The following is a 141,906-nucleotide window of genomic DNA, read 5'->3' as shown; positions in this document are numbered from 1 at the left end:
CTTTCTGGCGGCAGCATAATAACTTTGTCCCTGAACACTTCAGTGTGTAATTCCGAAACTAAGGTCATCCTATCACATAGCTACAGCGCAATGATCGAAATCAGAAAGAGGACGTAATAATGCAACATTCAGTCTACAGTCTTCCCCCAGCACCTGCAGGCTGTCCCGGTGCGGGTGGGCACAGAAAAGTGAAGTCCCGGGTCAGCGCTGTGTTCGGGTGCCGTGTCTCTATTCTCATGTAACCGGAAGCCCCTCCTCAGTCTGTTTTTCATGAAATTGATTAATTTACAGATTTCTAGCCAATCAATATGCGGAGAATTTTTAAGGAAATAAGGATATTTATAGTAGCTATCACTGTCAGGATACCTAGAAAAAAGTTTCGGCGCTAATTATTTTATATTACATTCATTAAAAGGGCTTCCCTGGTGGCTCAGACGGTAAAGAATCTGCCTGCAACTCGGGAGACCTGGGTTCAATTCCTAGGTTGGGAAGATCCCCTGGAGAAGGGCATGGCAACCCACTCCAGTGTTCTGGCCTGGACAATCCCGTGGACAGAGGAGCCTACAGTCCATGGGGTTGCAAAGAGTGGGACACGATTGAGCGACTTTCACTTCACATTCATTGAAAAATTATGAATTATGACTTCCCTGCTGGTCCAGGGGTTAGGGATCTGCCCTGCAATGCGGGCGACGTGGGCTTGATCTCTGGTCGAGGAACTAAGACCCCACAGGCCTCAGAGCAACCGAGCCCACATCCTGCCGCTGCTGCACCTGCGCCGCGACAAAAGAGGCCGCACGAGGCGAGGAGGATGCCGAGGCGAGGAGGAGGCCGCGGGCGCCGCCGAGACCCCGCGCAGCCAAAGAGACGAACGATTCAAGAAAACTGCCAGAGATGGGGGAGCGAGAGGTGAGAAAGAGCGATTCAGATTCTCTCTCTGCTGACCTTGGGCGAAGCACTGAAGTCTAGGTGCTGGTTTTCTTGTACGGAGAAAGTAAGTAGGGAAGTAAGTAAAGTCACTCAGTCGTGTCCGACTCCTTGTGACCCCGTGGACTGCAGCCCACCAGGCTCCTCCGTCCATGGGATTCTCCAGGCAAGAATACTGGAGTGGGGTGCCATTTCCTCCTCCAGGGGATCTTCCCGACCCAGGGATCGAGCCCGGGTCTCCCGCATTGCAGGCAGACGCTTTACCCTCTGAGCCACCAGGGAAGCCCCAAAGAGAAGACTTAAGTAGGCGATGGTGAGATTTCTTCTGGCTCTAGTGTTCTGTGATCCGTTATGAACTAATAGGATGCGTCCGCTTGTTAACAGTTCCCTTGCTTCTTAATTTACAAATTTAATCTGATGGACACCCTTAATACTGTTACTAGCCGCACACTGCTGATGATACGCAATATGTATTTCCAGGCAACCGGAACTCATACATTTCTGAGACTAGCACTATGAAATCTAGGCCTGCCACCTTATGGATCCTAAACGGTACTACCAAAAGCCAGGGTAGTTAGTGTCAGATGATTTTCGAACTGATCAAGAGAATACCTACTTATGTATATGTAGCTTACTTCCAAAGGAGCTTAAACAGTATTTTGAAATTTATGTTCTTTGATAATTCTTAATTTAGCTGTCTAGGAAAGAATCCAAGTAAATCTAAGAACATCCTGCCTCCAGTTTTTTTTGACTTCTCAATCTATTTTATATTTTATTCACTGTTTTTGGCTGTGCTGGGTTTTCACTCTTGCGGCAAGCAGGGACTGCTCTCCATCGCCGTGAGCAGGCTTCTCACTGCAGTCAGTGGCTTCTCTCACTGAGGAGCACAGGCTCCAGGTGCTTGGGCTCAGTAGCTGCGGTGCACGGGAGGCTCCAGGTGCTTGGGCTCAGTAGCTGCAGTACACGGGAGGCTCCAGGTGCTTGGGCTCAGTAGCTGAGGAGCACAGGCTCCAGGTGCTTGGGCTCAGTAGCTGAGGAGCACAGGCTCCAGGTGCTTGGGCTCAGTAGCTGAGGAGCACAGGCTCCAGGTGCTTGGGCTCAGTAGCTGTGGTGCACGGGAGGCTCCAGGTGCTTGGGCTCAGTAGCTGAGGAGCACAGGCTCCAGGTGCTTGGGCTCAGTAGCTGCGGTACACGGGAGGCTCCAGGTGCTTGGGCTCAGTAGCTGAGGAGCACAGGCTCCAGGTGCTTGGGCTCAGTAGCTGAGGAGCACAGGCTCCAGGTGCTTGGGCTCAGTAGCTGAGGTGCACAGGTTTAGTTGCTCTGTGGCAATGTGGAATCTTCCCAGACCAGGGATCGAACCCATGTCCCCCACATTGGCAAGCAGATTCTTGCCAATTTTAATTGTTTATTGATCCCAATAATTATTTTCTAGGCAGCATTTAATATCATTTTCAAAGTTCAATTTTCCTAAATAGCTATACCTTTGCTTTCGAAATTGTTTGGAACAAAAGAATGGCTCTTTGCACTGGTTGTGGGCAAGTGCTGGCATGCATACTTCACGAAAGCTGTGATCAGCTACTCATCCATGGTCATAAAGTGTTACAGGCTTCCTGTTTCCTTTTTATATAGCTATGAATTGTGAGAGCTGGTGGTTTCCCTCTGCCACGAGGGTGAGTGTTGGTGGGATCCACTCCTTCCGTCTCCTCCTAGTATTCATCTTCTATCATGTACAGGATCCGAAACACAGAACTTTTGTCCACAGTGAACACGGGAGAGTCAGTAGGGAACAATTTCCAATTCTTTCAAAGCTGTAACTTTAAAATATTGCAAATAAAACGACCAAGGGAAAGAGACTCTGCTTCCTAAGAAAATTATAGAATTTATCTCTAATTGAATTTTGTTTTGTCCCAAACAGACCCAAATAAAACTGTTATGCCCCCCTTTCCCACTAATATAATTTGAGACACTGGAATGATCTAAGGATTGCTTTTGAAGACCATTCTGAAATTTTACTTGGGGCAAGAGTGGTAATTCTCTTGTTTAAGGTTGCTGCTTTCGTGAAGCTGTTTAAACCATGCTCTATTTGCCACTGGTTTTCAATGTATTTTCAATATCCTTCAGTATTTGTGGAGCTTCTAATCCCTTTCAAGTTGAAACGTGATTATTATGGTGCAGTAGACGGCGGTGTTTGGACGTGGCTGACAGTGTACTGCTGCTGCTGCTGCTAAGTCGCTTCAGTCGTGTCCGACTCTGTGCGACCCCATAGACGGTGGCCCACCAGGCTCCCCCGTCCCTGGGATTCTCTTCCTTTAACTGCTTGTCATCGATATGGAGCCTTAAAACCCGACTGCACAGCAACAGCTGCTCTCAGTCACACAGACAGTGGGGGAGGACCAGCCAAACCGCTGTGGCTTCTTGGAGCCCCTTTTTTGCTGAATAGAGATGTTAGCTGTGATTGCCTTCTTCTTGCTGCCTCTTGGAAGGTAAATGCTTTTGCTAATCATCTCATATTTAATTATCAGATCCCCTTTCTTTAGAATTTTCTGTCTTGTTTTGACTAAGTCCTATCAGTGAATTTCAGGAAATAGTGTAATTTTCACATTGAACCAAATCGGAAGCCTGTGACCTCTGTATTTTTCTGTGTATTTTGGTTATGTATTTTAAGATTTTTATGGATATTTAAAATGTTTTAAAATTCTCATCAGAGTTAAAAGTTTTCTTTTTAGTTCACTTTAAACATATATGAGAAAGCTTTTGGTTTTTACTTCCAGATGCTCGTTCATGTTCCAGAATTTCAGAATCATCTATATTTGCTTTTACTCTTAAAATATACTGTCATTATAAAACTAAATGACTATACCATGTGCCAACAATATATTTTATAGAAATGGGATTGTTCATACAAATGAGTCACTGTAGGAAAGACAGCTCACAAATAAGTGTTCTGTGAAGTAAAAGTTTCACTGAAAAAGGGGAAGATTGAAATAACTCTAATGCTTGAACCTGGTTTTGGGGAGAGAACGCAACTGTGTCATTCACATGTTGAAACTTAAGTGTGTAGCTATCTATAACATTTCAAAGTTTAGCTTAATTTTACTCTTGCCACAGGAATATTCCAGAGGCCATGAGTCCAAGATAAAATCATTGCCAATTTTGTGCCTTTTGCTTAAAGATGCAATTAAGTGATTCTTTAGGGGATTCCTGCTGGAAGAATGAGCTACCAGGCAAATTTAAACGGAGCCACCTGGTTTTACAGGGCTTCCCTGGTGGGCCAGAGGGTAAAGAATCCGCCTGCACTGCGGGAGACCCAAGTTGATCCCTGGGTTGGGAAGATCCCCTGGATAAGGGCACAGCTACCCAATCTAGTATTCTGGCCCATGGACAGAGGAGCCTAGTGGGCTACGTCCATGGGGTCCCAAGGAGTCAGATGCGATTAAGCAACTAACACTTTCAGCTGGTTTTATAGAGCTCCCTGGGCTTCCCAGGTGGGGCAGGCTAAAGAATCTGCCTGCCAGTGCAGGAGATGCCACAGATATGGGTTGGATCCTTGGCTTGGGAAGATTTCCTGGAGGAGGAAGCGGCAACCCACTCCAGTATTCTTGCCTGGAAAATTTTAAGGACAGAGGAGCCTGACGGCTACAGTCCACTGAGTCACAAAGACCTGGACTCGACTGAACATACACACACAAGAAATAAGATGTATATATACTCTTGAGTATAATTGCTTAATAAGGGAATAATTTGGCTATAAAAGAAGTAAACTAGATCATTGCTCCTGTGAAAACTCAAGCATAAGTGGAGGTCACTGCGGGACATTTTGTAGAATGTGTTTTTTCACTGGATATGCTTGGAGATCCCTTCTAACTCTAAAAGTCTAAGATTTTAGTAAATCAGTTTACTAAAATGATTAATACAGTTAAATGATTAACCATAACAATTTCAGAGAGTATGAATGGGAGGCATTTGGGGGATATTTAGCCACTATTCTGGAACTATATCCTGAATTGGGGCAGTGAAGAAAAATCTTTTTCCCTCTCTGTCGCCATTAAAGTCACGTCGACAGTAGAGAAAAAGAAGCTGAACTCCTGCAGCTCTACAAATGCTTTAGGAAAGAAATCACTCATTTCAACATTCTCTGCTACTTCTGCTGACCTTCAGCAAGTCCTTTTTAATAAAACATAAGGACCATTTCCTGTCATTCTTGGGTTCTGAAGTTTGACCTCCCAAAAAAGATGACTGGCCTTTATCAACTGCCTTTGTACAGTGGCCTGTACCTTGTGGGATCTGGACGGGGATCAATGATGAAGATTTTTCCATTTTAATTTCAGCAGAAGTACCTTGTGCTCAGGACTGAAGGGCTTGATTCTTCCCTTCTGGGAGGGTACCAGCTACATGTCCTCTCACATTCCTCCAGCATCGTCTCAGTTCAGTTCAGTTCATTTCAGTCGCAGTTCAGGTCATTTCAGTCGTAGTTCAGTTCATTTCAGTCGCTCAGTCGTGTCCAACTCTTTGCGACCCCATGGACTGCAGCACACTAGGCCTCCCTGTCCATCACCAACTCCCATAGTTCACTCAAACTCATGTCCATCAAGTCGGTGATGCCATCCAACCATCTCATCCTCTGTCGTCTCCTTCTCCTCAGCCTTCAATCTTTCCCAGCATCAGGGTCTTTTCAAATCAGTCAGTTCTTTGCATCAGATGGCCAAAGTATTGAAGTTTCAGCTTCAGCAATGAATATTCAGGACTGATCTCCTTTAGGGTGGACTAGTTAGATCTCCTTGCAGTTCAAGGGACTCTCAAGAGGCTTCTCCAACACCACAGTTCAAAAGCATCATTTCTTTGGCACCCAGATTTCTTTATAGTCCAACTCTCACATCCATACACGACTACTGGAAAAACCATAGCTTTGACTAGACAGACCTTTGTTGGCAAAGTAATGTCTCTGCTTTTTAATATGCTGTCTAGGTTGGTCATAACTTTCCTTCCACGGAGCAAGCGTGACTGCAGATGCAGTCACCATCTGCAGTGATTTTGGAGCCCAGAAAAATAAAGTCAGCCACTGTTTCCATTGCTTCCCCATCTGTTTGCCATGAAGTGATGGGACCAGATGCCATGATCTTAGTTTTCTGAATGTTGAGTTTTAAGCCAGCTTTTTCACTCTCCTCTTTCACTTTCATGAAGAGGCTCTTTAGTTCTTCTTCACTTTCTGCCGTAAGGGTGGTGTCATCTGCATATCTAAGGTTAATGATATTTCTCCCAGCAGACTTGATTCCAGCTTGTGCTTCATCCAGCCCAGCGTTTCTCATGATGTACTCTGCATATAAGTTAAATAAGCAGGGTGACAATATACAGCCTTGATGTACTCCTTTCCCTATTTGCAATCAGTCTGTTCGTCTATGTCTAGTTTTAACTGTTGCTTCCTGACCTGCATACAGATTTCTCAGGAGGCAGATAAAGTGGTCTGGTATTCCCATCTCTTTCAGAATTTTCCACAGTTTATTGTGGTCCACACAGTCAAAGGCTTTGGTATAGTCAAATAAAGCAAAAGTAGATGTTTTTCTGGAACTCTCTTGCTTTTCCAATGATCCAGCGGATGTTGACAATTTGATCTCTGGTTCCTCTGCCTTTTCTAAATCCAGCATGAACATTTGGAAGTTCATGGTTCACGTATTGCTGAAGCCTGGCTTGGAGAATTTTGAGCATTACTTTACTAGCGTGTGAGATGAGTGCAATTGTGTGGTAGTTTGAGCATTCTTTGGCATTGCCTTTCTTTGGAATTGGAATGAAAACTGACCTTTTCCAGTCCTGTGGCCACTGCTGAGTTTTCCAAATTTGCTGGCATATTGAGTGCAGCACTTTCACAGCATCATCTTTCAGGATTTGAAACAGCTCCACTGGAATTCCATCACCTCCACTAGCTATGTTCATAGTGATGCTTTCTAAGGCCCACTTGACTTCATGTTCTAGGATGTCTGGCTCTAGGTGAGTGATCACACCATCGTGATTATCTGGGTCGTGAAGATCTTTTTTGTATAGTTCTCCCATGTATTCTTGCCACTTCTTCTTAATATCTTCTGCTTCTGTTAGGTCCATATCATTTGTGTCCTTTATTGAGCCCATCTTTGCATGAAATGTTCCCTTGGTATCTCTAATTTTCTTGAAGAGATCTCTAGTCTTTCCCATTCTGTTGTTTTCCTCTGTTTCTTTGCATTGATCACTGAGGAAGGCTTTCTTATCTCTCCTTGCTATTCTTTGCAAGTCTGTATTCAGATGCTTATATCTTTCCTTTTCTCCTTTGCTTTTCACTTCTCTTCTTTTCACAGCTATTTGTAAGGCCTCCCCAGACAGCCATTTGGCTTTTTTGCATTTCTTTTCCATGAGGATGGTCTTGATCCCTGTCTCCTGTACAATGTCACGAACCTCAGTCCATAGTTCATCAGGCACTCTATCTATCAGATCTAGGCCCTTAAATCTATTTCTCACTTCCACTGTATAATCATAAGGGATTTGATTTAGGTCATACCTGAATGGTCTAGCGGTTTTCCCTACTTTCTTCAATTTCAGTCTGAATTTGGCAGTAAATTGAGGAGTTCATGATCTGAGCCACAGTCAGCTCCTGGTCTTGTTTTTGCTGACTGTGTAGAGCTTCTCCATCTTTGGCTGCAAAGAATATAATCAATCTGATTTTGGTGTTGACCATCTGGTGATATCCATGTGTAGAGTCTTCTCTTGTGTTGTTGGAAGAGGGTGTTTGCTACGATCAGTGCATTTTCTTGGCAAAACTCTATTAGTCTTTGCCCTGCTTCATTCCACATTCCAAGGCCAAATTTGCCTGTTACTCCAGGTAACTGAAAGCATACTCACAGAAAACTAGTCAGTCTAATCACACTAGGACCACAGCCTTGTCTAACTCAATGAAACCAAGCCATGCCTGCAGGGCAACCCAAGATGGGCGGGTCATGGTGGAGAGGTCTGACAGAATGTGGCCCACTGGAGAAGGGAATGGCAAGCCACTTCAGTATTCTTGCCTTGAGAACCCCATGAACAGTAGGAAAAGGCAAAATGATAGGATACCAAAAGAGGAACTCCCCAGGTCAGTAGGTGCCCAATATGCTACTGGAGATCAGTGGAGAAATAACTCCAGAAAGAATGAAGGGATGGAGCCAAAGCGAAAACAATACCCAGCTGTAGATGTGACTGGTGATAGAAGTAAGATCCGATGCTGTAAAGAGCAATATCGCATAGGAACCTGGAATGTCAAGTCCATGAATCAAGGCAAATTGAAAGTGGTCAAACAAGAGATGGCAAGGGTGAACGTCGACATTCTAGGAATCAGCAAACTAAAATGGACTGGAATGGGTGAATTTAACTCACATGACCATTATATCTACTACTGTGGGCAGGAATCCCTCAGAAGAAATGGAGTAGCCATCATGGTCAACAAAAGAGTCCGAAATGCAATACTTGGATGCAATCTCAAAAACGACAGAATGATCTCTGTTCATTTCCAAGGCAGACCATGGACTGTATACCACTTCAGTATTCTTGCCTTGAGAACCCCATGAACAGTATGAAAAGGCAAAATGATAGGATACTGAAGGAGGAACTCCCCAGGTCAGTAGGTGCCCAATATGCTACCGGAGATCAGTGGAGAAATAACTCCAGAAAGAATGAAGGGATGGAGCCAAAGCAAAAACAATACCCAGCTGTGGATGTGACTGGTTATAGAAGCAAGGTCCAATGCTGTAAAGAGCAATATTGCATAGGAACCTGGAATGTCAGGTCCATGAATCAAGGCAAATTGGAAGTGCTCAAACAGGAGATGACAAGAGTGAATGTCAACATTCTAGGAATCAGCAAACTAAAATGGACTGGAATGGGTGAATTTAACTCAGATGACCATTATATCTACTAGTGTGGGCAAGAATCCCTTAGAATAAATGGAGTAGCCATCACGGTCAACAAAAGAGTCTGAAATGCAGTACTTGGACACAATCTCAAAAACGACAGAATGATCTCTGTTCATTTCCAAGGCAGACCATTCAATGTCACAGTAATCCAAGTCTATGCCCCAACCAGCAATGCTGAAGAAGCTGAAGTTGAACGGTTCTATGAAGACCTACAAGACCTTTTAGAACTAACATCCCGAAAAGATGTCCTTTTCATTATAGGGGACTGGAATGCAAAAGAAACACCTGGGGTGACAGGCAAATTTGGCCTTGGAATGTGGAATGAAGCAGGGCAAAGACTAATAGAGTTTTGCCAAGAAAATGCACTGATCGTAGCAAACACCCTCTTCCAACAACACAAGAGAAGACTCTACACATGGATATCACCAGATGGTCAACACCAAAATCAGATTGATTATATTCTATGCAGCCAAAGATGGAGAAGCTCTACACAGTCAGCAAAAACAAGACCAGGAGCTGACTGTGGCTCAGATCGTGAACTCCTCAATTTACTGCCAAATTCAGACTGAAATTGAAGAAAGTAGGGAAAACCGCTAGACCATTCAGGTATGACCTAAATCAAATCCCTTATGATTATACAGTGGAAGTGAGAAATAGATTTAAGGGCCTAGATCTGATAGATAGAGTGCCTGATGAACTATGGACTGAGGTTCGTGACATTGTACAGGAGACAGGGATCAAGACCATCCTCATGGAAAAGAAATGCAAAAAAGCCAAATGGCTGTCTGGGGAGGCCTTACAAATAGCTGTGAAAAGAAGAGAAGTGAAAAGCAAAGGAGAAAAGGAAAGATATAAGCATCTGAATACAGACTTGCAAAGAATAGCAAGGAGAGATAAGAAAGCCTTCCTCAGTGATCAATGCAAAGAAACAGAGGAAAACAACAGAATGGGAAAGACTAGAGATCTCTTCAAGAAAATTAGAGATACCAAGGGAACATTTCATGCAAAGATGGGCTCAATAAAGGACACAAATGATATGGACCTAACAGAAGCAGAAGATATTAAGAAGAAGTGGCAAGAATACATGGGAGAACTATACAAAAAAGATCTTCACGACCCAGATAATCATGATGATGTGATCACTAATCTAGAGCCAGACATCCTAGAACATGAAGTCAAGTGGGCCTTAGAAAGCATCACTATGAACATAGCTAGTGGAGGTGATGGAATTCCAGTGGAGCTGTTTCAAATCCTGAAAGATGATGCTGTGAAAGTGCTGCACTCAATATGCCAGCAAATTTGGAAAACTCAGCAGTGGCCACAGGACTGGAAAAGGTCAGTTTTCATTCCAATTCCAAAGAAAGGCAATGCCAAAGAATGCTCAAACTACCACACAATTGCACTCATCTCACACGCTAGTAAAGTAATGCTCAAAATTCTCCAAGCCAGGCTTCAGCAGTACGTGAACCGTGAACTCCCTGATGTTCAAGCTGGTTTTAGAAAAGGCAGAGGAACCAGAGATCAAATTGTCAACATCCGCTGGATCATGGAAAAAGCAAGAGAGTTCCAGAAAAACATCTACTTTTGCTTTATTGACTATACCAAAGCCTTTGACTGTGTGGATCACAATAAACTGTGGAAAATTCTTCAAGAGATGGGAATACCAGACCACCTAACCTGCCTCTTGAGAAAGCTGTATGCAGGTCAGGAAGCAACAGTTAGAAGTGGACATGGAACAACAGACTGGTTCCAAACAGGAAAAGGAGTACATCAAGGCTGTATATTGTCACCCTGCTTATTTAACTTATATGCAGAGTACATCATGAGAAACACTGGACTGGAAGAAACACAAGCTGGAATCAAGATTGCGGGAGAAATATCAGTAACCTCGGATATGCAGATGACACCACCCTTATGGCAGAAAGTGAAGAGGAGTTAAAAAGCCTCTTGATGAAAGTGAAAGAGGAGAGTGAAAAAGTTGGCCTAAAGCTCAATATTCAGAAAACGAAGATCATGGCATCTGGTCCCATCACTTCATGGGAAATAGATGGGGAAACAGTAGAAACAGTGTCAGACTTATTTTTCTGGGCTCCAAAATCACTGCAGATGGTGACCGCAGCCATGAAATTAAAAGACGCTTGCTCCTTGGAAGAAAAGTTATGACCAACCTAGATAGTATATTCAAAAGCAGAGACATTACTGACTAAGGTCCGTCTAGTCAAGGCTATGGTTTTTCCTGTGTTCATGTATGGACGTGAGAGTTGGACTGTGAAGAAGGCTGAGCGCCGAAGAATTGATGCTTTTGAACTGTGGTGTTGGAGAAGACTCTTGAGAGTCCCTTGGACTGCAAGGAGATCCAACCAGTCCATTCTGAAGGAGATCAGCCCTGGGATTTCTTTGGAAGGAATGATGCTAAAGCTGAAACTCCAGTAGTTTGGCCACTTCATGCGAAGAGTTGACTCATTGGAAAAGACTCTGATGCTGGGAGAGATTGGGGGCAGGAGGAGAAGGGGATGACCCAGGATGAGATGTCTGGATGGCATCATGGACTCGATGGACGTGAGTCTGAGTGAACTCTGGGAGATGGTGATGGACAGGGAGGCCTGGCGTCCTGAGATTCCTGGGGTCGCAAAGAGTCGGACATGACTGAGCGACTGAAATGAACTGATACAGTCCATGAAATTCTCCAGGCCAGAATACTGCAGTGGGTGTCTGTACCCTTGTTCAGGGGATCTTTCCAACCCAGGGACTGAACCCAGGTCCCCTGCCTTGCAAGCAGATTCTTTACCAGCTGAGCCATAAGGAAGCCCCAGCATCATCTAGGCGAATAGAAATAGTTCCCTGGCTGCCAGTGCGTGCCAGGTGTCAGTGAGGCGTGTGTTAGAATTCTCTGCGAGGGGCGCTTCAGTTGTGTCTGACTCTTTGTGACTGTACGGACCACAGCCTGCCAGGCTCCTCTGTCCTGGGATTCTCCAGCAGAGAGCACTGCAGTGTGCTGCCATGCCATCCTCTAGGTGATCTTCCCAACCCAGGGATCAATCCCCAGTCTCTTACGTCTCCTGCGCTGGCAGGCAGGTTTTCACCACTTCCACCTGGGAAGCCCCTTGTTGACGCTTGGTAAGTGGTAATCTTGAGGTTTATTTCTGACCAAGGGTAAGCTGACTCTTAACAAAACTGTGACATAAGAAAGGTTATGTTTTACACCATTCACCCTGGCTCCCATCATCAAGTCACAGCTTCCATCTTCAGACACTCAGAGTCAAGATTTAGCGTTTCTCCACACCCTCTTCTCCAGCTTACTTTCTGGGGAGGGTGTTATTAATATGCTAATGAAAATTTAGGTTAATGTCTCATCTCTCTCGGGGAAACGTGCATGTCAACCTTTTCTTCTAAGAACGGGCACCATCAGCTGACAGCAGAGGTGTCTGGGTGGCGCTTCTGGAAATTACTTCCTGTTCAGCCATCTCCCTGATCGTCTGTGAAGGCCTCAGTCTCTAGTCCCAGCCCCAGCATGCCCCTTGCTTTGTTTCTCTGGTTCATTTACTCAGCAAATATGTATATGTGTGATGTGCGAGGCACGGCTCAGGGTGCACCACAAGAAAGCAAAGAAAGGCTCAGCTCCTACTGCAGTGGACTTTCTCGTCTAATGAGAGGTTCTGTCAAATAATTGTATAAATAAATGTCAAGTTAAAACTGTAGGAAGTGCTAGGAAGGGGAGAACAGAGTGCCCTGTACATATAATAAGGGCTGCAGCCAGGAGACCGAGGACGTATCCCCCGGGAAAGTCTGAGTGAACCGAGCGGGAGTTAATGAGGCAGAAGAGTCGATAGGATATACTGTTTTCCCAGGATTGCGTTAGAAATCTGTGGTGACCCAAGGACCAAAGAGCAGATAAAACCAAGGAGGGCCTTGGAAGCTCAGGAAAAACAAGACCCTTATCGCCTTTGCCTCCCCGGTGTTGTATCTATTAAGGGAACAACATCACCCGTCGCCCCTCCTACCCCACAGGGAGAAGGTATTTGCCCTACTCTCCCCCGACCCAGCATACCTGCCTCATGCAGCCAGCAAATGACCCGCAAGACCCCGCTCCGTGTACCCCGGCCATAGAAGTGCGCTGAGGACCCCTTTCAGCGTCGGTTCTCCCCTGAGCTGGCCCGCTCTTCTAGCAGCGTCTCGCACTCTAATAAACTTTATTTCCCTCTCATTCTGTCTCGTGTCTGGAAATTCTTTTCCCACCCACGCCCGGACCATGACAAGTACCAAACCTGGGTTGTTTAAAACTCCAGACATGTATCATTTCGCGCCTCTGGAGGCTGGAAGCCTGAGATCCCGGGGTCGGCAGGGCCGTGCGCTCTCTGATAGTACTGGGGCAGAGCCTTCCCTGTCTCCGCCAGCTCCCGGTGCGCGGGCAGCCGCAGGCGTGCTTTGCCTTGCGGGCGCAGAGCTCTAGGCGCGCGGCCGTCTTCCCTTGTCACGTCTTCATGCAGCCGTCCCTCTGGCCTTGTCTGTCTCTGCCCAGATGGCCCCTCTGGAATAAGCACACCGGTCCTATGGGGTCAGGGCCCACCCTAACGACCTCACTTTAAATGTGATCACCTCTGTAGTAGCTTCCCTGGTGGTTCAGAGGGTGAAGCGTCTGCCTGCAATGCGGGAGACCCGGGTTCGATCCCTGGGTCGGGAAGATCCCCTGGAGGAGGAAATGGCAACTCACTCCGGTGTTCTTGGCTGGAGAATCCGATGGACGGAGGAGCCTGGTGGGCTACAGTCAATGGGGTTGCAAAGAGTCGGACACGACTGAATGATGTCACTTTCAGTTTCACCTCTGTAAAGACCCTGTGTTCAAACCAGGTCACATTCTGAGGACTTGGGGGTTGGAGCCTCATCGCATCTCTTTCGGGGGCCACAGTTCAACCCATAGCAGGCCCTGGGGCAGAGCGACAGAAGAATGCTGTAGGCAGGGGACGCAGTGCACGCGAGAAGAAGCATGGCCTCCGAGTTTCAGAGAGCGAGGGGACGTGTGGTCCGAGAGGAGGCTGGAATGGACGTAAAGAGTGGTGGTTAGGCCTGCATCGGGGGCTTTGGTCATAGTGTGAAAGCAGTGCGACTTCACTGGAGAATTTCAGTGGGAATAAGACACGATCAGGTCTGCGCTTTGAGAAAACCGCCCTGGCTGCAGTGTGCAGAGTGCATTGTGACCCCAAGAAGAGACGCAGGTGCACCAGTCAGGAAGCTTCGCAGGGCAGCCGGTGAGAGAAGGAGGCGTGAAGGGGGAAGTGGTCGCAGAAAGGAAAATCCGTGAGCCTCGGTGATCAATCCGATGGACGATGGAGGAGGCAATGGTCAAGGATGATTCAGTCCTGGACTTCTGACTCATTTGCCTAACTGCACTAATGAAGCAGGTTAGGGGCAAAATTGTGAGATCAGTTTGGGTATGTTAGGCCCGGGGTGCCCCTCTTGGAATCGTCAGCATTTATAGGTTTGGGGCTGAGAGGGAAGGTCCCAGCTGAAGATGAAAATCCGAATCACTGGCATGTACCTGATAACTGAAGGTGTGTACCCTGGTTGAGAGAGCCGACAGGGGGACGAGAAGAGGGCTGAGGGCAATGATGGGAGAGAGCCCACAGAGGAAATTAAGGCAGAGCAGCCAGAGAGGGGTGGAGGAGATGATGGCACCCCACTCCAGTACTCTTGCCTGGAAAATCCCATGGATGGAGGAACCTTGTAGGCTGCTGTCCATGGGGTCGCGAAGAGCCGGACATGACTGAGCGACTTCAATTCACTTTCCACTTTCATGCATTGGAGAAGAAAAAGGCACCCCACTCCAGTGTTCTTGCCTGGAGAATCCCAGGGACGGGGGAGCCTGGTGGGCTGCCGTCTATGGGGTCGCAGAGTCGGACACGACTGAAGCGACTTAGCAGCAGCAGCCGCAGCAGCAGCCAGAGAGGGGAGGGGAAAACCAGGGAGGTGTGGCTTCAGAGAAGCCAGGGAAAGAGGGAGGGAGGGGTCAAAGATGTCCCGTGGAGGCAGCGAGGCAGAAGTGATCGGTGACCTTCTGGAAAGTTGGTCTGGGGCAGTGAGATGGGAGGGAGCCAGGCTGGAGGGGTCTGAGGAGTGGGAGGAAGGGGATGAAGGCTGTCTGCAGTAACACTGCCGCCCTTTGGGCCTTTCCCGGTGGTCCGGTGGTTGAGAGTCCAGCTTCCAATGCAGGGAGCACAGCTTTGATGCTTGAGGGGGAACTGCAGTCCCGCGTGCCAGCGGGGCAGCTCGGCCCAGGGGCCACGACTAGAGAGCCCCGCACGCTGCCGCTGCTGTGTCCACGCTCGCGTCTGGAGCCCAGCCCTCCGTGGAGAAGCAGGGCAGGTTTCCATACAAGTATCCACGCAAATCATTTTGCCTCCTGTCACCCCTGGGCAAGGGGAGGGTGGCAATGGGAAATAAAATGACGTCTTCTAGTACAGACCTATAGAGGGTGGCGGCGGCGGCGGCGGTCACCCACGGCTGGGACGCCCCGCTCCCGCTCCCCGTGTGTTTCCCTCATCGACAGAAGTCAGCCTCCGAGGAGCAGGTCCTTCGAAGTGCTCTCCTTCTGGCCTCTGACGGAGGGGCGCCCACGTCTTCCCTCCCGGGGGCTTCCCCATGCCTCTCTCTCTCAGAGGGCCCTGGGAACTGGGCTGATGCTGCAGGCCAGGGCAGGTGTTTCCCGCTCCAGTTTGATAGACTCTAATCTGGCACCTGCTATAAATATAGGAAGACCCAAAGGCCAAGTCTTTAGCCAGCCAGTTTGCTAAGATGCACCCCAGTGGCAAAAGTGGAAGTCGCTCAGTCGTGTCCAGCTCTGCGACAACGTGGACTGAAGCCCGCCAGGCTGCTCTGTCCATGGGATTCTCCAGGCAAGAGTACTGGAGTGAACAGCCTTTCCTTTCTCCAGGGGATCTTCCTGACCCAGGGGTCAAACCCAGGTCTCCCACATTGCAGGCGGATTCTTTACCATCTTAGCCACCAGGGAAGCTAATCATTTCCACTTTGAAAAATAAAACTGTGATTTTCAGTCACTTCAAGGCACGTCTTTTGTATTTTTACTCTGAGGCAGTAAAAAAAGAAGTTATATATATATATTTTTTTTTTTTTTTTTCATGCCATGGTCTAATTATGCCCAACCCAGAACAAAATCCACCTAGTCCTCTCCACGAGGGTGATGATTCTTTTTGTTGTATTCACCGTGGGTGGCCCCTTCTATCTTTTGAAATTCTGAGTTGACTTGGTTCTTAACATAAGCGGTCTTGGGGCCCCTCTGTGTCCTGGCCTCCTGTGCCCCACCCTGCATTTCACGGATTAGGCTTCACGTCATGGGCGTGAACCTGTGGACCGGCCTTCGGCCTCACCTGCTGATAAAAGCCGAACCTGCACTGGGAGGCAGGTCAGGAACATGCCGGTTCACACTGGGGTAAATGGGCTGAAGTTTTCTGCAAAAGTCTTCCTTTCTTATACTTTCATTTTTCTCTTTTGAAAATATTGCATAAGCATTTCATGTATTTCTTTTTACTATAAAAGATTTTTAAAAATATTAAGTATTTAAAGCAAGATGTAAGAAAAATGTATCTGCCGGTATCTCTCTTCCCAGCGCTCCCCTTATCAACTCCATTTGTGATTTCCTTAGTGGGATTTCCATCTTTTCAAAATTGTTTCTGGGTTCAAACACCTAGATGTTCTAAAGGTGTACTATATATCACATATATAAGTCTGCATATATCTATTTTACATACCTTTATATATGCATATGGCCACCTGGGAAGATAACTCAGTGATGAAGAATCTGCCCGCCAATGCAGGAGACGCCAGAGACACGGGCTTGCTCCCTGGGTCAGGAAGATGCCCTGGAGGAGGAAATGGCAACCGGTTCCAGTATCCTTGCCTGGGGAGTCCCATGGACAGTGGAGCCTGTTGGGCTTCAGTCTATGGGGTCACAAAGAGTCAGACTTGACTTAATGACTGAGCAGGAATGCATATGTGTGTATATATACATACGTGTATATATTTATCATATTATATTTTATATATAATATATAAATGTGTATATATGTATATTACATATATATATACATTTATGATGGTTCTTTTTACATGAGCAAGATCAAGTCATACATATCATTCTATGACTTGGTTTTCATTAAGCTGTTTTTCCAGACTTCTCTCCCTCCCTCTCTGCAAAGTGTTCCATAATATACATGTATCATTCTGTAACCAGCTTCCTATTGATATTTTTGCTGTAATTGATAATACCGCAGTGGTCAGAGTTTCTCTTACTTTTTGTCCATTCGCGCAAGTATTTCTTTCAGTTAGGTTCAAAGACGTGGTATCCTGGGCACATGCGTCTGGATTTTTGGAAGATGTGCGCAGCACCCTTTCTCCTCCCCTTGTCCCCTCACCTGGTGCTGGCCTGGATCTCCGCATCCTGGCTGGACGAACCCTCCCGGCCTCTCGAGGGAGGAGCCAGGGTAGGGGCTGGTGGGCAGCATGGCCCCCACTGCTGGAGCGGTTCCTTCAGACAGAGAGCAGAGAAAGTTCGGAACCGGCAGAAGCCAAAGACCAGGAAGAGCTGCCAACACAGGTGCAGTCTTGGTTTGCTTATGTGTGAATTAACTTCTTCTAAGGCTTTACCCAATGGTATAAGTTGAGATAACTGGCTAAACTGTATTTAGGGGAAAAAAAAAAAGTTTGATTTCTATTCTACACCATACATTGTGTGCAATTTCAGATAAATTAAAAAAAAAGTTAGTAGTTATCTGTTTGGGGAGGAATTATGACTGATTTTCATTTTATTATTCTTGATTATCTATAGCTTCTGAATATTTCATGCTTTGTTAAAGTTATGTTTTAAGGAATCGGATATCTTCCATGTACTATTTCTAACTCATCCACCTCTCTTTATCTCTACATTATTAGAACACTACCATCTCTTGGAGAGTCTCCTATTTGAGGGTCATTTTCTGGAAATCTTGGGTAAGTAGAGGTGATAAGTCTTGCCTTAAAAATGTGAAAGAATAGACCTAGACAAAAGAAAACCTTTGTAATAAAATTGTATTACGATTTATGACATGAGACAGATTGTATAACGTTTAAATGGATCCTAGAAATACAAACATGCCCCTAGAAATACATTGTGAGTATATTTCTTGCTCATTACTTATTATGTGTAGGTAAGTACTGTTGTTGATGTTCAGGAATGTAAGAACTATTAACACTACTATTTTAACTCCCCCAAATATTTATGGATTATATTGTGGATTAAGAAAAACCATATCACTTTCATTTGTTGGCCGTTCTTGAACTGAGAATTAGTTCACTCATGCAATTTACTTTTAATTTACTTGGCTTTACTCAAAATTATTTTTCTGCAAATTAAAACGGAGCTCTCCTTGCAGAAGGATATTCCTCAGACGCCCTGAACACGATGATTCGCTCCGCCTCTTGTTCTCATCTTTGATCATGGCTGCAGGACATGGTTTCCAGTGAAGATGGTTTTGCTTATCAAGTCCTCAAAGAAAAAGTGCCGTTTCTGTGCAGATGCATAGTCAGTTTTAAGTAGTTTATTATTTGGGGTTTGATGAAAGCCTTTCATGGATATTTGAGATATCGCAGTGGAAGAGGATTGCTGGATGGCCATGCATGCACTCCACTCTATACACTTTCTGTGGTGCCGACCGGGAGCCAGACCCCGTGCGACGCCCCACCCCACCCAGTCCTCTGTCCCTTCATGCCCACTGGGTGCTGAGTGTGATGTCAGACCCTGCAGACCAGTCCTGAGAGGAGACCTGTGCTGACAGGGGACCTGTCCTGAGAGGACCCAGTCCCGAGGGGACCAGTCCTGAGAGGGGACCCATCCTGAGGGGATCAGTCCTGAGAGGGGACCTGTCCTGAGGGGACCCGTTCTGAGGGGACCTTTCCTCAGAGGGGACCCGTCCTGAGGGGACCTATCCTGAGGGGACCCGTCCTGAGAGGGGACCCGTCCTGAGAGGGGACCCGTCCTGAGGGGACCTGTCCTGAGAGGGGACCTTTCCTGAGAGGGGACCTTTCCTGAGAGGGGAACTTTCCTGAGAGGGGACCCGTCCTGAGGGGACCTTTCCTGAGGGGACCAGCCCTGAGAGGGGACCAGTCCTGAGAGGGGACCTGTCCTGAGAGGAGACCTTTCCTGAGAGGGGACCTGTCCTGAGAGGGGACCTGTCCTGAGAGGGGACCCATCCTGAGGGGAACTTTCCTGAGGGGACCAGTCCTGAGAGGGGACCCGTCCTGAGAGGGGACCCGTCCTGAGAGGACCAGTCCTGAGGGGACCCGTCCTGAGAGGGGACCTTTCCTGAGAGGGGACCCGTCCTGAGGGGACCTGTCCTGAGAGGGGACCTTTCCTGAGAGGGGACCTTTCCTGAGAGGGGACCCGTCCTGAGGGGACCAGTCCTGAGGGGACCCGTCCTGAGGGGACCAGTTCTGAGGGGACCTTTCCTCAGAGGGGACCCGTCCTGAGAGGGGACCCGTCCTGAGGGGACCAGTTCTGAGGGGACCTTTCCTCAGAGGGGACCCGTCCTGAGAGGGGACCTTTCCTGAGAGGGGACCCGTCCAGAGGGGACCCGTCCTGAGAGGTTGCGGGGCCCCCAGTGCCCAGATGCAGACGAGCACCGACAGGGACCCTGAGAGAAGTCTGCGGGGACAGCGGTCGGGGAGTCGGCTCCAAAAGGCTGAGGGGTTGAGAGGAGCCTTCTGAGTCCCACAGAGTGAGAACAGGCTTGCGGTGAAGGCGAGGTCATCACCCTGAGGGCGACGCCAGGGAAGGAGAAGCCGGAGCTGGGCGGGGGGCCACAGATGGAGGAAGGGCGGGGACAGCGCAGTGTGTGCTGAAGGGCGGACACGCCGTCCTGGCCCCTGCCTGCGGGCTGTCCGGAAAACAGAAAAAGCCCACATCCCCCGGGGCCAGGGGCTTCGACTCCGCACTCCCTAGGGGCCCAGGTTCAATCCCTGATCAGGGAGCTGGCTTCCACAGGCTGCAATTAAAGATCGCGCAGGCCTCGACTGAGACCCGGTGCGGCCGAATAAATCAATGAATATTAAAAAATAAATAGAGGGCTTTACTAGTGGCTCAGTGGTGAAGAGTCCGCCCTCCCACGCGGGAGACACGGGCTTGATCCCCGGTCTGAGGAGGTCCCTAGGGCCGCGGAGCACCGAGGCCTGCGTGCCGCAGCGACCGAGCCCAGGACCGCACCGCCCGAGCCTTTCGCCGCAGCCGCTGAAGCCTGTGCGCCCCGGCGCCTGCGCTCTGCGACCGGAGAGGCCCCCGCAAAGGGAAGCCTGCAAAGCGCCGCTGGAGTGTGCCTCCCACCCTGCCCCCTGCTCGCTGCAACCAGAGAAAAGCCCGAGCGGCAGTGAAGACCCAGCACAGCCAAAAACGAAAAATAAATATAATTTTAAAATAAATAAAAATTTAAAATATATTTAAAATAATATAATAAATAAATTCCAAGGTTTTGTGACTTGGGAGCCTTCCTTAGCTTTTCCCGTGTGTGTGTTTAATAATTTTATTTGCAGGAATAGTTAAGGAAGAGGAAAAGGAGTTCAGGAAGACCCCCAAGTCACAAAGCCTTGAAATTTCCCTGGGAGGGTGGGTATAGGTAATGGCCCAGGACGTGGGGACAGGCTTGGTAAAAATGAACGCTTTGAGGTTTGTGAGAACCTGGCTGAGTGTACAACAGTTTGAGGGCAGTGGAGAGGCTGGGCCAGAGAAGATTTGAGAGGCGTCTGTGCCTAAGAGCTTCACTTACATAAGAGTTAGAAAAGAGCCTAATGCCTCAGACTCTCGGACTCTCATGCTAATCGCTGGGCTGACAGAGCCACCCTCTCATCTCCGCTGTTTCGAGTTGCTTATTCCGTAAAGGAGCACTGCCAGGTAGGTAATCACGGCCCTGTAACTTTGAGTCCTGTCATCCGGGGAGTTCGAAAGCATAGTGTCCTAGACCCTAACCCCGGAGAAGATTTAGTGAGTGAGACAGAGGCATTTCATGCTCACCTAATGTCTACCCTCCTCTCCTTTCTTCTCAGCTCTTGGCAGTGGATGGGGTCACGCGACAGGTTCTGGCCAACAGACGGTGAGTCGATGTGCCCGGAGTCACCCTGACGGGCTTCACCTGCACGTCAACATCAAGAGGCTTCATCTCCACGGTGGAGCCACCAGAGCGAAACACCCTGCGTCCCTGAGCCCTGGTGGAAATGAGACACCCTGGGGGACACTCAGAGCTAGAAGTAAACCTTTCAAGGTGGACTCACTGACCGTCTAGTTTGTGTCTGTTTCTGCACCATGGTCTGGCCAGTCCTGACCAGTACAGCCGGACTTCTGCCTGCCAGAAACCAGTTTTACAAACATACATTATTCATGATCCTGGGGCAGTGGCCTGCTGACCACACTGTGACGAGTGACCACACTGACCTATCGTGATAGCATAAGTCACATGGGTGCCTTAGACTCCTCCTCAACACCCAGAATGTTAGATCTTCCATAAAGGAGGTTTGGCTAGCAAAGGGTGCACCCTTTGAAATGTCAATAATGTATGTCATTGAAGGAAGCATGATTCATTGGAGTGATTAATGTATTGGTCACAGTTTGTTGAGCATTTACTATGTGCCAGACAAAGAGATAGGATTGTACACAGGCAGAAAGTGGTATGGTAGGATTCGAGCCCAGTCCTGTCTGATTCCAAACATTTGCTTTGACTCTCATGCTCATAATTTGCAAACTCTACCCCCCTAATGATTTAGAGCTAGGGTCCTGTGATTGAGGGTGACTTTAGTGCCACTTTGTGGATTGCGGCTCAGACGGTAAAGAATCTGCCTGCAATGCAGGAGACCTGAGTTCGATCTCTGGGTTGGGAAGATCCCCTAGAGGAGGGCATGGCAAGCCCCTCCAGCATTCTTTCTTGGAGAATCCCATGGACAGAGGAGCCTGGTGGGCTGCAGTCCATAGGATCACAAAGAGTCGGGCACAACCCAGCGGCTTGACTTTCTTCAGTGTCCTCATCAGAATGACTGACAAAGGTTGTGGTAACACTCAGTGTTGTGTGACATTAAATAATAAGCACTTTCTTAAACCTTCTTTATGATTTTCAGCTAAGCATTTTCCAGGCTTTGAAGACAGTTATCTAGCATCCTTTCAACCTCCCTAGCGGTAAATAAAGGTTTTTGATTCCTGAGAGCTGCAAAGGAAGTTTGCTGTGGGGTTGCAATTCCTTCTGTGAGGATCCCAGACTCTAATGAACTTGTGTATCAATAAACCAAACTGAGAGCAAAAAATCCCTGGATCCCTAACAGGTCTCTATGCATTGATCATATGTCAAAAAGTCCCACAAATAGTCTCCACAGAGAAAGACAAATAAGAAATGATTTCACTTATACATGGAATCTGAACAAACCAAACCCAAAGAAGGAGAGTAGAGCAGTATCTGCCAGGAACTGGGGTGTTGTGGGGGGGGGGGGCGAGATGCCGATCAAAGGGTGCAGCCTCCCAGTCGTAAATATGAATGAGTTCCAGGACTGCTGTGCAGCATGGAGGCTATGGTGCAGCGCACAGCACTGTATTTCTAGGCTTCCCTGACGGCTCAGCTGGTAAAGGCTCTGCCTACGATGCAGAAGACCTGGGTTCCACCCCTGGATTGGGAAGGTCCCCTGGAGAAGGGAATGGCAACCCACGCCAGTATGCTTGCCCAGAGAATTCCATGGACAGATGATGAGGTCACAAAGAGTTGGACATGACTGAGTGACTCACACGCACATTGTATATTTGAAAGTTACTAAGAGGTAAGATCATGGCATCCGGTCCCATCACTTCATGGGATATAGATGGGGAAACAGTGGAAACAGTGTCAGACTTTATTTTTGGGGAGCTCCAAAATCACTGCAGATGGTGATTGCAGCCATGAAATTAAAAGATGCTTACTCCTTAGAAGGAAAGTTGTGACCAACCTAGATAGGATATTGAAAAGCAGAAACATTACTTGGCCAGCAAAGGTCCATCTAGTCAAGGCTATGGTTTTTCCACTAGTCATGTATGGATGTGAGAGTTGGACTGTGAAGAAAGCTGAGCGCTGCAGAATTGATGCTTTTGAACTGTGGTGTTGGAGAAGACTCTTGAGAGTCTCTTGTACTGCAAGGAGATCCAACCAGTCCATTCTAAAGGAAATCAGTCCTGGGTATTCTTTGGAAGGACTGATGCTAAAGCTGAAACTCCAGTACTTTGGCCACCTCATGCCAAGAGTTGACTCATTGGAAAAGGCTTTGATGCTGGGAGGGATTGGGGGCAGGAGGAGAAGGGGATGACAGAGGATGAGATGGCTGGATGGCATCACTGACTCGATGGACGTGAGTCTGAATGAACTCCAGGAGTTGGTGATGGACAGGGAGGCCTAGTGTGTTGCAATTCATGGGGTCGCAAAGAGTCGGACACGACTGAGTGACTGAACTAAACTGAACTGACTGAAGAGGGTAGGTCTTAAATGTCCTTACCATAAACACACACACACAAATGGTAATTATGTGAGATGATTAACCTTACTGTGGCAAGTATTTTGCAATATAAATGTGTATCAGTAGTCTTGCCTGGAAAATCCCATGGACAGAGGACCCTGGTAGGCTACAGTCCATGGGGTTGCAAAGAGTCGGACATGACTGAGCAACTTCACTTCACTTCACATTATCATACTATACACCTTAAACTTATACATGTTATATGTCAATTATCTTTTTTATTGATTTCATTTATTTTGGCTGGGTTGGGTCTTTGTTGCTGCGAGCGGGCTTTCTCTAGTTGTGGTGAGCAGGGGCTCCTCTCTAGAGGGGGCTTCTCATTGCAGGGGCTTCTTGCTGTAGAAGCGTGGGCTCTATGGTGCCCAGGCTCAGTAGCTGTGGCACCCGGGCTCAGCTGCCCTGTGGCCAGTGGGATCTTCCCAGTCCAGGGATCGAACCTGTGTCCTCTGCTTCGGCAGATATATTGTTAACTGCTGGACCACCAGGGAAGCCCAATTACCTTTTAACAAAGCTGGAAAAGGCGTCCAGATGGACAGTCCATATAGTTCATCCTGTCTTGATTCTCAGCAATTCCGTGTTCTCATCTACTTAAAAGTAGAACTGTCTCTCCTTGTGATACGAGGCTTAAGTCTTCTCCCAAGACACATAGTTTTCCGTTTTGCTCCTTCTCCTGGGCAGGTGCCAGGACAACCTGATTCGTGGATGCACGGAGAACAGCCACAGCCACTCAGAACAAGAGCTCGGCTAGTCAGTGGACGGCAAAGCAGGAAGGGGGTTTGTTTAAGTCACAACAAAAACAGCAGCAAAAAATACCTTGAACGTCTTCTCAGTAAAAAAAACTGTTGTCCCATCAGACCACGGATATGCTTTTTAAACTCGGTTAAATGTCAGATCAGCTGATAGGGTCCAATGTTGCCAAGCATTCTAAGGGAATTTTCTTATCAATAGAGAACCTTGTTACAAAATCATTGTCTACAGTTGTTGGTGCCCTTGTTAGAAACTTTGACTAAAAGGCCCTCTGGGTTTATTTTTCCCTTAACTTCCCTTCAGAAACGGGTGGCATGGAGGGAGGAGTTACCATGGGATGCCACGCCAGGGAAAATTATTTACCCTGCTATTGCTGCAGAGCTCGGCTAGGTTGATGTAATCTAATGCCGACTCCCAGAGAAACTAAACATCAGAACAGTGATTTAGTGCTGGCTGATTTTATTTTCCAGGTCTCCAAAATCACTGCAGACGGTGACTGCAGCCATGAAATTAAAAGATGCTTGTTCCTCAGAAGGAAAGCTATGGCAACCTAGACAGCGTATTAAAATGCAGAGAACGCTTTGTTGATAGAGATCCATATAGTCAAACCTGCGGTTTTTCCAATAGCCATGTACGAATGTGAAAATTGGACCATGAAGAGGGCTGAGCGCTGAAGAACTGATGCTTTCGAATTGTGCTGGAGAAGACCCTTGAGAGTCCCTTGGACTGCAAGGAGATCAAACCAGTCAATCCTAAAGGAGATCAGTCATGAATATTCATTGGAAGGCCTGATGCAAGGCTGACACACCGATTCTTTGGCCACCTGATGCAAAGAACCAACGCACTGGAAAAGACCCTGATGCAGGGAAAGACTGAAGGCAGGAAGAGAAGGGGACGACAGAGGCTGAGATGGCTGGATGGCATCATTGACTCGATGGACACGAACGAGTTTGAGCAAACTCCAGGAGATGGTAAAGGACAGGAAAGCCTGGCGTGCTGCGGTCCATGGGATCAAAAAGAGTTGGATACAACTTAGCGACGGAACAAGAACATGAAACATCAGGGCTTCTCAGGCAGCACTAAGGTTAAAGAATCTACCTAGCAGTGCAGGAGACGAAAGGGACGTGGGTTTGATCCCTGGGTTGGGAATATGCCCTGGAGAAGGCAATGGCCACCCACTCCAGTACTCTTGCCTGGAAAATCCCATGGCCAGAGGAGCCTGGCAGGCTACAGTCCACGGGGTCGTGAAGAGTCGGATACTACTGAGCGACTAAACAAAACAAACAGGAAATATCTCCAAGAATGATTTTCCCAAGTTCCATTTTCAAACAAACGGTCCTGGAAGAAAATTACTCCTGCTGCTCCAAAGGGTCCCATCCAGGAGCCCACATCTTGCCTGCCATGAGAAGCCACAGAGGCAGGAATTTATCCCGGGTAGAAAGTTCACTGAACATGCTGTGCTGACAATTTGAAAATTACTTGTTCCAAAAGCCCTTCAGAAACCAGTAATTCTATTAGCTTGGCTTCTGGAACGGTTTCCTACCTGCAGTAAAACGTAATTACAACTGTCAGCCAGGAAATAATTGCTCCAGTGTCTAAATGAATGGCGCGTCTTCTCTGGAAGGGATAACTGTTCCTCAGTGAGTCAGCTCCGCCCGTGTTGCTGATGATCTGGACCATCTGCCTGAACCAATGAGGAGAGAGGAAAGGGCCGAGGGAGCTCTAATTGGTGGAGACAAGGCAGGCCGGGGACTCTCCGAAGCCTACGAGCGGCCAGGCATTTGTGAGCCCAAAGCCCTTCATGAAGACACGGCACCCGAGGCAGCTTTCAGGTCAAGGACTTGCTCACTGACAGGGAAACTGAGTCCCATAAAACGGAGCTCCCTTACAGAATTTATGATTAACCCCTCCATTCCAAACCTCAGTCCCTTTCCTGTCCCCTCTGACCTCAGTCCTTTGCCAACTGAACACTTCATCAGAGTCAGATGACGAAGATTGCTGTGGTCGCTAATACTAACACAGAAAAATTGCCGTTATACACACAGATCATTGCGGACAGAAAGACTTGGATGAGCTCACAGATGCCTGAGCCGCGGGTCATCAGGTCAGAGAATCGCAAACAGAGGCATCCTGACTCCCGAAACGACGGCTAGGAACTGCCACAGAAATGTCACAAGAAGGTGCTTAACTCCAGGTTCTTTGTTCTTCCCCTTGAAAACAGTCCTAACTCAGAGTCCACGACGGAGTGGATCTGAGAGTGATTTCCTACTCCCTTGCTGGGTGGTGGTTTAGTCGCTCAGTCGTGTCCGACTCTTTGCGACCCCCTGGACAGTAGCCCACCAGACTCTGTCCATGGGGTTTCCCAGACAAGAATACTGGAGCGGGTTGATATTTCCTTATCCAGGGGATCTTCCTGACCCAGGGATCAAACCTGGAACTCCTGCCTTGCAGGCGGATTCTTTACTGACTGAGCCACCAGAAGCCCTTGCTGCAAACAAATGCTGATGTTGCTGCAAACACCTGCTGTCGGAGTCTGGCTTTCTGTGCTGTGGGCCTTGCTCTGGAATAGCATCAAAAACTGCTGTTGCTCTGGCCTCCTCCTCCCATCCTTTGCCGGCGCTCACTGCATTTTCAAGGGAGTCTAGTAGACCGGAGTCCCTGTGCCCATACCTGGGTGATGATGGCGAGGGCCATCCGAGACCGTTTCCAGAGGAAAGGAATGGGCAGGAGGTGACTTTGTGAAAGGGAAACTTCCAGTCGTTTGGAACCGGGCTTTTCTGATCGTCCTCAAAGGTCCATGTGCTCAGGAGTCCTGAGGCACCGCACTTTCTCTTCCTGAGCAGCCGGCTCCCCACGTCACTGTCGGCTGGCCGCCCGGGGATTCAGCACTCGTCCTCTGGACTGGGGGCAGATCAGGGTGCAGGCCCAGCTCTTAGATCTTCCAGGCGTCTGTTTCGACACGTGTGCGATGAGAAGAGCTGTGATGGCCAAGGGTTCCTTCTTGGAATTTCTCCAGATTGGGGCAGAGTTGGGCAGTGTGGTCCGAACACTGATGGGCTGCTGTGGGAAGCCAGCTTTGGGGCTGAGGGTGTTTCAAGGACTCCTGTGACTTCCCAATGGTCCAGAGGGTAAGGGTCCGTGCCCCCAATGCTGGGGGTCCAGGTTCCCCCTCTCATCAAGGAGCTAGACCTCGCCTGTCAGAACTAAGAGCTCGCATGCCACAACTAAAAGGTCCCACTTGCCTGAAGTAAGACCTGCCCCAGCCAAATATATAAATATCTGTTGACAAATAAATAAATAAAAATAAAGAGCTCAAACTTCCCTGGTGGTACAGTGGGTGAGACTCTGCCTGCCAAAGCCAAGGATGTGAGTTTGATCCCTGGTCTGGGAAGATCCCACCCGCCACAGAGCACCTGGGCCTGTGAGTCACAGCCACTGACCCTGCGCTCTAGAGCCGGGAACCCCACCTCCTGAGCCCCGGAGCCGCGACTTCTGGAGCCTGTGCTCCTGGAGCCGGCGCTCCGCAGCAAGAGACGCGCAGCGAGAAGCCCGGGAACCGCAACGAGGGAAAGCCTGCGCGCAGCAACCGAGACCCAGAGCCGCCAAGTCAGTAATAAATACGTTTAAAAGAATAAATGAAAGTCCGGGGCTCCAAAGAGCACAGAGAAGCCCTGGGGAGGGGCGGGGAATTCCGAAGCTGCTGTCGAGCTGGTGGGGACCCGGGGAGAAGCCAGGCTCGCGCAGCTCTGTGCCTGAGGCTGGGACCCCGCTCCGCTGCAGCCGGCCAGACTCGCCCAGCCCCGACTCTCCCCGCTGTCCTCTGCAGAGGTGGACGCTGTGTCGCCAGGGCCTTTAGGACGCTCGGGCCTGCCTCTGCGCCGCCGGCTTCCCACCTGCTCTGCCGTCGCAGTAACTCCTAGCTGGGCCGCTCCCAGCTGCCCGCCTCAGTAGCAGCGTGGTCCCTCCGCTGTGCACCACGGCCGGTTTTTTGCTCTCTCTGCAGCCCTAGTTTAATATTAACACTGACTGATAACGTTAAACACCTAACCTAACTGCGGACACAGTTTCTCCTTAGAGACCAACAGTAATGGTTTAGAATGTGTTGCTAGGAAGACGTGAATTCTTTCCTGAATAATTATGCCTGGGGTGAGTTGCATAGGTTACAGTAATTAAGGAAATGCCTGCGTTACTAATTATTAACGCAAAGTGTACTTTCCCTCTCTCTACTGTAGATTGACTTTGTCATCATATCCCTGAAAAATGTTAATAGAAAGATGTATATTTAATAGGCACCTATTAAGGATGTCATTTGACTTTTTGTTCGCCGCTTTAAACCACTTTCAACGCCAGCGCTTTTCTAAATTACAATTTTTGAGGCAAAGACTAAGGACATAACTCACCTATTTTTTGCCAAGTACTTTGTTCACAATATTTTGCAGGCAAATTGTAACCTTGTGAAGCTCCCATCCCCCCATGAGATGTTTGTGTAGCATCCCACATTTGCTCTGTAGGTGTTCAAGTGGGCTCTGCAGAGCCCTGGGTCCGGCACCTAAGTGCTGTAGACAGTCAGCATAAACACTTGACTATTTTCGCTTTTGTTTACCTTGGAGAGCTCTTTCATTCTCAAGGTTGAAACCTTGGAGAGCCCATCCTTTTCCAACGGTTTCAGCTCCAGGCAGACGCTCCCAGTCCTGTAGGCCCCGGGCCACATCCCCACGCAGGTCTCCCGTCGTCTGAAACTGAACTCCACCTCCCAGCTGCTCTTGGTCTGGGGTGCTGTGTCTTTGGCTGGTCCCTGACCTGTGGGGTGGGGATGGGTGTGGGGAGAGACAGGGGATGAGTTCTAGGTAGGGAGGCAGCTGATCAGCGAAAGGGGTGTGGTGGAACCACTGAGTGGCTCCTGTGGGCCGGGGGATGGGAGAGAATTAAGGACGGTGACCCTCGTGCTCCCCGATGGTCAACTGAGTGGCGTTATGAGCAGAACAGACCGGAAGGACAGTGAGGTCAGAGGTCAGCCCAGAGGCTGCCTGACTACTGGAAGTATAACTTAATGAGAATATCGATTAAAATGACGGGCCATTTCCAGCCTTATGGATCAGAGGGTCGTGGACCCTTTGAGAATATAACAAAAATCATGGGTATTCCCAGAAAAATATTTACACATGTACCAAGTGTGATGCGTGATCTTGGAGGGCTGGTTCATGGATTCCAGTAAGTGATGTGGGATCCCCAAAGAATACAGGAATGTTTGCAGTGAAATTGGTCAGAGTCGGTAGGGAGACTCTGGGAAAGAAGGGAACACACTTTCAGACAACGGGGCAGGTGAGTGAGGTGTGCTCGGGACTCTGGACCCCTGTCTGGGGCTGTAAGGAAAGGCCGGGCGGCCTGGCTGGAGGCAAAGACCTGAGTCATTTGATTCGACTGCAGAGAGTTTACCTTTTAAGAATGAACGGGTTCCCTGAATTAACAATAAGCAGAAGGCAATCGAGTATTTCCCAATATAAATGCTAGAGGCAATATTTACACAGATGATCCTCCTAGAGGAGTTTGCAATCGCTGTGATAAAAGCCACACACAAAGAAATAGGCACTAGGTGAATCCTTAAGTAAGCGCGTTCATTCATATTCACTATGAAGCTTAAAAATTAAATGTAAGATGGAGGCTAAAGATCAGGATAAAAGCTGACCATCTAGAATCACAGTTACTAAGACAAGCTCAAGGTGAGCAGGGGCATCAAGGCGCTCAGACTGTCAACGCTGCTTTCACAGCGGCTGCAAGGGGAGGGGCGGCAGGTCAGCGCGGCGGGCCTCTGCCGTCACCCCCAGCTGCTGGGGCAGCGGCGTCTTCTGGCCCCGTCTCCTGCAGTGCAGGTGGGGGCATCTGATCTCTTGGGAGCAGACGTGCAGCAGTCAGCTGCTCTCCCGGCAGAGAGAGCGGGAGATGGTGTGGTTAGCTCCCCAGATGTCAGGGCTGCTGTCTACTCTGCGTCACAGCCCTGGCATTTGCTTGGGGGATTCACTTCTAACTGGGGCCAAAGTGACCCACCTGTCTCAGAGACTAAGGGCGGGACGCATCCCTGAATCTTCCCTCCGTCACCCTCCTAGGCTGTTGCCACCTTCCCGCAGGGTCTGGGGGACACCAGGCAGGCTGTGCAGGGTCCCGAGTGGGTCTAGGCTGCGGCTGGCCACAGTATGTCCACAAGCCACCCGAGCTGGAGGTGAAAGAGTTATGACTTTCTAGGAACCTTTAACCTCCGTTCACTGCAGCCTACGCTGGGTCTCTTCATCCAGGCTCTTCAGATAACCCGAAAGCAGAGCCTTTAAAACGAATTTCCTGGGCACTTCTGGGCAGGGATTTACTCGCCAAGATGCTCGCGCCCCTTTCCAGAAGCTGCGTCGCTTTTAGGACCGCTTTGGCGGTTGTGGCACAGAAAGCCTAATAGCTCTTCTGCTCCTCAGAGCTTGCACCACCTGGGTCCTGGGGCTTATTTGTTCTCACAGCACTTGTCTCTGGCTGGAGAACACCAAATGACAAGAGGGGTGACTCATGCCAGGGACTCCGGGGTCTGGTCCTGTTCGTGGTGAGCCCTCTTATCGGATGAACTGTCACTGTAAACCTTCATCTGAAGAGACCCTGATGCTGGGGAAGATTGAGGGCGGGAGGAGAAAGGGACGACTGAGGATGAGATGGTTGGAGAGCATCGCCAACTCGATGGACATGAGTTGGAGCAAGTTCTGGGAGTTGGAGATGAGCAGGGAGGCCTGGCGTGCTGCAGTCCATGGGGTCGCAAAGAACTGGACACGACTGAGCGACTGAACTGAACTGAACTGAATGTTTGGAGTGACGACTCTGAGATACATACCATCCCGCTTTACTGAGGAAGGGATCAGGCAAGAAATCCACCCGGTCTTAGAAATGTTATTCACAAGAGTTGAAGTAGGGCTTCCCTGGCGGTCCATCAAGTAAGAGCCTGCCTTGTGATGTGCGGTCCGCTGGTCCGCTCTCTCGGCCGGGAAGGCCCTGCATGTGGGGGCGCGACTAAGCCTGTGAGCCACGACACGTGACCCTGCGCTTCGGACCTGCAACCACGGCCGCTGGTGGCCTCGTGCCCAAGAGCCTGCGCTCTGCAAAAAGAGAAGCTCCTGCCACGAGAAGCCCGGTAACCAGAGGCGCCCCTGCGCTCCCCAACGAGAGCACGCCCCTGTCAGCAACCAAGACCCAGAGCAGCCAAAAGACACATTTATAATAGATATACATTTAACAAAGAATTGATATAAAATAAGATTTCCTCCTTGACTCTCAAAAGCAAAATTTCCTGAACTGCCTTGCTCTTCTCAGCTGGAGGAAGCAGGGCCCGCGTGGTGCGGACCTATCCCAGGTAAGGAGCTCCCGGAGGGGCTTCTGCAGGCCTCATCAAGGAGGAGGCGGAAGACAGTGTGGTGATCAGAGAGGCCACCCTGAGCACCCGCTGCAAGGGTCTGCTCAGTCGCTCAGTCGTGTCCGACTCTCTGTGACCCCCTGGACTGCAGCCCGCCAGGCGCCCCCATCCATGGGATTCTCCAGGCAAGAACACTGGAGTAGGTTGCCCTGCCCTCCTCCAGGGCATCTTCCTCACCCAGGGATGGAACCTGGGTCAGGAAAGGACTGGGGCAAAGAAACGAGGGGTCGCGAGACTTCCCTGGCAGCCCAGGGGCCACGGCGTCACACCCCCGGAGCAGGAGGTGTGGGTTCGATCCTGAATGCCGCAGAGCACAGCCTGAAGACCAGCGGCAGGTGCTCGGGCGGGAGGCGGTCAGGCCGGGTGGATGCGCGGATGCCAGACAGGGACTGGGGACCAGCCCTGTGCCCAGGGGGCAATGGCTTTGCAGGGGCACCTGTTCCAATTGGAGGTGACCGAAGGACCGAGGGCAGATTCACCAGCTAAGAGATGCCAGAACAGAATGAGGAAAATTCTAGAAAACAGAGGTTATGTTTTTGAGACAGGAATAAAATTCTTAAAACTAGAGCTTGAAGTTTCTTGTGTGAGAGTTGGATCTTTGCATCAGGTGGCCAGAGTATTGAAGCTTGAGCTTCAGCATCAGTCCTTCCAATGAATATTCAGGACTGATTTCCTTTAGGATGGATTGGTTGGATCTCCTTGCAGTCCAAGGGACTCTCAAGAGTCTCCTCCAACACCGCAGTTCAAAAGCATCAATTCTTTGGCGCTTAACTTTATAGTCCAACTCTCACATCCATACATGACCACTGGAAAATCCATAGCTTTGACTAGATGGACCTTTGTTGGCAAAGTAATGTCTCTGCTTTTTATATGCTGTCTAGGTTGGTCATACCTTTCCTTCCAGGAACAAGCATCTTTTTATTTCATGGCTGCAATCACTATCTGCAGTGATTTTAGAGACCAAGAAAATGAAATCTCTCATTGTTTCCATAGTTTCCCCATCTATTTGCCATGAGGTGATGGGGCCAGATGCCATTATCTTCGTTTTCTGAATGTTGAGTTTTAAGCCAACTTTTTCACTCTCCTCTTTCACTTTCATCAAGAGGCTCTTTAGTTCCTCTTTGCTTTCTGCCATAAGGGTGGTGTCATCTGCATATCTGAGGTTATTGATATTTCTCCCAGCAAGCTTGATTCCAGCCTGTGCTTCATCCAGCCCAGCGTTTCTCATGATGTACTCTGCATATAAGTTACATATGCAGGATGACAATATACAGCCTTGATGTACTCCTTTCCCTATTTGGAACCAGTCTGTTGTTCCATGTCTGGTTCTAGCTTTGCTTCTTCACCTGCATACAGATTTCTCAGGAGGCAGGTCAGGTGGTCTGGTGTTCCCATCTCTCTCAGAATTTTCCACAGTTTATTGTGATCTACACAGTCAAAGGCTTTGGCATAGTCAATGAAGCAGAAATAGATGTTTTTCTGGAACTCTCTTGCTTTTTCCAAGATCCAGCGGATGTTGGGAATTTAATCTCTGGTTCCTCTGCCTTTCCTAAAACCAGCTTGAACATCTGGAAGTTCACGGTTCACATATTGTTGAAGCCTGGCTTGGAGAATTTTGAACATTATTTTGCCAGCATGTGAGATGAGTGCAATTGTGCAGTAGTTTGAGCATTCTTTGGCATTGCCTTTCTTTGGGATTGGCATGAAATCTGACCTTCTCCAGTCCTGTGGCCACTGCTGAGTTTTCCAAATTTGCTAGCATATTGAGTGCAGCACTTTCACAGCATCATCTTTTAGGATTTGAAATAGCTCAACTGGAATTCCATCACCTCCGCTAGCTTTGTTCGAGGTGATGCTTCCTAAGGCCCACATGACTGCACATTCCAGGATGTCTGGCTCTAGGTGAGTGATCACACCATCGTGATTATCTGGGTTGTGAAAATCTTTTCTGTACAGTTCTTCTGTGCATTCTTGCCACCTCTTCTTAATATCTTCTGCTTCTGTTAGGTCCATATCATTTGTGTCCTTTATTGAGCCCATTTTTGCATGAAATGTTCCCTTGGTGTCTCTAGTTTTCTTGAAGAGACCTCTGTGTGCTGTGCTTCGCCGCTCAGTCCTGTGTGACTCTGACCCCATGGGCTGTAGCCCGCCAGGCTCCTCTGTCCATGAGGTTTCTCCAGGCCAGAATGGAGTGGGCTCCCATGCCCTCCTCCAGGGGATCTTCCCAATCCAGGGATCGCACCCAGGTCTCCTGCGTTGCAGGCAGATTCTTTGCTGCCTGACACATCAAGGAAGCCCCGAAGGCATCTCTAGTGAAGGTTTATCAGTATGAGCTGGCCCACAGCTACCCCCTCGTCTCGTGCACAGGCGTCCTTGTGGTGGTTCCTGTGGCTTGGTCTCAGATTGCCCGAGTAACCCCGGGGCAGCCCGGCCTTGTGGGGCATTGATGGTGCAGGCAGCGCCCTGTCGTCAGGCCCGTTTTTCTGAGGCATCAACAGGTCTGTCCTTCCTGCCTGTGTTCTTCCCTTCGAAGTGGACCCTTCACCCCAGCTGAAGAGCTCCCCTTTCTATTGACACGTGCGAAGTTCCTGTGGGTTTGAGAAGCCTGGGTGCGTGGCTCAAGCTGGCTGAGGAGGCTGGGCCCCTGTGGTCGTGGCTTCATCAGGGAGGTGGCTTGCTGGGGCTCCGTCTGGACTCCCTGAGCCCGTCTGCCGCTTCTGTCACCTCGCCGACAGCTTCTCCGGGTTCCCCACGGGCATCTCCCTCTTCCGTGATCACGGGAGCCTCTCCTCGCCTCGCCTCACCTCCCTGTGAGTTTCCTCGCTGGGGCCATGTTCTACACAGACGCTCCTCCTGGCAATGACACAGGACTTGCAAGAGACTAAAAAACACACAAAAACCCAGCTCTGGGGGAATGTCGTCTCTGGGTTCTGTTCCCTCAGTGTTGGAGCCCAGGGCGGGGCTAGGAATCCTGTCAGTGCTTACTGAGAGAAAGACGGAAAGAGGTCAAATGCACGGTCACAGTTAGGTGTTGGTGCAGAGCATGCCTGTCGCTCCTGGCAGCTCCGAACACTGATAAGAAAACACGGCCTGTCGGGACTTTCAAAACCTCAGCTGCCGCTCGCTCAGTCACTACAGCCGAGAAGTCCTTGCTTTTCAGTGTTGTGGACACTCGCTCAGACACTGGAGCCGAGAAGTCCTTGCTTTTCAGTGTTGTGGACGACAATGGTTTGTCATGAACGTTTGCAGTGACTCAAGGGCGGGAGATCAGGCTTTCCTGAACCTTCTGTTTCTCAAAAGCTCACTTCAGCAAGGTCCTTCACAAGCCTACCAACATGGAGTTCCGTGTTCCTGGCTGGCATATTAGGGATGTTAATTTAGTCTTCTGTCTTTATTGCATAGTCCCGTTTAAAAGGGAAACTCCCCTAGTACCTTTCATCTGATTGCTCAGGGTCTCATGCCGTGATGTATAAAGTTTTACAGTAATTGAAAAATCAATGAACAACACCCCAGGCAGTAAATAAATCACAAATTCCATTGAGTTTCCATTGAGTTTTTAAAAATCCATTAATTCAAAACACTGAATGTCAACTTGTAGAACATAGAGTAAAATAACATCTAAAGTGTAAGAAAGGGAAAGTGAGAATTAATTTTAATTTTTAATGCACTTTCGACTGCTCAAAAGATATCAAACATTAACATAATTCAGTATATATGCTGGCATTTATTAAACCACTGATTCATGAACAAATTAAGCAACATATATCTTTTAAGTTTTAAAGATTCAATAGTGATAATTAACTTGAATGTCGAAGTGGAAAACATTATCAGCACATTCTGCAGAATTCCGCAAAGATTATGCAACCCATATGCTGAAGGGTTGTGAAAGGTTGCAGTCAGCTACCTGATAATCCCAAGAGAGGTTGAAACACATTATACTTTCACTTATTCCAATACATCAGTTAACTATTTAAGGATGGTGAAAAATCAGGACACGAATTTCCATCCTTGATACCACCTTTCAACCTAACAGAGAAAGGCCTGTTTCTTCTGTTTAGGCAGATCAAGCTGTATTGTGAAGGTTCTGGCTACAACATGACCACCAACCCTGCAGAAGACAGCCGCACTAGAGGACTGCTTGGTCTGAAGGGCCATCACACGAGCTGGCGTTTCCTGGCTGAGGGCTTCGAATCTGAGGGACCTTCCTTGAATTTTGGTTCTTTAAGTACAAAAACGACCTCAAAATTAGCAGCAAATTGGGATGGTTTTTTCACTAAAAGGAAAGAACTGTCACTCTGGGGACTGAATTAGTGGATAAACCAAAAGGGATTAAACTAACACATGCTGTTATGTCGGTTCTTTGTCCTGGTTTTGAGAGTGGGATTATTTGTGAAAGTCCATTTAGTTGGTGTTGGAATTGTGCACAGGAATCCACGTTACTAAAAAAAGAATCTACTGTCTTTGAAGTTTGTCAGCACATTTGTCTATTCTAACAGGGCTTTTTGGTTTAAATTAGTTTGACAGGCACAGTAATCAGATTAACCGACTGATTTCTAGTGTCAACTAAACACACCTCTGAGTTCCACTGGTTGATTAACTTTTTAAAGATTTATTTATTTTTTGCTGCACTAGGTCTTCACTGCTGCACAAAGGCTTTCTCTAGTTGCAGCAAACGGGGTTCCTTGGTATGTGGCTTCTCTTGTTGTGGAGCAGACTCTGGGCACGCAGGCTTCAGTAACTGCGGCCTGTGGGCTCAGTATTTGCAGCCCACGGGCTCAGTTTTTCCGAGGCATGTGGGATCTGCCCGGATCAGGGATCAACCCTGAGTCCCCTGCCTTGACAGGCAGACTCCCCCCAACTGGACCACCGGGCAAGCCCGAATGAACTTTTTCTTATGTTCATAATCTTTCTGTAAATGAATCACTTCCACTCAAGGTTGTAATCTGCCTCACATCAGTGACCTCTGTGTGCGCGCACCCTGTAGAATCGCTTCGGCTCACAATTCGCAATTATTTATGCACAAAATTAGCAATCAGAATTTGCCATTTCTTTAAGTAATCCTGGGAGAAATAAATTTAGGACTGATCTGTTCTTTCAAAAATAACTTTTTTTCTCCTTTATCGTAAAGGTTAAGATATTCATTATACATTATTCATAAAAATATAAAATGGAATACGTATTTTTTCAAAACTGCACTCCCCAGATGTCACTTTATTTACCTTGGAGTGCATACACTTTATTTTTCAAATACACACTGATATGTTTGCAAAAGTGTGATCATACTATGCCTATCATTTTAAATCTTGTTAAGGAACAAGTTATAGGGAATTCCCTGGTGGTCCAGTGGTTAAGATTTCCAGGTTTCACTGCCGAGGGCTTCGGTTCAATCCCTGGTTGGGGAACTAAGATCCTAGAAGCTGCAGGGTGTGGCAAAAAAAAACCAAAAAACAAAAAACCAGCATGTCATATGTCACGGCAGCCTTCCATGTTAATAATATAAACTGGCTTCATGACTTGTGCGGCTGTGTCATATTTTACTTTCTGCACCATTAGGCTCTTTCCGCTTTTTCACTATTTGGCTCAGATGGTCAAGAATCCGCCTACAGTGCAGGAGACCCGAGTTCAGTCCCTGGGTGGAGAAGATCCCCTGGAGAAGGGCGTGGCAACCCACTCCAGAGTTCTTGCCTGGACAGACCGTGGGGTCACAAAGAGTCAGAGACAACACTTTCACACTTTTCAAACCCACATGTTGAAGTCTTAACCCTCGTTATGACTGTATTTGGAAACGGGGCTTTAAGAGCAATTCAGGCTAAATAAGGGTGGAGCCTTAATCTAACGACTGGTGTCCTTGTAGGAAGACGAGACGACGTCAGAGCAAAGCCACGTGAGGACAGGGAGAAGGCGGCCGTCTGCGGGCCTGGAGCTCTCTAGAGAAAGCCACCCTGCTGCAACCTTGGCCTGAAGCATATATTAGATAAATTATGATACATTTCTTGAAAAGGGCTAGTTCAAAAATATTCCCTTCAGCATCTCCTCATCAACCTGCCTCTATTTTCTTTTCTCCTTTTTCTCTTTTACACGTATTACCAAATTCCCATCTAGAAGGTTTCTACCAACGTATCTTATCACCATCAGCACATAATAATGTCTGCTTTCTGCACAAATAATATTTTCAGGCTTAATATCTTCACCACCATTTATTGAGATGAAATTTGCATTTCTTTGGCTATTAATGAGAACACCATCTTCCCACATGATTATTCGCAAAGCTTCTTTTTGTGAATTGCATTTTCATTTTCCCATTTTATCAGGGAGGTCACATTTTTCTTATTCATTTATAAGAGCTCTTCGTATGTCTTAAGGATATTAGTCCAGATGACCTACGCTTTGTTTTGTCTTGTTGGCTACACCACGAGGCTTGTGGGATGTTAGTTCCCCAAATAGGGATCACATCCCAGCCCCCAGTAGAAGCCTGGAGTCCAAACCACTGGACTGCGGAAGAATTCCCTTAACGTAGGTTGCTTTCTGTTTTATTGTTGTTTTAATTTTTACCTTTGTTTTTGACAGTTTTCTGTAGTTCAGAAGTTTAAAAATTTAACCTAAGCAATAATCTACGAGCGGTTTCCTTTTAGAATTCCTAACTTTGGTGTCATGTTTAGAAAGATCTCATTTGACTCAAGATTTTTAAAATACTCTTTTCTTATAATGTTTCACGTGCTTTAAAAATATTTAATCTTTGATCCAACTAGAATTTGTCAATAAGAAAAACTATGGATACCACATAATTTTTCCTCCAAATTAGAGTTCATTTCCGATTATTTATTGAATAACCCATACTCCCTTCACTGATTTGGAATACCATACTTAGATCACATACTGTTTCTGTACTCCATTCTATTCTGCCTACGGAGTTTTAAACCGGCGTTATGCCATTTAATTTACAGTGGGTTATTGTGGACTTTTGTGATTATTGTGGACCATTTTAAATGGGCATGTTTACTCAACTATTTTCTTTTAAACGGCATTCTCAGGTCCTATTACAAGGTTAAAAACAATAGTCTGAATGGGATGAAGAAGGGGCCTTTAGTCTCGTCTCTGCTGCAGTTGTGCTGAAGTCTCTTTCACTGTTCCACCACGGCATCTCACGAGCACTATCTCTCTGCTAAGCTTTGTGTCCCCGCAGGACTGTGAGGTCCTTGAAGGCGTCTCGAATGCTATTTCCCTCACTTGGAACGAAAGTTTATCATCAGCATAGAGCACAGTACTTAGCATGCAGTTAAAAGATATTCTTGCGTTTTATTTCTTTTTTTTTTAAAATAAAAAACAAGGAGCTATTTTTTGTTCTCCATTTTTTGGTAACTTTTTCATTTCTTTCAGTTGGTTTTTTTTTTTTTTTTTGTATTGCAATATCATTTCAATATGAACTCCGAATTCTCATAAATTATTTGTAACACAAACATCTATTTGTAAATTTTTTGTAAAACTATGACTTGAATTAGAGCATCTTTGCTTAATAAGCCTACTTTAAGTGACCCTATTCCAACAGATATTATTAAACTCATTACATTCTGTAATCAACCATGAATATTCATTGGAAGGACTGATGGTGAAGCTGAAGCTCCAATACTTCAGCCACCTGATGTGAAAAGCTGACTTATTGGAAAAGACCCTGATGCTGGGAAAGATTGAAGGCGGGAGGAGAAGGGGACGACAGAGGATGAGATGGTTGGATGGCATCACTGACTCAGTGGATGTGAGTTTGAGCAAGCTCCAGGAGATAGTGAAAGACAGGAAAGCCGGGCACTACAGACCATGGGGTCACAGAGCGTCAGACAGACTTATCGACTAAGCAACGACAGGTGTGGCCAGGGGCCACCACGAGTAACTAAGAGTCACCCAGGAAATTCCAGGGGTTCAGTGTTTGCCACCGAGATAGGGTCAGAGACAAGGGTCGGGCAAATTATTTATTGTACAGCACACAGCGTCAGGGCTCTTTAGAACCGGTCCCCAGCCTCACTTTACTGCAGCCGCACGCCCTGGCTGAGGGTCCTGGAACATACCTTTTTTTTCTTCTTTCTCTAGTTGCAGCTCTCAGGTGTAGTTGCTCCTCGGTAATGGGATCTCAGTTGCCCAATCAGGGATTGCACCGTGTCCCCTAGATGGAAGGTGGATTCTTAACCACGAGACCACCAGGGAAGACCCACGTTGGTTCTGAGACCAGGCTGTCGAGCCTGGACTCCGCACATGCTGTTTCCTCCGCCTACATGTGTTTTCTCCTTTGTCTGCCAGTGAAGTCCTTGTTTGTCAAGACCTAGGTGAGCAGCCCTCCCAGGCAGAGTTAATCTCCACCTCCCCAGCACTGCTAGCACTCCTTGTTTATTTATAGATTATCTCTGCCCTTTGTTCCTTGAGATGTCTGTAGATACTGCTGGCATGTCATGCCATCGCCGCTGAGGGAATGCTCCATGGAGTTTTGCCCACATTATTTGAAGTCCTATTTGTCTTTTTAGAAAGAGTCCTCTCGCCCTCCTTGGCTTCCGTCTTGGCCCCCTCACTCCTCATGTTTCAGCACGTGACCCGGAGCTCAGCTTCCCTGCACACTGATGGTGAACTGAAGCTTGGAGACAGTTTTGGGTGAGGGAGGAAAGGAGAGCTTGATTACTTAACCAGGCAGAGGGGGACACGGCGGGCTCCTGCCTCCAAAAACTATGCTTCCTTGGTGGTTCAGATAGTGAAGAATCCGCCTGCGATGCAGAAGACTCGGGTTTTATTTCTGGGTTGGGAAGGTCCCCTGGAGAAGGAAATGGCAGCTCACTCCAGTATGCTTGCCTAGAGAATTCCATGGACAGACCATGGGGTCACAAAGAGTCCACAGGACTGAGTGACTCACACACACACCAACCCATGAGGATTTGACGAGAAGTTTTAGAACAATGGTTCCAGGGTTGGGTTGCTGACAAGATTAGGGGGTGAGCAGGTTTGTAATCCCTTAATCTTGTCTCAGCGCTTCCCTGATGGCTCAGCCTGCAATAAAGAATCTGCCTGCAATGTGGGAGACCTGGGTTTGATCCCTGGGTTGGGAAGAACCCCTGGAGAAGCAAATGGCTACCCACTCCAGTATTCTGGCCTGGAGAATCCCATGGACTATACAGTCCAGGGGGTCGCAAACAGACACAATGACTGAGCGACCTTCACTTTCTTTTTTCTCTCTTAATCTGATGAGCTCCTCTCGTCCCTTTAATCTTGTTCAGGTAGTTTCTTGGCTGCTGCTGCTGCTGAGTCACTTCAGTCGTGTCCGACTCTGTGTGACCCCACAGAAGGCAGCCCACCAGGCTCCCCCGTCCTTGGGATTCTCCAGGCAAGAACGCTGGGGTGGGGTGCCATTTTCTTCTCCAGTGCATAAAAGTGAAGAATGAAAGTGAAGTTGCTCAGTTGTGTCCGACTCAGCGACCCCATGGACTGCAGCCTACCAGGCTCTCTGTCCATGGGATTTTCCAGGCAAGAGTCCTGGAGTGGGTCGCCATTGCCTTCTCCAGGGTTTCTTGGCTGCTCCTCCCTTTATTAGCAACTGTTTGACAACCTTTGGAATTCAGGGAAGGTCAGGGAAGGCCAGGTTTCAAGCACTGTGGCAGTTCCTCATTACAAACATCTTTCCTGGCTACTGGTAGATGGTGCTGTTGTTGAGCTGCTAAGTCGTGTCTGACTTTTTTCAACCCCATGGATGCAGCGTGCCAGGCTTCCGTGTCCTTCACTGTCTCCCAGAGTTTGCTCAAACTCATGTCCATTGGGTCGGTGATGCCGTCCAACCGTCTTATCCTCTGCTGCCCTCTTCTTTTGTCTTCAGTCTTTCCCGACATCAGGGTCTTTTCCAATGAGCTGGCTCTTTGCATCAGGTGGCCAAAGTATTACAGCTTCAGCTTCAGCATCAGTCCTTCCAATGAATATTCAGGGTTATTTCCTTTAGGATTGACTGATTTGATCTCCTTGCCGTCCCAGGGACTCTCGAGAGTTTTCTCCAGCACATTTCCAGTGCTCAGCTTTGTTTATAGTCCAAACCTCACATCTATACACAACTATTGGCACAACCATAGCTTTGACTCTGTGGACTCTTGTTGGCAAAGTGATGTCTCTGCTTTTCAATACACGGTCTAGATTTGTCATCGCTTCCCTTCCAAGGAGCAAGCGTCTTTTAATTTTATGCCTGCAGTCGCCATCCACAGTGATACTGGAGCCCAAGAAAATACAACCTGTCACTACATCATGTGCGATGCCAGGCTGGATAAATCACAATTTGGAATCAAGATTGCCAGGAGAAATATCAACAACTTCAGATATGCAGATGAATACCACTCTAATGGCAGAAAGTGAAGAGGAGCTACAGAGCCTCTTGATGAGGGTGAAAGAGAGGAGGGATAAGGTTGGCTTGAAACTTAACATTCAAAAAATTAAGATCACGGCATCCGGTCCCATCACTTCAAGGCAAATAGAAAGGGGAAAAGTGGAAACTGGTGGATGAGCTACCACTTAAGGTCTTGTGGCTGACAGCCTGCCTGTGCGTCCGGGTCCCGGAAAACTCATGGGTGACACTGATGAGAAGACACCAGAAGTGAGGTTTGCTAAATATCTAGGAGTAGGAAGTGGTTAAGTAGAATATTTCATTGGATGAAGAGTCCCTTGGACTGCAAGGAGATCCAACCAGTCCATTCTGAAGGAGATCAGCCCTGGGATTTCTTAGGAGGGAATGATGCTAAAGCTGAAACACCAGTACTTTGGCCACCTCATGGGAAGAGTTGACTCATTGGAAAAGACCCTGATGCTGGGAGGGATTGGGGGCAGGAGGAGAAGGGGACGACAGAGGATGAGATGGCTGGATGGCACCACGGACTTGATGAACGTGAGTCTGAGTGAACTCCAGGAGCTGGCGATGGACAGGGAGGCCTGGCGTGCTGCGATTCATGGGGTCGCAAAGAGTCGGACACGACTGAGCGACTGAACTGAACTGAATGGATATTTATGAGGTTTGTAGTAAACAGACATGCTTATGTAGAACATTAGGAGGAAAGGTAATCACTACTATGATGAAAAAATATACTCATAAACTCAGACCCCAGAAAAACAGAAAAGAAAGAACGGGCCTCTGTAGAAATACTCCAGGATAGTATTTGTCATTGGGTAATGAAAACATGGGCAATTATTCCCCACATTCTTTGTAATTTCCTGTAAAACTTTTTTCTTGTATCAAGCATAGATAGTGTGCTTCACGTGTTTGGAGGGTAGTTCCTCTCTGCACTCCTAAAAACGTGGGTGCGATTTAATTTAGATACTTTCATTTGCAACTGGAAACTACTGATTGAAAAAAATGCACATTTTTGTTCTTTTAGAGGTGAGATGAGGCAGTGAAAAGAGAAGTGCAGAAGGGAATAAGAGGGGAACAGAAAACCCAGCCACACTTGCCCCATACCTCAAAAACAAGACACCACAAGCCTGGAGAATCACTAGGAAGAGAAAAGTCAATGGGATAAAGGAAGGTTTGAATGGAAACTTCCAATTCTTAAAAATAACACTTTCCTAGTCAAAGAAATGTAGCCTAAACATTGGGGATTTAGCTATTTGCTTATTAAACATTATTTAAAAAGAATAAAAGACTTGTGCTGTTTCACTGGTCCCTTTCACTATAAGTTTAATTTATAAAGCATACCACTTTCTGGAAGAGCTCTACTCATAACAGAGACTGGAAAACTCTTTCAGGGCATCTTGGGGAGAAATCTGATGCGAAGAGCTGACTCATTGGAAAAGACCCTGATGCTGGGAAAGATCGAGGGCAGGAAGAGAAGGGGACGACAGAGGATGAGATGGTTGGACGGCATCACCGACTCAGTGGACCTGGGTTTGGGTAAACTCTAGGAGTTGGTGATGGACAGAGAGGCCTGGCGTGCTGCGGTTTATGGGGTCGCAAAGAGTCGGACACAACTGAGCGACTGAACTGAACTGGGGAGAAATGTTAGTTTGAGTAAGCTACCCAATAAAATTCATATAACCTTTTAAATACCTAGTTAGAATCCCTTTTTTCCAAGGCCCTTAGGTAATGCCCTCAGCCTGACCACAGAGCCCCCCTTATAGGAGAGTAAACCTGAGTGTCCTCCTAAAGACTCTTCTAACCGCTAACATCATTACCAAGTGTGATTGCTAACGTGCGTGTGTGTGTGCTCAGCTGCTTCAGTCATGTCGGACTCTTTGCGACCCCGTGTCTCCCCTGTCATCAATACCTTCCTCTGAATTCCAGTATTACTTCATACCTTCACCAGTCAGCTGTCATCTACTTTCTAACAATCTGTATACACGTTCTACCTTGTCGGCGGTGGTGGTGGTTTAGTCGCTAAGTCATGTCTGACTCTGCGACGCCATGGACCGCAGCCCGCCAGGCTCCTCTGTCCATGGGATCCTCCAGGCAAGAATGCTGGAGTGGGTTGCCATGCCCTCCTCCAGGGGATCTTCCCCACCTAGGGATCAAACTCGAGTCTCCTGTGTCTCCTGCATTGGCAGACAATTCTTCACACACAGGACACAGAAATTAGGGAAGAGGGTCAGCAATAATGGGCTTGCCTGGTGGCTCAGTGGTAAACAGTCCCTCTGCAATGGAGGAGACATAGGAGACTTGGGTTCGATCCCTGGGCTGGGAAGATCGTCTGGAGGAGGCAGTGGCTACCACTCCAGTATTCTTGCCTGGTGAATCCCACGGACAGAGGAGGCTGGTGGGTTACAGTCCACGGGGTCACAAAGAGTCGGATAGGATTGAGCTGGACACACGTGAGTGACTGAGCGTGATAAGGCATAAACAGGCCAGTTCAGCTCGGACAGAACAATTGCTTGGGACTGCGTCCACATATTAAGGCACTCCAACCTAAGACATGTTGCCCCCTCTTCCCCTAACACAAAAAGCAGGCCACAGGAACGAGGTGACTTCGAGTCTTTTCTTTCTGTTTTCCAAAGGCACGTTGTCTTTCTTCCACTGCGCAGGGACTGACAGAAAACTCCTTAAGAGTGAGAGCTGATTGACTTGTTACTCCAGTTTGCCTGAGTTAGTCAGTGAAGATTCCATCCTTCTCAATATGAAAGAGTTAGTTTTTACATGTTTGGCATAGATCAATGCTGACCTTGAAAATAAAAGTCAGTTAGGGAACTCACACTGGGGCTCTGTGGCAACCTAGAGGGGTGGGAAAGGGTGGAAGATGGGAAGTGGGAGGGGGTCTCAAGAGGGAAGGACATATGGCTCATTCATATTGATGTATGGCAGAAGTCAAACCAATACTGTAAAATAATCATCCTTCAATTTGAAATAAATTAAAAGAAATAAAAATAAAAGTCAGTTATTTAATGAGCAAAAAAAGGTTTATTTGGGAATAAAGGATGAACTGCAATTTGGGACACGCAAGCTGTAGCCAAAGCCATATGTAAGTCCAGTAAACAAAGGAGAGGGAGGTTGTTTTACAGGGAAGAGGAGGACGCTGGGAGGGGTTGGTAAGACAGCAAAGGACAGGGAGGCCTGGCACGCTGCAGTCCATGGGGGCCAAAGAGCTGGACGTGACTTTGTGACTGAACAACAATTAGACAACAGTATGAGTTTGGCGTAAGGACAGTTTCTCATTGGCTGCGGTGCTGGAGTGTGGGATTTCTTGTCACAGACGAAATGTCCGTCTTTTTCCTATTGGTGCGTGTAATTGCTGGCTCCTTCTTATGATTCTTCTGTTGGGGTCTCTAGTAGACAGTTCTTCCTGTAACTGAGACTAAGTGGTATGTGCATGAGAGACTCTTCTGGCCTCAAAAGCTCCATTTTAGTGAGGTTTCCCTCCTGTGATATTCATACCAGTTTAAAAGTCTCATCATCACTGAAACTAACCGGACACCTCTAGGCTCTTGGATTATGACCTTGAGTGTGGAAATGCTGCCATGTATTCACTCTTTCACTCATTCATTCTGTATCGTTTAGGACTCTTGGTTGTAAGTGACAAAGTCACGTGGCATCTGCTTAACTGAAATGAGGGATCCATGATGAGAGAGATACTGTGCTGTTTCCAGAATCCACGCATAGAACCGAGGCTCCAGGAACAACTAGGTTCAGAGTTCTAAAACCTCTGTATCCCTCTTCTTCAACTCATATCTACTTTCATCCTTCTCTTTCCACAGGTAGCTTTTCTCTGCTTGTCCACCAGCTCCTGGACTATAATATCTTGCAGTCCAGACACACAAAGAGAGACCAGCTTCTCTTTTTCAGTTCTAGCTCCAAAATTCCTAGAAAAGAAACTTGCTTGGCCTAGCTTGAGTCAGAGCTGGGCTGAGCACTGACCAGCTGAAGACGTGGCCGATTTGGGTCACATCCTTACCCTGGCCAATCAGATGGGGCCAGAACAGCAAGGCTACGCTGTATTAACAGGACCAGCCTGTGGGTTCAGAAAAGAGAAGGCAAATGAACCAGAACAAAAGTGTCCATTACGTAGTCTTTGTTCTATGGTTCGTTGTTGTTGCTCAGCTGAAAATCACGCCCACCTCTTTGAGACCCCACGGACTGCAGCACACCAGATTCCTCTCTTCTCTGTTCTCTCCTGGAATTCACTCAAATTCATATCCACTGAGTCAGTGATGCTATCTAACAATTTCATCCTCTGCCACCCCTTCTCCTCTTGCCTTCAATCTTGCCCAGCCTCAGGGGCTTTTCCAACAAATCGGCTCTTTGCATCAGGTGGCCAAAGTATTGGAGCTTCAGCTTTAGCATCAGTCCTTCCAGTGAATATTCAGGATTGATTTGCTTTAGGATGGACTGGTTTGATATCCTTGCTGTGAATTATGTGGGTAGGCGCTATTTTCCCAGAAAACGAGCACTGCACTCACACACCTCCCTACGTGGCGTCCAACTGCCTCCTGACTCTCTTCTTGCTCATGTTGTGTCTCCAGCAACATCGCTTAAAGACTCTTTTCCATGGTTCTCAGCCCCTGTCTCATGCCAATGTCTTTTTCATTCTTCACGGCCAGTCTGTTCACTTTATTAAGGTCAAGATTTCTGGGGTAGTTTTTCCTGTGCAGAGAAGACATTCAAAAGTTTACTTTTATTTTTTTTTAACAGTAAAAAGTTTGCAGGGTCCAGTGAGCTGTCCATGTGGCGCTAGCGGTCAAGAGCCTGCTTGCCGGCACAGGAGACTTAGGAGATGTGGGTTCCATCCCTGGGTGGGAAGATCCCCTGGAGGAGGGCACGGCGATCCACTCCAGGATTCTTGCCTGGAGAATTCCATGGGCAGAGGAGACTGGCAGGCAGGCTGCACTCCACGGGGTCGCAGAGAGTTGGACATGACTGAAGCGACTTAGCACGGCATGGCAGACTATGAGTATCAGATTGGCCCACACTGATTTGCATGGCCCATTAGTTAAGAATGGTTTTTACATTTGCAATGTTGGGAAAAACAGAAAGGAGAATAATATTTTATGACACGTGAAAATGCAAATTTCAGTTGCCGTAGAGACCGTATGTTCTGGAACGTCTAAAATAATTTCTATGTGACCCTTTTCAGAAAGTTTACTGAGCCCTAGTTTAAAAGATTAGTGTTCAGTTTATTGAAATAACAAATTCAAAACCTTAGTGCAAGGTTTAAAAAAATAAAAAGCTTTAAGCTTAAAAAAAAACACATGGTTACATGTCCATGAAACCACTACTACCACAATCAAGACACAGAACATTTTTATCACACCCAAGAGATCCTCCACACCTCCCCCCGACATAGAACATCCTTCCCTCTGCTCTCAGAGCCAGGAAACCACTAATTCGTCACTATATGTTAATTTGCATTTTCTAGAATTTAACATCAACAGAATCACCCCGTAAGTACTCTTCTGTGTCTGGCTTTTCTTACCCAGCACAGGTTTTAGACTCATTCATGTTGCTGTATCTATCAGTAGGTTGTTCCTTTTTACTGCTATGCTTTTTTAAAACTAAGCTTTTTAATTTCTAGTTTTAAAATTTTATATTATGAAACATTTCAATACACCTAACAAAGAAGGCAAGATAGTCTTCCTGCTACGTTCACATTACCCCGCTTTCAGTTCAGTTCAGTCGCTCAGTCGTGTCTGACTCTTTGCGACCCCATGAACTGCAGCATGCCAGGGCTCCCTGTTCATCACCAACTTTCGGAGCTTGCTCAGACTCATGTCCATTGAGTCAGTGATGCCATCCAACCATCTCATCCTCTGTCGTCCCCTTCTCCTCCCGCCTTCTGTCTTTCCCAGCATCAGTGTCTTTTCTAACAAGTCATTTCGTACCCAGGTTTCAGTCCAGTTCAGTTCAGTCGCTCAATTGTGTCTGACTCTTTGTGACCCCATGAATCTCAGCATGCCATGCCTCCCTGTCCATCACCAACTTCTGGAGTTCACCCAAACTCATGTGCATTGAGTTGGTGATGCCATCCAGCCATCTCATCCTCTGTTGTCCCCTTCTCCTCCTGCCCCCAATCCCTCCCAGCATCAGGGTATTTTCCAATAAGTCAACTCTTCTCATGACGTGGCCAAAGTATTGGGGTTTCAGCCTTAGCATCAGTCTTTCCAATGAATACCCAGGACTGGTCTCCTTTAGGATGGACTGGTTGGATCTCCTTGTAGTCCAAGGGACTCTCAGAGTCTCCACCAACACCACAGTTCAAAAGCATCAATTCTTTGGCGCTCAGCTTTCTTCACTGTTCAACTCTCACATCCATACATGACCAATGGAAAAAGCATAGCCTTGACTAGACAGACCTTAGTCGGCAAAGTAATGTCTCTGCTTTTTAATATGCTATCTAGGTTGGTCATAACTTTCCTTCCAAGGAGTAGGTATCTTTTAATTTCATGGCTGCAGTTACCATCTGCAGTGATTTTGGAGCCCCCCAAAAATAAAGTCTGACACTGTTTCCACTGTTTCCCATCTATTTCCCATGAAATATTACCCAGCTTTAACAACTATCAACTCAGGGCCAATGCTCTCTCAACCATACTCTCACCCATTAAGTTCCTCTCATATTTGCCAATCCTAGGCCTCACACTAGGCCTTGGAGAAGGAAATGGCAACCCACTCCAGTACTCTTGTCTGGAAAATCCCATGGACAGAGGACCCTGGTAGGCTACAGTCCATGGAGTCAAAAAGAGTCAGACATGACTAAGCGACTTCACTTTCACTTTTCTTTCAGGCCTCACACTACTTTACCTGCAAACATTTCAGCATGTATTTCTAAAAGATATGGAGCCTTTAAAAACATATAACTGCAACACCTTTATCATGTCCATAAAGTCTGAACAATAATCCCTTAATGTTGTCTAATGTCCAGTGTTCAAATTCTCGGCTGTTTCATAAATGTCCTCATCTTTCTTACGCAGTTTGTTTGAATCAGAATCCAAATAAGATCCGAGCATTACTTTTGGTCACTGTGCCCCTCAAATCCCTTCTGTCTAACATTCTTACTCATCTACTTCTTTACTTCTGGCTGTGCAGGGCCTTCGCGGCTGCGTGGGGCTTTCGCTGGTTGCAGGGCACAGGATTCTCATCGCGGCGGCGGGCCTGAGGGCAAGCGGGCCCAGCAGCTGCGGCTCCCAGGACCTAGAGCGCAGGCTCAGGGGTGCAGGGGTTTAGCTGACCCGAGGCGTGTGGGATCTTCCCAGACGAGGGATCAAATCAGTGTCCCCTCCTTGGCAGGCGGACTCTTAACCGCTGGACCGCTTGTGAAGTCCTTCGAGTCTCTGCCCCTCCACATCTCCTTTGGGCTCCTTGCTTTATTGTTATTGTTTTTTCTTGTACTTTATTTGTTGATGAAGCCAGGCAGTCTGCGCCATGGCTTCCCACCGTCAGAGTTGCGCTGATTCTGTCCTCTACTGGTGTTTAAGATGTTCCTTTGTCCCTTCATTTCCTGAAAACTGGTTGTTGGGTATAAAGGAATAAATATTTAATTGTAGAACAATGCTTTAAAATATTCACGTTCAGATTACATAATTTATGTTTTTAGCAATAATTTTTAGGAGACTTGAATAATGTTTGCTCTCAGTTCATAAAGGTTGCTCTCAGTTCACTTCTCAACAAAATACAGGACCTCTTGCGGTAGGCAAATGAGTCTGTGGGCTCGCCATTCATTTTTGTAAATAAAGTTTTATTAGAACACAGCCATGCCCATTCATTTATATATCTATTGTCTCTGTCTGCTTTCCCAACACAGTGGCAGAACCAGGAGCTGTGGCACAGACCCTCTGGCCCACAAAACCTGAAACATTTACTCTCTGACCCTTTAAGAAAAAGTTTGCTGACCTCTGCTCAGCATTTATACATTTTACATAAATTTATAAATTTAATACATTTTACTTTCTCTTTGGGTATTTCAGTTAACCCAAAATACTCAATCTTCTTAAGTATTGATTTTTACAAAGCTAATGAATTATACCTAAAAGTATGGCAAACTTTAAATTATTACATCTTCTGAAACTTTGCCTAAACTATACAAGATTTCAACTTAGAAGCAGAAGGCTAAAGCAATTACTCATTTACACACTTTTGAATTGTCTTATAAGGGGTCTCTTAGGTCTCAAATTTTCTCACACATCCACAGTAGAAAAAAAAAATCAAATATGTCTGGACATCTTCTTCTTATTCTTTCTCACCTTTATTTATTTGGCTGCACCAGGCCTGAACGGCGGGCATGTGGGAGCTTCAGTCCTCACTGTGGTGCGTGGCACCCTTGGCTGAGGCACGTGGGGTCTGGTTCCCTGAGCAGGGATCACACCTGGGTCCCTGCGCTGGGAGCACAGAGTCTGAGACACGAGAGCAGCAGGGAAGCCCCTGCCCAGATCCCGCCTGATGACAGACGTCTTCCTGGTGTGGGCCTGATTCTTCCAAACCTTCCACACACTACTTTTCTGGAGTGGAAGGATACCAAACAGTGGGGAAGATGGCGACCGGAGGGGACCTGCTAAGGGAGAGAGGCGCTGCCCCAATTAATTGAGGTGACTTGGAGCTGGAGATTTTGATAGAACCTGAAAGCGGCAGATTTGCTTCTCTAGTTCTTAATGCATTTCCTAACTAAAGATCTTTGAGCTTCCTGGAATTCTCCTCACCCCCAATATATTTCAGTTTAGTTCGGTCACTCAGTCATGTCCGACTCTTTGCGACCCCATGGACTGCAGCACGCCAGGCCTCCCTGTCCATCACCAACTCCTGGAGCTTACTCAAACTCACGTCCATCAAGTTGGTGATGCCATCCAACCATCTCATCCTCTGTCGTCCCCTTCTCCTCCTGCCCTCAATCTTTCCCAGCATCAGGGTCTTTTCCAATGAGTCAGTTCTTCACATCAGGTGGCCAAAGTATTGGAGCTTCAGCTTCAGCACCAATCCTTCCAATGAATATTCAGGACTGGTCTCCTGTAGGATGGACTGGTTGGATCTCCTTGCAGTCCAAGGGACTCTCAAGAGTCTTCTCCAACACCACAGTTCAGAAGAATCAATTCTTTGGCACTCAGCTTTCCTTATGGTCCAACTCTCACATCCATACATGCATTTACTTATTCATACCAGCCAATACTTCAGTATGTATCTCTAACATATAAGAACTTTAAAAAAGTAACCTCAGTGCCATAGTACGTTAGTATATCTAACAAATTTAACAAGAATTACTCGATGTCATCTAATACCCTATCCATTTTTAATTTTACCATGTATCTCAAAAAAGGTCCTTTTACAGTTTTCCCAACCAGAGTCATAACGGGGCCATATATCTCATTTGCTTGATACAACCCTAAACTCTTTTAACCTATTGCAGTCTCTCGTACCCTTAAAGATGCTGATTCACTGAAAAAACTGGGCTGTTTTCTATAATTTCCCACTCTCTAAATTTGGCTGATTGCTTCTAGATAGTAAAATGAAATGAAATGTTCAGTCATGTCCGACTTTTTTCGACCCCGTGGACTGTGGCCCACCAGGCTCCTCTGTTCACGGGACTGTCCAGGCAGCAACACTGGAGTGGGTTGCCATTTCCTTCTCCAGGCCATCGTCCTGACCCAGAGCTCAAACCTGGGCCTCCTGCATTGCAGGCAGACGCTTTACCACCTGCGCCTCCAGGGAAGCTCCAGGGTGAGGGTGCTACATAGTATGGACTCTTTAAATTGTTCCTTCACCACATGCTTCTGGTGACAGTCTCCATTAGATTCATTTTTTCCTAAGTCAAGAATAGTTCATAAGTGGGTGAATATATTCTCTAACCAGCAAAAATCTCTGAGCTTAAGAAGACCTTCAATTCTTTTATATTCCTAACATATTCAAAATGATACATTGTTTGAAGTTTGGCTATTTCACACAGCTTTGAGTCAGACTTGCAGTGACAGCTCACATAATAGCTAACTTGTATTAAGTGCGTTTGATGAGCCGTGTGCAAGCCGAAGCACTCTACCTCTGTGCTCGTTTAACCTCCTAAACATTTTGCAGAGGAAACTGTCCACACACACACACAAATAATCAATAGTCAATCTAGGAAGGAAGCGGAAAGTTTTGTTTGAGTCAACCCGAGGATTGTAATCCAGGAGGCGATCTCCCAGATCAGTCTGAGAGCTATTCTGAAGAGGTGTAGGAGGAGGCAGCATGTGTGTGGTTTGGTGAATGGTTACGTGCAATCCGGCCTTCGCCGGTGGCTCAGAGGGTGAAGAATCTGCCTGCAACGCAGGAGATCCAGATTCAACCCCTGGCTTGGGGACAACCCTTGGGGAAGGGAATGGCAACCCACTCCAGTATTCTTGCCTGGAGAATCCCTATGGACAGAGGAGCTCGCTGGGCTACAGTCCATGGGGTCACAAAGGCTTGGACACAACTAAGCGATTAACACTTTCACTTTCTTACATGCAATGGACTCTCATCTTGGCAGAAGGCTACTGCTATTTGGGAAGAACAGATATCTTAGTTAATGATTTTAGTGCTTTTCCAAGTATAGGAAGATGCAAGAAATTGGGTTCATAATTCTTCTGAAAACCTCTAACTACCTGAGGGTCAGTTCTGTCGCGTTCTCCCAGAGCACAGTCTCATCCTGATACTTGCCCTGAATTCCTTTCACAAATTCCTTTCAGTGGCTTCAGTGACTTGTGACTTGATTCTTGTAGAACTGGATGGGCGACATTCTTTATTTTACAATCCCCACCCTTTTGGTTTGAATTGTGACCAAGGTTTGGGAGGCATTTCACGACCAGTTTATCATGAGCTAGGAATGCTCATTCCCAGGTTAGGAAAAGATTTTCTTGATAGGCCACTCAATGTACTGTCATTGGACTAGGTTCCTTTACCAGTAACCAAGAGCCTCTGGATTGCCTGTCTGTAAGACTTTCACTTTCAGCTGCGCTGGGTTTTCCGGCTGCACGCGGGCTCCCTCCAGTTGTGGCGAGCACGGCTCACTCTTCATTGCGGTGCTCCGGGCTCTCCTTGCAGGGCCTCTCTGCTGCACAGGCTCTGGGCATGGGGACTTCATAGTTGCGGCACATGGGCTCAGCGGCCCTGGCTCGTGGGCTCTAGTGCTTTAAGTCAAGTAGTTTTGGCGTGCAGGCTTAGTTGCTCTGAGATGTGTGGGATCCTTCTGGACCAGGGATAGAACCTCTGTCCCTGCATCACAGGAAGATTCTTAACCACTAGACCAGCAGGGAAGCCCTGGACGGCCTGTCTTACTAGTCTGCTACAGTTCAGGAAATGGTCCTCTCTCGTTGCTTCTTCCCCTATCTAGAACTACACTATTACCATGTTTGATCTTATAGAACTATGTATTTGATCAATCACTTCAGGTCATCTAATCACATTACTTTCATCTGAGGTTCAGTCACACATTGTGTAATGCAAGAAATGATCTTACAGATTAGGCAGAATATAAGTAATATAGCTAGTAACACTAATAAAGTCATAAGTATGCATTTAAGCCAAGAATTTCCATAATATGTGACCCAGTGTTCTCCCAAGTTCCTCTGACCAGTCTGTTCTGCACCAGTCACCATCTTTAAGGGAAATGACATATTGGCATTGTATACAGAGTTCACCAAAGAAGTCTGCACTTACAAGCTGTGTGGTGGGTCATCAGTGACTCCCTTACACGATTGTGAAAGGAATGTTATCTTCTAAGGAATTACCTAGTTGGCATCAGAAAAAAAAACCCAAACAAAATAAGTTGATGGTCATGACTGAGCAGGCATTTCTGTCATTGGAAGAGAGAGCGAGACTGTGTGCTTGCAGTCGCTCAGTCGTGTCATGACTGAGCAGGCATTTCTGTCATTGGAAGAGAGAGCGAGACTGTGTGCTTGCAGTCGCTCAGTCGTGTCCGACTCTTCGCAAGCCAACAGACTGTAGCCCGCCAGGCTCTGCTGTCCCTGGGATTCTCCAGGAAACAGTACTGGAGTGGGTTGCCATTTCCTTCTCCAGGGGATCTTTGCCACCCAGGGATCAAACCCTGGTCTCCTGCATTGCAGGCAGATTCTTTACCCACTGAGCCTCTTGGGAAGTCCTTCTCTTACTGGAAAGGGCTCCTTAATGCAAAATGCAGATACACAACGCACACTAGTGGGGAGGGAGGAGGGACAACGGGTAGAGAAAGTTTTCATTTCAATTTCTATCTTGCCTTAAAATATGACTTTTTATTTCATCAAAACAAAGCTTGGGGAATCTGATTAATTTGACTCACTCAGCAGGTCAGGGTGTAAATTCAGGAGCGGAATCAGAATTCCAAATTCCTAGAACTTTCTGCTCTGAAGAACTGGCACCTCCACTCTCAGTGTTTCCTGGTTCTCAAAGAAGCAAGCAGGCACTGACGACTGGGAGGAGGTCCCTTCCGCCCCGCCCCGCCCCGCCCCTTTCGTCCCGCCCCTTTTTCATTCCGCCCCGCCCCCATGGCTGAGGACTAGGCTCAGGGAGCGACAGAGAAAACCACACTTCGCAGAGTGCACCGCCGCCGCAACGCCCTTACGGTCGGCCTCGGGCTCCCGGAGCCATCTTTGTGGCGTGAGGAGGCGGCGCGGCCTGGGACCATGGCGCTCTTCCCCGCCTTTGCGGGTGTCGCCGAGGCTCCGGACGGCGGGAGGAAAGGTGAGCCCCCGGGAGGGATGAAGAAGGCGCTCGGCGGGCTTGGAGGGGAGTCCCTTGGGCTGGCTCTCGGCGCTTGCCTTGGGTCTGTTTATCCGCTTGTATCCCAGAGTTCTCCGCGGCGCTGCAGGGCCTTCTGGGAGGCCGGCCTCGCGGCGGGCCTCTGGGCCGGAGTTGTGGCGTCCGGAGGCGGGGAGAGGCGGGAGGGGACGCGGGCCGGGGGCTTCCGTACCGCCCTTCCCGAGGCACGGTGGTGTTTTCACGGGGGGACTGGGTGTCCTTCATTACAGCTTGCTTTCTTCCCCGTTTTACTTATTTCTGAATCGCTTACTGGGTGCCTGTCTTTTGTCCGAACCAGAGCTAGAAAATTAGGGTCCGAAGCCCAGTCAAACGTAGTGGGCGCAGCTGCTGGGAATAAGCACTGGCGTCTATTCACTGAAGGCTGACTGTAGCTCAGGTAACGGTGTGACATACGTTTTTCAAGCCTTGAACATTCCCAGGAGCTTTGCGTTGTTAACAATTGTGGCACACAGTGAGGAAACTGGGTCCTCTGTCCGACAGACGTTTTCCACCAAATCCTCATGGTGTCCTAACATGCTTCTCTACCCTAGTGCCTCAGTCGTGTCCAGCTCTGTGTGACCCCACGGACTGTAGCCCACCAGGCTCCTCTATCCACAGGATTCTCCAGGCAAGAATACTGGAGTGGGTTGCCAAGACCTCCTCCAGGGGGTCTTCCCAGCCAGGGATCAGACCCACATCTCCCGGCCTCTAGCATTGGCGGGCGGATTCTTTTATCCCTGAGCCAACAGGGAAGCCTCTCTCTACCCTAGAATTTCCTGTCAGTTCAGTTCAATTCAGTCACTCAGTCTGACCGACTCTGCGGGCCCATGGACTGCAGCACACCAGGCCTCCCTGTCCATCACCAACTTCCAGAGCTTGCTCAAACTCATGTCCATTGAGTTGGTGATGACATCCAACCATCTCATCCTCTGTTGTCCCCTTCTCCTCCTGCCCCCAATCTTTCCCAGCATCAGGGTCTTTTCCAGTGAGTCAGTTCTTCACATCAGGTGGCCAAAGTATTGGAAGTTCAGCTTCAGCATCAGTCCTTCCAATGAACATTCAGGACTGATTTCCTTTAGGATGGATTGGTTGGATCTCCTTGCAGTCCAAGGGACTCTCGAGTCTTCCTCAGCACCACAGTTCAAAAGCATCAATTCTTAAGTGCTCAGCTTTCTTTATGGACCAACTCTCATATCCACACATGATTACTGGAAAAACCATAGCTTTGACAAGACGGACCTTTGTTAGCAAAGTACTGTCTCTGCTTTTTAATATGCTGTCTAGGTTGGTCATACCTTTTTTTCCAAGGAGCAAGCGTCTTTTAATTTCATGGCTGCAGTCACCATCTGCAGTGATTTTAGAACCCACGAAAATAAAGTCTGTCACTGTTTCCATTGTTTCCCCATCTCTTTGCCATGAAGTGATGGGGCTGATGCCATGATCTTAGTTTTTTGAATGTTGAGCTTTAAGCCAACTTTTTCACTCTCCTCTTTCACTTTCATCAAGAGGCTCTTTAGTTCCTCTTCACTTTCTGCTGTAAGGGTGGTGTAATCTGCATATCTGAGGTGATTGATATTTCTCCCAGCAATCTTGATTCCAGCTTGTGCTTTATTCAGCCTGACATTTGGCATGATGTACTCTGCATATAAGTTAAATAAGCAGAATGACAATATACAGCCTTGACGTACTCCTTTTCCTATTTGGAACCAGTCTGTTGTTCCGTGTCCAGTTCTAACTGTTGCTTCCTGACCTGCATACAGATTTCTCAAGAGGTAGGTCAGGTGCTCTGGTATTCCCATCTCTTGAAGAATTTTCCACAGTTTGTTGTCATCCACACAGTTAAACGCTTTGGCATAGTCGATAAAGCAGAAATAGATGTTTTTCTGAAACTCTCTTGCTTTTTCCATGATCCAGCGGATGTTGGCAATTTGATCTCTGGTTCCTCTGCCTTTTCTAAATCTAGCTTGAACATCTGGAAGTTCATGGTTCATGTACTGTTGAAGCCTGGCTTGGAGAATTTTGAGCATTACTTTACTAGCGTGTGAGATGAGTGCAATTGTGCGGTAGTTTGAGCATTCTTTTGCACTGCCTTTCTTTGGGATTGGCATGAAATCTGACCTTTTCCAGTCCTGTGGCCACTGCTGAGTTTTCCAAATTTGCTGGCATATTGAGTGCAGCACTTTCACAGCATCATCTTTCAGGATTTGAAATAGCTCCACTGGAATTTCATCACCTCCACTAGCTTTGTTCATCGTGATGCTTCCTAAGGCCCACTTGACTTTGAATTCCAGATCTGGCTCTAGGTGAGTGATCACACCATCGTTATTATTTGAGTCATGAAAATCTTCTTTTGTACAGTTCTTCTGTGTATTCTTGCCACCTCTTCTTAATGTCTTCTGCTTCTGTTAGGTTCATGCCATTTCTGTCCTTTACTCTGCCCGTCTTGGCATGAAATGTTTCCTTGGTATCTTATTTTCTTGAAGAGGTCTCAAGTCTTTCCCATTCTGTTCTTTTCCTCTATTTCTTTGCACTGATCACTGAGGAAGGCTTTCTTATCTCTCCTTGCGATTCTTTGGATCTCTGCATTCAGATGCTTATATCTTTCCTTTTCTCCTTTGCCTTTCCCTTCGCTTCCTTTCACAGCTATTTTTAAGGCCTCCTCAGACAAGGATTTTGCCTTTTTGCATTTCTTTTTCTTGGAGACGGTCTTGATCCCTGTCTCCTGTAGAATGTCACAAACCTCTGTCCATGGTTCTTCAGGCACTCTGTCTATCAGATCTAATCCCTTGAATCTATTTCTCATTTCCACTGTATAATCATAAGGGATTTGATTTAGGTCATACCTGAATGGTCTAGTAGTTTTCCCTACTTTCTGCAATTTAAGTCTGAATTTGGCAATAGGGAGTTCATGATCCGAGCCACAGTCAGCTCCCAGTCTTGTTTTTGCTGACTGTATAGAGCTTCTCCATCTTTGGCTGCAAAGAATATAATCAGTCTGATTTTTGTATTGACCATCTGGTGATGTCCATGTGTAGAGTCTTCTCTTGTGTTGTTGGAAGAGGGTGTTTGCTATGACCAGTGCGTTCTTTTGGCAGAACTCTATTAGCCTTTGCCCTGCTTGATTCTATACTCCAAGGCCAAATTTGCCTGTTACTCCAGGTGTTTCTTGACTTCCTACTTTTGCATTCCAGTCCCCTAGAATGAAAAGGACATCTTTTTTGGGTGTTAGTTCTAGAAGGTCTTGTAGGTCTTCCTAGAACCGTTCATCTTCAGCTTCTTCAACATTCCTTGTCAGGCCACAGACTTGGATTACTGTGCCATTGACTGGTTTGTCTTGGAAACAGCAGAGATCATTCTGTCGTTTTTGAGATCGCGTCCAAGTACTGCATTTCGGACTCTTGCTGACCGTGGTGGCGGCTCCCTTTCTTCTGAGGGGTCCCTGCCCGCACAGTAGATGCGCTGCTAGCTACTGCTGGGCCCGTTGCGGCCCATTTTAGTTCACCGATTCCTAGAATGTTGACGTTCACTCTTGCCGTCTCCTGTTTGACCACTTCCAATTTGCCTTGATTCGTGGACCTAACATTCAGGGTTCCTATGCAATATTCCTCTTTACAGCATCAGGCTTTACTTCCATCACCAGTCACATCCACAACTGAGTGTTATTGCTTTGGCTCTTCATTCTTTCTGGAGTTATTTCTCCACTGATCTCCAGTAGCATATTGGGCACCTACCAGCCTGGGGAGTTCATCTTTCAGTGTCCTATCTGAAATAATAGGGAGGGGACACAGCCCCACCCATCAACAGAAAATTGGATTAAAGATTTATTGAGCATGGCACCGCCCATCAGAACAAGGCCTCAGTCAGTCTCTCCCATCAGGAAGCTTCCATTACCCTCTTATCCTTCTCCATCAGAGGGCAGACAGACTGAAAACCACAATCACAGAAAACTAACCAATCTGATCACATGGACCACAGCCTTGTCTAAGTCAATGAAACTATGAGCCATGCCGTACAGGGCCACCCAAGACAAGACGGGTCATGGTGGAGAGTTCTGACAAAATGTGGTCCACTGGAGAAGAGAATGGCAAACCACTTTAGTACTCTTGCCTTGAGAACCCTATGAACAGTAGAATTTCTTGTAAGCTGGTGGTTAGATCTAGAGAGTTAGGTTCAGTTTGAAAATACCTCACTGGGTCTGCTCTGCACTTGCCGTTGATCCAAATCGGGAGGCTGAGCTGCCTAGTTCCCGCTCCCTTAGTGGTTAAGATGGGCCAGTGGGCTCCTGGACAGCCTGTTACATCCGTTAGGAAGCTGCCCATGCGTCTTTCCCCTAAAAACCTTCCATCTCTGTTCTCCAACCTTCTCCTACTGGGTAGAACTTTTATTAGTCAGTGGTGTCCTTCCATTTCTTTTTATCCTTAATATGAGCAACTGCATTTCCCTTCCTTTTCTTCTTAAAGTATAGTTGATTTACCATGTTTGAGGTGTACAGCAGGGTAATTCAGCTATATATATATATATATATATATATATATATATATATATAAAAATAAAATTTTCCAGACTTTTCCCGTTACAGGGTTTTACAGAATATGGTTCTCTGTGCTGTACAGTAGGTTCTTGATGTTTCTCTATTTTATATATAGTATGTATCTGTTAATGCCAAGTCCCAAGTTTATCCCCACCCCCCACTTCTGTTTCTAAACTGCAGAGTATTCTGCATTTTACCTTAAATCCCAGAGATCACTCTACACTGGAGTATATAAATCTTTCTCAGTTCTTTTGGCTGGTACCTAGTGCTCCATCAAGTGAACGTCACTTGATGACAGAATGTTTATTCTGTCAGTCCCTCTTAAGGACATTAGAACTGTTTCTGGTGTTTTGCTGTTAAAAACAGAAGTACTGTATTTTTGGCGTTGTGCTGTAAAGTGCTATGAAAATGTAAGATGGTGTTAGTACTGATGTGTGCAGTTTTAATTAAAAAAAAAACAAAAGCACCACAACCTGGGCAGCAGCACCAAAGCTAGTGAGAGAGGCTGTGTCCTCTCCTCTCTCAGCTCTGTTAGGAGTTAAGCCAGGATTAAAGTAGGCATCATAGTCAGTACGCGTTTTGGGGAGGCTGAGTTCAGCAGAATTCATTCTCTCAACAAACAGGTGTCCAGCGCGTCCCTTGTGTTAGGGGCAGCAGAGAGCCCCCAGGGTATGACCCTTCCAGCTCTTGAGCTTTTGTTTCCTCATCGTCAGGTTGATGGGGACTGTCTCCTCTAATAAAACACTGTTGCTTGGGAGTCAGGCATCTGGACAGGGTTGGGATGAGAGAGACGAGGCTTATGAATGAATGAATGAGACCGTCTCTTGCACTCGGTCGCTCAGTCGTGTCCGACTCTGCAACCCAGCGGACTTGAGTCTGGCAGGCTCCTCTGTCCATGGGGTTCTCTAGGCAAGAATACTGGAGTGGGATGCCATTTCCTTCTCCAGAGGATCTTCCCAACCCAAGGGTTGAACCTGGCTCTCCTCTCCTGCATTGCAGGCAGATTCTTTACCCACTGAGCCACCTGGGAAGTTCATGTGTTTCTGACGTGAAAGTCGCTCAGTCATGTCCGACTCTTTGCAACCCTAGGGACTATACAGTCCGTGGAATTCTCCAGGCCAGAATACTGGAGTGATTAGTCTTTTCCCTTCTCCAGGGGATCTTCCCAACCCAGGGATTGAACCTGGGTCTCCCGCATTGCAGGCGGATTCTTTACCAGCTGAGCCACCAGGGACGCCCAAGAATACTGGAGTGGGTAGCCTGTCCCTTCTCCAGCGGATCTTCCCGACCCAGGAATTGAACCGAGGTTTCCAGCTTTGCAGGCAGATTCTTTACCAACTGAGTCATCAGGGAAGCCGTCTCTGACATAAATGCTACCAGTATTTTCTTAGGTAGTCTCCCAAGGCAATAGAAATAAAGAGAAAACAAATGGGACCTAATTAAACTTACAGGCTTTTGCACAGCAAAGGAAACCATAGACAAAAGGAAAAAGCCCACAGAATAAAAGCAAATAATTGCAAATGACACAGCTCACAATGGCTTAATTTCCAAAATATACAAATAGCTCATATATAATTCACCACAGAAGCTAAAGGACCCAGCTGAAAAGTGGTTGGAGGCCTAAGAAGATGTTTCTCTAAAGAAGACATACTGATGGGCAGTAGGCACCGTGAAGAGATCTCAGCATTGCTAATTATGAGAGAAAAGCAAACCAAAATTACAGTTAGGCACCAACTCAAATGGGTCAGAATAGCCATCATCAAAAAGCCTACAGATAACAAATGCTGGAGAGGGCGTGGAGAAAAGAGAACCCTCCTACTCTGCAGGTGGGAATGTACGTTTGTGTAGCCACTATGGGGAACACTGTGGAGGTTCCTTAAAAACTAAAAACAGAGCTACCATATGACGCAGCGACCCCACTCGCGGGCATGTATCTGGAGAAGACAGTACTTTGAAAAGATAGCTGTGCCCCAGGGTCCGTTTCAGCACTGCTTGCAGTAGCCGAGATGCGGAGACAGCCTGGCTGCTCATCAGCAGGTGAAGGGCCGAGGGAGGGAGGCACAGACGCAAGCGGGGCGCTGCTCAGCCAGGGCGAGAGAAGGCCGCGGTGCCAACGATGGACAGACACCACGTGGCGTCACTCACGTGTGGAGTCTGAACGATGGCACGGACGCGCCTGTCTGTGAGACACAGACAGACTCGGGGGTAGAGAACAGGCGCGTGGTGCCGCAGGGGAAGGGGTTGGGGGCGGGGGCGGGGCTGGGAGTGTGCGGTTAGTAGATACAGACTGTTGTGTGCAGAGTGGATGAACAGCAAGGTCCCCGGAGCGGCGCAGGGACTGGGCTCAGAACCCTGGGGAAACTGTAATGGAAAAGGGTGCAAAGTAGAATGCCCACGACGTGGGCTTCCCAGATGGCGCTGGTGGTAAAGAACCTGCCAGCCGGGGCAGGAGACTTAGGAGATGTGGGTTCCGTCCCTGGGCCCGGAGGGTTCCCTGGAGAAGGCTCTGGCAGTTCAGTCCGGTCTTCTTGCCTGGAGAATCCTATGCACTGAGGAGCCTGGCAGGCTGCAGTCCATAGGGTCACGAAGAGCGACTGAAGCGACTTCACACACGTGTGTACAATGGAGTTGCTTTGCTGTACAACACAAATCAGCACATTTTAAATCAAGTACACTTTGATAAATAAACTATATGCGATTCACTAGTCTAAATGTTTACAAATAATGTATTAAGTCGTTGAATCCTCATAACAACTCTGTGGAGTCAGTACTATCATCAGCATTCTTCAGGAGAAGGAAGCAGAAACACTTGGGCTCAAGCAGTCTAGCTTCAAAATCATGGACTCTTTTATTTTTTTTTTAATTTTGCATATTTTAATTTCAGAGCTAAAAAACCACAACACACAACATTTAAAGCTCCCTGCTGTCTCTGGCTTCTCACTTGAGGAGCCCCAGGCCTACTCCACCACACCTATGCCAGGATCAAAGTGGGCCTGAGCATTGACAGAGATGAAGCGTGTGTTCTTGTAAGCAAAACTCTTCGCTGCTGAGCTTCCGAACCATAGGCCTGATTCTGTTGCTCTTTGGGTAAAACAAACACCATCACGGCCTTTTAAGGCCCTGAGCCTCTCTGGCCATCTCGCTCCTGCTTCCTCTCACTGCCAGAGGTTCAGCTGTAGCAGCGCCCCCTGCGTGGCAGCCACGCCCTCTCCCTTCAGGCCTCTGTACACGCCGTCCGCCCTGCCTTGGTGCCTCCTGGGAGCACGCGTGCCTCCCGTCCTCTCGCCGTCCGGCCGTACGAGCGGTCCCCGCGGGCAGCGCTCTCTCGCCCTGCCTCGCCTGCACGAGGGAGCCCGGCTGTGCCGCCGCTGTCCCTGCGGGCTTCCTCTTTCCCGGCCTGCGTCTCGCTGCCCGTGACCGAGCGCCGTGTGTCAGGCCCCTGAGGGCCCTCCTGGGCATGTCCTGCTCCCGAACATCTCCGGAACTCAGAACGGTGGCTGGCTCTCAGTGAAGACGTGCTGGTGAAAGGGGAGGCTGGGAGAGACGAGGGCCTAGTGTTTTGTTCAGAGTTGCACAGCGGGTAGACGAGGAAGCCAGTGTCTGAACACGGGTCCTTCCGATACCAGAAAGTGTACTATGAACCGCGCTGTGATAGTGCGGTGCTGGGGTTTGGTTGTTCACAGTTTCCCTTTGGGTCCCGGGGGTCTCTTCGAAGTGTGTTAACTCTGTGGGAAGGCTGGCCTTGCGGACGTCCTCTGTATTCCCTGTCTTCCGTGCAGTTCTTAGCCATGTTTCCAGGTGCTTTCTGCATGAACACGTGCGCTCTTGGACTCTGTCAGGAGCTGGACGGAGAGCTTGGCGCGCTGTTCTTCGAAGGAGCGGCGCGCTTCCCTAATGCACGTGTTGTAGAGCCCTGGAGTCCTTTGGAATTAGCGTCCCTGGAGGGTGGTGCTCGCCTCTGTTCATGGGAACAGTCGGTGCTCCTGTGTTATACCAGTCTCCTCTCCTGGAAGGTAGAGCTTTCCTGTGACACCTCCCCTGTGTGGAGAAACAGTTACCTTAGGACGCCCCTTGCTGAGGGATGCACAGGGCAAATCCGGATAAAGCAGAGAGGGTTCCACACTCTGGCGGCTTGGTGCTGAGCTGCAGAGCCTGGTTCCCGGGGAGCGCGTGTGGCGGGGCCCCTGTCCGCCTGGGGTGCTCGCTGCAACACGAATGCCGAATGCTCCTCTTGCTTTTTGCCTTTTTTTTTTTCCTGTAAGCACTAAAATCCTCTCTGGGTTTCTTTAGGTTAGTGAAAATAGGTACTCATGTAGACCTTTTGGGGAAAAAACGTGTCGTAAAGTGAGCTGTAGAAAAGCGGAGGCTACCCGTCACACGATGAGAAATGGCTGCAGAACAAGGGTGCTTCATCCAGTCGTGATTCGACATCTGTGTCTAAAGTTTAAATCTGTCTGTGACAGTTCCTTCTTTGCTTTATCTGTATGTGTTAGTTGCTTTAGTCACGTCCAACTCTTTGCGACCCTGTGGACTGTAGCCTGCCAGGCTTCTCCGTCAGTGGGATTTCCCAGCAAGAACACTGGAGTGGGTTGCCATTTCCTTCTCCAGGGGATTTTCCCAAGCCAGGGATCAAACCTGTGTCTCCTGTATTGGAGACAGATTCTTTACTGTCTGAGCCACCAGGGAAGCCTGCTCTATCTATAATGGAATTGAATCAAAGCATTTCCCCTAGTGATGGAGAAATGAAATTATATAAGAAACTTATATAAAGTTCAAAGCAACTTATTCAGATCACAAGAAGCTTTGCACTTGAAGTATTCATGACGATTCGTATTATTTTGTGTAAAGTCTCTGATAACGTGGCTCTTCTGGTTCCTGCCTGGCTTTGTTAGGCTGCAGGTCTAAAGCTGTTTTTCTGCCTGGCACTTTCCCTTCTTCCTTTCTTAGACACGTGTATGGGTATAGCAGGGCGCTAACTTCCAGGTAAGTCTCAACCTGTGATTTACTTACCTGCAGGGACAAAAGGTTTTCAGCCAGTCAGCTTTTCTGTCTTAAACCCTAGTGGTATCCTGCCAGTCTTCTCTGAAACGTTACATCCTGCTTGGTATTAGCACAATTATCTAAATACATAATCGGCATTTGTAAATTATTTGAGGATGTAAGTAAATATAGAAAAGGACTTTGCAATCTGATTTTTAATTGTCTTTTGATCTCAGATAGCTTTCCGGGACTGTGTGCAATTAAAATCTAACAATGCAGATGTGTCACGTGAAGTGTTAGGATTAAACAGAAGCACCAGGAGAGCAGGGACTCGTTCACCACTGTGCCTCCAAAGCCTGGAGCTGTGCCTGTACACGCAGTAGGTATTCCGTTCTTTAATGACTAAATCTGCATGTACAGTGAAGACCAGAGAAATTATAAAGTTGAGCTTTGTGCCTAGATAATGGCATCCTTTTGACAATCTCAAATGCTTTCAGTTCTGTAAATCAGGTGCTGGGGTGCAAGGATGCAGAGATATGATTCGGATCCTCCCTCCTTTTATTTATTCAACAAGTGCTCACTGACTCCAGCTGCTTTGTCCCGAGGCCCTGTGCCTGGAGTGGAGAACGCGGGCGTGAGCCGCCGCGGCTCCCGTGCTCCTCTTGCTCTTGGTTTGGGAAGAAGGAAGCGGGAGGAGTGAGGCCAGCTGGAGCCTTGGCGGCCAGCGCTGTAGGGCGGCCGGCGCAGCTGCTTGGCTGGCGGGGTGTCTCCGTGGGTCGCTTTCTCTTTCTCCGCTGCTGCTCTTGATGGTGTCACCGTGACCGACTCACCTGGCCCCTGTGAAGATCTGAGCTGCTGGCCTGTGGCCTAGGATCTGATTGGAAGGCTTGACATGCATATGGTGAGGTTACAAGAGGAGGATTGCTGTGATAGCCGGCTGTGCCACCTGCAAGGAGACCTAGGAGAAACAGCGCCTTTGTTGAGGAGGTGAAGAGTTAGCCGTGGCGCGGTCAGAGGGGCTGGGTGGAGGGTTGAGGCCCAGGGTCGGGGTGTGTGTGACTTCCCTCCCCTGGGCCTCTGACTGCTGATCTGTAGAAGAGGGAGGGGCATCAAGGCTCTGCTCCCTGGGAGCCCTCGGCGGCAGCATCCTGCTTCTTCTCTCCTGCGTCTTGGACTTTGAAAGACTACGTTTCAATAGTGAGTTCGTTGGTAAACAATGTGAAAATTTCTGGACTAGGTGATCTCCCCAATTTTCCAGGCCTGACATTCAGTGAATATTAAATATTCCACGTGTTCACTGCTAATACGCTAGCTGCCCGGCCGCCCACCCGAGGAAACAGCGACTTCTTATCAGGTCAAAATACGCTTTTTTCCTACAAAAGGTCATTTGATTGAGATGAAGGTCACTCAGAGGGTCAACGATGATTTGAGTTCGAAACCCAAGAGTTTTAGTTCTTTATAGACTACTTTTTTCCTCTCCACAGTGGCCCCATACGGCAAAACCTTAGATGCATCCTTGCGCTCAGTCCGACTCTGTGGCCCCATGGACTCCAGGGGCCCGCCAGGCTCCTCTGCCCGTGGGGTTTCCCAGGCGAGAATCCTGGAGTGGGTGGCCGTTCTCCTGAAAAGCTTTCCTCGTGCCTGCTGAAGGGCTCTGGAGGGCCGCGCTTTGCTGCTCTTGCGCCTTGGCTTTTCTCAGGCCGCGCCCACCGTCCAAGTGTTTCTGGAGGGTCTAACGGACTCTGAGTGCATCTCCTTGCACACTGTTTGCTCCATCTCCCCCACTTTCCCTTTGCTCCTGACTGTCGCTTTTGCTCAGTCGTGTCTGGCCCTCTGCGACTCCGTGGACTGCAGCACGCCAGCTCCCCTGCCCTTCACTGTGGCAGCACCCAGTTATTGTGAAGCGATAGGAACTATTTTCACATACCTCTTGCCAGAAATCAGGCCCAAGGGAAGGGAACCAGCAGAGAAGGAGAAAGGAGACAGCAGAGGAAAGCCCGCGTGAGCAGCGGTCTCAGCGCCCCTCGGTCAGGCCGCACCGCTTGCTCCGTGCCTTGAGTCTCCTCTCCTGCGCAGTGGAGATCATGGTTCCTCCTGCAGGGGGGTGTTGTGAGGGTTAAAATATGTAGGTTGCTTAACCTGTTGCTTGGCCTGCAGTCAGGCCCTCCGTAGCTAGATTCCCTCTCTTCTTTCCCTTTTTTCCCGTGCTGTTTCTCTTTTCTCTTCAGGAGCTTTTCTTCCTTCTTCCACCCCCTCTTTTCCACAGATATTTGTTAAACTCCTACTGATGTGTGCCAGGCATCGGTCTCAGTGCTGGGGATACAGCAGTGAGTGAAACGTTGGGATGCGCATTCCAGTATCCCCTCCTCACTATGATGCACTTAGCATCAGGGACTAGAATACAGAATGTATAAAGAAGTCTTACAACTCAATAGTAAAAACACATCCCAATTAAGGAATGGGCCAAAGATTTGAATAACTGTTTCTCCTGAATTACGGAGGGCCAAGAAACGCATGAAAAGATTCTCAACACTGAGTCAGCAGGGAGATGGAAACCACAATCACAGTGAGAAAACACCACGCGCAGCAGGACGGCTGGGATCTGGAGGACAGGAGTGAGCTGGCAGCGACTTGGAGAAGGTGGAGCCTCATACATGCCTTGCTCACCAGAGCATACAGCGTGCGGCCGATGCGGAAAGCAGTCTGGCAGTCCTCAACGTGCTGAACATGGGTTCCGATAGGACCCAGCAGCTCTGCTCCTAGATGGCTGCCCAAGATGACGGAAACCGTGTGTCCACATGAAAACCGGTGCCTGAATGCTTATAGCAGGGTTTGTTACAGCAGGCAAAAAGTGGAAGCAGCCCGTGTCCCTCAACTGACAGTGGATAAGATGTCCCCCAACTGAAGATGGATACCCATCAACTAGAATTACCCTTGTTCAGTCCTGAGTCGTGTTCAGCTCTTTGCAACCCATGAGCTGCAGCACGCCAGGCGTCCCTGTCCTTCACCATCTCCCGGAGCTTGCGCAAACTCATGCCCACTGAACTGGTGATGCCAGCCCGCCATCTCGTCCTCTGCTGCGCCCTTCTCCTCATGCCTCCAGTCTTCCTAAGCATCAAGGTCCTTTCCAATGAGATGATTCTGCAACAGAATGGAGTGAGATTCTGATACACGCTGCACACAGCACAGATGGACCTTGGAAACATAACGTCAAGTGAACGAAGCCAGTTATAAAAGAGCATGCGTTGAATGGTCTTGTTTATAGTAAAATATTCAAAAGAGGCAAGTCTATAGCAAGTAGAGCAGGGCTTGCTTAGGGCTCGTGGGGGCGGTGTGGGAGAGCGGGAGGCGGGTGACCACAGACGGGTGGGGGCTTCTGGGGGAGGGTGGAGACGTTCTGAACTTGCGGTGAGGGTGGCGGGATTCTGGATGCATTGAGGCCACTGACTGGCGCACTTTAAATGGCGGGCCTGTGCGCTGTGTCCCAGCGCAGCTGTCACACAGGCTGACTCCCCTGCTCGCGCCCCACTGCCGCCGCTTCGCGCGTTCTTTCTCCTGAGCGTGGGGTTATGCCCTGGCTCCCAAACAGAGCGGGACAAGGTCCCTGCCCTCCACGGGCCGCCTTGCTGCCACCCCGCGTTTTCCCTTCCAGCCAAGACTGCTAAAGGTTAGAAGATGGGTAATTTAGAAATTGTAAATTGTAGAAGAGTCAGAAACGAATGGATAAGCAGGAAGAAGAAATGTTCTCGGGCGTTTAACCTCACCGCCCAGAGATAATCATGCTTCATGTCTTGTATAATTTTAGCATTCATTTAGAAAGTTGACACCTTCCATTTTTGTTTTCGCCAAGTACGGTTATGAGGGAAAGCTTATGTTGCGTTACTCTGAAGATTGTTGTTGTCTAGTTGCTGAGTTATGTCCAACTCTTTTGTGTCCCCGTGGACTGTGACCTCCCTCAAGGGATTTCACAGGCAGAATACTGGAGTGGGCTGCCGTTTCCTGTTCCAGGGAATATTCCCGACCCAGGGGTTGGGCCCACGAGTCCTGCCTTAGCAGGTGGATTCTTTACCACTGAGCTACCTGGGAAGTCCAAAGTTAGCGTATAACGGGTCAAAGTAACTTATGCTAGAACATTGTAATTTTTTTTAAAATAAACATACCTGAGTCTTCTGTAATACTGGTAAGTATGATAAGTTTTTATGCATGGCCTTTTTTTTTTTTAACTTTTCAGAATTGTCTAAATCAAATTTTGGGTCAGGAAAACCTAATGCTTTGGGAGGTTTACGCTCATTAGTGTGTGGATGGAATACGTGCAGTCTCGTTGCATTTTAAGCCACACTTGTTACGTGGCTTTTGCTTAAGCCGCAGCCTGATATCACGAGAGGATTCCAGTCTTAAATATTTCAGAGTGCATTAAAGCTCCATGCCCTGTGAAGTAAGAATTCCATGGGTTCCCTTCAGTCTCTGTGGACTGTTCAGAATGTCTGGCTTATGTGGGTTGTGAATTAGGATGTCGGCTGGTAAGATAGATTCCCAGCGTGAGAAAGCCCATTGAACTGACTACGCTCATCTTTTCTCCCTTTTGCCCGTGTGCAGAATTAGACTGGCTGAGTAACCCAAGCTTCTGTGTTGGAGCCATAACATCTCTGAGCCGACAATCTCAAGAGGCCACCGCAGCCCCTGTTTCTGAAGGGTCACTGCTGACAAGGTAGTTTTTGTTTTCATTTATTCCTGTTCTGCTTTTGGCTGCGCTGGGTCTCCATTACTCTGCAGGCTTCTCTAGTTGGGGAGGGCGGGAGCCGCTCTCCTGGGACGGTGCCTGCAGCTCACTGAGGTGGCCGCTCTGGTTGTGCAGCAGCGGCTGTGGGCCCGTGGGCTCGGGGGTCGCGTCTCCCGGCTCTGGAGCGTGGGCTCGGGGGTTGTGGCGTCTCCCGGTTCTGGAGCGTGGGCTCAGGGGTCACGTCGGCTTGGGGGTTGCGTCTCCCGGCTCTGGAGCGTGGGCTTAGGGGTCACGTCTCCTGGCTCTGGTGCGTCGGCTCGGGGATTGTGGCCCACGGGCTTAGTTGATCGTGGCAGTGGGATCTTCGCTGACGGACCACCGATCGAGCCCGCACCTCCTGCGTTGGTGGGCAGACTCTTCACCTCTGAGCCACCAGGGACGCCCACGGCGGCATCGATAGGCGGACTGTTGGCCTTTGTCAGTGTGCTGTCCATAGCTTGCTTGAGTAGTGATCCTTAGAAAACCCTGTGATGAAAGGGTCAATAAAAGCTCTTTCTTTTACCAGATATACGGAGGTGATCTCTACTGTTTTCCCTTCCCTCACTCTTTCCAGATCATCCTTTTTTCCCCTTTGCGTTGCAGTGGCAAGTCCATGACACAGTCACTGCCAGTAATTAGGCCACGAGGGAGATGGCGTCACTGTGGCGCTTAAGTAACTTTATTAACCTCATTAGTGACCTTTAGAATATTGTAATTCAGGTATTTCCTTAGTTGCATAAAGATAGAAGTTGCCTGCAAAAATAGGAGGAGGTTTTGTAATAACATAGGATAAAAATCTCATGGGAACTTCGGGGAAAGCAAGGTGGCACACATCTCTACCAGCTTTGAAAGGAGTTTGTTATAGATCACTGGGTCGAGAAATGAGCTCTCTCACCAATACAGACCAAACGGTCTCATTAATATGATGTACCATAAAAGTGTGGGAAGCCTTTGAAATTGAGACTAGTTCATGCAGAGAGGAGTAATGAGAAAGAGCTCATTCTAACTTACAAAAACAAGGACCAGCATTAGACCCACTTTTTTTTTCCTTTTCCTTTTTTTTGGCATTAAGGACATCCTGGTATAATATATAGGACTGAAAATAAACCTTTTAGAGATTTTTAAAATACTGTATTTGATAACTGCTAGATTAATTTAAGAATATACAGCTATGAAAATATAGGTTTAGAAGCTATAAAGATTAGAATCTCTTCAGCCAATGTCATTTTAGGTCCAACTCTTAAATCTTGAAGGTAAATTTGTAAGCCAGCTTTTAAATCTCCAAGGTATAAGCCAGGAAGGTACTGTATGATGTCTGAGCAGATAGGAAGCCTGTGTGGGTAATTAGAGAATTGCCTTCTGCATGTTTGTTTACTTGCATACTTATTTGCATATTATTTCCCTAATTCTCTTTTGAAAATAATTCTAATGTTGACCTTCCCAAATAGGAGTCCTCTGAAATCAGAGCCTTCAGATGAAAGTGACACTAACAGAAAGCCCAGAGAAACAAGCAGAAAAAAGAAGAAAGAGAAAAAGAAGAAAAGGAAGCTTCTGCGCCACAAGAAAACCAAGAGAAAACGTGGGTCGTCAGGTAGCGGTGGGTCTGAGTCAGACACTGATTCTGAAAAGGACAGACCTTCCAGAAGCGTCGGAGACAGTAAAAGGGAATCAGAGAAACAGAAGTAGGTTTTCTGTTCTCAAATGTCTATGGTTTTTCAAAGCTTGAATTTCTCTCCCTTCACTGTTGCCACAAGTGAGACGTTTGAACAGTGACTCAGCCGCGCGGTCAGAATGGAGTGAGCGCATTTCTCAGTAAAGGTGGGAAAAACCCAGAAGGCGCTGCGGCATGAGGTCAGCGAAAGAAAAGGAAGAAAAAGAAAACTTTCATAAAAACAATAGGGCCGTGATTTTATTTGAGAAATGTTATCTGGGCGCAGCAATGATTGTGTCAAAATCTGATTCAGACAAAAAGCCTACAGGATTTTTGAAAGGTGACAGATAAGCCTCACAGTGGGCGTATGGGCCAGTTGACTACTTAGTTTTATGCTTTTATAAAGAGTAAGAAACTTGTCTTAGCTTTCTCTTTCTGGATACACCTTTCTTTCAGTCACTCACGTCAAAACGCCATCTGCAGACACAGAGGACAGACTCAGGGCGGCCGCACGGGCGGTGAAGGCGGGGCGGACGGGGAGGGAGGCCAGCAGACAGGCGCTGTCGTGTCGGGGACGGGCAGCAGGGCTCTGCTGCGCCGCTCAGGGAACTGTCCGGTATCCCGAGATAGACCTTCGTGGAAAGGAGTGTAAAAGCAAAACCCTGTGTGTTTACCAGACACTCTCTCGCTCACTGGAAATCATCCTTGCCTTTGTCCTTCTCTCAGGTTTGTTTAGAACCACGGTGTTGAAGGTGCAGAGTGGCTCCCGACCGCAGTGCCTCCTCCCCGTGGGGCCTTTTTCCTCCCTGCCTGTCTCCCTGCCGTCTCCCCTGAGCACGGTGTGCGAGGTGTGCTGCAGACAGCCCCCGTCACAGCTTTTCCTCTCTGCTTAGGCTCGCGTCCCCCTGCACGAGGGGCACTTTGCCCACACATAAGACAGGTGGCCTGTGGTGAAGCTGCTTGAATTATTCCTCATCTACCTTGCTTTTTCTTTTCTTTGTTCGTGTGGTCTAGATGAGAGAAAATGATAAGGCCTACCCAAGGCATACTTGAAAATATTTAGTGCTGCTAAGGTTTTTGCAGCTCTTTGGGGATTATCTGTTCTCGCTGTGTGCTTAGACGTCCCCATGATGTCAGTGAGAGCTCTGGTTGGAGCGAGTCTGGAATCTGGTCTGTGGTTTCCATCAGAGACACAAACACCGTGCCTTCCAGGGTGCTCTGTCGTCAGATTTGCGTTGAAGAACGCTGCAGGCCTCGGGCTCAGAGGGGCCGTGTTTATTTAGCCCACTCTGTGTCTAGGTGCTGCCCCCGTAACCCTAGAGGGGAAGAGATAAAGGAGTCCAGCAACAAGGCTCCAAATCGGGCTGGATTTCTGGGGGCAGGAGGGCTTTCCTGGGGGCTCAGTGCTCAAGAATCTGCCCGCAATGCAGGAGAGGCAGGTTTGATCCCTGGTCAGGAAGAGCCCCTGGAGAAGGGAATGGCAACCCACTCCAGTGTTCTTGCCTGGAGAATCCCATGGACAGAGGAGCCTGGTGGGCTACAGTCCACGGGGTCCCAGAGAGTCGGGCACGACGGAGCGGCTAAACAGCAGGAACAGCACGAGGACAGAAACCACGCCCCCCCCCGCCCCACCGTCGAGCCCGCGCCGCCCGCCGTCGAGCCCCCCCTGCAGTTGGCACAGGGCCGATGCATAGTAAACACTCAAGTACATGTTTGTTAGTGTGAATGAATATATCACTGATGTTCTTGCTTTTTAGTACATCTTCAAAGCAAAATACATTAGTTGCTGTGTGTTCCAAAGACTCATCTTTAACTATTTGTCTTTTTTTCTCTATGACTGAGGAAAATGAGTTTTAAAGGATTTCCTGAAACTGTACAGAAGCAACCATAAGAAATTTGAAAGATGGTTATTTTCAGCCTGTGCCTAACCACATCAGAAGGGATCTTTACAGCCTCTTGGCAGCTCTGTGATCCAGACAGCAACTCCAAGTCTGTTGGTATTTTGTGTAACGTTCCCGTGAAGGTCAGAGCGGGCTGTCCTTGTCTTTTTCGTTCTTACTGCTCACTTGTGCAGTCTCTTCCTGGGAGGGCGACCGGGAAGAGGTCTTGTTTCCATTTAGACAAGGGGCTAAGATATTAGTGAGTCGTGAGTGTCTCCCTGTGATGTCAGGAAAGTGGCTTGGGGGCAGTTGAGGGGCGTGTGTCCCGTGTGGGAGTCTGATTCCAGGGTCATCAGGGACAGCCTCCCCACAGCTTCTGATGACCTCTGTTTCCTAGGGTGAGCTCCTCTTCACCTCCAGGTGGTGACACTTCCTTCCGCGTGACACTTCCTTCCGCGTGCACAGCCCAGACCACATCCTGCTTCCTGACTGTGGGACCCAGTAGGGGAGGTGGGAAGGGCTCGCTGCTCCCCAGGCGTGGTCTGCAGCCAGCCCTTCCCACCCCGAGCTGGCGTTCCATCTCTTCCTGGAATGCATCGACCTCTTTCTATCCCTTTAGCTGCTGCTTTGGTTTTTGTCATCAAAACCCTCCACAGTTGCTCTGGAGGGGCGTGAGTTAAAACTCACCATGTGTTTTAACCCGAGATGCATCACCCTGCAAGTATTTATCGAGTAGCTACTTTGTGTCCCTGGGATACCACGCCCTTGCGTTCCCAGCCAGAAATGGTTTGGAAGCCTGGAGAGTCCTGATTTCTCTCTGGGCAGAGCCAGACAGCAAAGATGGAGCAGCACTCAGCGGCCGTTGTGACTCCCGGGGCAGTCTCTTGGGTCAGCAGCGTTATGAATGATTTTCTTTGGAGGGAGAAAGACGTTAGATGCCAGAAAAGCCTTTCCCCTCCTCTTAGTTGACTCCGAGGGAACTGGTTCTTTTGGGTTTGAGCTGGAAGTCTGCCACGTCACAAATTGGTTCAAAGCGATAAATACGGGTCTTTTCTTACAGTGGACTCTGTAAGAAGTGGATGGTCAGGGCCCGTGCGTACCGGCAGAGCAGCCGGCACAGAGCCCAGGCTGTAAAAAGGAGACTGAGGCCACGTCTGAGCGACACCAGAGGCGGAAGCACTCAGAACTGTGGCTGTGCTTCGTTGTTTTCAGTTGAAATTAATTAGCTGAGCACTTTCAAATAAGTTAGGCAAAGTAAGGGCAGCCTTATTTTCCCTCCTTCCTTCATTTCTTCCTTCCTTTCAAGAAAAAACCTTGTGTGTAAATATGTTTGAAAGTCAAATTATAAACATTCAAGTGAATTATTACTGTTGTTTTTTAAAGACATCTATATCTCTCACGTTTGTTTCAGGGATAAGCTGACTTCTCTTCTTGGTAAAGTGCCACTTAGGGCAGTCTTCGCTTTTACTTTAATGCGTTCTCCAGAGCAGGAGCCGGGCCGTCTTTATGGCGGGCACACTGTCTGCACGGAGCTGTGCTCGAGGCCCTGTGGGTCTGACGTGTCTCTCTCTCTTATTTCTGAGCTGTGATGTATGTAACTGGGGTATTTCTAAGCGCCTCTCCCGTTTTCTTCTTCACCCTCCCCTGTCCCACAGTCAAGGAAATAATGCTGCTGCGGATACCGGACGTCACTGTGTTTGGCTTGAGGACATCCAGGCTCTGACGGGAGAAACCTTCCGAATGGATAAGAAACCGGATCCTGCCAACTGGGAGTACAAGTCTCTCTACCGAGGAGACGTTGCCAGGTGTGTGGGTCGCTGTGGGTTTCTCCGGTCGCCCCTGGTGGGGAGGGGGCTTCTCTCCGCTCTGAGCTCTCTCAGCTCTGACTCTGTCTCTGCGTCCCCCCAGCCGCCCCACCTTTGCCTCTGCGGAGCTTTATCCGTTGCTCAGTTGTTCAGGCTTACACAGTAGCAGGTGAGTAATCTCACGCTGTAAAATAAAAGCTGAAACCTGGAGATCAGGATCCAGGTTGGATTAATCTTATTCAGCCATGGTGCTCGGTGTAGCGTGTGGCCCGGTAGGTGTTCAGTGAATGTCTGTAGACTGAATGAGTCTAAAAATACCTTGAACTGATAGTGACTATCCATAAACCATTTGGTTTAATCTATATGCCTTTCTTAAAAGTTACAAAAGCCTTTTATTTATCCAAACCGCCCCCTGCCCCACACATGCCATTTTTAAAAATGACATTAAATGAAAATGACTTTTTCAAAATGCTTCTAGCATATGTCACCAGATAATCATAAAAACAGGTGATGGCATTTGCTTCAGGAATGAGTTTAAGCTTTTTTCTCTATCGTGTATTAACGCATATATGTGGAATGGAGAAAAAATAGTGTAGATGATTGTATTTGCGAAACGGAGACACAGAGCAGACATTCGGACACCACGGGGAGGGCGTGGTGGGGAGGAACCGGGAGACTGGGCTGACACGCGCCCTGTCCTGTCGATGCTGAGTCTGAGCAGGCAGCTGCGGCGAGCCCGCTGTCCAGCACAGAGAGGCCCGCTCAGCGCGCTCTGCCCACCTGAAGGGCGGGGATCAGAGAAGGACGGGCACGTGTGCAGGTAGGCGGCTCCCTCTGCGGCGGAAACCAGCTCGGCGCGGTGCAGCAGCCGTGCTCGGTGAAAGGGGGCGCTTTCAAAAAAGAGGAGCTTTTCTCTAATCTGGCAATCAAAAACAGTTGAATCCCCAGTAAGCTCTTCAGACACTTGGTACTTTGTAGGACGTAGTGAGCAATGATACGCAGTCTCTCACTCCCAAACAGCTTAGTTGGAAATGGAAACTGAAGGCAAAGAATCATGGAATATACGGCCCAGAGGAGGCCTTGAAGGTGGTGACCGTTCTCCATGGGCTGATTGCCTCTTAACGTAGATTTTCGCTCCCGCCCCTTTGCCGCCCGCCACCTTTTAATGAGGTGTCACTCAGCGAGACATTGTGGCCCCCCACATAGGCAGCCCCAGCTGTGGCTCCCTTCAGGATGGGCCGGTGTCGGTGGCTTGTGGTGCGTGTTCGCAGCTGCATGTGGCCTACTACGTCCTCATGGCAGGGGTCAGGGGTTAGTGGCGCTCATGGTGCGCCTGTGTACTTCGGAGTGATGCTAACGCTCCCTGAAGTCCCCTCTGGTCCTGATGCCTCAGCGTGGGGAGTCCCAGCAAGCGCTGGCAGGCATGGAGCGGGCAGCACCAGCTTGCACCTCTTTCCCCCTGGAGTTGTCCTGCCGACTCACAGCTGCTCCAGGAGGAGGGCGCTCTGATCTTACCCAGCCAGGGAGAGGAGTCTCAGGGGTGAAGGATCACTGGAAGGTCATACACCAGGAAGAGAGAGAGTTCGGATTTACACCCGTTCTTCTCTGGTGCTCTTCCACCATCCCCAAAGAAGAGACGGGTTCTAGGTTGGGAAACAGACGATGCTGGTTCTCCTTCTGACTTTGCCACTGACTGGTACCATAATCCCAGGCAAGTCGCTTAACCGCAGGGTCCCCAGCTCCCGGGTCGGTGACTGGTACCCTGTTGGGAACCCCGCCACTCAGCCGGGGGTGAGTGGTCAGTGAGCACAGCTTCGTCTGCCGCCCCCCAGTGCTGACCCGTTCCTCCCGTCGGTGGAGAAAAAGTCTTCCAGGAGGCGGGTTCCTGGTGCCAAAAACGGGGCCGTTGGCTTAACCTTTCTGAGCCCCTGTGTCTTCATTTGTAAACTCCTACTGTGCATCACGCTCAAATATCAGAAATATTTGATATGGAATTAGAAATTGGTGTGCAAAGACAAAGGCTTACTATCACAGCACTAGGTTAAAAATAGGAAGCGATATTAACAGAGAGTGGCTCTTGAGCCTCTGCTAGTGAATGGCCCAGAGCTGAGGAAGGGAGTGACTGGAGACAGCTTCATCCATCTCAGCCGCAAAGAGACGACTCCAGAGGGTGTGGGGCATTGGTGAGGTGTCCTGGTAATGTGCTAAAGCTCAAGTCAGGTAAAGTCTTGCTCAGATTAACCGCTATACAGCTGTCAGTATCCACATCTCGGAAGGTGGTGGTCCCGCTGCACGCTGAGCTGGTCAGGACGGTGGGAATACGGTGTCAGGTCCTGAATTTTCACACTTGTTAGGAGAGATCCTGACGAACTGCGAGCATTGACAAGACGGTGAGCAGACACGTGGCTAACCCTGTCTTGCGAGGTCTAGGTGAGGGCTGTGGGTCGCAGCCTGTGTCAGGGGTAAGGTCACTGTCCCGTAGGCTTTGCTGCCCTTGGGAAGGTGGGTTGGCAGTGTCCTGTGTAACTTGGCAAGCGGCACCAGGACCAGTGAGTGGAAGTTTGGCTCGGCATAAAAGCAGATCTCAGAGTGTGAGCACCCCAGCGATGGCGTGCAGCATGTTGAGGCTTTGTGGTAAACGGGGCAGGCTCTAAAGTCGGTGTGGAACAGGTCCAGGTTACCTGCGGGAAGTTCCCTAGAACTAACACACTGTCTGTTGGGGAAGTTTGGCTTTTTTTTTTTTTTTTTTTGCCATTTTTGGAAGAGTTTGTTGTTTCTTTGGCTATCCACCAGCTGAAATAGTTGGCTCTTGTTTAGGAGCCAAGTTGTATGAAATGATAATTTAAACTCATCTAGCCCTTACTGTGTGGCTTAGCCCTTTACATATATAAACTTTTTTGATCATCCTAGCAATTCTGCCACATAAGTTACTGTTACAGTCCCTGTTTTGCAGACGAGGAAACTGAGGCACAGTTTGTTTGTTTTTTAAAACTTGATTACGGTCACCCAGCTTAGTAAATGAAGCTGGAATTTGGACCAAGGCAGTCAAGACTCTGAGAAGGCCTGTGTGAACTGAATTCTCCAAAGGAAAGGCAGGTTTATGCTGCCCAGCCCAGCTCCCTCCGGGACCCAGACCCGCTGAGTGGGCTCAGGGCAGAATTGGGTGCTTGATTTAAACGTATTCTCTTCCCAAGCTTGCCCTCTTTTGTTTTCTCGTTTCTTTTCTCTCTCTCTCTTTTTTCTTCTGGTGACTAAATGCCCAATGTGTGTGCTTAGTTGCTAGTCCTGTCCGACTCCTTTGCAGCCCTGTGGGCTGTAACTTACCAGGCTCCTCTGACCGTGGAATTTTCCAGGCAAGAGTACTGGAGTGGGTTGCCATGCCCTCCTCCAGGGAACCTTCCCGACCCAGGGGTCGAACCCACACGCCTTGCCTCTCCTGCATTGGCAGGTGGACTCTTTACCACTAGCGCCACCTGGGAAACCTGTAGGTGCCTATATCTGATTTTATAATAGATACGTTTGATATCATTCACTGAACCTCCAAACAAAATGGGTGTCGCTCCCTCTGGAATTATTCAAGTGAAGACTAGCTGATTATTTGATAAGGATTTTATAGGAAAAGTGCCATTATTTGGGGGAACTACTGTATTAAATTACATCTGAGGTCTGGTCCAGTAATTTAAGATTTTGTGATAAGTGATAAATTGGGTAGAACCTAAATGTCCAACAATAGGGAAATGGTTAAATAAATTATGGGACACTTCCAGTGAGCCAGTTTGAAGTCAATAAAAATCGTTGTTTCTAAAACTAATGGTATGAAGAAATGCTTAAAAGTAGGGAGAAACGCCTGAAGCTATATATTAGCTGTTTAGAAACAGGATATGTAAATGAGTGTACGTAGTACATTCGCACATTGTCTGAGTGTCGATGCTTAATAGTTGCATTCTCTTTTCTCCTGTATCTTCTTCATCGAGTTTGCTACAAAAGGAAGGTCTAAAGTCACCTTTACAAAATACCGTTTTAAAGTCAGAAAACTCAGCAAACATTTTTTAAGAGATTGCTTGAATAACTAAAACACTGTTGACTTTTAGTGAAAATAGTAGTTCAGTTCAGTCGCTCAGTCGTGTCCGACTCTTTGCGACCCTATGAATCGCAGCAGGCCGGGCCTCCCTGTCCATCACCAACTCCTGGAGTTTACCCAACCTCATGTCCATTTAGTTGGTGATGCCATCCAACCATTTCATTCTCTGTCGTCCCCTTCTCTTCCTGCCCCCAATCCCTCCCAGCATCAGGGTCTTTTCCAATGAGTCAACTCTTCGCATGAGGTGGCCAAAGTATTGGAGTTTCAGCTAGAGCATCAGTCCTTCCAATGAACACCCAGGACTGATCTCCTTTAGGATGGACTGGTTGAATCTCCTTGCAGTTCAAAGGACTCTCAAGAGTCTTCTCCAACACCACAGTTCAAAAGCATCAATTCTTTGGCCCTCAGCTTTCTTCACAGTCCAACTCTCACATCCACACATGACCACTGGAAAAACCATAGCCTTGACTAGATGGACTTTTGTTGGCAGAGTCATGTCCCTGCTTTTTAATATGCTATCTAGGTTGGTCATAACTTTCCTTCCAAGGAGTAAGCGTCTTTTAATTTCATGGCTGCAGTCACCATCTGCAGTGATTTTGGAGCCCCCCCCCTCCCGCCAAAAAAAGTCTGACACTGTTTCCCCATCTATTTTCCTTGACGTGATGGGACCAGATGCCATGATCTTCATTTTCTGAATGTTGAGCTTTAAGCCAACTTTTTCACTCTCCTCTTTCACTTTCATCAAGAGGCTTTTGAGTTCCTCTTCACTTTCTGCCATAAGGGTGGTATTGTCTGCATATCTGAGGTTATTGATATTTCTCCCGGCAATCTTGATTCCAGCTTGCGCTTCTTCCAGCCCAGCGTTTCTCATGATGTACTCTGCATAGCAGTTAAATAAGCAGGGTGACAGTATACAGCCTTGACGTACTCCTTTTCCCATTTGGAACCAGTCTTCTGTTCCATGTCATAGTCACTGGGGAGAACAGAACTTGTTTTTAACTTAACGTTTATTTCTTAGGGCAGTGGTCCCCAGTCTTTCTGGCACCAGGGGCCAGTTTCCGCAGACAGAGGTGTGAAGGGAGTGGTTTGAGGCTGACCACGCGTCCTCGGTCCTGTGAGGATCCCATGTCCTGGTGCTGCTGGCTGACCGCAGACGGAGCTCAGCAGGGATGCGAGCGGTGGGCAGCGGCTGGAAACAGGGCGCGCGTCACTCGTCCGCCCGCCGCTCAGCCTCCTGCAAAGTTCCCTCAGGCTCCTTTCCACTGTGTCCGCAGCCTTCCTCCCAGAGAAGGTCGCCATCCTGAGCTCTTCCACCCGAGAGCGTGCTTGTCTGTTAGGGTCTCATGTAAACAGACTCGCGTAGCGGGTACCCCTCTGTGTCCGACTCCGTCCCCCCGGTGTCGCGTTCCCGAGCTTCGTCCCGCCGGGGCGCCTATCAGTGCCTCGTTTCTTTTTCCCAGCGGGAGTGTCCACCGGCGGCCACCCCACTGTCTGTTTATCCATTCTTTGTTGGTGGGACCTGGCCTTTCTCCAGAGTTTGCTCTTATGAATAAAGCTGCTCAGAACGCTTGTGCACAGCTCTCTGTGTAGGATTCTGGTTTCCTTTTTCTGGTAAATACCTAGGAATAGCATTGCTGGGTCATAGGGTAAGGTCTGTGTTTAGGTTTTGTTTTGTTTTGTTTTTAAACCGCCAGACCTGTTCGCAAAGTGATGGTGCCGGTTTACGTTCCCACCAGGGGCATGTGAGCCCCGGCTCCCCTCCAAGTCAGTGGCCGGGGTTCGACGTCGCCAGGCCTTGCCTTCATCTTGGCTGTCCTGGTGGGCCTGCGCTCGGGGCACCGCAGTTCTCACCGGCCTTTCCTTGGTGACTCACGACGCTGACCATGTGTTCATGTGCTTACCGGCCGTGTGTGTCTTTCGTGCCGTTTCTGCTCACATCTTTTGCTGTTTGAATTGGGTTGTTTGTGTAGCACACACATGGAAAAGGGCACAGATTTCCGTAGCTTTTGTACAGATATTCAGTAGTCATGTGTCTGTAGCTCCGGGGACGCCTACACGGTCCATAAAAGCATCTTAGAGCCCAGCCTCTTTCCTGTAGAGTAGAGAATAGCCAGATGTAATTCTGTTTGACACGCTTTGTCTCAGGAGTAAAAAAAGAGCCTTAGGCTTCTCTGTCATCTTCTGAAGTAGACAGCACGGAGGGAAGGGACTGGTCCAGGGGATGGAGGGCCCGGTGTCACCTGAGGCCTCAGCGTCCCTATTGAAGAGCCGTCGAGGGGGAGGCGATGGCTTCCCCTTGCCCGTCGCACGCGGTGCCGCCTGCGGTGGCGTGACGACAGCGTGGTGCAGAGCTTAGGGGCGGGCAGGTACTAAGGCCTGGCAGGCAGGCGTGATCGGAAATTCGCGAGACGCAGACGAAACAGCAGGATAGAGGAAAAGTCCTCCTACTTCTCTGAGTAGAAACAGTTGAAGGGAAGGTGAGTTTGAATACATGAACTTAACTGGCGGAACGAGAGTGCCTGCTGGGCCTTCGGTCCGTGGAGCCTGAGCGTGCGTTCTCTCGGTAACCTGTTTTCTTTCTCAAACGTTAGATACAAGAGGAAAGGAGACTCCTGCCTCGGCCTCAACCCGAAGAAGCAGTGTCTATCTTGGGAGGGGACTTCCACAGAAAAGAGGCGTTCCCACAAGCACGTGGAGCGCTACTTTACGAAGAAGAGCGTGGGGTTAATGAACGTGGACGGCCTCGCCGTCAGCAGGCAGCCCGGAGCTCCGTCGTCGGAGCCGCTCTCCTTTATCCCAGTGAAGGGCGTGGACGACGCGGCTCCCCCTGCTACCAGCTGGCTGAACCCTCTGGGGATTTACGATCAAGCCACTACGCAGTGGTTACAGGGACAGGGTCCTTCAGAGCAGGAGTCCAGGCCACCAGACTCACAGCCCGACCGAGAGGGCGCGCTCCTCAAGGCCAGGGTGGAGGAGTTTAACAGGAAGGTTCGCGAGAACCCTCGGGACACAGAGCTGTGGATGGCCTTTGTTGCTTTCCAGGTAAGCGTCACGGTCCCAGGTCTCCCGCCTGGGAATGGCGGCCCTAATGTTGGGCACTGGTTTATCCTGCAGCGACTGTTGAGCTCCTGTGAGGAGCCCTGGTGCCGGGCCTCTAAAGGTTAGAATGGAGCCCTCGCCCTGAGTTTGCTCAAAGCCCAGTGATGGAGGCTGATGTGTGAGGGGTCACTGCAGTCTGGGGTGGGACAAGCTGTGGCATAGGGGTGGGGGATGGAATGAGGGGTGACTTGCCACCCAGGAGTAAGGAATGGCCTCCAAGAGATGGCAAGCCGTGAGCGGAATCGAGGTGGGTGCGCGCCACAGCGGGGAGGCGGTCCTGCAGTGCTGAGAGAGCATGCGGGGTGCACAGGGCGGTCTGTGCAGGGACAGGGTGGAGCCACCGGCTCCCTTTCAGAAATACGCCCATCTGTCTTTGTCCCGCTTATTTTTGGAGCCACTTACGTAATCACCACATTTGTCCCACATTCGGCTGTGTTATTGGTAAAATCAGCTTTTCAGAAAAGGTTTTCAAGACACTGCATGCTAGTTACCGATACAGAAACCTAAATTTAAAGTGACGGGGACTCTCTAGGTGTTCCAGTGGCTAAGTCTGCATGCTCCACAGACAGCGAGCTCAGGTTCAGTCCCTGGCCAGGGGACTAGACCCTGCAAGCTGCCGCTGAGACCTGGTGCAGCCAGGTGAATAAATAATCAGTCCAGTTCAGTTGCGCGGTCGTGTCTGACTCTGTGACCGCATGGACTGCAGCATGCCAGGCCTCCCTGTCCATCACCAACTCCCAGAGTTTACCCAAACTTATGTCCATTGAGTCGGTGATACCATCCAGCCATCTCATCCTCTGTCATCCCCTTCTCCCCCTGCCCTCAATCTTTCCCAGCATCAGGGTCTTTTCAAAGGAGTCAGTTCTTTACATCAGGTGGCCAAAGTATTGGAGTTTCAGCTTCAGCATCAGTCCTTCCAATGAATGTTCAGGACTGATCTCCTTTAGGATGGACTGGCTGGAGCTCCTTGCCGCCCACGGGGCTCTCGAGAGATAGAGAGTGGATAGGGCTTCCCAGGTGGTGCCAGGGGTCAAGAACCCGCCTGCCAGTGCAGGAGACCTAAGAGATGGGGGTTCGATCCCTGGGTCAGGAAGATCCCCTGGAGGAGAAAATGGCAGCCCACTCCAGTATTCTTGCCTGGAGAGTCCCATGGACAGAGGCATCTGGTGGGCCACAGTCCGTGGGGTCTCAGGGAGCCAGACATGTCTTACCGACTAAACTCCCAACCCCAAACACGAGACCAGAGCTACCAACCTGAAGAGCACTTCATTGTGTGGAGTGAGCAGCCCTGTGGGCCTTATAAGTCACTCCACAAGCAGTGCTGACACCCCGGGCCCCCCGGGTCCATGTGCCCATGTGAGTGGGTGTTTTTGTTGTTGAGGACGAGGTCATGAGAAGACCGGGCCTCTACGCCGTGGAGGAAGGAGAGCCGGAGACACGGAAGCGGTCCCTGCGGCTGGTCCTGGAGAAGAAGCTGGCCATCCTGGAGAGGGCCATCGAGAGCAACCCGAGCAGCGTGGACCTGAAGCTCGCCAAGCTGAAGCTCTGCACCGAGTTCTGGGAGCCCACCACTCTGCTCAAAGAGTGGCAGAAACTGATCTTCTTACATCCCAACAACACAGCCCTCTGGCAGAAATACCTGTTGTTTTGCCAGAGCCAGTTCAGCACCTTCTCTGTATCAAAAATTCAGAGTCTGTACGGGAAGTGCTTGAGCACCCTGTCCGCCGTGAGGGACGGCAGCATCGTCTCCCACCCTGAGCTGCCCGGCACCGAGGAGGCCATGTTTGGTAAGGAGACGGCCACCTAGTCCAGTGATGCGGGAGGGGCTGTTCTTTCATTTGGCTTCATTGAAAATAGCTTATCTTTGATTTATTTTAGGAAAGTCTAAGTTGATAAAGCTTATGCTTAAAAAAGGGTATTATGAGTTCTTTTCATGATGGGTAACCCGCCCCCATGCCCGCACCACCTTCTGGGCAGCTGGAGGCATTAAGCCAGCACAGTTCAGAAAATATCGTCAGGCTAGAAGCTCCAGCTTTTCCAGCTGTTACTCAGGTAAACGCAGTCTCTTAACTCCTTTGGCTGTTTGTGGCCTTATCTGTTGAGATGCCCACATCTCACCCCGTTGTGGGGGCTTAGGCAGTCACGCTGGTAGGGTGCGCTGGCTGGCTGTCAATCACTGATAGATACAGGCTACTGGTGTCATCATGCCGGTAACGTTTACAGTAGGTCCCCAAGGAGACTAGACTGTATTACACATTTTGTCCAGTAATGAGATCCAGAGATGGCGTGTTATACTGGAGTGTGTCACTCCTGACCTGAATGCTGGGTTTGCCCTTCACAGGCTCCTGTGTGACCTTGGGTAGGTTCCTTAACCCATCTGACCTGTAGTTTCTCTCCCAGCAACAGCAGTCCAATACCTGCTTCACAGGAGGGCTGTGCCTGTCAGCTGAGATGGTATATGGGGAGCCTAGCTCAGGGTCTGACTCAAATCCCTTTGATTTGATCAAAGGGATCAAATTTCTTTGATCAAATCCCTGCTACTGAATATTGCTACTAATTTCTAAAGATAGAAGAAATATATTGCTCTAGAAATAATAAGCATTTGCATCACAGCCTTAAAGGGGCTCATATTTGATATTAACGTGTTGATATGCTCAAACAGCTTAATGGTATCTCAGAGAGAGAATTGTACCACAGTTTAAATGAACCGAAAATTTCAAACATGGAACCCAGATTTGTTTCCAGCAGGACCGAGTCTGTGATGGAGATTGCTGGTGAACAATGCCATCTAGTGATCCACCGAGCACAGAGCTTGGCTCTCTGATTTAAAAAAAATTGACGGCGCCGTCCTCTCCTGAGTTTTTCTCGTAAGAACGAGCTCTGAGTGCTTGATAACCAGCATTCAGACCGCCCACCGGTCTTGTTTCGTTGTCACCGTTTGTGCTCCGTGGCCGTTTCCTTTAAAAGTGAGAATGGCGCACTGTGACTGCACTACTGTTACGTGGGTCCTTTAAACTCGGGACCTGCTCGCTCGCCGATTCGAAGCTGCGACAGTCACTGGTTTCGGGGAGAAGGCGATCTGGGTGCTGAGCTGTGCGTCTGTGGGGGCTGCTCGGTCCTGCCCAGGCGCTCACCAGGGCTCGTCCCCTTTGCTCTCCCGCCGGCAGCCCTCTTCCTGCAGCAGTGCCACTTCCTGCGGCAGGCTGGCCACACCGAGAAGGCCGTGTCTCTCTTCCAGGCCATGGTCGACTTCACGTTCTTCAAGCCTGACAGTGTGAAGGGCCTGCCCACCAAAGGCCAGGTGCGTGTCCTGCCCGAGTTCCCTGCTCCCGTCTCGGCCCGTCCCTCTTCTGGGGAGGGGTGTGGGTAATAGGAGTTGGTGGTAGTATTTTCAAAATATTTACATCCTCCTTACATCAGTTGAGAGTTGTCTCAGAAATATCCGGGCAATCCAAGGAAAAGCGTTGAGAGCAAAACGACGATCCCTCCACCTCCCAGCCATAAAGACTCACCGACGCTCTTTTCTCCCCCTTACTTCACCCCTGTTCAAATGCTAGTTACCACCCACCTCCAGGGAAGCAGCTACCACGCCTTTTATTCTTTTTTTAATTTTTCATAATTTTATTTATTTATTTGACTAGGCTTCTGTGGGTGTGGTGCTTCGGCTTCTCACTGCAGTGGTTTCTCTTGTTGTGGAGCAGGGGCTCTAGAGTGTTGCAGCTTCAGTACTTAGAACCCCCGGGCTCTGGGGCGCAGACTCTGGAGCCGTGACCCCTGGGCTCTAGATCACAGACTCAGGAGTGGTCATCCCCGGGCTCTAGAGAACAGACTCAGGAGTCGTGACCTCCCCCATCTGGGGCTCTAGGGCGCAGACTCAGGAGTCGTGACCCCCGGGCTCTGGGGCGCAGACTCAGTAGCTGTCGTGCACCCGCTTATTTGCCCCTCATTGGGATCTTCCTGGACCTGGGATCCAGCCTGCGTCCCCTGCATTGGCAGGCGGATTCTTTACCAGTGAGCCCCAGGGAAGTCCAAAATGTAGCTTTAAACCACAGGCCCTCTTTCCTGCCTCTGTATTCCAACCTGCGTCTCCCGTCTTTCCCTTGGTTAACCTTTCCTCCACCTAAAACCTTGGCTGAAGTTGCAGTGAAATTACATGTTGGTGCTTGTCAACACTGATCCTAATTTGGGCGGGGAGGGGGGGTGCGGGGGCGGGGGAGTGGGAGGGATTTAAGAAAACCTTTCTCCACTTAGGAAAAGTCAGTTTTCTACCTGACGAAGAGGGTCTTAGGAGATGGACAGGGTAGCTCAGGTGATGGTGAGCTTTCCAAGGTCTTTCGTGACAGGCTGCGTCTCCACCTTGTGGAGCTTTCTTGAACTGCCTGTAAGAACTATTTTTAATCATCATTATTTTTAACCTTTCTCTTCTGGACAAAATTGGGGCAAGGAATATTGGCTAGTATTGATAGAACTGATTGTTATATAGTAAGCCAGGTAACAGTTATTCTAAGAGATGTGTTGCTGTTTTACAAACGTGGTGAACTAGAGAAGGGACTCAGTCTCTCTGCAGAGCCTGGGGTGTGGTCAGGGGTCAGGGTCAGAGCTGCGCTCATCCCCACCCCTTGACTGACAGTCTCTGTGATGGGAGACGTTGCTGATGAGGGTCGGGGCCCGGGCTAAAGCCTAGCCCAGGACCAGTCCACGCGCTTGAGGCTTTGAATACTCTGGAGCGCATGACCAAACCTCAGTACATCTTCCCAACACACAGTAGGGATTCGGTGCTTGTTGGCAGAGCTGAACGTGGCGGCTAACCTCCATGTTTCACACCTCGACAGGTGGAGTTCTTTGAGCCCTTCTGGGACAGCGGCGAGCCCCGGGCCGGGGAGAAGGGCGCCCGGGGCTGGAGAGCCTGGATGCACCAGCAGGAGCGGGGCGGCTGGGTGGCCGTCGGCCCAGGTGAGGCGCCTCTCCGGGGAGGGGCTGCTGCCTCCTCCTCGCGGGGTTTTCCGTTTTCCTGGCGTGTTGATGTGTGCCGGCGGTTCCTCAGTAACTCAGGAACGTTATACAGATCCCGCGAATGACCTGGGAGCTCAGGCTGTTCTTCCCCTGAGGCACCTTAAAGCAGCCCCCACCAGCCCTGCCAAGAAGTCGGGGAAGAGTACGCAGGGAACCTGTGCGCCCTTCACCCGCTGCCCCCGCGGTGGAGGGCGCCGCGGGGAGTCCGCTCAGATTTTGCCCATGTTGCAGCTGCTCATTTCTGCCTGTGTCTGCTCAGCTCTCTGCATTTATCCCGTATGCGGCTTCGGGCAGCCCCGCCGCGGTCTCACTGTAGAACCCTGCCTCCCTCCCTCGAGACCCCTGTGCGCCCCCTTCTGCCTGCCCCGCCCCGCCCCCCCGTTTATATAAGTGGAATCATATGTAACTCTTCAACATTTCTAATCGTGAAAGACAGTTTGCCAGTCTGGCCATTTCTAAGTGTGCAGTTCGGTGGCATCAGTTACATTTGGACACTTGTCACTCATCATCACCTCCATCCCCCTCAGCTCCTCGTCTCCCCCAGCGCCCTGACCCCAGTCCAGCTCACTCCCCATCCCTCCTCATGGCCACCGACTGCCACTGCCCAGATCGAGCCTCTGCAGAGCGCCGCGTGCGCAGTCAGTGCTGCTTGGCTCACGCAGCGTGATGTCCTCAAGGTTCACACGGCACAGAGCACACGCCAGTATTTCTTCCGTTATTAAGGCTGAATGATTTTCCACCGTGTGCATATCTCTCACGCACGCTCGCACGCACGCACGCACGCACGCACGCACACGGCGCATCACTTCCCCTTTCGGCAGTTGTGAATATACTGCTAGGCTTGTGGATGAGTCCTTGAGCCCCAGCTTTCGGTTCTTTGGGAAGTGCACCCAGAGGTGGAACTGCCAGCTTGGGCGGTGGCTCTGACTCTCTGCAGAGCCCTCGCACGGGTGTGCCACAGCAGCTGCACCATCTCGCATGCTCAGCACCAGCGCAGCAGGGTCCGAGCGCCTCGCATGCTCACTGGCAGGCGTCTTCTGTGTAGCGTTTGCAGACCGGCTTTCCTCGTTTGGCAGAGCCCCTGAGCTCTGTCCACGCGGGGTGTGCCAGCAGCTGTGTTCGCGTTTTCTGCTCCGCGGTGCCCGCGGCATAGCTGTGCCGTAGTTTCTCTAGGCACCTCGGCACCTAGTGTAGGCACCTGGTGTAGGACTCTGGCGTCTTTGCCAGTTTTTGGCCTTTATGAATGAAGCTGCTGTGGGCATCAGTGTAAAGGTTTCTGTGGGAATATGGGTTTTCGTCTTTCTGGGGTCGGCGCCCAAGGATACAATTTCTAGGCCTTATGGTCGGTGCATTTTAGTTTCATAAGAAACTGCCAGACTGTTTTCTGGGCGGCCAAACCATTTTACATACTGTGTTTATTTTTAACTTTATTGAATTTCAGTGGAAAACTCAGAATTTTTTCCTTTTTTATTCTGCATGTTCAGAGTTAGGAAACAAAGTAAAATAAAATACAGGATATCTTGAACTGCCTCTTTCTTTAAAAAAAAGTGAACATGGATGATAATCAGGGCCACTGGCTAAAAATTCTGATGGCTTAAGAAAATCTAAAGCAGTGCTATCATTAAATGTCCTTTAGCATTCTGGAACTGTGTTGTGTAATACAGTAGCTGCTAGCAACACATGGCTGTTTTAATTGAAATAAAATCTGAAATTCAGTTATTCTACCAGCTACGATTCAAATGCCCAGCAGGTCACATGTGGCTACCATATCACACAGAATTAGAACATTCTCATCGTCACAGAAAGTTCTCCTGGACAGTTCTCGTCTAAAATATGTCATTCCCATTTTTAATTGCTGTGAGAGCATAAAAAATCATCTGAGTTCATCGGCTCACCTTCCTTTTCTGGGAGCCTGACTGATTACGGGAGAGTCCGTAAATGCCGCTGAGGGGCCCACAAGGCTGGGCTTGGGTCATGTTCATCTTGGCCTTCAGGCGTCCGCCCCATCCCTGGCCCGAGCAGCTGGGTTTGAGGGTTGAGGGCGGTGCTGTCTGCTGGTTCGGTTGCTGGAAGTTTAATTCTCACCTAGATGACGACGACGAGGAGCCGGAGGACGAGGACCAGGAGATTAGAGACAAGACGCTGCCCCGGTGGCAGATCTGGCTGGCCGCCGAGCGGTCCCGAGACCACAGACACTGGCAGCCATGGCGCCCGGACAAGGCCAGGAAGCAGACGGAGGAAGACTGCGAGGACCCCGAGAGACAGGTGAGCCACCACGCCCACCCCCAGCGGCGGGCGTTGCTCTCTCCTGTTCCCTCGGGGTTTCTGTTCCCAGAAGGAGCCCGAGCCTGGCTCGGGAGAGGCTGATCCGCCCCGCTCCGGCCTTCAGAAACGTCCTCCCCCGGGAAAGCGGCAGGGCTGCGCTGGCTGCTGGTGATGGAGGAGGCTCGGGGCTCTCGCCCTGACTGTCCCTGTGCCTGAGGAGGCGGTTGGGTCTGGTGGTCAGCCCTCCAGAGACTGTCTTCCAGGATATTCAGTCAGTTTTCCACACGAAGCCTTGACGGCTCAAGGTTGGAAACCGTGGAGTCACTGTCCTAAATTCTTCCTCTGTGTCCACTTTCCCCGCTTTCCATCCTTGAAGATGCGTGAGTGCGTGTGACTCGGGAGACGGGGGGCAGGAGGTGCAGGCCCTGGGGACGGGGGGTCGGGGCCCGTCCTCCTGGGGAGGAGGCAGCGCTCAGTGAGCCCTGGTGCCTGCCATGCGCTCAGGCTGCGTCCCTCGCGGCCTGGTGCCCTACTGTGCGCTGGCAGCTCCGCAGCTTTCGGCGTCGGCCTTGTTCAGTCCCTAAGTCGTGTCCAGGTCTTTGTGACCCCGTGGACTGCAGCACGCCAGGCTTCTCTGTCCTCCACTATCTCCTGGAGTTTGCACAAACTCATGTCCATTGAGCTGGTGGTGCCGTCCAACCTTCTCATCCTCTGTCTTCCCCTTCTTCTCCTGCCTTCAGTCTTTCCCACATCAGGGTCTTTTCCAGTGAGCCGTCTCTTCACATCAGGTGGCTAGAGTATTGGAGCTTCAACATCAGTCCTTCTAATGAATACTCAGGGTTGATTACCTTTAGGACTGACTGGTTGGATCTCCATGCAGTCCAGGGGACTCTGAAGAGTCTCCTCCAACACAACTTGAAAGCATCAGTTCTGTGAGCTCAGTCTTCTCTATGGTTCAACTCTCACATCCATACATGACTGCTGGAAAAACCATAGCTTTGATTATATGGATTTGTCAACAAAGTGAAGTCTCTGCTTTTTAATACACTGTCTACGTTTGTCATAGCTTTTCTTCCAAGAAGCAAGCGTCTTTTAATTTCATGGCTGCAGTCACAGTCCTTAGTGATTTTGGAACCCAAGAAGTTTTACATTAAAATAAAGGAAGAAATTCTATTTCAGTACCTGGAATTGAGCCACTTTGACAAAATACCAACTACAGTCTACCCCAAACAATGAGGGGTTAGGGTCATCAGCCCCCAGCAGGTGAAAATCTGAGTGTAACTTTGTAGTCAGCCCTTTGCATCCAAGGTTCCATAGCCTCAGATTCAACCAGCCATGCGTCATGTGGTCCTGGGGGACATGTTCAGTGAAAAAACCCATGTGCAAGTTAGGGTCTGGGTCCGCGGCGTTCCTGGCCTGTGACAGTCACGGGTACAGACCGAGAGGCCTTACAGCAGTGAGGCTCCCGGGCTCTGACAAAGCTCAAGGGCAGAGGCTTCTCCTGTTTGCATCTGTGTCCCCAGCGTCTGGGCAGAGGTTGTCCCCTGACAAGGCCTCCGCCAGTCCTGGATATTGAGCGAGCATCTGTTTGATCCGGGAGCTCGCGCTCCACCAGAGAAATCTACATGACTGCAGGCCCTGGAGGGCCTGGGGTGTCCCAGGAGAGGCGAAGGGGGTGGCCAGGGTGGACTTAAGAAACCAGGATCGGGGAGAAGGAGAGAGGTGCTCTCTGGGCTGGAGGGAGCAGCCAGGGACTCGAGTCTACCCGCGAGCTCCCCGCCCTGGCTGAGCCCAAGTTTTCAGAAGGCGGATGGGGTTTGTCTTTGGTGTGTGAGGGTTTTACAGACTTCGTGGCTGAGCTCCAGAAGTTAGTTCTCGAGCCTCAGCAATTCGACAGTTTCCCGGAAGCTCGTTCCTGGAGCCAGGTACTGCTATGAGCAATTTCTTAGATTTCTCTGCTTTAGTGAAAACCTGGAGGAGAAAAGCTTTCTGATTAATTGGTGGTTCTGATGGGTCGAGTCCCAGGGAGTCCAGTCTTCCTGTGCTTGTGTTTTGATTCCCTCTTTGCTGACGGCCACAGAGGCCAGGCAGGCAGGCAGGCAGGGCGGCAGGCGGAGCGCGGTCCCCGTGGCCTCGCAGCCTGAAGCTGTACGTGCAGCCAGCTGTGAGCACAGCTAGCACGAGGCCCTCATGCCGCTCCCCGCACGGCCCGATGCTCCGCAGCGTCCCTTTTCCTTTGCTGCTGTTTATATATCTTGGAGCATATTTTTCATTTCCTGTGGCAGTTTGGTGCAAAGAAAACACAAAATCGTAACTTTCTTCTATCTTGAAATAAAAAATTTTCCCGACTGTAACTTATGAAAGTAACTACAAAAGCAACGACGTGTGTTGTCAGAAGCGGATGCGATTCTGGATTTCCTGTGAATCCATTAGGCGACTCTGAAATTCCCTGCTATGGTGTCCCCTCCCGTGGACGGTGCCCAGGGGGTGTGAGACGCTGCCCCCAGCGCCCACCCGCCTGCCCTCAGCTTGCCTCACTTTACAGAAAACCTAGCTCCTGTGTGTTTAAAACTGAGTAATGTTGGCGCATATCCATATAAAAGGGATTGCTGGGGGTGGTGAGGGGCTACCCTGGTGGCTCAGTGGTAGAGAATCTTCCTGCCGTGCAGGAGACACGGGCTCGGGCCCTGGTCGGGAAGAGCCCACACGCGTGGAGCAGCGAAGCCCGTGAGCCCTGGGGCGCGGGCTCCGCAGCGAGACGCCTCTGCAGTGAGAAGCCCGGCACCGCGGCTCGAGAAGAGCCCCGCCCGCGGCGCCGGGAGAGGGGCCCACAGCCGCAAGGACCCCGCGCAGCCCCGCGCAGCTCGCACAGGCCCGCGGGAGACGCGCGGAGGCCCTGCTGTTTGTTCGCTGCGTTCGTCACTCGGTTTCTGTCTCCTTGCAGGTGTTGTTTGACGATCTCGGTCAGTCTCTGATCCGACTGTCCAGCCCGGATCTCCAGTTTCAGCTGATTGCGGCCTTCCTGCAGTTCCTGGGGGTGCCTTCCGGCTTCCGCGCCCCCGCCTCCTGCCTCTATCTGGCCATGGACGAGAACAGCATCTTCGACAACGAACTTTATAACGAAAAGCCCTTGACTCTCCCTGACCTCTCCTGCTCCGGCGTCGGCTGTGTGGGCCACATGGAGCCTCTGGGCGGCCGGCGCTGGCCGGGGGGTCCCAGTCGAGAGGGCGAGGAGTTTATCCGCAACGTCTTCCACCTGGCGCTGCCTCTGTTTGCAGGCAGGGAGCGGTCTCAGCTCTGTGTCTCCTGGCTACGGTACGAGATCACCAAGGTAACGCCGCGCCCCCCGCCCCTGGGTGGGGACCTCGGCTCCTGTCGCGGGAGTCGGTGGGGCGGGCAGGCTGTGTTCTGCAGGGCGCCGGCCCCAGCATGTCCCCCTTCAGGGACCCAAGGGCACCGCGCGAGTGGCTGCCCCTTCTGAGGGGCCGCAGGGAAGGGGGGCGGGAGACTGAGCCCAGCTTGTCAGTGCCCCGAGCTGCTCTTGTGCTGACTCTATTCTCAGGTGTCTGTGTGAGCAGTTAGTGTTAAGGATCACTCTTAAGCTTAAGCTGGGCTAGAGGATTTACGGACTTATTAAAATAGATAAAATAAGCTACTTACCCTGCTTTTTAGTATCTATTACCTGCTAGAAATTTGTCTAGGATTGACTCTTCTGCCCTCTGCTGGCCACCAGCTAGAATTAAATGTTCACGTCCAAAGTTCTGATCCTTTAATTGCAAATGGCACACACCAGGCTGTGTTATTAAAACAGCGTCTGGTAAAATCTGATGGGGTTTCCCTGCTGGCTCAGCGGTAGAGAATCTACCTGCCCATGCAGGAGACGCGGGTTTGATCTTTGGCTCAGGAAGAGTCCACTGGAGGAGGTAATGGCAACCCACTCCAGTGCTCTTGCCTGGGAAATCCCACGGACGGAGGAGCCTGGCGGGCTACAGCCCGTGGGGTCGCAGAGAGTCAGACACGACTGAGCGACATTTGCTGGTCGCCTGTCTTTGAAGAAGCGCGTTTGGAGTGTCAGCCTCCTTTACAGGAGTGTCAGAGGGAAGCCTGGACGTGTTCGTTTCCGGGTTCCCGTGGCCTCGGTAGAGCCCCGTTTCTCAGGGAGCCTACGGGTCTACCAGGTATGTGATGGAGGCAGGCAGTGTGGACGCCCCGCGTGGCTTCCTGCAGCTGATAGTACAGAGAAAGAGTGGCTGCTCGGTCGTGCCTGACTCTGTGACCCCACAGACTGCAGCCCGCTAGGCTCCTCCGTCCATGGGATTTCTCCAGGCAAGAACACGAGTGGGTTCCCACTCCCTTCTCCAGGGGATCTTCCCCACCCAGGGGGGAATCCCAGGTCTCACATTGCAGGCAGATTCTTTACCGTCTGAGTCACCAGGGGACTCGACAGGACAAAGGGATGTCTATAACGTCATGGAGCATCTGAAGTAATTCTTTTCCTTTTTGCCTTTAGGTCATTTGGTGTCTGCACACTAAAGACAAGAAGAGATTAAAGTCACAAGGAAAGAACTGCAGAAAACTAGCCAAGAATCTCCTCAAGGAGCCGGACAACCGCAACAGCTTCTGCCTCTGGCAGCAGTATGCGCTTCTGGAGTGGTTGCTGGGCAACACAGAGGACGCCCGGAAGGTCTTCGACGCAGCCCTGGGCACCGCAGGGAGCCGGGGCCTGGAGGACCCGGAGCTCTGCGAGCTCGGCCTGCTCTACGGTGCGCTGGAGGCGGAGCTGTCGCCGCCCGTGGGCGGGGCCGCCCCAGCCCGGGCCGTGCACGTGCTGACCGGGCTGACTGAGCGCGGCCCCTGCGGGGCCTGCACGGGACAGGTCTCGGCCGTGCACGTTTTGAAGGCTCGGAAGGCATACGAACACGCGCTGCAGGACTGTCTAGGGGAGCGCCGCGGCCCTGACCCGGGCCCCCGCGACCGCTTCAGCCGCCTGGTCAGCCTGGCGAAGTGCTTCATGCTCTTCCAGTACCTGACCGTGGGGGTCCACGCCGCTGGGCGCGTCTATGAGCAGGTGTCTGCGGAGCTCCGGGGCTCTGTCTCCGCGGAGGGCGCCGGCCTGGAGGGCGCCCTGGAGGCCGTCACCCTGATGCACACCAGCCTGCTCAGGTTCCACGGCAGGGTTGCCGCCCACCCACTGGCTCCGCTGCGAGAGGCGCTCTCAGAGGCTTTACAGTTGTACCCGGGCAACCAGCTTCTCTGGAGGGCGTACGTGCAGATTCAAAGCAAGTCGCACAGCGCCAGCAGGACCAGAAGATTCTTCCACGCCATCACCAGGTCCACCAAACTCCTGGAGCCGTGGCTGTTTGCGATTGAAGCGGAGAGGATGCGGAAGAGGCTGGTGGACGCCGTGCAGAGGTGATCACGGAGCACCTCGGTCGCGGGTCCGCAGGCCTCTCTCGCGGTCCGGCCTTGTTCCCACGGCCCACCAGTCTCTGGAAGCTGGAAATACACGTGGCCCAGGGCCTGGAATGCCTGTGGGGTAGTGGGGAGCGGTGCCCTGTCTATGTTACAGGAAAATGCATTGAAAAAGGAGACAGATCTGCAGGGATTCAGGAAAGTGTGTTGAAAGAGGAGTGAGGGCAGAGAGCGGCCCCTTTGTCGGGAGCCCGCGGTGTCTCCCCAGGCCTCGCTCCGGCGCGTCCAGGGCTTTGCTTACGGTGCCTGAGTGCTTACTCCCGCTTTCGGGGGTCTGAGACCTTGTAGAGAAATTGTGGGGCGGGCACGCGGGCCTGGAGTCAAGTCCCAGTGCTTCCACTAGGCAGCTGTGTGACCCTGGGCAGGGCAGTTCACGGCTCTGGTCGGTTCCCTTTCTGTAAAATGGGCATAATTAAAGAGGGTTGCTGGGAAGAGTGAGTGCTGAGCACAAAGAGAGCCCAAAGTAATTACTAGCCTGTGTTACTATCGTGGGTGAGAACAGAGTCGTGCTTTAACTGTCTCTTTTCAGATAACACTATTTTATGTCTGAAGGTTAAGCAGTAGGCTCGGGCACGTGTTAGCTGAGGCATCATTGTTCCTTCTAGAACCTTCGTTGTTGTTTTACTGGGACCTGAGAAAGGCCGTGTTCAGGATTGCCTCTGAATAACAGTTTCCTTGTGTTTTGCACCTTCCATTCGAATTTTATTCACTGTCCTTTCAGCTGAAAGTCTCGCGGTAAATGTGCACTCTGCTAGTGAGGGGCAGGTTCTCCTGAGAAAAGGAGTCTGTGTGCCTCAGGGTGGACTCCGGGGTGCAGACACCGCAGAGCCCTGAACGCTATGCTCTGCCGGCCTTGGAGGAGCCACGTCTCACCTGCACCCCACGCCCCTAGACCTGGGGCAGCATTGCCTACCACACACGCCAACCCCCCCATCGCTGACCCTGCTGCGGCGTCAGCCTGAGCGGTTGTCCTGGACTCATCTGAGCCTCTGTCTTGCAGGGTGGATGGTAGAGAAGTCCATGCCACCCTTCCTGAGACCGGCCTGACGCACCGGATCAGAGCCCTGTTTGAGAGCGCCGTGCGGAGTGACCACGGGAGCCAGTGCCCCTTGCTGTGGAGGATGTACCTGAGCTTCCTGGTAGGACAGACGCTGGGGGTCTGTGGCTGTGCAGAGCGCTGTTCCTCTAACAGAAGAGCAGGGCAGGGGGCTCAGGACCCGGGAGATAGACTGACTGAGGAGGGGCCGCTCAGGCCCCGGGAGGGGGCTGGTAGAGTGAGGAGGGGGCTCAGGACCCAGGAGGGGCCTGGTAGACAGAGGAGGGGGCTCAGGACCTGGGAGGGGCCCTGGTAGATTGAGGAGGGGGCTCGGAACCTGGGAGGGGCCTGGTAGACAGAGGAGGGGGCTCAGGACCTGGGAGGGGCCCTGGTAGATTGAGGAGGGGGCTCGGAACCTGGGAGGGGCCTGGTAGACAGAGGAGGGGGCTCAGGACCCGGGAGGGGCCTGGTAGACAGAAGAGGGGGCTCAGGACCCGGGAGAGGCCTGGTAGAGTGACTGAGGAGGGCCACCTGGGCCGTTGGCGGCCCCGGGATATCTGTGTGTTTCTCTAAATTAACTTCGTTGAGGCAACAACTTGGAAATTGGTCTAAGAGCTTTCATTCAAAAGAGACCTAAGTCTGTTGCTCTTCTGCTTCTGAGAATTTCCAGGTCCCGATTCTGTTTTGTTACTAAAAGGTAAGATTCACTGTGGACTGTGGTTTTTAAAAGAGGCATTTCCAAAGCAGCTTTGTTTTTACTTAGAGGCACCACAGCCATTTAATTTTGTTAATGGGTTGTGCAGGCTGAAAGGTGGTTCCCGGGCCCCACGGGGTCTGAGTTGGCTCTGTCTTTGGTTAAAGGCCTGACATCGGGCTGCACTTCCTGTATCATAACACATCTGCTGAGTTTCATAGGTTTTTAGAAACAGTCTTCCAGCCACTTGAGTGTCTAGACAGTGCTCACGGCTGTTAAGTCATATCAGAGTGCCCTCCACTGACTACTGTACCTTTCAGAAGCCCTGAGGGGCCTTCCTGTTACGTAAATATGTGTATCTCTGATGATTTCCATAGGATAATTTCTCAGAAGTTTATCAAAGTATTTGAACATTCCCCATTGACGTTTGACAGAGAGGGATGTAAAAAGACACGGATAGGAAGGTAGGGGCTAAGATAAGTTCGGGGCTAGAAGTCCGGGCCTCCCCCAGCCTCTTAGAGTCCAGAGCTTATCTGGGAGCGCCTCCCCTGAGCTCTGAACGGCCTGGACAGTTTGTCTCAAGACAGCAGCTCGCAGGCACGCTCCCAGCACGAACGGGCCCCAGGCGGCCCCAGGATGAGCTATCACCTAAGTTTCTGTGGTTTCAACGTTTATTCTTCACGCTCAAAAGCGTAGATTTCACGTGTTGCCTCCTTGGTGTGGGATGGGAGCCTCCAGAAGTCCAGACGCCTCTGTGGTGTCCCTGCCCCAGGTGGCCGTCCCTGCTGGGCGGCCTTCGGGGTCTGCTCGTCGCCAGGCCCCTCGGCCGAAGGAACGGCTCGGACGCTCTCTCAGTTCCAGTGCCAACGCCCTGCGAGTCTGTGCCGCTGAAAGACCTTTCCACTTATGACGAGGGAGAGCTTGCGAATTCGCCAGTTTAACTCCTTCCAGGCTTTTCCAGGTAGAGAGACGGTGACGGGCAGGCTTGTAATGTTTCTGCTGAGGAGCTGCCGTGGTCTGGTTGGACCGTAGACAGAAAAATTCTTGTTGACTTGGAAAAAAAGATTGAGGCCGTTAGGGAGTGTCTTACCTTTTTGGAAAGATTAGCATCAGGCCAAGAATTAACTGAGCAGTGATTTCCCCTACCAGTTCCTAAGGCATCTGGGTGGGCTCCTAACACTTTGACAAAGCAGTGGAAAAAATCAAATTAGAGCCAAAATGTGAGGTGTTGGCTGGGTGGGCCTGGCTGGCAGGCGCCGCGGGGCCCTGGGGAGGCTATGGCTCTGGCTCCCTGGAGGAACAGTCACCATCTCCGTTTCACCTGGCATTTACCATGTGACGCCTGATACAGCCAAGGCCTTTTCCAGGGGCCAGCAGATGGAGGAACCAGCAGAGGGCAGTTCTTGTGTGAGGCTTGGCCAGGCCTGGAAAATCCCATGGATGGAGGAGCCTGGAAGGCTGCAGTCCATGGGGTCGCTGAGGGTCAGACAGAACTGAGTGACTTCCCTTTCACTTTTCACTTTCATGCATCGGAGGAGGAAATGGCAACCCACTCCAGTGTTCTTGCCTGGAGAATCCCAGGGACGGGGGAGCCTGGTGGGCTGCCGTCTATGGGGTCGCACAGAGTCGGACACACCTGAAGTGACTTAGCAGGAGCAGGGTTATCTGAGCGTCTCACAAAGGCAGTGGTGGAGAAAGTCCACTAATGAGATATTTCTTCTTTCAAGAACAAACCAAGCCTTCAGTGTGGTTACTGTTCTGGCAGAGGACGCCACAGGGCCCTGGTGTGTGCGGGCGGGCAGCTTACAGCAGCTCTCAGGGGTCCCTTCCAAGTCCAGCCTCAGAACGGCCTGGGAGGGAGCCGGGAGACCTGGGGTGAGGGGTGAGCCCTGCCTGGAGCTGACCAGGAACGCTGGTACAGCCCAAGGGGACAGGCTCCCCGACAGGGCGTCCACCTGGAGGATCTGCATGGGAGGCGAGGCCAGCCTTGCTGGACGGAGGCCCTGAGCCATGGCGGGGGTGCTCCTGAAGCCATCAGCGCTTCCGGGGGGTCGGTCACAGCCCTGCCTGCTCCCTGCCCGGTGGGCGTCCGCTCGCACACGCTCCTATGGGAACAGGACACCTGGGGGAGGGAGGCAGGCGGGCAGCTCTGGGCGCAGACTTCAGCTCCGTGAGCTCAGCTTGAGCCCACTCACGGCTGTGGGTGCCCACCGCGGAGCTGCCTGAGGGGGCTGTGACTCCTGGGGGAGGGGCTGGTCCCTTCCCGGGGCTTGGGAGAGGCTGGCGGGGGAGGGGGTGGAGGGGAGACTGCCTGCCGCGCTGGCACCCGCAGCAGGCGTGGGAAGAGCGCCTGTGAGTTGAGACCAAGGCTTCATACCTTAGTGTTGTATGAACGCTTCCCAGGCGGCACCCGCGGTGAACCCGCCTGCCAGTGCAGGAGGCGTGAGACACGGTCCCATCCCTGGGTCGGGAAGACCCCCCGGAGGAGAGCATGGAAGCCCGCTCCAGTGTTCTTGCCTGGAGAATCCCATGGACAGAGGAGCCAGAAGGCTACAGTCCATGGGGTCACAGTCAGACACGACTGAAGCAACTTAGCACACACGCATTGTATAAGAACGTGCTTAGAGTAGAAATGTGAATATTTGCGCACTCTCAGACTGAAATTCCTGATCAGAAACTTGCTCTTGACAAGGTTATTGATTGTTAATCCTGGGTATCTCATTTCTGTAAGATAGTTTGCAGAAAATGGCTAGTGTTAAAGTGAGCCTTTTCTGTCATCACCCTCATTCTCGGCACACTTGGGAACACCAGGTGTGATGGCCTGCGGGAAAGGAGGAGATGAAGATAGGTCATCAGGGTTCAAGGCCCAGTCCAGGCCCGCCAGACACAGCAGAGGCCCCGAGGGTGTCCCACGGCACGGGGACCCCCCGCAGCCCGTGTACTGGGGCCCGTGCCGGTCAGCAGCCTTAGATTTTGTTTCGGCCCCTCAGTTTTGTATCTTTTCCCCCCTTGCTTTAGGTTTCCTTAGGAAATAAAGAAAGAAGCAAAGGTGTGTTCTACAAAGCACTGCAGAATTGTCCTTGGGCAAAGGTGAGTTCTACAGGCCTCAGTCTGGATTCTCAGGGACCTTCCTGCCAGGCCTCATCCGGTCCGTGCCTGGGCCCAGCCCTCCAGGGCTTCTTATGGCCCCCTGCAGCCCGAGGGGCCTGTTTCCTGTCCTGGAGGTGCGGCTGGGGGCAGCTGGTTGCCAAAGCCCAGCCCAGAAGGCAAGCGCGTCGGCACCCACGTCCAATTCTGTCTGCAGCGCCCGGGTCTGGGGACGCTCAGAGAGCAGACGGGTGGGGACCACCGCAGCTTCCCGCCCCGCCTTGGAGAGAGGCCGTGCTCCCCTGTGCCCCCTGGGGCTGACGGAGGTGCCCCGAGGTAGGGCGCGAGGGGGGCGGGGCCGGGGGGCCGCTCGCTGACCGGCGTCGCCCCGCCCAGGCGCTGTACCTGGACGCCGTGGAGTACTTCCCCGACGAGATGCAGGAGGTCGTGGACCTGATGACGGAGAAGGAGCTGCGGGTGCGCCTGCCGCTGGAGGAGCTGGAGCTGCTGCTGGAGTAGACGCCGGGGCGGGGCCTGCCCCGAGACACGGGCACGCGCGCCCAGACCTCTGCCCTGAAGGCTCCTCCCTGACGGTGTGTCTGGGCTCAGTCTCCCCCCTGGACAGTTAGCGCATGTGAAACGGCACACGATACATGTGAATGTGTGTCTATACGTGCAGACAAGAACCACGCCGAGGCTGCCGTGGCTGGTGCGGGTCCTTCTGGCCCACCCTCCCCTGCCCAGCCCGGGTGAAGGTTCTTCTGTGGGCGTCCTTGGGGATCCTGCCAAGTCTCCTGGCTCTTGCAGTCAGAAGAAAGGTCTGGTTACTCACCAGGCCCTCCTGCCTGTGGCTGGTGAGCCCAGTCTGCCCGTTTCTTCAGACCAGAGCAGCCTGGAGTCGTGTGAAGCTTGGAGTTTTCAGCTGCATTACACGTGTCCTTCCTGTTTCCGGAGCCTCCACTCGCGGACGTTTCACCTGCAGACCCGGCAGCCAGCGTCGCCGGAAGCTCGTGTGCGTGGAGACCCTGGGCCCGCCCGGCCCTGCTGAGTCAGATGGGGCTCTAGGAGGGCCCCGTGTCAGGGGACTGAACAAACTAGGACCCCGCTGCAGGGGAGGGGGCCCGGGTCCAGCTGCAGAGCGCGCGGCCTGCTCCTCCCCAGCAAACCCGTCTCTGCCTCAGAAGACGCCGAACTTTTAACTTTCAGCCGCGCGCTCATTCCGATTTCCAAGAGCGGTGATCAACAGCCGATGGAGTGGAAATGCTTTTGTTTTCTCCGAGGTCCTGCTTTTTAAAACACAGTGGACTTCTCTGCGTTGCGTTTCTTCTTAAATCATGCTCCCCAGAACTGCTGAAAGCGAATTTCCTTGGCCCCTCATCCAGAAAAGCGGGTGTTATGGAACCTGGGCTAGAAACGGCCGTCCGTCCGGGAAGAAGGGGCCCGTTCTCCAGTGGGTCGCTGGGTCTCGGGGCTCTGAGGCTGAACTGAGCAGAGGCGAGGAGAGCGCGGGGCAGAGGAAGCCAGGCGAGGGGCGGCGCCTGCGCTTCCGAACTCGGGTGAGGGAGGGGCGCTAACCTCCGCAGGGCTGCCCTGGGGGTCTTCAGCCGCGCCCCTTGGAAATTCTATTGGGAACCCCATCTCAGCAGCACCAGCCCTTCCTTCTTGCCCCAGACCCTCCAAGGGCAGCCCCGGCTGGGGAGGGGGGGGGGTCGCAGCCTTTGTCGCCTCCACAGCAGGGGTGGCTGGCCGTGGGCTCACAAGCCAGCAGCTGCTGTTTTAGAGCTGGCGCCGGCTCAGCGCTGTGCCGCGGGGGCAGCAGAGACCCAGTCGGCAGTGCCCTGGTCCCCAGAGGCTTCCCCACACCTGGGCCCACCCACTCCTCCGGCCAAGCACCCAGCATGTGGACAGGACTCCGTGTTAGAGAAAGCACGCTTTATTGGGACGCAGGCAGCCTGCCAGGGCCCTACACACTGCGCTTGGGAGGGACGTGAGACGCTCTGCCAACCGTGGCCAGCAGGCACAGGGCCGGCCAGCGGGCACGCGGGCGCCCAGGCAGCCTCCCTCCCAACCTCACCCCTCCAGGGGCTGGGACCCTCCCAGCCTCTCCCGGAAGGCAACTCTGGTCCTCTAGAGATAGAGCCCCTCCGGGGTGCCTTCCTGTTTTTTATAAAGAACGTTTTCCTTGGACTTCTTGAAGTCTTCATTGGTCACTTTCATTCTGCGCTCTCTCAAGGCCATCAGACCAGCTTCTGTGCAGATTGCCTGTACGAAAGGACAGTATATTCAGAGTGGGAAATACTTCCCATCCTAACAGTTCAGACAGCACTATTTTGAAATCTGGCCTTGGCATCCAGGCCAAACATAAATTTTATTAAACTTAAATGTTTCAAGCATTCTAATTATTTTCTCAAAGGACCTGAGGTGGCTTAACCTGGGAGTATTTCATTAAGGAAGAGGGCTGTCCTAGGTTCTAACTAGCTGTGTAGCCTGGCAGGTCAGTAAATCCTCAAAGCTCCGCTTTCGTTAAAGGGAATAATCCTCCTAAGAAATAGATAAAATGATATCCAGAAACTTAGCGGCCACATACAGTGACATCCATTTCATTTACCTACAGTCTTAAGAGAACAGGTATTCTGGTTAAATATTTACAAGTTTCAGACAGTATACATTTGGATATATCCACTTTTTCAATAATTACTTGGCCAAAAGTAAAGAACGCAAGCCACACGAGGTGATAGCAGCACAGCCCTGGCGCTGCAGACCCTGTCTGGCCATGGCCTTCAGCACGTCTACGCCGAGTGATTTGGAAACGTGTTTCTGCAAGAGACGCGCAGAAGGGGAGCGCGTGGTAGGTGGAGGTGGTGAGTACATGGGTGTCCACCAAGTCGTAGCTTTTCTGAAGGCTTGAAAAATTTTTCTAAATAAAAAGTTAAGATTTTAAATAATCTCACCTTCCTCCCCTGGTGAGACCAGCCTAGTTCCACGGATGCCAGTGAGACAGTTCAGCACAGGCAGCGGGGCCACTGTCGGTGCCCCTGCAGGGAGCAGGCTGTGCCCAGTCACGGCTGCCACGCCCGGCCCCTCGGCTTCTGGGAACACGTGATACACAGGTACGGTCCAGCCCAGCCCCTCACCTTGATGTCGGCACCAGAGAGGTCGTCTTTAGCCATGATCAGGTCGTCCAGGGTCACGTCGTCGGCCAGCGTCATCCTGCTCGTGTGGATCTGAAAGATGCGCTTCTTGGTCTTCTCGTCGGGCAGGGGGAACTCGATCTTCCTGTCGATGCGGCCTGTGGGCACACGAGGTGTCCAGCCCCGGCCCCAGCGCCCTGGGCCCCAGTGCCCTGGCCCCGGGTGAGAAGCCTCCGTCTCCCTGGCCCCGGCTCCCCAGCGCCCCGGCCCCGGCCCCAGGTGAGAGGCCTCCATCTCCCCGGCCCCGGTTGAGAGGCCTCCGTCTCCCCGGCCTTCGCTCCCCGGCCCCGGTTGAGAGGCCTCCATCTCCCCGGCCCCGGCCCTGGCCCCCCAGTGCCCTGGCCCTGGCTGAGAAGCTTCCATCTACCCAGCCTTGGCTGAGAGAAGCCTCCGTCTCCCTGGCCTTGGCTCCCCAGCCCCGGGTGAGAGGCCTCCGTCTCCCCGGCCCCGGCTCCCCAGTGCCCTGGCCCCGGCTGAGAGGCCTCCATCTCCCCGGCCCTGGCTGAGAGGCCTCCACCTCCCCGGCCCCGGCCCTGGCCCCCCAGTGCCCTGGCCCTGGCTGAGAGGCTTCCATCTACCCAGCCTTGGCTGAGAGGCCTCCGTCTCCCCAGCCCCGGCTAAGAGAAGCCTCCGTCTCCTCACGTGAGTTATCTCAGTCATACAGTGTCCTGTACCAAATCTTAAAAAAAAAAAAGCGTTTTGAGGCTAAAAAAGGTCAGGCTACACAGAGTACATCACAAGCCCACTTAATATTCTCTCAAGGGGACATAGTTTTGGTAAGTTACTCTAGGTTTCACGGCAGGATTTGCCTTCGTGCCCATCGCCTGGTGACCTATCCTCCCCACAGCACCCTTCGGCACTGGAGTCCGCGTCGGCGCGGGCTCTCTGCAAGGGCCGGCGCGGCGTGACCTGGTCTGATGAGGGCCGGGTCCAGGGTCTCTATCCGGTTTGTGGCCATGATGACTTTCACGTCTCCCCGCGAGTCAAACCCGTCCAGCTGGTTCAGCAGCTCCAGCATCGTTCGCTGAATCTCTCTCTCCCCGCCCGAGTTTGAGTCGTACCTGGGAGAAGAAGCCAGGGGGACATGAGGACCCCGCGGCCCGGCTGGTGGAGGCACTCTGGACACGGCTGTCCCACCTGTGCGTCCCACTCGCCCAGAGCCCAAGCCGCCTCCCACAGCATCTTCCTTGTGGCCATTTTCATGCCTGAAATTGTATCATTTTTATTCAGTCTCCACATGTCGGCTCCTCGAGGGCAGAGACCTGTCCTTACTGCTGTCCCCAGAGTCCAGAGGGTGGTGAGCTCCGAGCCGCTGCTCACGGCACAGCTGCGGACAGACCGAATCCAGTGACGGGGAGTTGCCGCCTGGTACGTGGGACGGCAGAGCCCACGGCATCCGTGGGGAGCGGCACGGGGACGTGGCAAACCAGCACGCAGCCCCGCCGGGGCCTCCCCACAGTTCTCGGAGCAGAGCGGCACGGTGCCTACCCCTTAGTGACACAGAAGAGGGAAGGGAAAGTCTACCTTTTCGTCCCAATAGCATCAATTTCATCAATAAAGACGATGGATGGTGCGTGTTCTTCAGCGACTCGAAACAGTTCCCGAACGAGTTTGGGCCCGTCACCCAGGTACTTCTGAATAAGTTCAGAGCCAACCACTCGCAGGAAAGTGGCCGAGGTTTGGTTTGCTACTGCTTTGGCTAATAAGGTTTTACCTATTTTAGATTGAAAAAGGGAAAAAAACCTTAAGTGCTGTTTTAACTTTAGAACTCTCATTACCACCTTAACAGACATAAAGAATTGGCGGATCCCTCTATGAAAAGCATGTTCTCAAAGCAGACAAGGAAATTAAAAAAAAAACTAAAATACGTATTTTGATTATTTTTAACGGTTCCGAAATTCATCATGTCACAAAATATTTTTATTGCAAGTTTCTCAAAGTTGCATATAATATTCACCTAACCCCATTAACCAGGGGTTAAACTCAACTCCTAAAAACTATCAGTGCTGAAAAAAGGCCTGGGAGCACTAGGCTTGACTGAAGGACAGAGAGCGCTCCTAAGCAGGCCTGCAGCGCCCCGGGGCCACCTGAGGACGTCCCCAGGCTCCGGGCGCTGAGCCAGGACCGGCTCCTGACAAAGCCCACGGCTGAGCGCCGCTGGGAGCTCAAGGGACTTCCCTGTCTGTGCTGTGCCCTCGGGGACGCTCCTCACTGCTCTCCTGGCTGCCCTGACACTTCTCGCTCGAGTCGAGAACCACAGTCAGCAAGGGTACCCACCCTGAGGACGTCAGAGCGTGAGACCACGGCCCTGAGATGGCAAGAGCTGGGAGAGGGCCACCCTCGGGCCTGTGGGGCGGAGGGGGCTGGCCAGGGACACACAGGATCCTGGGCCAGTGGTGAGGGGGACAGAGATCTGAGCTCTGCGACATGGCGAGGCTGAGCTCCTCAGTCGGGCAGCCGGTTTAAATGCTTATGAAAGGGCTGGACTGCTCCCCGAGGGCGGCAGACAGAGACCAGAAGGACCTCCTAAGTGGGGGAGACCTTCCGGTCCAGACGCAGCCAAGTGCGGCTGCCGGGATGTTCAGCGAGCAGTGTCGCTGGCCTCTCCTGAAACCTTTCCTGGGCTGTGAAACAAGAGGCCGCAGCAGCTCCCCACCTCAGCACAGCGTCTCCCTGTCCCTCCCCGTGGGCTTTCCTCGATACAGATCCTCCTGGGAACAGGGCTCAGTTCACTCAATCAAACGACCTCCCTTCCTCTGGAATTTACAGAGCACTGAAATTACTCAGCCCTGAACTACACAACTTACTGAGGTCAACCCAGTGCCTAATGAACCAACTATGTCCATGCGTTTTTATCTTTATCCATCCATCCATCCGCCGTGACACTCGTTCAGTCGCCAACGGCCAGGAGAGCGCTCTGGTCTGAGCGGCACAGGAGTGCGGTCACAGCCGTGGGCCCGCACCTCTGCCGAGGCCTGCCGTGCCCCGGAGGCGGGTCAGGGTGCTCAGGGAAGGGAGCAGGCATCGGGGCTTTCAGAAACTCCCACGGGGGTGCCAATATGCGGCCAAGGTGGAGCACCCTGTTTCCATTTTTTCTTACAAACTATTTTCAATGGACTCACGTGACTCTTAATACTGAGAAGTACCGTTCTACAACACGGGCGTCTCGCATGTCTGCGCACACCGCAGGAGTGCTGGGGGTCTGGGCGTGCGCTCGCACTGAGCAGGCACTTCTGGGGGCGTCTCCCGGCGTCCCCGTCCTATCGTCCGCCCATGGACTCCCCGAGGCCTCCAGTCACGAGCCTGAGACAGCGCGGCTTCTCCGCACGCCTGCCGGATGGCCTGGTGCACTTTCACGTGACCAGCGTGTTTCCAGAGGGGCTGCTTACGCACAGTGTCCAGTATGTCACTCAGAGCACATTTTTAGACGGAGGATTTGAGGCCCCCTCCCTCAACAGCTAAGTGGTATAACCAGCTAATGCTGCAGCTCAAGGAACCAGCTCAGTGCCTGGAAAGCAACCAACACAGAGCGCACGCACCTGTGCCGGGCGGGCCGTAGAGAATGACCCCCTTGGGGGGCTTGATCCCCATCTCTTCGTAATATTCAGGGTGAGTGAGGGGGAGCTCCACAGACTCCTAAACAGAACAAGCACTCGGTAAGAATGAGAGGCTTCCTGCTGAAGCGCGTCCCGCTCGCTAGCTGGCGTCACGGGCATGTCTCACCTGCGACAGAAACAAGCTAAACTCTCCACTGTTCTTGTCAGAGACAACGTTGACCCCAGCGGCAGCAAGGACACAGAGGACCTCGGTCCCCTGGGGGCTCCCGGTGCCCTCCCGTCTCCCTAACAGCACCCGATTCCCGAAGAGTCGGCCTTGAGTGACAGGTAGCAGCAATGCTCGCCCTTCCCGAGCAGGACTGTAAAGCCTGGATCTGCCCTTCCAGTGAGACTTCAGCGGGTGAGGCCTCCTGCTGCTGTCCCGCCTCAAGCCAGGACGGCTCCCTCCCCGCTGCCTGAGCCCCGTGGGGCGCTGTCACGGCTCTGGAGGCCTTCCCATGGACGAATAGCCCGCAGAGGGCCGCCCCCATTGCCCACCCCCAGGGCCACGCAGGAGCCGGGACCAGGTCTGGCCCCAGTGCTGCGTGCACGCCACCGCCCTGCCCCGGACGTCACCTGGGGCTTTCTGTGTCGCCACAGCTGGAATCAACCAACTGGAAACATGTTCACAGGTAATCATTAAATGTTACATATAAACCGTATTAAGCTGCAACTGCTGGAAGGCCTAGCGTACAGTTCGTTCTCACTTCTTTTACCTCAGTATTAGCAACACAAAACACCGCCACTGGCCGGCTCCGGGTCAGTTACTGGTCTGATCAATAAAGGAAAAGCAGGCCTTCCCTGGCAGCCCAGTGGTAAGAGGCTGCCTGCCATTGCAGGGGCACAAGCTCGGTCCCTGCTCCAGTGAGACCCCACGTGCTAAGAGGCACCCAAGCCCATCGCCACAGCTGCTGAAGCCCGCCCGCTCCGGGGCCCTCACTGGGAGCCACCACAGTGAGAGGCCCACGCACCGCCACGAGCAGCTGTGTTTGCCACAACTAGAGAAAGCCCTGGCACAGCAGCAAAGGCCCAACGCAGCCCAGAACAGACGTAAAAGGAGAAGACAGGCGCGGCAGCTGCGAGTGCCCTCCAGGGGGTGGCAGAGAGCAGCGCAGGCCGAGCCCAGAGCGGCCGGAGACGCACCTTGATCTCCTGGATCTGGTTGTCCAGCCCCCCAATGTCCGCGTAGGTCTCCTGGGGCGCCTTTTCCACCTTCATCACTGTGACCAAGGGGTCCGTGTCGTCCATCAGCACCCCGATCACCGCGTGCACCTGAGAGGAAGCAGGGAGTCTGCGGCCGGATCTGGAGGTTCACCGCCTCTTGCCCGGAGGTGGCCACGGGACCCGCCCTGCCCTCGGGGGTGCTCCGGCGGCGGCTCCACGGGACAGGGGCAGACTGAGGGGGAGCAGCCCACGCGCGGCCTGACCTTGTGGTTGAGCAGCACGGAGCAGCCGGGCTCCAGCAGGTCCTTGTCCACGAACGAGAGGATGCTGACGTAGTGCTCTGAGCCCACTGAGGTGGACACGATGGCATGGTTGTCATCGATGATTTCCTCCAGGGTCCCCACCGACATCGGCGTCCCCCGCAGGTCGTCCACCTTTGACCTCTCCTCCTACACGAGAGCAGGCCAAGGAAGAGCGAAGGCAGCTAAACAATAATTCATTAAAGCCTGAAGGGTTCAGCTAGTTAGTTCTAAGTTCTAAATAGAATTCAATTTGTAAAAGAAAGAAGTCATGATAATGTCAATTCACCTCCTGCTTTTCTTCTAAAGGCTTCATTTGCTCCTGATTCCGGATGAACTCTTCCTCCATGAGAAGGTAGTCTTTAATTCTCTCCAGCTTCAGCAGTTTTAACCGGCACTGAGTGTGAGGTGTCACTGTAATTAAAAAACAGTCTTCTTATACTTGGAGCCTGAAGTTTGCAATTAATTCAGTTCACCCTTGGAGGGGGGGGAAGTCAACACTTAAAGCAAGCTTATTCTTAGTTGGATAGACTCTGAGACACGCAGTCTAGTGACCTTAAGTAAGCAGGTGCCTAAAGGCAGAGGGGAGAGCAATGAACAGACCGAAATGCCACCTTCACCACATACCAATTATCCGTAACTCGACTCTGGTTTTGAACTTTATATGCTCTTCCGCGGGTCTGATGGCCTTTTCTTTATCAATACCATACTGATTCACTACAATAGGTTAATGGCACATTCTAAACTGCCTGACTCAATTATTAACTGAGCACTATTTTAAAAATCAGTTTACTGCACTTAGGCCGGAAGAGCCTCGTCTAGGTGGCAGATGAGGGTGGTGGAGGTGTCTGAGCTGAAGTCTGCAGGGACGAGGCGCAGGCGGCCGTGGAAGGACTGCAGAAGGACGGTTAAGCGGAGGGAAGCAGAGCCCCGAGGCGGGAGGCAGAGCAGGAGCCACACGCAAGGGGAGAGAGGCCGAGGGCGAGAGGCGGGCTGCGTGCCGCCTGCTCTGAGTCTTACTCCTTATTTAGCAGGAAGACTTGAAAAATTTTATGTTCAGGCATAAACTCATGCTGTGAGTTCCAATACAGTGGCATTCCATTTTCTCATGAAGTAAGTGTATCTCTAAGGTAACCAAGCTCAACCTGAGATTTCTACCATAACCTTGTACTCTAATACCCTAGAGAAGCTGCTTATTTAAAGGAAATTAATGGACTTTCTTGAAGTGAGACACAGTTGTATCCTCTGTATACTGTTAAAACTAAAATACAGCTTTTATTCCAACCTAGAGAATGCCACACACAGTCACAGGCCGGGAGCTTCAACCACTGTCTGTCCACACTCAGCCCCTAAGCTGAACACAGAGACGGCGCCCCCGGGAACTGGAACCGCATCATTACCCAGGGGCAGCTTGCTGGCAGCATCTGGCCCCTTTGTCTTCTTCTTCTTCTTCCCAACTCGAGTTGGCACAGGAGGCTCATATTTCTTTTTCTTGTCCTTGGGTTTTCAGAACACCATAGGAAAAAAAAAATAATCACAGAGACCATATTAAAACACAAACATTATTTCTGCAGGACCGTCATCTATTTCCAGGTGATATAATTTTCCCTGTCTTTTAGGATGTTATTAAAAACAGTCCTTAAAAAAATAATAAACAAGAAAATCTGTTTTTCATTCTTTCAATTTTTATGTGTGAACATAATTATCTTTTTTAAAAATATATAATAACACTAATTAGACCATCAGCAGGGACATTACTCTGCTGACTACTCTCCGTCTAGTCAAGGCTGTGGTTTCTCCAGTGGTCATGTAGGGATGTGAGAGCTGGACTAGAAAGAAAGCTGAGCGCCGGAGAACTGATGCTTCTGAACTGTGGAGTTGGAGAAGACTCTTGAGAGTCCCTTGGACGGCAAGGAGAGCCAACCAGACCATCCTAAAGGAAATCAGTCCTGAATATTCATTGGAAGGACTGATGGTGAGGCTGAAACTCCAACACTTTGGCCACCTGATGCAAAGAACTGACTCACTGGAAAAGACCCTGATGCTGGGAAAGATTGAAGGCAGGAGGAGAAACGGACGACAGAGGATGAGATGGTTGGATGGCATCACTGACTCGACGGACATGAGTCTGAACAAGCTCTGGGAGTTGGTGGTGGACAGGGAAGCCTGGCGTGCTGCAGTCCATGGGGTCGCAGAGAGTCGGACACAACTGAGCGACTAAACTGAATAGATCATTCAATGAGGAACAGAGGTCAGAGTTCAAAGTTACATGCCAGAAGCTGGAGTTAAATAATCTGACACAACTTTTCACACGTAAGGACATTAAACGCTAAAATCACAGACAATTAAACACTTCTGGAATGTTATTACTTTTACACCTCTAAAAATTATTAATTCATTAATACCTACTTGATGGTCAATAATCTTTTATAAAACAGGAAAAGGGTATTTGAATTCCCGAAGAACTTCTCAGCTGAGAGCTGACATTTCCCACAATTTACTCACATCACAGACATCTGGCTTCACATTTATTTACCTTGTCATCCTTCTTGCCACCTCCAGGACCGTGACCACCACTCTGACTTTGACCCTGAAAAAAAAAATTTAAGCAGAGCATTAAAAAAAATTCTGGGGCGGTTTCCCTGGTGGCTCAGCAGTAAAGAATCCACCTGTAATGCAGGAGACGCGTGTTTGATTCCTAAGTCAGGAAGATGCCCTGGAGAAGGAAATTAACAGCCTACTACAGTGTTCATGACTGGGAAATCCCAAGGATAGAAGATCCTAGTGGGCTACAGTCCACAGGATCTCAAAGGGTCAGACACGATTCAGTGACTAAGCAATAACAACACAAATTTAGAACAGCATCACTCCAAAAACCCTCATTCTCCTGTGACTCTGAGACACCAACACCCCCCCTCATTTCAACATTTCTGAACTCAACGTACACGTTGCAGTCAGCGTGCAAATTTAACGCAGCAGATTTTTTTTTCCCGAAAAGCTGTTGGTAGATCAGTGCTGCACCTTGCCACAGATTGCATCTTAAATCGAGGACAACTCTTTTAAGAAAACGATGTAATATGTTATAAGGGCTTCCCAGCTGGAGCTAATAGTAAAGGGCCTGCCTGCCAATGCAGAAGACAGGTTCGATCCCTGGGTTGGGAAGAGCCCCTGGAGGAGGGCATAGCAACCCACTCCATGGAGAATGCCTGGAAAATCCAATGGACAGAGGACTCTGGCAGCCTACGGTCCATGGGGTCGCAAAGAGCTGGACACGAGTGAAGTGACTCAGCATGCAGGCACGCACAATGTGTCAGGAGACCACGACCCTAAGCATCCCTTCTTGAGGGGAAGGCATAGAGCTGGACATTTTCTAACATGAAACCACCTGGCTAGGGCCACCAAGAGTACGAACCCGGGCCATGACGAGAGCTGCGTCATTTGGCCGATTCAACACTCACGTGTCATCACTGACTCCTCATTAAGGGCACACCAAGACCCAGGAGACTCTCCTTTCAATGGCTGCTTAAAGAGCACCCATCCCTAAACTCTGGGGCACTCAGGCAGGTCCTTCTTCCCAATTTAAAAAGCTGAATCACCTTAAGCTATCAAGAACTTTGTGTATTAGTAAGTTCAGGAAGATTTCTGATTTTAAAACAGACCCTTCAGTTATAGGACAATGTCTTACACAGAGCAAGGTCTCAGAAACAACAGCATTTTAAATAAGCAACAGTGAATTTACTTGATCAGAGGGCCCTCTCAGCCCCCTCAAATCACTTCCACACAGGCAGCAGGAAGTTAGATCACCAGCTTCACTATCCACACAAAACAATCCCCTAAAGGAATTAAGGTCGAATCTATTTCCCCATTTGCAAGATTCTAAAAACTTTGCACTTTCTTATGAAGAAGGTAATTAAGGGCTCTGAGAAATTTGGGGAAATACAATTAGCCGTCCAAGTTACAGGCCTTTAACAATTTGGCTCAGAGTTTAAAGCGTCTGCCTCCAATGCTGGAGACCCGGGTTCGATCCCTGGGTCAGGAAGATCCCCTGGAGAAGGAAATGGTAACCCACTCCAGTATTCTTGCCTGGAGAATCCCATAGACAGAGGAGCCTGGCGGGCTACAGTCCACGGGGTCACAAAGAGTCGGACACGTCTGAGCAGCTTCGCTTCGCACCCCTAAGGGAACGCGCTGTTGCTGGGGCAGCTACTGTTTGTGGTGTGTTCATTACGTGCCTTAAGTCTGTACAAGACATTTTCCTTCACTATCATATTTACACCAGACAATTCTTCAAGGTAGGTTTCATTATTACTACTTTCTAGATGAGGAATTGCAATGCACCTAAGAACACGGGCTATGGAAATAAATGCATCCAGGTTTGAATTCCGCCTTCATTCCTAACAGTCTATGTGACCTCAGGGAAGTTAAGTCACCTCTCTGAGCCCTGGTGTCCTAACTGGAAAGTAGGGATGACATTAGTTCTATGTTGCTGAAAATGACTAACGGACGTAAAACCACTTCTCGTTTGCATGACTCAGAGTACCTCTCACCAACACAATGTTATTGCTGAATAAGAAATGTTACCGTCAGGACCTCCTCAAGGCTCCAAAACGAAATCCGCTCTGGCTCAGGCCTCCGCCCCCATCTCTGTTTAAAGTCCATCCTGGTTCAGGTCCCCCCTCTCCTGTCCCATCTCTGTTTAAAGTCCATCCTGGTTCAGGTCCCCCCTCCTGTCCCCCATCTCTGTTTAAAGTCCATCCTGGTTCCGGTCCCCCCTCTCCTGTCCCCCGATCTCTGTTTAAAGTCCATCCTGGTTCAGGTCCCCCCTCTCCTGTCCCATCTCTGTTTAAAGTCCATCCTGGTTCAGGTCCCCCCTCTCCTGTCCCATCTCTGTTTAAAGTCCATCCTGGTTCAGGTCCCCCCTCTCCTGTCCCATCTCTGTTTAAAGTCCATCCTGGTTCCGGTCCCCCCCTCCTGTCCCCCCATCTCTGTTTAAAGTCCATCCTGGTTCCGGTCCCCCCTCCTGTCCCCCATCTTTGTTTAAAGTCCATCCTGGTTCAGGTCCCCCCCTCCTGTCCCATCTCTGTTTAAAGTCCATCCTGGTTCAGGTCCCCCCCTCCTGTCCCATCTCTGTTTAAAGTCCATCCTGGTTCAGGTCCCCCCCTCCTGTCCCATCTCTGTTTAAAGTCCATCCTGGTTCAGGTCCCCCCCTCCTGTCCCATCTTTGTTAAAGTCCATCCTGGTTCCGGTCCCCCCTCCTGCCCCCCATCTCTGTTTAAAGTCCCCCCCGGTTCCGGTCCCCCCTCCTGTCCCCCCATCTCTGTTTAAAGTCCCCCCCGGTTCCGGCCCCCCTCTCCTGTCCCCCATCTCTGTGTAAAGTCCCCCCCGGTTCCGGCCCCCTCCTGTCCTCCATCTCTGTTTAAAGTCCCCCCCGGTTCCAGCCCCCCTCTCCTGTCCCCCATCTCTGTGTAAAGTCCATCCCGGTTCCAGCCCCCCTCCTGCCCCCCATCCCTGTGTAAAGTCCCCCCCGGTTCCGGCCCCCTCCTGCCCCATCTCTGGCTCTGTCCAGGCCGCCTTATCTCACTGGACCGCGTGTCTCCCAACGGAGGTTTTTCCAGGTCTGGTCTCTGCCCTCGCCCATTTGGATATTCCCTTCTACAACAAAGAGCGGACCCTCTGAATCGCCTCAGAAACCTTCTCTGACCCCTAGCATTTATGGCCTAATGTCCAAACTCTCTAGCTTGGCAGGCCTGGCCCTTGCCAAACCGGCTTCAGTTAACCCTTCCCAGGTGTGTCTACTCGTCCCATGACCCTCCAGGTCTGGCCCCACCGGAGGACATTTCCCCGAGTCAGTCCCCCACTTCTCCAGGTCTGGGGCATTCACAGGATGTTTCTCAGCCTCAAGTAACTATACGTATTATACTGAACAGCAAGCGCTGTGCTAAACAAACAGATCCGACTAAGTTGCCGCTATCATCACCCTAGTTCACAGATAAGGAAGCGAGGCTCAGAGAGGCTAAGTGACTTGCCAGCTGTCACAGAGCTGGTCGGAGAGACAGCAGGCTCCGGCCTCTGGGCCCCAGCGTCTGTACTTCTCTACTGCACGGCCGCCAGCCCAGCGCAGCACACCCGCGGGCGCCGCCTCAGGTTCCTCCTTGGTAAACTGAGGATAACAACAATTACCTCCAGGGACTGCTGAGAAGAATTACCAGCAAATGCTGGAAAAGCACTTGCCATGTGCTTGTCAGGCCCAGAATACTGCTACCCAAAGTCCTTCCAAGACCTGCCTGAGTCTGCGGTGGAGCCCGCTGCTGCTCACCACACAGACCAAGCATCTCCCCCCTCAGCCCTTGGCATCCAGTCCTCCCAGGACCAGTCTTCCTCGGGTATCTGCACCGGCTCCCCTCTCACCGGATTCAGGTCTCCCCGCCTCACCGAGGTTCGCTGACGCCCTGGCTAAAACAGCCACCTCTCCCGCCCTTGCACAGAGCAGCCACAGCAGAGGCCACTCGCCCGTCCCCGTCCCGCCCCGTCACAGTATCACATACTCCTTCCTCCCTCTTTTTTCTAACCTGCCTTCTAGAGAATGCAAGCTTCCAGAGACCAAGACTGGGTCAGTCATGCCCGCCCTGTGTGCGCAGCGCCTGGAGCAGAGCCTGGACCACCGCCGCCCCCCGCCCCCCGACCAAAGAGCGGCATCAACCGGGAGCCGAGAAACCACCGCGAGCCAAGCGAGGCACCGAGGGCCGTCCGCCGCCCCCGCGCCGCGCGGCCCCTACGACCCGCTCCCACCGTCCCCTCCGCCGCGCGGCCCCGAGCGCTCGGCCCGGTGGCTCGAGGAGGCTGCGGCCGAAACGCCCCGCGCCGAGGGGCAGCGCCCGCCCGGAAAGGGACAAAGCCAGCCCGGCCGAGCCGCCCCGCCGCCCCCGCGGCCCGCCCGGCGCCGAGCCCCGGGCCCGGGGCAAGGCCGGCCGGCGCGCCGAGGTCCTCGACACGCTCCCCGGGCGCCTTCGTGCCTCCCCGGAGACCGGGGCGGGCAGGCCCGGGGCCTCCGGCGGCGGCCGGCTTCCCTTGCCGTGGGCCGCCTGCACCCACCGCGCGGCCAGCCGAAGCCCTTAGTCACGCACCATCTCGCCCCGGCCGCTCCCGCCGCCGCCGCCGCCGCCGGAAGTGCGCCGCCGGAAGTGCGCCGCCGGAAGTGCGCCGCCGGAAGTGCGCCGCCGGAAGTGCGCCGCCGGAAGTGCGCCGCCGGGGCGGAGCGTCAGGGGCGGAAGTTGCCGGGGCGCCACGGAAGCCGCCAGGGGCCAAATCTCGCGAGGCTCGGCCGCGCCCTCTGGGTCTGCGCGAGCGGACGGGCGGAGGTGCTCGGACTCCCGAGCGAGACGTGGGCCTTATTGAACTTTCACTTGAAAAAAACGCTTAAATCGCAGTTATTAGGTTATTGTCAACAAGTTGAGACAATGACCTCGACTGTCAAAGGCAATTGTGAAGATATAAACAATTTTAAAGAGGCCAGAACTAAACAGACCTTGCCTTAACTTCTCCAGGAACCGGAGTAGTCTTGGGATCCGCGAGGTTGACATACACTTTTGCACCAGCATTTCACGTCTGATTTGGTCTCTGGAATTAATCTGCTCATCTGAGAAGTTGTCTCATGAAGCATCTGAATCTGGTGGTTTGGTTTTTTTCCTGATGCCTTGTGACATCTGGTCAAAATGCCAAATGTCTTAAAAGTCCTCATCTTGCCCCGGGTTTGTATCCTCATTTATTGCATCCATCAGGACATCAGAAAGAAACAAATCTGGGACTTCCCTGGCTGTCCCGGGGCCAAGACTCCCTTCCAATGCTGAGGAAATAAGATCCCACATTCAGTTCAGTCACTCAGTCATGTCCGACTCTTTGCGACCCCATGGACTGCAGCACACCAGGCCTCCCTGTCCATCATCAGCTCCCAGAGTTTACTCAAACTCATGTCCATCTCATTGGTGATGCCATCCAGCCATCTCATCCTCTGTGTCCCCTTCTCCTCCCACCTTCAGTCTTCCCCAGCATCAGGGTCTTTCCCAGTGAGTCAGCTCTTCGCATCAGGTGGCCAAAGTATTGGAGCTTCAGCTTCAGCATCAGATCCCACATGCCACCCTGCCGAAAATACTGAAAACAAAACAGAAGCAGTGTTGTAACATTCGAAACAGCCTTTAAAAAAGAAAATAAAGATGGCAAGCAGCCTTTTAGTCTCCAGAAACCTCCATAGCAGGTGTTCAAAACGCTGAGCTGGAGAGATGGATTTGTCTGATTTGTCCCGCAAACCCCTGCCCAATTTTGAAACACTAAAAATATTTATCTAACACACAACAGGAAATGAGTCTTTCCATTTCATCACCACTAAAACGCTGTAATGGAAAGTGTTGATACTGTCCGGCTCCACGAACAAATCTGGCATCCACTTCGTGTATGAAATGATGTGATAGGTTGGGGGCAAGACGGCTCTCCCTTCATGACTGCTGAAAACGATTCCAGAGTTGTGCAGAATGTCTAGGCAATCTGTGTGTAATCTGAAGAAGCGTTGTGTTCCTGAGATGGCATCACATTGGAAGAACGTGGGCTAATAGTCTCAACTTAAGTTATTCTGGAGGATATTCACTAAGAAGTCCTTCTTAACACAGAGCAAACCTGGTCCTCTCTTTTCTCCCCATCACGGACTCCCGTGTTCACTCAGCTGACAGCCGTCAACGTATAGGAAGAGACCAACAGTTGAGAATCTCTCTCCGCAACACACTCTATCTTTTATTTAAAAAAGAACAGTTGAAGAGGCCGTCAGCTCAGGGGTTAAGAGTGTGGGCTGCCACTTCCAGTCCCCTTCCTGGCCTTCTCCCCGAGGAGCTGTGTGGCCTTGGTGAGCTATTTTAAGTCCCTTTGTGACTCAGTTTTGCATTTGTGAAACTCAGATCTTTGCATTTGATAAATTAGGAGCTTAATAGATAACCAACAAGGACCTACTGTATATATGGGGAAAGAATCAAAAAAAGAATGAATCTGTGTGAATATATATGTTGTTATATATACACACACACGGCTGAATCACCATGAGGTGCACCTGGAATTAACACAACATTGTAAATTGACTACACTCCAGTAACATTTTAGAAAACCATTACTCCTTCACAGAGTCCTTGTTTCAGGACTAAAGTGCCTAAAATTTTAAGCATCAGCTACAATTACTAGTAGCAGTATTTTTAATGTACAAGTTTCTCCTGGTTTCCTCGTTCTGTTCTATATCAGATGGTCACATGTGGTTCACAAAATTTATAATCTGTTGGTGCAAAGCAGAGAAAAATGAGCTTTTGCTTCCTAAGCCAGGATCAGAAACTAGCTTCACAGGGGCAAGGAAAGATCCCAGGACCTGGAACATAGACTCAACAGAATCCATGTATTATAGTTAGGAAGGAAGCTTCTCCCCAGACCTAGAGGGGCGGGACAGTAGGAATGAGAGAGAGGCTTAAGCAGGAGGGATGTGTGTGCACATGTGGCTGACTCACTTCACTCTACAGCAGAAACTGGCACAACGCTGCGAGGCAACTGTGCTCCAGTTAAACAAAGCGTTCGTAATGTGCGTGTGAAGCCGAATCACTGTGCTATACACCTGAAACTATCACAGCACTGTTAGCCAGCTGCACTCCAGCACAGAATGTTCTTCTTGTTGTTGAGTTGCTTAGTTGTATCCACCTTTTTGTGACCCCATGAACTGCAGCCTGTCCTTCACCATCTCCCGGAGCTTACTCAAACTCATGTCCATCTTGTCAGTGATGCCATCCAACCATCTCATCCTCTGTCATCCCCTTCTTTTTTTTTTTTTTTTTTTATTTTTATTTTTATTTATTCATTTGTAAAGAGTATTAAATTTGTTACAGTATTGTTTCTGTTTTATGTTTTGGTTTTTTGGCCACGAGGCATGTGGGATCTTAGCTCCCCGACCAGGGATCGAACCCACGGCCCCTGCATCGGAAGGTGAAGTTTCAACCACTGGACCGCCAGGGAAGTCCCTGTCATCCCCTTCTTTCCCCGCCTTCAATCTTTCCCAGCATCAGGGTCTTTCCCAATGAGTCAGCTCTTCACATCAGGTGGAAAAAGTATTGGAGTTTCAGCTTCAGCATCAGTCCTTCCAATGAACATTCAGGACTGACCTCCTCTAGGATGGACTGGTTGGATCTCCTTGCAGTCCAAGGGACTGTCAAGAGTCTTCTCTAACACCGCAGTTCAAAGGTATCATTTCTTCGGCATTCAGCTTTCTTTATGGTCCAGCTCTTACATCCATACGTGACTGCTGGAAAAACCATAGCCTTGACTAGACAGATCTTTGTTGGAAAAGTAATTTATCTGCTTTTTAATATGCTATCTAGGTTAGTCATTACTTTTCTTCCAAGGAGCAAGTGTCTTTTAATTTCATGGCTGCAGTCACCATCTGCAGGGATTTTGGAGCCCAAGAAAATAAAGCCTCTCACTGTTTCCACTGTTTCCCCATCTATTTGCCATGGTGTGATGAGACCAGATGCCATGATCTTCATTTTCTGAATGTTGAGCTTTAAACCAACTTTTTCACTCACAGAACTACTTGGTACTAAAACAGTACCTGGCCTGTAGTAAGCACTGTCTATATTTATGTGAAACTGTTTTTTAAAAATAAATGGTGTAGGTAAAATGAGTAGAAGTTCGATAAAGCGAAAGCGAAGTCGCTCGGTCGTGTCCGACTCTTAGCGACCCCATGGACTGCAGCCCACCAGGCTCCTCCATCCATGGGATTTTCCAGGCAAGAGTGCTGGAGTGGGGTGCCATTGCCTTCTCCAATAGCCAGGGACTAGGCCCCCTTTCCATTTTCCTTCAGTCCATGTGGTGATGGCCTTGAGATGGGCAATGCACAGGGACTGTCGCTGTTGCGTGGACATTTGTGGACGCGCATTTAGAAGCAGTGCATCACACTAGCTGGCTGCAGTTCTCCTCTCCCTGCAAGTCGGTGTTTCTGCACCAGTTATGGACCCAGTGGCATTACAACCATCACACTAATCAGGGAACGTGGCTCTCTGCAGACCTGGGGAAGATTTCCCTCCACAGTGCTGAAACACCGTGGGATCTCTCCGTTTAGTAAGGAAAAAAATTATTGTTATGCTCAGAAGCACTTGAGAGTCTCACATCTGCCTGCTTCTCAGTGTCACCTGGGAGACTCCTAAAACAAAGCCTCCAGGCTTCAAGTGAAAACCGGAAATCCCTGCCATCTTTTCTAGGAAGCTGCAGCTGCAAGGCAGACCTGGTCATAACTGGCAAGCTATTCTCAACATACCGTCCCCCCTCAGACAGAAACTTTGAGACCCCTGAAAACTGTTCTCCTCTTTACGCTCACACAGCACAAATCTGGAGCTCCCTGCGCGGTGTATAGAACGTCCGAGATGAAAGAGGACTTAAGAGCTTCGAAGGTCTCAATCATCGTGTGAGCCAAAGCCACCTGCAGCCAGTATTTATTCATCATTTGGAAGCTGGGAAACCTTATTACTGGTATCACATGAGATCCACACCTCCCTGCTGCTATTCTCTGCAAGCTGCCAGCTGAGCTTCTGATGGTTTCTGGGCTGGCACTGACCAGGTCCATGTCCAAGACCGTCATGGAGGAGTGAAAGTTGGCACCGTAGGCCTCAAGTGACTCCTAGCTTGGCTAAAAGACGGGGGGACACGGTAGGTCTCCCCGAGCACACCGGGTGGGCCTGCCGAGAGCTGGATGCGAAATGGCTTTGACCGCAGAGATGGGAGTGACATATATGTGGGCAGAGCCCTGGAGAGGTTAGAGGCTGCAACATCGCCGCGCATTTCCCACAAAGTTCGGCAACCTGCTACTAAAAGCAACCCCCAGCTTTAGCGCCCAGGCTGCTTGTGCCTGGGGGTGTGTTTCCTGAAGCTGGGCGCCGAGGAGGCCTGCGAGGGGACCGGCGCCTGCAGTTTAGAAACGCACCAGCAGGGGGCGCCACGCAACCAAGTAGTTCCCAGCGGTCGGATTATTAATAGATTTTCCTCGTAATTTTAATTATGATCAACTAAATAGATAATTAATAATACTTACCTTGCCTTTGGAGGTGCTGCTCCTCCGCAGCGCCCAAGCTGCCCCCGCTCCCTCTCCAACACTCCTTGCTCACCCCCTGCTCCCTTGTGCTCGCTTCGGGCACTTGATCCCAAGATACATGAGAGAGATCTAAAGAGCTTGGATTCCACTTGCTCTCCCCAGGGCCCACCGGCCACCTTCTTAGGGGCGCAGATGACCCCACAGGATGCTTTGGGTTTATCCTATTGCCCCTCAACGTGCAGATGAGAAGCTGGGGCTCAGAGACATTAAATGAGGTGCTCGAGACCACATCCCTAATGTGCAGTCAGGTCCAACCTGGACACGCTGGCTCTCAACCTCATTTTCACCTTTTTTTCAGAGGAAAACACAGAGGGCTTTAGAACTGGGATGCAGCGTCAAGTTGACACTCTACACTTTCCAGACGGTTCCTTAGTGTCTCAGCCAGCCCCTGGGGGACCCACGACCTCTGCTTGGGGACATCTCTGCCTGACTTCCTCCTACTTAACTTTCAGGCCTCAGCTTAGACGCCGCGGGGAGCTAGCCAGCGTTGCAGGGCTGCTACAAAGAGTGTTTAGAAGCTGAAACGCGAGAGTCGGCAGAGGCGGTAAGAAACCATGGCGCTGCCTTATCCGACTGAAAGCAGCAACTTCTGGGAAGTGGGCCTTCCCAGGCGGCGCCAGCGGTAAAGAACCTGCCTGCCTGTGCAGGAGACACAAGAGACGTGGGTTCGATCCCTGGGTTGGAAAGATCCCCTGGAGGAGGGCATGGCAACCCACGCCAGTACTCTTGCCTGGAGACTCCCATGCGACTAACACTTTCTCTTTCTGGAAAATGAGGCTGCCATGAGTTTCCTCTTGGGGGAGTTTACTTCCAGGAGAGAGACCAAGAGTAAACTTGCCATAAGTCGTCCCTCTGAGGGAGTTTTAAGGCCCTGAAGAAGACAGAAAGCCTACTCACATCCGCATAGACAAAACTCATCCCAAACTTTCTTATCTCCCATTTGTTCTCCTAAAATATGCTTGTCTTTCCTAAAGAAACCTCTTTGCTCTTCCATGGAAGCCTTTTCTCCTCCTCCCTTTCCCCTACTGCTAAATTAGGCATATAAGCCTCTAACTTCGGGGCTTCCCAGGTAGCATGGTGGTAAAGAAGCCACCTGCCGATGCAGGAGACACAAGAGATGTGGGTTCAATCCCCGGGTCGGGAAGGTCCCCGGGAGGAGGAATTGGCAACCCGCTCCAGTGCTCTTGCCTGGAGAATCCCGTGGACAGAGGGCTGAGCACCACCCCCAGGCCCCTAACTTTGACCATCTATTGGGTTACCTACTCCCATATCCGTTCAGTTCAGTTCAGTCGCTCAGTCGTGTCTGACTCTTTGCGACCCCATGGACTGCAGCACGCCAGGCCCCCCTGTCCATCATCAACTCCTGGAGTTTACTCAAACTCATGCCCATTGAGTCAGTGATGCCATCCAGCCATCTCATCCTCTGTCGTCCCCTTCTTCTCCTGCCTTCAATCTTTCCCAGCAACAGTTTTTTCCAAGGAGTCAGTTCTTCGCATGAGGTGGCCAAAGCATTGGAGTTTCAGCTTCAGCATCAGTCCTTTCAATGAACAGCCAGGACTGATCTCCTTTAGGATGGACTGGTTGGATCTCCTTGCAGTCCAAGGGACTCTCAAGAGTCTTCTCCAACGCCACAGTTCAAAAGCATCAGTTCTTCTCAGCTTTCTTTATGGTCCAAGTTCCCATATGCGTATGAATAAGCCCTTTTCTCCTGTTAATACTTCTCTCTTCAGTTTAATTCGCTTGTGCCCATAAACTGAACCGAAGCGGGCAGAGGAAAATCTTTCCCTCTCTTGTAGCACCATCCACCCCAGGGCATCTTCTGCCTGGCTCTCAGAGCTGATCTTTACCCCAGCTGTGTCTCCTCACCCTTCTTTTCTCTGAGAATCCCACCAGAGTTGGGTGATTATTGCTGGAAGCAATGATGTTATGTTGACAGTTCTCAGACTCTGTCTTCCAGGTGCCCCCTCTGTGCTCACCCGGGCACCCTGGGCCCATGCCCAGCCCGCGGTGGTCCTTCTCCCCCGGGGCAGCCTGGGCCCTGCCCCTGGCTCCCTGATTGAGGACGGGGAGCGGCTCCGCGGGGGCAGCTTGCTCTTCCGCACCCACTGGCCACACAGACACCTTTATCCTGAGGCCGTTTCTGCTTTCCTCCAGGGTGTTCAAACTTGGCTCCTTGGGCTTCTCTCCCTCTTGCTTTCAGACAGGTTTGAGAGTCTCGCCACCTAGAAGTCTCAGCTCCCTGCTGCCCTTTCTGCCCTGGTCTTGTGTCCCTCATTTTTGCAGTAGGGCCCCTGGATTCATTGCTCCGGAAACTTGGATCTGCCGCGAGGCTGCCGTGACCTTCATTCTCCTGTTACAGCTGTTTAGTCGCTAAGTCATGTCCAGCTCTTTTCGAACCTCATGGCTCCTCTGTCGGCGAGAGTTCCCAGGCAAGACAACGAACGGGTTGCCATTTCCTTCTCCAGGGGATCGTCCTGACCCAGCAACTGGGCATGAAGAAGTCGCACCCACGTCTCCTGCGCTGGCAGCGGGCTCTTTACCCCTGAGTCGGCAGGAAGACCACACTCTTCTGACCCGGCTCACACTGTCTTCCCTAACTCTGAAGTGGCAGATATTCAGTACATGATATTAAAGAGGAAAGTATAGCTGAGAAAACACAAGGCAGTCACACTGTTCCGTCACGCACATATATTCCGTCATGCACATATATTCCATCACGCACATATATTCCATCACACACATATATTCCATCCCGCACATATATTCCATCACACACATATATTCCATCAGGCATATACAACCCCATTAACATTTTGATGTGTTTCCTTAAGCTGTTTTTTCTCTACGTACAATAAAAAATTAAGCAAAATTTGGACTGTACTATATATTTCTCCTTTTTACTTAAAAAATGTCATCACAGTCATTTATCAGTAATATTTCCCTCATGTTATTAATTACTCTTTGAAAAAATAATTTTTAGTGACCTTTAAGAAAAGTTATGACCAACCTAGATAGCATATTTAAAAGCAGAGACATTACTTTGCCGACTAAGGTCCATCTAGTCAAGGCTGTGGTTTTTCCTGTGGCCATGTATGGATGTGAGAGTTGGACTGTGAAGAAGGCTGAGTGTCAAAGAATTGACGCTTTTGAACTGTGGTGTTGGAGAAGACTCTTGAGAGTCCCTTGGACTGCAAGGAAATCCAACCAGTCCATTCTAAAGGAGATCAGCCCTGGGATGTCTTTGGAAGGAATGATGCTGAAGCTGAAACTCCAGTACTTTGGCCACCTCATGTGAAGAGTTGACTCATTGGAATAGACTCTGATGCTGGGAGGGATTGGGGGCAGGAGGAGAAAGGGACGACAGGATGAGATGGCTGGATGGCATCACCGACTCGATGGACATGAGTTTGAGTGAACTCCGGGAGTTGGTGATGGACAGGGAGGCCTGGCGTGCTGCGATTCACGGGGTCGCAAAGAGTCGGACACGACTGAGCGACTGAACTGAACTGAATATTCCATTACTGGAGAAGGAAATGGCAACCCACTCCAGTATTCTTGCCTGGGAAATCCCATGAAAAGAGGAGCCTGGCGGGCTACAGTCCACGGGGTCGGAAAGAGCTGGCCATGACTTAGTGACTGAACAACGCAATATTCCAGTGCACAGGCTTCTTCACTCGTTTTATGACTGGGCCTTACGAACAAATATGAAATAAATGCGCTTATTGAACATCTACTGTGTATCAGGCACTTTCTTGGGCTTTGAGGAACAAGTTAGATGAAGACCCCACACTCACGGAGCTTCTTGGGGAAGAGATTTAAACAGAGTGGTACTTTGATTGTTGGAGACACCATCATTTATGCCAAGCCAGTGTTTCCCAATATTTATGCTGATTTCACATTTGAGAGCAGGAGCTCTCTGTCAGAAAGCCCTGAGCTTCCCCACATATTATTGTTAAGTTACCCAACTTCTTTACACCTCAGTTTCCTCGTCTGTAAAATGGGCATAAGAACAGCATTTGCCTCAATGAGGTAAATAAGATAACAGAAGCAGAGCCCTCAGCACCTGGTAATCACTTAACACAAGTCAGCTGTCGTTAGTATCGCCGTGAATGGCCAGAAGCCTGTGTACCACACTCAGTGATTTCTGCAGGATGAATTCCTAGAAGCAGAATGCGTGAGTCAACGTTAGCATTTTTAAACGTTTGTCATTTTCCCAGATTGCCTTTGAGCAAGGCTGCGCCCCACCCTCCTGCCTGGGCGTCCCGGCAGGAAGGTGGGGGTGCTGGCAGAGTGCCCTGGAGATGCGACAGCCGCCCCGGTGGTTCCGGGCCCCTTGTCTTTAATTCCGCGGGGCTCCGTGCGACCGACGGCACCGCCCTCTTGAGAACGTCTCCTCCCGGCTCCGGTCCGGTTGGGCCTCGCCCTCCGCCCGCCCCTGCTCCAGCCCCTGGAACAGCCGCGGAGGCCCCCTGGCCCCGCTGCTTTCTGCAGCCTCCCCAGGGGAGCCCAGGGCTCCAGCCAGCGCCTCTGTGCAGACGCCCCGCCTCCCTCCACCTTCTCTCCTGCGCTGTATCTTTTTTTAATAAACATTTTTTGGCTGTGCTGCATGGCATGTGGAATCCTTAGTCCCCCGACCAGGGAGTGACCCAGCGCCCTCTGCAGTGGAAACGTGGAGTCTTAATCCCTGGACCACTGGGAAGGTACCCCTATGCTTTTCATTTTACCTGGCGTTCATGAAGCTTCTTGGATCTGAAAGTTGATCCTTTTCGCCAACTTTAAGGTGGTAGCAGCAATTTATTTTCCAAAAAAATTTTCTGCCTCATTTTTTTTTTCTTTCTGGTACTATGATTACTTTCATGTTGTTAAACTTGCTGCTGCTGCTGCTGCTGCTGAGTCGCTTCAGTCGTGTCCAACTCTGCGACCCCATAGACAGCAGCCCACCAGGCTCCCCCGTCCATGGGATTTTCCAGGCAAGAGTACTGGAGTGGGGTGCCACTGTTAAACTTGATATTGTCCTAAATCTCACAGGCTCCTTCTTTCCTTCCCCCCCGCCCCTGTCTTCTAGATGGTTAATATTCTATTTATCTGTCTTTGAATACACTGATTCTTCTGCCATGGAACCCACTGAGTTTAAGAGCTGGAAGTTCTTTTTTCTTTTTACAATTTGCATTTATCTGTCAATATTCTATGTCGTTGACTCATTGTTCCATTTCCCTTTAATTGTTTGGATACATTATCGTGACTGCTCTGGAGCCTTGTTCTGCTCAGTCGCACGTTGCCGCTCAGAATACCTTTTTCCTTGAGCTTAGGTCACACTGCCCTGTCTCTTTGCTGTCTAATAGCATTTCTTTATTGAAACTGAACATTGTGGGTGAAACGTGAAATCACTGTAACGTTTTGGGTTCTGTGTTGTTCTTCTGAGGGTTTTGATGTGTTGTTTCATTGCTTGTTTTTAGGCTTCTGCCTTCTGCCGTCCGAGCTGTGTCGGGATTGGGCTGTAAGTTGTTGCTGCTGTTCGGCCTCTCTGTCGTGTCCAGCTCTTTGCGACCCCATGAACCGCAGCACACCAGGCTTCCCCGTCCTTCACCAACTCCTGGAGCTTGCTCAAACCCACGTCCATCGAGTCGGTGATGCCCTCCAACCATCTCACCCTCTGTCGTCCCCTCTTCCTCCCACCTTCAGTCTTTCCCAGCATCAGGGTCTTTTCCAATGAGTCAGCTCTTCGCATCAGGGGCCAAAGGATTGGAGCTTCAGCTTCTGCCTCTCTTTCCACTGAATATTCAGGGGGTGGGGAAATGCATTCAACAGGGCGGTATCCGGGACTTCCCTGGTGGTCCAGCGGCTAAGACTCCACGCTCCCACCGCAGGGGGCCTGGGTTCCATCCCTGGGCGGGGAACTAGACCCCACATGCAGCAACTAAGGGTTCACAACTGCAGCTCAAGCTCCTGCTGCAGTAACAACGACCCGGCGCAGCCACGGAAGCAACTGGCTGCATCTGAGGACAGGGCTCCACGGCCTCGTCAGCGCTTGCGTTTTCTCCAGGCTCTGGGGTCCCCCACTCACGCGTGCGCTTGGGCAGTCAGCCAGGGGCGTGGAGTTTGGGGTCAGCCTTCCCACGACTCTCGCTTCACTCTCGCTGCATTAGGCTTACAGCTGTTCTGTCGCCGACCTGCTGAGACGCCACGTCTGGCAAAGAAAACTACAGGTTTTGCACCTGCACTGGGGACAGGGGTGGGAGGGCCCGAACACGGAGGAAGGGGAACCTCGTCCCTGTGGGTGAGGATGTAATCTGGTGCAGTCAGCACTGAAAACAGTATGGAGGTTCCTCAAGAAACGAAAAATAGAGCTGCCATGTGACGCAGCAATTCCAAGCGTACATCCAGGAAAAAACAGGAACACGAATTCGAAAAGATAAAAGCTTCCCTGTGTTCATAGCAGCACTGTTTACAATAGCCCAGACATGGAAGCGACCTGAGCATCCATCAGCAAATGCATGGAAAGAGGGTGCGGTGTGTATATGCGCAATCACAAAGAAGAGTGAGACATTGCCATTTGTGGTGACATGCAAGGACTTAGGTGGCATTACACTAAGCAAATAAGTCAGACAGAGAAAGATAAATACTGTATGAGACCTTTTATATGTGGAATATAAAAAAATTAGCTAGTGAACATAACAAAAAAGAAGCTGACTCACAATTAGAACAAACTAGTGACTACCAGTGGTTAGAGAGATGGACGCAATCTAGGTCCATCGAGGGACGAAGAGATGAAGAAAATGTGGCAACTATATACAACAGGATGTTTCCAGCCGTGAAAAGAGAAGCCTTGCCATTTGTGATCACATGAATGGGCCAACTAAGATCATGGCATCCGTCCCGTCACTTCATGGCAAATAGATGGGGAAACAGTGGAAACAGTGTCAGACTTTATTTTTTGGGGCTCCAAAATCACCACAGATGGTGATTGCAACCATGAAATTAAAAGACACTTGCTCCTTGGAAGGAAAGCTACGACCAACCAAGACAGCATATTACAAAGCAAAGACATTACTTTGCCAGCAAAGGTCCGTCCAGTCAAAGCTATGGTTTTTCCAATAGTCATGTATGGACATGAGAGTTGGACTATAAAGAAAGATGAGTGCAGAAGAATTGATGCTTTTGAACTGTGGTGTTGGAGAAGATTCTTGAGAGTCCCTTGGACTGCAAGGAGATCCAACTAGTCCATCCTAAAGGAGATCAGTCCTGGGTGTTCATTGGAAGGATTGGTGTTGAAGCTGAAACTCCAGCACTTTGGCCACCTGATGCAATGAGCTGAGTCATTGGAAAAGACCCTGATGCTGGGAAAGATTGAAGGCAGGAGAAGGGGTTGACAGAGGACGAGATGGTTGGATGGCATCACCGACTCAAAGGACATGGGTTTGGGTGGACTCTGGCAGTTGGTGATGGACAGGGAGGCCTGGCGTGCTGCGGTTCATGGGGTCGCAAAGAGTCAGACAGGACTGAGCCACTGAGCTGAACTGAATGGGCCATGAGGACATTATGCTAAATGAAATAAATCAGACATGGAAAGGCAAATACTGTATAATGTCAGTTATCTGTGCAGTCTTAACAGCACCTCCTGTTCCGAATTCATACAGAAGACAGATCGGTTGCAAGAGGGAGGCGCGAGTGTGTGTGTGAAATGGGTGACCGGGGTCAGAAGACACAAGCCTCCAGCTGCAGAGTGCGTCCCGGGAGTGAGCTGAGCAGCATGAAGGCTACAGGCAGTCCTCCCGTGCTGTAGGCTCGAGAGCTGCTGAAAGGGTAGATCTTAAAAGTTCTCGTCACGAGAAGAAGCCTGTAACTGCGTGCGGTGATGGATGCTGAGCAGCCTTCCTCTGGTGACCACTCTGCAGGGCACACACACAGAGTCGTGATGCCGTGTACTATACGGCAACTATTCCTCAACTTGAAACGTAACGAAATGAGCGCGCTCCACTGAGGCACGCAGTCACAGCACCAGACTTCTGTGGCGTGTCCCTCCTCCCCACACACCCACCCTGGGAGTGTCGGAGCCGCAGAGCAAGGTGCCCGCCCTCCCCACTGTGGGTGTTGAGCCACGAGCTGGGTCTGAGCTGGGGGGGATGGAAGATGCGTCAGGCTGAACTAGCCTGTTGCACGAGTCTTCCTATAATGTGACTGCTGTGTCCCCAGCACCGCAATTGAAAGCATGCATTGAATTAGCCCACAGGGCCTTCCCTGCTGGCTCAGCTGGTGGAGAATCCGCCTGCAATGCGGGAGACCTGGGTTGGGAAGATCCCCTGGAGAAGGGAAAGGCTCCCCACTCCAGTGTTCGTGCTTGGAGAATCCCATGGACTGGATAGTCCACGGGGTCGCAGAGTCGGACACGACTGAGCGGCTTTCCCCTTCACTACCTTTGTTGAATTATTAAAGTAAGTAAGTAAGTGTGAGTCGCTCAGTCATGCCCAACTCTTTGTGACCCCATGGACTGCAGCCCACCAGGCTCCTGTGTCCATGAGATTTTCCAGGCAAGGATACTGGAGTGGGTTGCCATTTTCTTCTCCAGGGGAATCTTCCCAATCCAGGGATCAAACCCGGGTCTCCTGTACTGCAGGCAGATTCTTTACCAACTGAGCTACAAGGGAAGCCCTGACTTATTAAAGAAAACCTTGAAGTCACTGGAAAATAAAATCTGCCTTCTTTAATCCACCGTGTGTCCAGCACTTGACACTGTGAGAACCAGAGCGCACTGTTCTCCACCTGGACGCTCTGGGCCTCGATGGTCGCATCTGTGAAGTGGGCTTCCGATCCCTGCATCCTCAGGAAGGAAGGTGCGAGGTGGACCGGGCTGGGAGCGCTCCCTCTCTGCGGGCGTCCTGGCCACGGCACTAGGGACCGTCACAGAGCAATCACTGGATCATCCGTCTCGTTGCAAAATCGGGACCCTGAGGAGCTTGCAGGCGTTTCCTGCTTGTAGACTTCAGGACTGACTCCTCAGAGGGGACGTCACCATGACCGTCTACCTCTCTGGTCGCTTCTCCCATCCTTGCCTGCTTTTCAGCCAAGTTCTTCTTTCTCACACAGGCCCTGGGATTCCCACACCCCTGCCCTGACTCACGCTTCCACCTCTGCCACTAGCTGCTAACTCCGACTCAACCTTCAAAAGTCAAGTGGAAGTGTGAGTCGCTCAGTCGTGTCCGACTCTTTGTGACCCCATGGACTGCAGCCCGCCAGGCTCCTCTGTCCATGGGATTCTCCAGGCAAGGATACTGCAGTAGGTAGCCGTGCCCTTTTCCAGGGGATCTTCCCGACCCAGGGATGGAACCCCCCGTCTCCTTCATTGCAGGTATATTCTTTGCCATCTGAGAACCCAGAGAAGCCCCACGCATCCAGCCCCACTCAAATGCCATCTGTCAACGATGCGTTTCCTAATCCGCTGCCCCACCCCAGCCCCCTTCTCAGCGCCTTTTCATTCACTGACGTAATTAACGGGGTGATGCCTGTCTCATCCCCTTTCCGACCCTGGAAGCTCGCAGAGCAGGGACCATTTCGGCTTTGTTTCTGTGTCCTGGGAGCTGCTTCTGACTCAGGCTTGTCTGTGTGGGGGTGGAGGAGGAGTGCAAGGGACTTCCCAGAAAACGGGGCTGAGGTCACGGAGGCAGGTCCCGAGCCAGGAGCCCCACAGTCCCGCGCCTGGGCCGACGCCGCCTCCATCACAGTCAGCCGGGCTCTGCCCGCATCACGCCAGTGTCACCCGCCAGCGCGTGCCCATCCACTCCACTGGCCGGCTTCCCCAACTCCTGAGAGAAATCCGCTGCACCCCAGGGAAGGCCCCGTGGAGGTAAGATTAGCTGCCATTTGTTAACAAGTGTGTTCACCAAATGTCAAACTCGGCGTCCTCTGCCTCCGCAAAGCCTTTGTGAGAGAGCACAGTCCCGGGGGAGATGCAGCCAGCACGTCCCCGGGGTTTGCACAGCTGCCAGCCAGCTGCCAGCAGGATTCCAGCCAAGTGCCCCAGCGGGGGACTGACTGACGCGTGGAGTCCGATCTGCAGTACTAACGGCACTAACATCACCCAGGTGTGCCCGCTCGCCCCGCGAGGCAGGGGCGTGGATGAGAGCGGATTGTAAAGGCGGCTGACGGCACCTCCCTGGTGGCCCAGGGTCAGGACTCCATGCTTGTCCTGCAGGGGCCACAGGGTGGACCCTGTCAGGGAACTAAGATCCCACAAGCGTGTGGCTGAAAGCAAACAAACAAGCAACCACAAAGACAGCTGAGAGCTGGGAGAGAGCCTGGCAGGGTGGCGAGAACGCCCTCACAGAGGGCCCGGAGCCAGGCCTGCCAGGGCCCTCTCCTGCCCTCCCAGACGGCTCCCAGGCTCCACGACTGTGCGTGTGCCCACTGGGCTTCAGGTCGTGGGCGTGGAGCCTTTACTGAGTGCCTGCTGTATGCACGGCACACTGGCTCAGGAGCTGGGGAACCTGGCGCAACTGTTTACGGGATGACAGCCAGTTTGGCCTGCAGACCTTGTTTCTTCAGCCATAACGCGGGACACGCGTATTGACGGCGATGACGACAGCTTCTATTTCGTGAGCACCTGTCAGTGTGCCGGGCTCTGTGCGCAGAGCTTCCCAGCCGTCTCTTATCCGATCCTCACAGCAGTCCTATAACACGCAGCCTACTAACAGCACCATTTTATGGATGGAAAAGAAAAGATGAGGCTTAGAGGCTGTACTGGGTCGGACGGTGTCCCTCCTCCCAAATTTATGTCCTTCTGGGACCCTCAGAGTGTGACCTTACTTGGTTATTTGGAGGCAGGGTTATTGGAGATGTAATTAGTCAGGCTGTGTGGATTAATACTGGACTTAGCACCAGGGTAGCATGGGCCCTTACTCCAGGATGGCTGGCATCCTTATAAAAAGAGGACTTCTAGCCTTCAGAACTGTGAGAGAATATATTTCTGTTGTTTTAAGCCACCTCAGTTCAGTTCAGTTGCCCAGTCGTGCCCGACTCTCTGGGACCCCATGGACCGCAGCACGCCCGGCCTCCCTGTGCACCCCCAACTCCAGAGCTCGCCAAACTCATGCCCACGGAGTCGGTGATGCCATCCAGCCATCCCATCCTCTGTAATAAGTATATGAGTAATAATACTGGCTGCTCCCTGTGTCCAGGGCCTCCTCTATGTTGGGTCTCAGGCTCACGACAATTTAGAAGGTAGGTCTTCTCCCCGCTGCTTGCAGGTGAGGAAATTAAAGCACAGTTAGTTAGTTGTGTGATTGGCCCAAGAGACGCAGCAGTGAGAACCAGGACCTCAGCTCGTGTCTCCTGATCCTGAGAAAACGGTGACAACAGGCGCTCTGAGTTTGAGCCGGTGGAGGGGCCCCACTTCCAGCCCCCCTGCCACTGCTCCCTGGGGCCCCAGGTCACGGCCTCATCAGTGCTGTCTGGGTGGGGCTCCTGGCTGCCTAGGGCAGTGGCTGGGGGCCTGCAAGTATCCCGGGAAGGTGCCGCAGACCCTGCATCCACCCATCCATTCATCTCTCTGTCCATTCACTTATCCGTCCAGCCACCCATCTTATGTATGTTTATGGAGCACGAACTATTATATTACGGTGTAAATTATGGGAGTGGGTCTAGTAAGGTATTTACAACCTCCAGACATTCTTTTGATTCATTGTAATAACTAAGAGTATATAACTCCATTGCTAACACTGGTTAGGGGGTGCTCTTTCTGCCCCCTTCTGATGTCTATGTCAGAAGCCTTCTCTATCTCCTTTATACTTTAATAAAACTCTATTACACAAAAGCTCTGAGCGATCAAGCCTCTTCTCTGGCCCCAGATTGAATTCTTCTCTTCTGGAGGCCAAGAATCCCTGCATCTTTTGTGGTTCAGCAACAACCTTTCAGTTGGATGGCATCACTGACTCAACAGACATGAGTCTGAGCAAACTCTGGGAGATAGTGAAGGACAGGGAGGCCTGGCGTGCTGCAGTCCACAGGGTTGCAAAGAGTCAGACACAACTGAGCGACTGAACAGCAACAAGGTGCTCGGCACAGCAAGAACTCAGCAAGTGTAAGCTGTCCTCGCAGAGGGCGTCAGTGGGAAAGACGAAGTGTGCAGAAGGGAAGCGGTGGCGACTGAGCCGAGTCTTAAAGCAACCCGCATCTAATGCAGAGCCAAGAGAGCCGGCTCTGATGCTGGCACCTGGTCCCGCCGCCCTGATGGATGTTCTATGTGGAGCGTGGTCAGAGGATGTACAGACAGGGGCTGGGCCTCCACCAAGCTCACAGGACAGGCTGTAGGAGCTGGTTTGTGGCCAGCAGGCTGACAGTCATTTAAGACATGTCTGCAGACCTCCTGGCTGTTGAGTGGTTGAGACTTGGGCTTTCAAAGCAGGGGGCGCGGGTTCAATCCCCGGGTGAGGAGCTGAGGCCCCACACGCTTCATGGTCAAAAACTCTAACACAGAAGCAGTTTTGTAACAAATTCGAGGAAGACTTTAAAAAGTGGTCCGCACCAAAAAAAATCTTAAGGGGCTCCCCTGGTGGCTCAGGCTGCCAGTGCAGGAGACGCGGGTTTGATCCCTGGTCCAGGAAGGTCCCACGTGCTGTGGGGCAACTAGGCCCTGAACCCCCTGCGTCGAGAGCCTTGGCTCCACAGCAAGAGAAGCCTCCATAGTGAGAGGCCCGAGCACCGCAGCCAGAGAGGGGCCCCCGCTCGCCACAGTTAGAGAAAGCCCCCACGGCAAGGAAGACGCATCACACCCGAAAGGCAGATGAAGGTATGTTTTAGAGTCTTAAAAAAAAGAAAGGCATGTCTATACGTAGGGTGGAATTTGGTCTAAGACTTGAAAAAAGAAAGTGAAAGTGGAGTCGCCCAGTCATGTCCGACTCCTTGCGACCCACCAGGCCCCTCCGTCCATGGGATTTTCCAGGCAACAGCACTGGAGTGGGCTGCCATCACTTTCATCTTTTCCTGGCAGCAGAGTTTGGAGGGGATTGCCGACTCTCTTTCCTCTTAAAGTTTCTGGTGGTCTCCATCATCTAGCACAGAGAAAGTAAGAATTGGAAGTGACCAGTGGCTCAGGCCGGGCTTCCCCGGTGGCGCTAGCGGTGAAGAACCCGCCTGCTAACGCAGGAGACATAAGAGACATGGGTTTGATCCCTGGGTTGGGAAGATCCCCTGGAGGCGGGCACGGCAACCCACTCCAGTATTCTTGCCTGGAGAATCCCCTGGACAGAGGAGCCTGGCAGGCTGCAGTCCACAGGGCTGCAAAGAGTCGGACACGACGGAAGTGCCTTAGCAAAGCACAGCACAGTGACCCAGGTCAGGTCAAAGGGGGAGCCAGAAATGGACTTTGGAGTGAGGACAGGAAATTAAGAAAACTGGAGAAGCAAAGGGTGACAGGGGCTCACTCCGCTGTAAGACAGCGGAGACTCCCCGGCGGAAAGGTTCCGGAAGCTGCAGCCAAAGACAGCTCAGTGCCTGGAGGGCCAGCAAGCGTCTGGACTGGAGGGGACCATCGGGGCTGCCCTGCACGGAGCCGACAGGCCCACTCAGAGGTCGGCTCAGGGGCTCCCTGGTGGCCCAACAGTAAGACTCTGAGCTCCCAGCGCAGGGGGCGTGGGTTTGATCACTGGTCAGGGAGCTGGATCCCACGTGCTGCAGCTGAGACCCAGCACATCTAATTTAAAAAGGATGTCGGCTCAGAAACGTATCAAGTGACTTAATTACGGCTGTCTGGTGAGTAGCATGCACTATGCTGAGGGTTCTGACTGAGGATCGCTCCAAGTAAGGCTTTGAAATTGGTGCTGATAGAGTAATGTTTCTTAAATTTTCTCTGAGAGCCTCTCAGTAAGAGGCCATTCCTGGGGATGAAGAACAATTGTACCTGTGCCCTCAGCACAGAGAATAGATCCCCAGAACATTCCACAGGAAGAAGCTGACTGCCTCACACACGGGGCTTCAAACCATGTGAGGATGCCAGCCTCCAACACCTACTGCTAATCTGAGAAAAAAGCAAAATGAAACAGTAAAATGAAAAATAAATGAAACAGGAAGTGGTCTGGATCGAAAAACAAATAGACAATTGTAACTGGTTATTCCCGCCTCCCAACAGATTAGAGAAAGATATTAGAGAAAGAGCTTTGACTGCACTATATAATGGTACCCTTCTCAGCAATAATTCAAAATAATTCTTCTTCTTTGTGATGCTAATTGGAGATATTTATTAGATTCAACAATAGGCCCTTTTCACACTGAAGGTGCATAATTCAAAAGAGGAGGACAGTGAAGAAAAGGGAATACGGTAATTCCTCATAAATGGTGAGAACAAGCGGTACTTTCCAGAATAATCCACGAGAGGGTGAGGTGAGGCAGGGAGGCGTAGTCGGGGTGCCCCAGATAAACAGAGCCAACAGGAGACAGATGATGGGTGAGGCATAGAGAGACAGATACACATGTGTGTGCTAGGCACTCAGTCGCGGCCCCGTGGACTGTAGCCCACCAGGCTCCTCTGTCCTTGGGATTCTTCAGGCAAGCATACTGGAGTGGGTACCTATTCCTGTCTCCAGGGAATCTTCCCTAACCAGGCCGAACCTGGGTCTCCTGTATTGGAGGCAGATTTTTTTTTTTTAAACCATCTGAGCCACCAGGGAAGCTCTATAGGTATAAAGAGATTTATTATGAGGAATTGGCTCATGGGACTATGGAGGCTGAGAGATCCCGTGATCTCCCGTCTGCAAGCTGGACGTGCGGGAAAGCTGGTGGTGTAGTTCAAAGGCCTGATAACCAGGCATCTGGGGGCCCAGTCAAGCTGACACATAAAAAGGAGAGAGGGGAGAGAGAATCCGAAAGAATGGTGCCTGTGTGCTTGTGAGGGCCCACCCGACAGGACCCACACGGGTGCTCAAGGCCCCTAAGGAGCTATTTTTAAAAAAATCAGACCACTAAGAATCCCAGAGCCAGTGGTGGCCTCCGAAGCCGTGGCTCCCCTGGAATCCGCAGCAGTCTCGGGAGAAGGGAGGGGAGGGCTTTGGACTGACCTTACCCAGCTCTTCCGGGGCAGGGTAACCCATCTTACACCCATTTCAGCACCAGACGCCAATCCTCTGACAAGTTCCAAAATGAAGCAGGGCAAATGTTAACTGAATTCTGCATAGAGAATGCACTCATCATAGCAAATACCCTTTTTCAACAACACAGGAGATGACTTTACACACGGACATCACCAAATGGTCAATACAGAAGGGACAAGTTCCATCCTATAGACTAAGGTCTGAAGTCTGTGGATCTCCTAAGACTGGGCTGGGCCTTATTCACCTTTCTGCCTCTAAGGCGCAGGGCCACACCTGACCGGTGGTAGAGGCTCAGCCTTTGTTTGCTAAATGAATGGATGATTGAACGAACAGAGCCGCAGCTTTGGCCCTAAAATGCCAGAAACGCTAGAGTAAAGCCAGTCATTCCCTTAGACTCTCTTTCAGCTTTAGTAACTCACATTCAGTAACTTAAAGCTCATTTAGAGGCCTCTTTTGGGAGTGTGAGCTAGGAGAGGCAGTGCAGAATGGCTGGCCAAGTAGGCGCAGTGGTAGCTGAAGAAGAGACAGCTGTCAGGGTGACTCTCAAAGAGGAGGGAGCTTGTAACATGTCAAGAACAGAGCCAAAGTTGGTTCCTTGAGGAGCTTACTCTGAGCCAGGCACTTCTGGTCATTTCATAGACATTAAATCTTTTAAGCTGTGCACCTTAGCTGTAAGACTGGCATAATTATTCTGTTTCACTGAAGGGGAAGCCGAAAGCCAGAAGAATTAACAAACTTGCCAGTATTCAAATAGAAATCGGATTTTCCCACTACATGTTACTGAATTGACTTTGTTTTCTATTTTAATTATTGAATATTTAAAAACAATAGATAGCCACCAGGAAGCAATCAAGAGTCAGCCACAGCAAAACACAGAATTATTTACTACGAGCATCTTAAGTGCATGTGTTTCCAGGTCTACGTCTGAACAAAATTTCAGACATCTTTTTAGGCATTGGAATATGATAAATAAATAGATAGGCAAATAGCTGTAGAAACAAAAGCTATTGAAAAAATGGGATAAATCTGTATATGACATTTGGAAAGCTAATTACATTTTTACTTGAATTTTGCAGGAAAAATAATTGACAAAGAATAGAAGAAATCATTACATTTCAAATAAATGTTTCTCTTTTTTCAAGAGGTATTTGTCAAAAGATCCTTGTAAAATTAAGCAACAAAAAGTACTGAGGTTGAAAGAATGACCTCCCTCTCTTCCTTCCTTCCTCCTCCACCCCGCCTCTCTTTTCTCCTTTTAAAACTAGATGTTTCTCTCATAGATTCTTTGTCTTGTCTGACTGCTCTGGATACAGCGTCCAATAATATGTTGAATAGAAGTGGCTGAAGTGGGCATTCTTGTCTTGTTCTTGATTTTAGAGTAGAAGTGTTTAGTCATTCATTACTGAGTATGATACGAGCTGTGGGCTTTTCATATTTGGCCTTTATTATGTGGAGCTAGTTTCCTTATATTCCTAGTTTGCTGAATGCTTTTCTTATGAAACGATGTTGCATTTTGTCAGACACTTTTTCTGCGTCGATTTAGGTGATCCCGTGGTTTTCTCCCTTTCGTTCCGCTGGTGTGGTGTGTTCCGTTGATTGCTTTTCATGTGTTGGATTGTCCTTGCCCTACTGGAATAAATTCTGCTGGTCATGGTGCACAACCCTTTCAAGATGCTGTTGAGTTCAGTTTGCTAGTTTTTTTTTTGAGGACTTTCACGTTGGTGTTCGTAAGGGATGGCATCCTATAGTTCTCTTGTCCTGCTCTTTTTCAGGTTTTGGTGTCCGAGTGATGCAGGGGCATAGGGTGAGTTGAGAGTGTTGCCTCTGCTTCAGTGTGGGGGAAGAACTCGAGAGGAATCGGCATTATTCTAAAATGCTCAGAAGATTCCACTGGGGGGCCATCTGGTCCAGGGTCCAGGGCTTTTCTTTGTTGGGAGGTTTTGGGGTGTGCATCCAATCTCTGTGCAGACCTTCTATTTCTTTGTGATTCAGTCTTGGTAAATTGCATGGTTCTAGACAGTTGTGCATTTCACCTGGGTTAGCCAATTTGTTACACAAGTGCTCTAGTATTCTCTTAGAATCTTATCTCTGTAAACTCAACAGTAATGCTCCCATTTTCATTTTTAAATTTTAGTTATTTGAGTCTCCGCTCATTTATTCTTAGTCAACCTAGCTAAATGTTTGTCAGGTTTTAAAATCTTTTTTGAAGAACACACGCTCGGATTTGTTTACTTTTTCCTGTTGTTGTGTTACTTATCTTATTTAGCTCTGTTGTCTCCTTCCTCTGCTAAATTTGAGTTTACTTTATTCATCTTCTAATACCTTGAGGTGCAAAATTAGGCTGTGGGCTTGAGACCGCGCTTCTCTTCAGTGTAATCGTTTGTAGCTGTAAATGTCCCTCTTCCTGCGGCTTCTGCTGCATTCCAAGAGTTTCGGCATGCTGTGCTTTCATTACTATCTGTCTCAAGATGTTGCTAATTTCCCTTGTGATGTCTTCTCGGACTTATTGGCTGTATAAGAGTTATTTACTTTACACAGATTTTGGAATTTTCTCCTTCTGCTGTTGGTTTCTAGTTTCATTCTGTTGTGACTGGCAAAGATACTCTGTGTGATTTCAACTTTCTACTAAGACTTATTTTGTGGCCTAACATGTGGAGCATCCTGGAGATTGGCCCATGTGCACTTGAAAAAGATGTGTGTTCTGCTGTTGTTTGGTGGAGTGTTCCGTATAAACGCTAGGGTTACCCCGTTCTGTAACTAACTCAGCAGTCTTTGTTGGGACCTGACCTGAGCCATGACTGGCTCGACGGGCCACACTAGGCCTAGGCCTCAGGCTCTTGTGAGCACGAGTCACAATTCTGGGAAGCCCCACCAAGGTCCCTGATGACACCAAGGTCCCCGATGACACCAAGGTCCCCAATGACGCCAAGATTCCCCCTGATGACACCAAGGTCCCCGATGACGCCAAGGTCCCCCCCGATGACACCAAGGTCCCCGATGACACCAAGGTCCCCCCCAATGACACCAAGGTCCCCGATGACACCAAGGTTCCCCCCGATGATGCCAAGGTTAAATCAATCACCACGATGACCCAAGGTTGAGTCAGTCACCACACGCCAACTACACTATTGCTGAGACAAAAGACCACCTGTATATAAGCAGCTGTGATCCAGAGCTGGGGGCTCTCGTCAAGACTCCACTGTGCTGGATGAGACGTGGGCCCTGGCTCGAGCTAGCAATCAACCCCTTCATGCTTTCGCATTGCTGTGGACGTCTCATTCTCTCAGTTTTGGGGACTCGGACTCTGGGCATAGCAGTCTCACCCCAGCATCCTCCTCCCACCGTGTGTGTATACACAGCGCGACGCATCTCCAATCCTCCTCTGAACGATCTGCCATTTCTCATTTTTTTCTTTCCTGTTTGTGCCTTCACTGAGTTAAAGATATCTATTTAAAAATCTATTTTTGCTCACTGTACATTTGAGGATTATTACTTTAATTTTTTGAAAGTTGTGGTTTGACGTGTGGCTCCAAGAAAGAAGAGCCCGTTCGGCAGCCACCCTTCAGGAGGCCGGGATGACTGTCTAATCCGACCCTCCTACTCATGGTCATCTCTCGCGGCTGCCTGAGGGAACAAACCACCTCTCCCCTGAGCCACACTAAAAATTTCAAAACAAATCTTACAAAATATAGCTCAGGGAAAATAAAAAATACACAGACACGCAGAATTATATAGCGATTTATACAGCATAAACTTAGTACTGCAGGCAAGCCTCTCTTGTAACAACCATGGAAGCTACTGAATACTCATGAGCAAGCATCATCCCAGACCCACTGAGCCAGAAGCCGGGGAGGGAGGGGCGGGCACCGTGTGACGCGAGTGTGCAATGAGAGGAGAGGGTGCCGGCTGAAGGAGAAAGGCTGGAGAGGGATCTGCAGACGGCAGCGTCCACCCTCAGAGGAGGACAGAATCGTCCCTTCCTCAGGCTCAGCTGATCTAGGTAAGAGAAGGGTCCAAGCTCTCGCCTCGGGGCTCCCCCTCACGGGTCACTTGGAGATGGGAACCGCCCTGGCGACTGGAGCAGGGAAGACTGGACACAGAGTGGCTGCCTGGGGAAAGACGTCACTGTGTGAAGGGAGGGGCAGAATCCCCGGGGCACAGGTGCAGCTGTGCACCAGGGGTGCAGAAAGCAGCTACCAGCTGCCCCTTGAGCGGAGGGAAAGTGTCAGGGAGGTGGTCCCGGATGCTCAGAGGACTGCCGTCCCTCCCTCGGAGCTGAGAGGCATCCTCTCTGAAGCCCGGCTGGAGGGGATTTCAGGCCTTAGGAGAGTTTCTGATTTTCTTCTGCTTTAGGCTCTGAGGGATTTAGTGGATGTGATGATGGTTAACTTTATGTCAACTTGGTTTGGGCAAGGTACCCAAATATTTGGTCAAACACCAGTCTGGATGTTGCCAAGGAGGTATTTTGAGGTGAGATGAACATTTAAATTGGTAGACCTTGAGTCAAGCCGATGATCTTTCAAAATGTGGGTGAGCCTCCTCCAATCAGTTGACGACGTCAACAGGAAAGACTGAGGTCCCTGGAGGAGGAGAGCGTTCAGCCCGGGACTCTCTCTGGACCGCAGCCGCGCTGTCAGCCCTTCCTGGGCCCGGTGTGCTGGCCTGCCCTGCGGACTTGCACGAGCCAGCCCCCACGTTCACGTGGCCAGCCCCTTAACCGGATCCCTGTGTCTGCACAGCCCGTGGGCTTTGCTTTCTCTGCACAACCCCGGCCAACAGATCGGCTGCTGCCTGCCCATCCTCCCCAGATGGTGCCTCCCACTCAGCGTGCTCCTCTGTCCCACGACCCTTCTCCAGGAGTAAGAGGCGTTGGTGCTGGTTGCTACCTTCCATTCCCAGGAGATCAAGTCTAAGCAATGCACGGAGAATTTAAAGGATCCTTGCAGTTAGTGTAAAGCTCCAGAGGACCCAGGATGACCAAGAAGGGAAGGGACTCTAGTAAAGGAAAGAGAGGAGTCAGGGCAGACTCCCCTTCAGTATCAGGCAGTCCAGGCACTCAGTCGTGTCCAACTCTTTGAGACTCCACGGACTGCAGCACGCCAGGCCTCCCTGCCCATCACCAACTCCCGGAGTTCACTCAAACTCACGTCCATCGAGTCAGAGATGCCATCCAGCCACCTCAGCCTCTGTCATCCCCTTCTCCTCCTGCCCCCAAATCCCTCCCAGCATCAGGGTCTTTTCCAATGAGTCAGCTCTTTGCATCAGGTGGCCAAAGTATTGGAGTTTCAGCTTCAACATCAGTCCTTCCAATGAACACCCAGGGCTGATCTCCTTCAGAACGGACTGGTTGGATCTCCTTGCAGTCCAAGGGACTCTCAAGAGTCTTCTCCAACACCACAGTTCAAAAGCATCAATTCTTCGGCGCTCAGCCTTCTTCACAGTCCAACTCTCATATCCATACATGACCACTGGAAAAACCATAGCCTTGACTAGACTGACCTTTGTTGGCAAAGTAATGTCTGCCTTTTAATATGCTGGCTAGTTTGGTCATAGCTTTCCTTCCAAGAAGCAAGAGTCTTTTAATTTCCTGGCTGCAGTCACTATCTGACTCTTCGTAGAGGAGGGAAGAAAGAATTCCGGAAAAAGATGAGCAAGCAGGTTCCTCTGCCTTCAGGCTCACTTCCAATCCCGACCTCCTGGGCAGGGGAGGTGCCCATCGCCTCGGCTCTGATACAGACACACCCTGCCTGCAGCCGTGACCCTCCCCCCTCCCCTCGCTGGCCTGCCTTCCTCACGGAGCTCCCCACTGAGCACGCCTGTTATCCCAGCCCTTGCTTCCAGCCCACTTTTCCGTGCAGACCTCCCTGACTTTCTCAGTCTACACGGACTCTCACTTCTCTGGTCATCGTGGAAATGTTTCGAATGCTTTGTTTTCAATCCTTGGTTACATAATGTGCTTTCAGTGTGTCCCTGAAGTTAGGGGCTCCCTGAGATTTGCGCTGTACCTTCAAAGCAGCTCACCGGGCGGGTCTTGAGACATGCTAAATATTGAGCTGACTTTGAAGGACCCACGAGAAAGCAGCGATGAGTGTTTCTAACGCACGTGGAGAAGCAGATGGGGTGGTGCCCACGTTCACGTATGGGTTAGACAAAGTCAAGAAGGTGTGATGGGACTAGGAGCACCACGCCAGTTTTTGATCATCTCAGCAGCCATCAGCCCAACCGACCTGAATGCACAAGGCTTTGCTGTGATTTACGATCTCGGGTGTTCATGAACCCTTCTCATCAAATGGAGACAGGTCCTTTTCTTCCTCCCACCTCACCCTGCCAGGCAGTGGTTCTGAAATATTAATACGCCAAAGGACTGATTTTTGTGGGGAGGGTGTGCCGGGAGCCAGCGTGAGGAATCCCACCCGTGACAAGTCATGCGGCGGAGGCCTGATGGGCAAGGCGAGTCAGGCCTCAGGGCTCCCCCTGGTGTTTCCTGAGCAGGTGCCCCCCAAACCCAAAACTGCCGGCCTTGCCCTCTGCTTCTCCACTCTCCTGACACGCTCTGGAAAAAGCCAACTCAGGGCTTTAGGCTTCTGCATTTGAAAGGGATGTTTCAGTTAAACCCCCTCTGATAACTCTCTAGCTTGCCTAACAGGTTCCCCCAGACCTCTTATAGCTTGTGAATTGCTTACAGCCCCCCAACCGCGAGAGGCACAAAGCTTAAAGCATCTTAAAGATACAGAGCCTTTTCTAAAGAGCTAAAAATCATATTGGTGACGGGATTTCACTGTTGACTCAATGCTTGCCGCCAGGCCTCCGTATTCTTTATCTTTTAGGCACCTGGGAGGATGTTAATCAATGTAAACAGGATATGGAAAAAGATATATAGTAGTTTTGATGTTAGCAACACTAGACTTTGGAGTTAATTACTTTTCTTTTGTTATAAATCACTGTACTCCTTTTACTTGTTATAAGTTGCTGTATCTTTGCTGTGTAAGAATGTAACTTTATTTAGTGCTTTCTGAGAGTGGCACCAGACTTTGAGAAGAACAACACAAGTAAGTCTTCCGGTTGACAAACCCTTATCAGAAAAAAGGCTGTAAAATGTTAATTGGCCCTTTTGGCCGGAAGATGATGTAAATCACCTAAGACAGGTATGCAGAGAGAAAAGCCTGGTTTTGATAAGAGTCTGGGCTGCTAACGCTGCATAACTTTGTATTACCCATTGATCTCTATGTATAATCAAAAGTATAAAAGGCCTTGAAGGACAATAGGGGGGGGGGCCAGTCATTGGAAGGACTGGTTTCCCCCGTGTCTCCTCTTTACTCTAATTTCAGGCTGAATT

General features: G+C 50.5%; 2 protein-coding genes across 2 annotated transcripts; one reads left to right on the top strand and one right to left on the bottom strand.

Annotated features, from left to right (window-relative positions):
* Window positions 1-54,533: 54,533 nt before the first annotated feature.
* NRDE2 (NRDE-2, necessary for RNA interference, domain containing) lies at window positions 54,534-102,142 on the top strand. The gene is made up of 14 exons (XM_052646923.1): window positions 54,534-54,673; window positions 68,838-68,949; window positions 70,449-70,682; window positions 74,187-74,336; window positions 81,009-81,459; window positions 82,898-83,303; window positions 84,684-84,817; window positions 86,349-86,469; window positions 88,619-88,794; window positions 91,739-92,125; window positions 93,305-94,206; window positions 95,267-95,405; window positions 99,015-99,086; window positions 99,480-102,142. The coding sequence occupies exons 1-14, from the start codon at window positions 54,616-54,618 to the stop codon at window positions 99,600-99,602; spliced, it is 3,465 nt and encodes a 1,154-aa protein (XP_052502883.1). The 5' UTR covers window positions 54,534-54,615; the 3' UTR covers window positions 99,603-102,142.
* On the bottom strand, window positions 101,001-114,551 carry PSMC1 (proteasome 26S subunit, ATPase 1). Its single transcript, XM_052646924.1, has 11 exons — window positions 114,458-114,551; window positions 109,870-109,923; window positions 108,734-108,830; window positions 107,623-107,747; window positions 107,298-107,483; window positions 107,014-107,142; window positions 105,814-105,910; window positions 103,799-103,988; window positions 103,184-103,335; window positions 102,218-102,372; window positions 101,001-101,345 (listed from the first exon to the last, which is right to left on the bottom strand). The coding sequence occupies exons 1-11, from the start codon at window positions 114,458-114,460 to the stop codon at window positions 101,211-101,213; spliced, it is 1,323 nt and encodes a 440-aa protein (XP_052502884.1). The 5' UTR covers window positions 114,461-114,551; the 3' UTR covers window positions 101,001-101,210.
* Window positions 114,552-141,906: the final 27,355 nt, after the last annotated feature.

The sequence above is a fragment of the Budorcas taxicolor genome, chromosome 10 (genome assembly GCF_023091745.1).
Source record: "Budorcas taxicolor isolate Tak-1 chromosome 10, Takin1.1, whole genome shotgun sequence".
NCBI classification, from domain to species: Eukaryota; Metazoa; Chordata; class Mammalia; order Artiodactyla; family Bovidae; genus Budorcas; species Budorcas taxicolor.
This window is presented reverse-complemented; position numbering and strand designations above follow the sequence as displayed.

Bases quoted from the DNA above. Each gene is read 5' to 3' on its own strand.
- NRDE2 (XM_052646923.1), top strand. From the start codon at position 54,616: ATGGCGCTCTTCCCCGCCTTTGCGGGTGTCGCCGAGGCTCCGGACGGC. The intron at 54,674-68,837 runs GTGAGCCCCCGG...GCCCGTGTGCAG, and splicing joins TCCGGACGGCGGGAGGAAAG to AATTAGACTGGCTGAGTAAC. The intron at 70,683-74,186 runs GTAGGTTTTCTG...CCTGTCCCACAG, and splicing joins AGGGAATCAGAGAAACAGAA to TCAAGGAAATAATGCTGCTG.
- PSMC1 (XM_052646924.1), bottom strand. The intron at 107,484-107,622 runs GTGAATTGACAT...GCTCTCGTGTAG, and splicing joins CTTTAGAAGAAAAGCAGGAG to GAGGAGAGGTCAAAGGTGGA. The intron at 107,143-107,297 runs GTCAGGCCGCGC...GCTTCCTCTCAG, and splicing joins CCGTGCTGCTCAACCACAAG to GTGCACGCGGTGATCGGGGT.